Here is a 115947-nt window from a genome sequence, read left to right as displayed (position 1 = left end):
TATCCTCAACCCAGTCTCCTCTCTCTTTCCCCACCCCTCTCTCTCTCACTCTATCCTCAACCCAGTCTCTCTCTCCCTAAATTACAATGAAGTTTTCTTCCTTTACCTTAAGTGCTCTTCTCTTAGACCTAATATTTTCCAGTTTTAACGGGCTGTAATAAAATGGCTGACACACGTCTCCCAAGAGGTCCTCCAGGACACGAGACACCTGAAACCGAAGGTGAAAGTGACTGTCAGTACTGTAGTTTATTATAACATCACATCACAGGGACAGGAAGTGGCTGGCGTGGTGGGACAACCTGCCTGCTACACGCGTCTGTTTGGTGACCAAGCGCGTTGCTTCTCTTGTACAACATTCGGAGAAGTACGGCTGCCTCGCCGTTTCGTGTTTAGGAGAGCTTCCTGCCTGTTCTTTTAGCAGCGCTGTCTCACGGCTTGTTTGGGGGGTTCGTTTAATCTATGTTATATTGGGACCATTCATTTTTTGGCTGTTTTTCTTGTTTTTGGCTGCTCTAGTACTACCTACCATTTATATATTTACATTCTTAGTCTTTCAGTCCTCTACTGTTTGATCTGGATATAGAGCCACTTGTTGGGATATCACTGGGATCTGGAGGAGGGGGTTGAAAACACTGTTTTTTATGTAAATAAAATCAGTTTTAATCCGTTTATTAATCAACCATGGATGGTTAAATGCAGATGCCATATTTAGTGTGCATATTTAGCACTGTGTGCTGTGCTTCATAATGACAATCACTTCACTTGAATTTTTCACTTAAAGGCTAATAAAAAAATACAGCAGATCTGTGCACAAATGATAATCCAAAAATAGAATCATGTCACATGACATGAAAGGGTTTGAAAAAAGAATGGCCCATGGGTCACACTTCATCAAAGAATAATGAATTACAACCTAACCTTACCTCAAAAAGACTGAAGTTGTTGCCACCCTGCTCTTTGGCTGGAGATGCCGTGGCAGTGAAAGGCTGGTAGGAGCCTGGACTGGTGATGTTCTGTCGATCGGCCAGGCGGCGCTGAAGCATTGAGTAGATTAGTGTATTCTCTGAGAGTGAGCAGTACAGGTCTTCCAGACGTTTGTAGGACAAGTAGTCCATAATATTAAGCCCATTCTCTGTGAACAGGCGTACAAACTCAGGCTTGTTGTTCACCAGTGCATCGGTCATGGGATCCTTCAAGTCCTCATACTGGACATGAGAGAGCAAGCATTACTTCCGATTTCAAACTTTTGTGAATGCTGTGAAATTAGAAATGAACAGCAAGCAATTCCTGTGCGTGATTTCAGTATGAGCATATTTACACAAGAGACTAATTCTAATTGGAGGTTTCATTAACTAAGTCCTTGTATGCTATCTTATGTGGGGTGCTAGTAGCCTAGTGGTAACACACTCGCCTATGAACCAGAAGACACAGGTTCAAATCCCACTTACTACCATTGTGTCCCTGAGCAGGACACTTAACCCTGATGGTCTCCAGGGGGACTGATCCTGTAACTACTGATTGTAAGTAGCTCTGGATAAGAGCGTCCACTAAATGCCTAAATGTAAATGTCTCCTACCAACTGAGTAAATGTCCCTCACAGTAAAATGTGTCTTTCCTCATGGTGATTCTTACCGACCAGTGGATGCTTCCATTGAATAATTCACTTCTGGCAATGTCCACTCTGTTCCAGGCTACGGCCAACTTCAGCTCTTCCGTATAGGGGCTGACAGAAGAGGAATTCTTTTTGTTTGCTGGAAATTAAACATTTCAGACCCTTTAAATGTCACAAGAGCGTTATATGTACAGTTTACGAATGATATATTTGGCCTTCCATTTAATGCTGTTTGGAAAGATGTCATAGACCACAACCACGGGGCATGGCTAGTTATCTTGCTCATGACCACTGTTTATAAGATCAGATATTCCTTTCATGTGTTTCACCTACTTTCCTAATTTAATGATGTGATGTGCTCACAGCCATTAAATACAGATAGATTCCCAGCTTTGTGTGTGGAGTCTAGAAGAATGTGGAGATGTCTATCATCACCGTGGGCTCCTCCCGTTTCAAACATCAGTAAAGATTGTGTTCTGGCTGACAAATACTTACACACCAAAAAATGGTTTGTTTCATCTTAACGATATAAATAACAAATGACAAAAAACTCATTTATTTGTGTCACATACAATACAGGCCGAAAGTCTGGACACACCTTCTCATTCAACGTGTTTCCTTTATCTTCATGACCATTTACGTTGGTAGATTCTCACTGAAGGCATCAAAACTATGAATGAACACATGTGGAGTTCTGTACTTAACAAAAAAAAAGGTGAAATAAGTGAAAACACGTTTTATATTCTAGTTTCTTTGCTCTGATTACTGCTTTGCACACTCTTGGCATTCTCTCGATGAGCTTCAAGAGGTCGTCACCTGAAATGCTTCTCCAACAGTCTTGAAGGAGTTCCCAGAGGTGTTTAGCACTTGTTGGTCCAGCTCACCCCAAACCATCTGGATTGGGTTCAGGTCCGGTGACTGTGGACGGCAGGTCATCTGCACTCCATCACTCTCCTTCTTGGTCTCACAAAGACACAGCAGTTGGAACCAAAGATCTCAAATCTGGACTCATCAGACCAAAGCACAGATTTTCACAGGTCTAATGTCCATTCATTGTGTTTCTTGGCCCCAGCAAATCTCTTCTGCTTGTTGCCTCTCCTTAGCAGTGGTTTCCTGGCAGCTATTTGACCATGAAGGCCTGATTCACGCAGTCTCCTCTTAACATTTGTTCTATAGATGGGTCTGCTGCTAGAACTCTGTGTGGCATTTATCTGGTCTCTGACCTGAGGTTACTCTTGGTCTTCCTTTGAAGAGCATTTCAGGTGACGACCTCTTGAAGCTCATTGAGAGAATGCCAAGAGTGTGTAAAGCAGTAATCAGAGCAAAGAAACTAGAATATAAAACATGTTTTCACTTATTTCACCTTTTTTTGTTAAGTACAGAACTCCACATGTGTTCATTCATAGTTTTGGTGCCTTCAGTGAGAATCTACCAACATAAATGGTCATGAAGATAAAGAAAACACGTCGAATGAGAAGGTGTCCAAACTGTTGGCCTGTACTGTAGGTTTTCAATAATATTTTCCTGGATTATTATCTCAATCAATTTTCATATTACACAGGTTAACCTAATCTGCCTATGTTTGGACAGATCCAGATTTGAATATGGGTGTTAGCTTTAGCATGTCCTGCAGATAATTTTTTGGAAAAAGCAAAGATGAATGTCTACAGATATAATCAATCAACCCTTTAAAATACAGTTTTATTCATTTTGAGTTTAGCCAGACTGAAACATATTTGAAATAAGTGAAGTGAAAGTTTCAAATCCTGAACCGCCAAGGGTCACCCTCCCCTCACACTGCCCCCTGGGAGATTTTCACGGTGCCCACTGTTCACTAAGGGTGATGGGTTAAATGCAGAGGACACATTTCATTGTGTGCACTGTGTGCTGTAACTGGAGTGTTTCACAATCACTTCACTTTAACAATGGCTTTGTTTTCAATTATCAGACCTACACAACTTTCCTTTTTAGATTTCCTTGAGCAAGGTACATCTCCACACACTACTCTGTGGATGGCAGCACAATGTTTGATTGCTTTAGTCCAGAGTCAACATTTAGTTTGCTCACAATGATGATAATCACTTACAACCAGTTTAAATATGCCTGCTTTATCCCATTATAATTTATTACACAGCCCTTTTCCTGCCTTCCCCCTTTCCATCAGCAACTCCAGTCACCATGACCTCTCCCAGATCTGCCACAACCCCTGATAATTGCTTGCTTGTGGATGAAGTTGGCGCTGACAGAAAGGTTATGGCTGGTCTGTGACCAAGTACGGCCTCAGGTATTCCTCAGGTATGGGGCCATCAGGGACATGGCTCTGAACTTCAAATGAATAAACAGGAGATTGCATGTAAAGCTATGCATGGAGTCCAGGAGTCATTTCTTTTAACAGCAGGGCATTCATCTTTTTGTTCTTAAACACATCTTTGCCTTCTAATTGGATCTTGCAGTGAAGTGTTCTTTCTTTCTCTCAGGTCTCTAGAAGATTTTCTGATCATTCTGGTCAAGCGGACTGAATCTTACCTCTTACCAAAGCTCTGAGTAGCACTGTGTGAAAGTCTTCAGTGCCTTCCTGTTCTTTATGGTAGATGGAGACCAAGTCCCTGTTGTGATAGACACTTAGGGCCTTTCAAAAATGAAAAAGACATGGTGAGTAAGATAACAATCATTGTCATAATCACAATTACAGTCCCTGACAAAACTCTTGCTGCTTGTGTACAAAGTCAAAGTCAAGTCAGTCAAAGTCAGCTTTATTGTCAATTCTGTCACATGTACAGGACATACAGAGAATTGAAATTGCGTTACTCTCAGACCCATGGTGCTTACAAGTAACGTTAAATACAAACAGTAACATTAAATACAAAAGGTATAAAAATAAGCAAGTGTATAACATTTTAAAACACAATATACAATAAAGGCACATGGTGGAGAAAAATTGACCTCAAATTGACCTCAAGTGCCGCTGAAATATATTTCTAATCAAGATTTTTACTTTTTTTATTCCCAACAGCTTTTGTAATAATGTTTCAGTGCAAAACGAAACTGTCAAAAAGTATTCTAATATTCAAAGCTTTGTAAAGCCCACTGAGTCCATTTTTGCATCTTGTCATATGAGCTTCACCTGTCACTAATAATGGATCAAATAGGTCTCAGGTGTATAAAAAGAACCCCACAACCCCACTAGACCTTCACATCAACTGCAACGAGACCTCTGCAAACATGCCTAACATTCAGTCAGTGGTGGCCTAGCGGTTAAGGAAGCGGCCCTGTAATCAAAAGGTTGCCGGTTCGAATCCCGATCTGCTGAGGTGCCACCGTCCCCACACACTGCTCCCCGGGCGCCTGTCATTGCTGCCCACTGCTCACTCAGGGTGAATTTCACTGTGTGCACCGTGTGCTGGTCTGCTGTGTATCACATGTGACAATCACTTCACTTTTAAAGTGTTGATTATCAAGAGGCTGAAGACCAGATCTACTGCTGATGTGGCAGACACCTTCAATGTGTCTCAGCATCAAGTACCTGAGGATATCTGAGGATAAAAAGATTTGAAGAGACTGGAGATGTTTTTGACAAGCCCAGGACAGGCAGACCCCGCAAGACAACTGCTCAAGAGGACTGATAAATGCTGTAAATGAGAGGACCGTTTGTTGGCTCGAAAATCCAAGGCCAGCCCATTTTCCACTACAGCAGAGCTCCACGAGACCTGGTCACCTGAAGTCCCTGTGTCAAACAGAACAGTTTGTCGGATTCTGTCTGGAAATGACCTCCATGGTGGAATCAGTTCTCAGAAGCCTCCACTAAACAAAAGACAATTAAAAAACGTGTAGCATCTGCCAAGGCCCACAGCCTAAAAGGATGGATGCTGGAAAAGTGACAGAAGGTTGATTTTTCAGATGAATCTTCTGTTCTAACCACAGTCGCCGCCAATATTGCAGGAGACCTACTGGAGCCCACATGGATCTAGGCTTCACCCAGAAAACAATGGTCTGGGGTTACATCCAGTATGGGGGTGTGTGAGAGATCTGCAGGGTGGAAGGCAACAGCAATAGTCTGAAATACCAAGAAATCCTGGCTACCTTTTATATTCCCAACCATGAAAGAGGCCAAATTCTACAGCAGGATGGTGCTCCATCACATACTTCCTTCTCCACATCAAAGTTCCTCAAGGTGAAAAAGATCAAGATGCTCCAGGATTGGCCAGCCCAGTCACCAGACATGAACATCATTGAGCATGTGTGGGGTAGGATGAAAGAGGAAGCATGGAAGCATATTGATGAGGCATGCAAGACTGCTTTCGTTGCTGTTCTTGATGACATCAATATATTGTATGAATCCTTGCGCCAAACCGCATGGATGCAGTCCTTCAAGCTCATAGACGTCATACAAGATATTAAATTTGGATCTCACAGCACCACTACGTAATTTACTGACATTTTTGTATTTGCATAATCATAAAATTATCTTTTTTTTCAGGGAAACTAATCTATTTCAGTGCATTAAACATCATTTAGTAGGTTTTAGCTTTTCATATGAGTTATTTCTAACACCAATTGATTAATTAAAAGTCAGGTTAATAGCAGGTGTTTCCACAAAATAGATAAGCGACAAGACTTTTGTCAGGGACTGTACAGTGTGTATTGAAAGTATTAGGACTCCCTTAAAAGATCCGCTTGAATTTTATACTGCAGCCATTTTATTAAATCCTTTTAGTTCATTTTCATATTGTTAACTTTTTGCTGATTTATAAACAAAGAAAAACTGAAATATTAGATGCTCAATTGGGCTTAAGAACAATCATGGAGTTATTGTGAAGCCACTCCTTTGGTATTTTAGCTGTGTGCTTAGGGATATTGTCTTGTTGGAAGGTAAACCTTTGGCCCAGTCTGAGCACTCTGGAGAAGGTTTTCGTCCAGCATATCCCTGTACTTGGCATTCAACTTTCCCAGAATTAAGGCCAAAGAGTTCTATCAAAGAATCTTATTTCTCACCAAGTTAGAGTACTTCAGGTGTTTTTTTTTTTTTGCAAACTCCCTGCGGGCTTTCATGTGTATTGCATTGAGGAGAGGCTTCTGTTGGGCCACTGTGCTATAAAGCCCCAACTGGTGGAGGGCTGCAGTGATTGTTGACTTCATCCAACAATCTCCCATCTCCCGACCTTTTCCTTTCTCACCAAGGCTATTCTCCACCGATATATTCGTTTGCCCAGACAGCCAGCTCTAGGAAGGGTTCTGGTCATCCCAAAGGTGTTCCATTATGGAGGCAAGGAAGTGCAGCAGATTTTTTCTGCAACCTTGGCCAGATCTGTGCCTGCCTCTGAGCTCTTCAGGCAGTTCCTTTGACCTCATGATTCTGATTTGCTCTGACGTGCAATGTGAGCTGTAAGGTCTTATACAGACAGGGGTGTGGCTTCCTAATCAAGTCCACAGCTGGACTCGAATGAAGGTGTGGAACCATCTCAAGGTTGATCAGACAAACAGCATCCAAGTTCAATAGCAAAGGGATATAATATTCAGTTTTTACTAATAAATCAATTCTGTGTTTTCTGTCAATATGGGGTGCTGTGTGTACATTAATGAGAAAAAAACTCAAATGATTTTAGCAAATGGCTGCAATATAAGAGAGTGAAAATTTTATGGGGGGGTTGAATACTTTCCGTACCCACTGTATATAATTAAGTATTGTCACAATGATATATGTCCTTTCATAGTGCTACCATGACAAATCTCTAAATTTCAGTTGTGAATGTTAAATCTGGTAGATTGACATACTCCTGCAGTTATACCACAGTTCATAAAAACCTTGGCACAATTTCCTGAATTCGTGTACGTCTAGTCTCTCTGGGTTATAAAATCTCCCGGTTATCTCATTTCCATGCTGCTCATGTGTGTTGCTGATCACTGTGAAAGCTACATTTGATCTAAGTTCAGGCCATCAAGCCTATTGCTGTTAGGCCTTCCACTCTTGCAACATGACAGCAATGCAGTAATCAAGGTTGAATGTTGAATAAGAAAAGGCCTCATTTTCTGATTTTGAAGAACGTGAAGCAACAGGACAGTTCCATAGATGGCAGGTCTTCAGGAAATAGGATGGTCTTCAGGAGGGTGGATGGGTGTGAAGAAAATTGATTGAAAAAAAGATTGTTGAAATTGTGATAAAGGATTTAACTGCCACTATCAGAGGCTCGGTTTTAGAAAGGTTCAGTTGGCAATGAAAGGATTCATCGAGATACAGTGCATCCGGAATTTTTCCACATTTTTCTTTATGTTACAGCATTATTCCAAAATGGGTTAAAACTTGGCACAATTTAAAAAGCAAACGTTTTCATATTATAATCATTGTAATAGTATTTTTGTAGAGTTTGTTTGTTTAGCATTTAATTAATTTCTTAAATGTTCAAGGTTATGAGATTTGTTTCAGTTATATTTATTTTTACATTTAATAAAATAAAATCATATTCAAGTTGAACAATATAGCCTCGAGCCCACTTTTCAATATGACACTGGGTCCAGGTCAAGTTTAGAAAATCAGGCAAAAATATTTATAAAAAGTTCTCATTTTCATTTTAGCATTCCTAAAATTCTAATTTAGTTTTGGGTAGGACTCCATTCCTCAAGAATTGTTCTTTAAAAGCTAATTATGGAAAACAGTACTCTGTATTTGCAACAATTATGTCAGGATCCGGTCCGGAATGGGGGTTACTCCGGTCCAGGATCCGGACCGGAGTTTAATTGTTGTCCTGTGTAATGTTCCCTAATCATTTTCACCTGTGTTTAATTGTATAAAGCTGCCCTGGTCGATTCTGTCCGCTGTCAGGTCTTTAAAGTTATGTTCCATGTTCACCAGTGTCTACGTCTCGGATGTCTCCCCTGTCTTGTGCTTCACAAATTAAACCCCGATTTCGTGATGTCAGGTGAAAGCGTCCTTCATTCCACGTCTTCTCGTCACTCTTCGTCCTCCTCTCCGTTCACCCGCCGCGTCATGCCCGCATGGACGTGACAAATTAACAGTCTTTGCAAAATTAGAATGAGTGCTTTGGGGTTTCCCATTCATGGATTAATCATTAGTCCTGTACTAAAAGAGGTCTTCAATGAAGTTCTCCATTCAAAAATGTTCCTAGTATTGGACTAGAACATAACCAGGAAACTGTTATAGGTGGAGGAAAAATTACATGGAGATCAGCATGTTCTGCTGGGGACAAACCCAGCACTGGCTCCAGAGGGGAACGTTGATGCTTAAAGGTGTTTTTTGTGTTTGCACAATCCACCATTGGCTGAAAATAGCTACTGGCACTTGGTGGTTATACAGTAAAATACATGGTTCAAGTTATGATCTCTGTTCCTACCATTTCAATGAGCTTCTCGTTGTCTTTTTCAGAGGGGAAGTGTTTCTTCACTTTCTGTGCCACTCTCTCCCTCAAATCCCCACTGCTGACTGCTTCCCCCTCTCCATCAGGACCACCAGCCAGCATGACTGGAACAGATGACACATTCTCCAGCAGGTCACCAACCAGATCAGCCACACCCCCTGAGCCCACCAGGACCAACCAGGGCAAGGAGTTCTTCAGAGAGATTTCCATTCTCTGCAGATGTCAAATGCAAAAACAGGGAATCTCATCTCAGAGTAAAGAATAAATATAAAGAGAGAGGATAGAGGCTTGTGAAAAAGCACCCTAACGACTGAAATCACCTCCAATATTGTTGGTTCCCCTGAAACCAGCAAGCACAACACTGGAATGTCAATGCTGCCACTGCCTGAAAACACACAAATGAACAGAAATGTTTTATATCAGTTACTACAGGACATGAGAATAAAGAGTTTTCCTGAACATTCACTCTACAGTGACCGTACATTTTAATGTTTGAGAACCACTGTGTCAATAATATGTGCTTTTCACCCATGGGTCATTGTTGAAATGAGTTGACAGTGCAACTGGCCTCTCTCATTAGCTTTATTTCTGACAGTAATTTGTTCATCACCCACCACAAATTCCAGTGCGCTGAATAGATATGTGGTTTTCCAGACGCGCCCTGAAGCCAGCCTCACCACCTCTACGGCCAACGGTTCCATCATCCACTAACAGGAAGGCCTGGTAGTTAGTATCCAAGCAAGGTAAGTCGCGGGAGGTGTTCTGAACAAAGTACTTTGCCTGGAAACTACCCTGGTGGCAGACGGAGGAAAAACAATGGAAAAGTGTATGTAGTATCAAATGAAAGCATTTACATTTAAGAGGGGAGGAGCTATGTAAATAAAAGCTTCTTAATGACAGAGCATCATGGAGCTGCCCTGATGCCGATTGTTCCACCATCTGCAAATGGTAGATAAGAAAAGTCTAGACTGGAATTAGCCTTGTCTGCAGATTCAGTAAAGCCGGACAGATGTGGTCTGGTAGGAGAATAAGGTTCAGACAGATGGGTGGAGTCCTGGAAGTTACTCTTTATTCAAGCATGAGTTTTGAATTTGATTTCAGTGGAGGTCTATGTACTTGTGAACTGATGAGCCTTATTAAGGCAGCGTGGCAACCAGACATGCTGCTGAAATCTAGACCATCATTAATACACTGCTCAAAAAATAAAGGGACCAATATAGGTGTGGTTATGTGGGTGGTGACTGCAGATCACTTCTCACTTGAATGCTGGAGGTGCTTTCACAAAAAGTGAAAGTGAAGTGATTTATCATTGCAGCACGGTGACACAACAAAATGTGTCCTCTGTATTTAACCCATCACCCTGAGTGAGCAGTGGGCAGCCATGACAGGCGCCCGGGGAGCAGTGTGTGGGGACGGTGCTTTGCTCAGTGGCACCTCAGTGGCACTTTCGCTGATCAGGATACGAACCGGCAACCTTCTGATTACGGGGCCGCTTCCTTAACTGCTAGGCCACCACTGGCCCAACTAGTAGCATGAGACAGAGTCTCAGGTAGTGCAGCTCATCCAGGATGGCATGTCAATGCAAGCTGTGGCAAGAAGGTTTGCTGTGTATGTCAGCATAGTGTCCTGAACATAGAGGCGCTACCAGGAGACAGGTCAGTACATCATGAGATATGGAGGAGGCCATAGGAGGGCAACAACCCAGCAGCAGGACCGCTACATCTACCTTTGTGCAAGGAGGAACAGGAGGAGCACTGCCAGAGCCCTGCAAAATGACCTCCAGCAGTCCACATATATGTGTCTCCTCAAACAGTCAGACTCCATGAGGGTGGTACTGTGCAGCACGTTTGGAATTTGCCAAAACCACTGGCGCCCTGTGCTCCTCACAGACCTGAATCCAATTGAGCACATCTGGGACAGCACATTGGTGGATGGAGCAACTTACAATCAGTAGTTACAGGGACAGTGTCCCCCTGGAGACACTCAGGGTTAAGTGCCTTGCTCAGGGACACAATGGTAGTAAGTGGGATTTGAACCTGGGTTTTCTGGTTTATAGGCGAGTGTGTTACCCACTAGGTTACTACCACCCTGCAGAGATGAGCAGGATGATAACCGATATCTGGTAGAAAGTGAAGTGATTGTCACATGTGATACACAGCAGCACAGCACACGGTGCACACAGTGAAATTTGTCCTCTGCATTTAACCCATCACCCTGAGTGATCAGTGGGCAGCCATGACCGGTGCCCGGGGAGCAGTGTGTGGGGACGGTGCTTTGCTCAGTGGTACCTTGGCGGGTCGGGATTCGAACCGGCAACCTTCTGATTACGGGGCCACTTCCTAAACCGCTAGGCAACCACTGCCCCATATGTTGCAGATAATAGAGCACGTTCAAAGAAGTGCTTTCGGATGGGATGTTACGTAGAAGGAATTTGCTGACTGGTTGAAAATCTGAACATTCCATAAGATAACAGTGGCGGATTAGCAATTTGAACAAGACAAGACTTAAAGAAATCAATGTAATTATACCACGAAACGGTAGGGGGCAGCATTACACCTGCACAACCACTGGTTTGCTCCAATACCTACCTGAGGATTGACCAGTTGTTGCCGATTATGTACCATTCCCCAGGGTGCGATCCCAACAGTCACAATCTTTATGGATGAAGATGCAGCAGCAGCATGGTCCCTTACAGCCTCCCCAACACAGCGACTAACTCCCTCTCTCAGGCCTGAGGTCACAATCCAGGCCCCTGCCGTTCATTTATAATACAGACAACATTATCAAAAGACATGCAATAGTACAGAGAAGTGAAACAATTAAATTAGCTCAGAGATTAAAGAATGAATATATTTGTGTACATATTTGTAAAAGGAGACTGAATCTTTTTTATAATTATAATGACTCTCACTATCACATTGCATTCTTATTTTGACACAGCTGTCCCAGTCCTCTAAATTGAGGTTGCATAGTGTGCATGGGAATGGTTTAATTTAACACTATTAAACAGAGCTGTAAGTCCATGTTATAATTGAATAATTTGTTGAGTGGTGCCTTTTTTGGTAGGGCAGTATAATGGGCTGACCTTCCTTATTAAAGACAACTTCTGCAGCCTCGTACTATAAACACAACTGATGGAGGGGATCAAATGTTCAGCAGTGTGCAGGGTTACACGCAACACATGCACAAGCGTGTATGTAGGCATCTGCTGAAAAACACACATACGAACTAACATGCTTATGAGGCTTGGAACTTAAATAAGCAAGACCAAACTGTAAATCCCGATTGCTGAGTGTTAACCCTTTTTAAATACAACCAACAGAGGTGCAATGAATAATTCATAAGTGCCCCCCTTCATTAGCATATGAAGGCATTGCGTGTGTACAGTTGCTATATGGCCGAGTGTGGCGTGTACAGTCATATTGGGCTGTCACATAATATTCAAATCGTTTGGGTTGTTCCTATGTCTGCTTGGGTGCTCACACTTGAGCCACTACTGGATACCACTGTGGCAACCACGTCTTGACTTCGTAGGTGAACTCTGCTTGTCTTGAATTCACCAATGGCACATACCCACATAATAGACCACATCAATTAAAACAGACGTTGCATCGTCATATACATGCAATCATGTCCAATATGTCCTTTTGTTCATGGCGAGAAGGAGGATTTTCAAAACTTCTAAGAAGTTGAGACAGGTGCATCTTCACAAATTCCACTTGAACATCTCCCTCTAACCTCAGTAGACAGGGTTTATACACTCAGAAGAAATTTTTATTATTATTATCAGGAAGAATATTGTCATGCCCCAGTGTCAAACTGAATTATTATCACTCACCTTGGTTGCAACATACAGTTTTAAAATATGAAACTTTTGTAGCACCAGTCAAACAAAATCTGTTTCCATGTGACATCTGTTTTTCATCTTGAATTTTATACTGACGACATCTTTCAAATTCACGACCACTTTCTAGCATGCCACCCCTTCCACCCGTTTATGTCTGGAAACTGAGGAAATAAAGGCCTGTGTGGCCATTTCTGACCTTGAAAACATTGCTATCTAACACAATGAGGTTTGAGACAAGTCAACTGTTTGGAACATTTTGGTAGGTGTCCATTGTATGACATACCAATGCTAATTAAAATGGTATTAAAGGTGCTTTTCCATTCATAATTAACCTGACCTTAAAAATGAATTATATTATTTAAATTGTGTTAAGTGAACTCTTGACATTTCTTACCAGTACTTTGAGAAGCATTGACCAGTCCCTGTCGTAGAACCTCTCGTACCCAAGTCTTGACCTTTGACTTTCCTTCACCCCCGACTACTGAGACGACCAAATTGGGAGATTTCAAACCCCAATGAGCAGTCATGAGGGTGTAGACAATGGGAGGAGGTGTATCACAGGACAGACGCAGGAACTAGATGGGAGGTGGATATTTTAGCGGTTATTTTCTGTATAAATACAAGCACATGCTATATTCAGTAAAATACACATACATGCAATCATTTTTCTTGTATAAAATATCTGAAATTGAATTTATTCTTTTAATGTAGGTCCACCTACATTAAATACACATTAAACCAAGCAAGAGTGAGTAAACACTGTTTTTTGCTTCTCATTGCGGGCTGTAAAATTAAAAGTCAACCCTACACAAAGACAGATGAACAGTAAAGCGGTATTAGAGCCAATTCAGATGACACACCTTTTGCATGTACAGGGAGTGCAGAATTATTAGGCAAATGAGTATTTTGTCCACATCATCCTCTTCATGCATGTTGTCTTACTCCAAGCTGTATAGGCTTGAAGGCCTACTACCAATTAAGCATATTAGGTGATGTGCATCTCTGTAATGAGAAGGGGTGTGGTCTAATGACATCAACACCCTATATCAGGTGTGCATAATTATTAGGCAACTTCCTTTCCTTTGGCAAAATGGGTCAAAAGAAGGACTTGACAGGCTCAGAAAAGTCAAAAATAGTGAGATATCTTGCAGAGGGATGCAGCACTCTTAAAATTGCAAAGCTTCTGAAGCGTGATCATCGAACAATCAAGCGTTTCATTCAAAATAGTCAACAGGGTCGCAAGAAGCATGTGGAAAAACCAAGGCGCAAAATAACTGTCCATGAACTGAGAAAAGTCAAGCGTGCAGCTGGCAAGATGCCACTTGCCACCAGTTTGGCCATATTTCAGAGCTGCAATATGACTGGAGTGCCCAAAAGCACAAGGTGTGCAATACTCAGAGACATGGCCAAGGTAAGAAAGGCTGAAAGACGACCACCACTGAACAAGACACACAAACTGAAACGTCAAGACTGGGCCAAGAAATATCTCAAGACTGATTTTTCTAAGGTTTTATGGACTGATGAAATGAGAGTGAGTCTTTATGGGCCAGATGGATGGGCCCGTGGCTGGATTGGTAAAGGGCAGAGAGCTCCAGTCCGACTCAGATGCCAGCAAGGTGGAGGTGGAGTACTGGTTTGGGCTGGTATCATCAAAGATGAGCTTGTGGGGCCTTTTCGGGTTGAGGATGGAGTCAAGCTCAACTCCCAGTCCTACTGCCAGTTTCTAGAAGACACCTTCTTCAAGCAGTGGTACAGGAAGAAGTCTGCATCCTTCAAGAAAAACATGATTTTCATGCAGGACAATGCTCCATCACACGCGTCCAAGTACTCCACAGCGTGGCTGGCAAGAAAGGGTATAAAAGAAGAAAAACTAATGACATGGCCTCCTTGTTCACCTGATCTGAACCCCATTGAGAACCTGTGGTCCATCATCAAATGTGAGATTTACAAGGAGGGGAAACAGTACACCTCTCTGAACAGTGTCTGGGAGGCTGTGGTTGCTGCTGCATGCAATGTTGATGGTGAACAGATCAAAACACTGACAGAATCCATGGATGGCAGGCTTTTGAGTGTCCTTGCAAAGAAAGGTGGCTATATTGGTGGCTGATTTGTTTTTGAATGTCAGAAATGTATATTTGTGAATGTGGAGATGTTATATTGGTTTCACTGGTAAAAATAAATAATTGAAATGGGTATATATTTGTTTTTTGTTAAGTTGCCTAATAATTATGCACAGTAATAGTCACCTGCACACACAGATACCCCCCTAAAATAGCTAAAAATAAAAACAAACTAAAAACTACTTCCAAAAACATTCAGCTTTGATATTAATGATTTTTTTGGGTTCATTGAGAACATGGTTGTTGTTCAATAATAAAATTATTCCTCAAAAATACAACTTGCCTAATAATTCTGCACTCCCTGTATTTCCTCTGTATTTACTGTCACAGTTTTATTAATACAATTGCCAGATAATCTCCATCACTCTCTGTGTAATTAATCATGACTCAGTCATTGCAAAATGTTCGTTTCATTGAAAGTTCTGAAAGCCCTAATGAATGTTTACTGTATTAGGCTTTGGACGAGCTAGAGGACAAAGGTGTCCAATCTATCACAGGTGACTCACATAGCTGTGTTTCTTACTGGTGCCAGCAAAGTCCAGTTCTCCAAAGGCATCGGTTGGTGAATCAGAGGAATGTTGAGCACTCTCCCAATGACACACCATGGCTGTGCTGAAGTGGTCACCAAGGGCAACTGAATCGTGGCTCTCTCTCCTCTCACCACACTGACAGAGCTGGCCATTACTGACAAAGAAAAAATTCTGGATAGTAGTTAAGACAAAAACACACGCTTATGATTTAACTACGTTAAATACCTTACTATTAATACTACCTTACTATTACTAAAGGTGTTACATGGTTGCTTTGAAACGCTTACCTAAAGGAATCTTCTACAAATGTTGTGCATACTCTCTTCCTGATTATTTTTGGAATCCAGCCCTGAAAAAAAGACCATATTAAAATGTATTTATTTATGTATTTGTTTATTTAATTGGGGGGGGGGGGGGGTATATTACAGTCATGGAAAAAAATAATTAGAACCCCAGTTGGTTTTCTAAGTTTGCTTATAACAAATAAAGTCTTTAATTAGTTGGTAGGTTTATTAAAGTAATTAACAGTGAGAGACAGACCAATAAAATAAAATCTAGACAAAATCATTTGAAATAGCTGTAAATGAAAATAAGCATTTGATCCTTTTGCAAAATGTGCTCTAGTACTTGGCGGCAAAACCTTTGTTGGTCACACGTTTCTTGTATTCGACCACAAGGTTTGCACATATCTCAGGGGGATTCCAAATCATTCATGTTTTGTGGCTAATGTTCGCAACTCGAACCTTCAGCTCCTTATGGGATTAGGCCTCTCCAAGGCCTTAATATGCTGTCCTTAATATGCTGTGATTTTTTCCCCCTAGATTTGATGGTACATGTCCCCCATCCATCCTCCCTTTGGTGTGGTACAGTTGTCCCGTCCCCTTGGCAGAAAAACACCCCCAAAACATAATGTTTAGAAATCCATGTTTGACGGAAGGGACGATGTTCTCCAAACACGGCGAGTTGAGTTGATCTTAATTTCCGTGTTCTCTGACCACAGCACTTTCACCCAGTCCTCCTCGGAATCAGGTTCACTACTCACAATAAGTTAGGGATATTGTGGGACTTAGTGGATGTCATACATACGCCGTTTGTTTCACTTCAGACATTTTTGGGATAGGGAGGTAATTGTAATTGTATTGGGGGGGTATTTTGTGGTTTCCATGTAATGGTCTCATTGTGTACAGGTGTGCTGAGCCCCATACAGCACGTCTGGGACCAGATGAAGCAGAGACTGAAAGATCGTACCCCACCCCCACGTGACCTGGTGGAACGCCGTGCCTCAGAACAACATCATGAGGCTGGTGAGGAGCATGAGACGTCGCTGCCAAGATGTCATTGCAGCAAATGGTGGAAACAGCCGCTACTGACATTGTCCATTTCTGTTATTTGGGGCGATTCCTGTTGATGTCTAAATAGTTGGGGTAATAAATATTAAACTAATAAAAATTGTGTTTCTTCAAGAAAAATATCAAAGGGAACTTTTACCTATTTCATTAAACTTCAGAGCAAATAGGAAAAGCACTCCTACATATGTAAATAACAATGTCCATAACTTATTGTGAGTAGCGTACCCCGAACAAAAATCTAAACGCAACACTCCCATTTTCCTGAGCTGAACTCATTTTGTACATCCACAAAAGACCCATTACTCTCAAATATTGTGTTAGTGAGCAGAGATGATCCATCCCGCCTCACAGCTCCACACACATCCAGGTGTTGGTTGGACTGCCCACAACAAAGGCCAACACAACGCCACAGATGAGGGAGTGGTCAACGTAGGCAGGGGCAGAACTGCTGACGTGCCACCGAGTCATGGCGGCACACTGATAAATACAGAGGAAACATTTCAGTGTGTTTCAGTGCTAAGCCTGTACATGTGTTTTGTTGAGCAGGGGACCTTGTGGGCGTCAGGATTTCAGTCCTTCATGGCGTAGTGTGTTACCAACTGTTTTCTTGGTGCCTTGAGATCATTGACAAGTTCCTCCAGTGTAGATGGGCGGGTTCCACACCATTCTCATTATCCATGCTGTGAGAACTCCACAACGAGGGAGATTGGAAGTTACTTTTCAGCTGCTTGTCTTGAAGTTGGAAAACTTTTTGGTCCTGGTCATAGTAAAGAGTTTGGAATCTGGATTGACTGCTTCTCTGGATGAAGCTCCCACTATCAGGTCCTTACGTGTATAAAATACAGCCATAAATAGTGCTGATAATGATATAATGCTGATATACCTTTTTTAAAAATGCATAATTTAGGATTTTGTGTTATTAGGACCGAGTCAGAAATATCAAGTAATAATCCAACTTCGAGAGTCAAAGACAAAGGGGTCCAGCACAAGCAACCTTTCCCTGAAGTGTGAAAGCACAACTATGAACGAGCAAGGAGCCAGTGTGCAGTGTGCAGTGTGCAGTGTGCAGTGTGCGTGTCTGGGCAATTCTTCTGGGGGTGGAAGTCAGGGTCGAATCATGGGATGTGCTCAGAAGGCACCTCCCTGCGGTACAGGTATCAATGCCCCGGCAGTCCGCGACTGAAGGCAGCAGAAGGGGTGTGCAATGGGAGGGGTTGCATGCGCCCTTATAAGGCAACTCTGTGGTTTGGTAAATGGGAGGTGGCAGGGAGGGACACAGCATGCATGGTAACTGGCCTCCGGGCGGTCCGGGACCACCTCCCTGTGGGTGATGGGAAGTGATGCTCAGCGGTCTCAGACGGAATTAAATTAAAACAATATTCTATTCACAATAAATTCATCCTTGGTGCAGAATTACAGACACGATGAGATTTTGCAGGACGCGCCGTTTCACCGTCTGTAGTATTAAATGCTAATGAGGAGGAGAGAAGCGAGCGGGCATTCACGGAGATGTCGTCATAAAGGCGGTGGTGGCCTAGCAGGTCAGGAAGTGGACCCATAATCTGAAAGTTGACGGTTCGAACTGCCATGGTGCCACTGAGGTCAGTGGGGTTTTTCCAAACAACAAGCCTTTATCACTGTCAGGGCATATTCCAGGGGTCATAATTAAAATCTGAATTCTGGTTCTCTGTATAAGTCAGTATATGCTCCTGATGTCAGATTTTCTAGGATAAACAATACTCTAAAAAAATCTGTATTCTGGTTATTCTTTTTACTTACTCTGAACCTCTGCTGTCATTTTGTCTAATAAATGATGTGGGATGTAAGGAATTATGCAGGACAAGGCAGTCAGGGCATAAGCAATAATCAATAACCAGGAAAATGCTAATTGTTATGAAAGATGTGGTCCGAATGTATGAGATATGTCATTATTACATTACTACAGAACGGAGAGATCCTGAGAGAAAAGAGTGCAGGCTGCACAGTCACATCAGCGTAACTTCAGGGTTTTTAAAGGCGACCCGGTGTCACGCCATATTCTGTGACCCCGGGGGGTCGCATATTTGTCGCACTGTAGATCATTTCTCCATGTTATTTCTGGTTGATAATTTAGGTTGATGTGTGTATATATATATCAGAAACGCAAAAGGCTGTCATTTAACACTTACACACGCACATGCGTACACATTGCACAAACAATTCAAAAATGTATAAATACATTATAATTTTTCTTCGTCTAGCACCTAACAATCTCTGAGCATGCTCTTCACTGACAAGTTTGAGCCTTATCAGGGCTCTTAGTTTGTAAACTCAAAATTCTATAGAAATCGAACGAGAATTGCTGGTGTCTTCCTCTTGTAAGTCGCTTTGGATAAAAGTGTCTGCTAAATAAAGTAAAGTAAACGTAAAAATTTAGGACAAATGAAAATAAAAAGCGTGCGGGACTGATCACCTGATTTATCTTTATTTATCTAGGGTCACAAGATCCGACGGTCACAGAATATGGCGTAACACCTGTTCACCCGAGGAACCACCAGTGGTGTACTTTTGAAAAAGATCCTTCATCGTGAAGGTGTAAAACGTGTGTATGGTGGCGGGCTGGGCTGCACCGGACTTCCGCAATGGCAGGAGGACGAAGAACTTAATGCACGACATGCAATGCGACATTCGACACGTTACAAGGGCTGTTAACTCTTATAAGACGCCAAATGCAGCCTGAAATGTCCCCTTCTATCAGTTCTCTATTCCTCTGAAATTACGCTCTTAAAAGTGTCTATGGCAACATCTGGTCAATTTTAGAAGTAGAATAGTTTATGTAGCCTATTTCGGCTGGTAGAAAGAACCTCAGGCCTTTTATAACAAGTTAATCGATAGATAAAAAGGTCTGTATGACCACTGAACAAGAACGTGTTAGAACTTAAAATAGAAGCTGGTATCTGCACATGCGCATTAAACGCTAGTTTCTCACAGTTCCGCATTTTACTAGATCGTTTTGGTTTTTTTTACTATATCACTGGATCTGTAGAACCGAGCACATGGCGACATCGGAAGTGACAGTGACCTGTTCCTTCTCGGTCCTCCTTGGTGTCGAGCCGCTTCTCTTCCCTCGTCTGTCGGGGTCCGAAATGTTCATATTTACTGGCCGAGTGTCCTGTCGCCAGAAGTCCACGTCGCTATGTCCCTCGCCGCTCTGTCCCTCGTCGCTATGTCCCTCGCCGCACGCTCCCGATAAACCTGACGAAGTGTTCCTTCGCCACGGATCACGGCGACACCTCTTTTCTGGGTGTGACGCCCTCTGAACAATGCTGTGCTGCAGCAGGGGTGCACTTATCAGCACGTTGCAGAAGAGCCCATATATAGCATGTGATTTAAATAAGAATTGTTCAATTAAAAAGGCAGTTCTGTTCCTATTTTCAATCCTATTAACCATGAAGATGCAGGGTTCCATGCATTAATGATTAATATTGAGGGATTTTCAATATTAATTGTGTAATTGTGTAATTAATTTTGTAATTAATTTTCCGAACAATTACACAACTATCTAAAACAAGGGATTGTGTAAACCACTAGGCATCCACTTTTGGACAACATTTAATATGATTTTTGTAGATCTAATATTGTCGTAAATTTGATTCTTGCAATAAGCACATACGCAAACAGAAGCTCAGCTGAAACAGCAGCACCCTGCAGAAATGGCCTGAAGACCAGACCTTTCAGATATGAACAAAAGCATAGAACACATTCTCTGTATTAATGGTTTAGTGAAATGAAAACTTCTGCATTTCTATGGTTCACTTATCAATAGAACAAAAATGAACAATTGAAACATGAATCCAATTGTGTCAGGGGAACCAGCTTTAAGGCTAGAAGGAAGATTAAATCTGCATAAAATTGTATTGCAAAACTGTTTGAACAATTATATTTGGAGTGTATTCATGTTAAAACCTGCAACTATAACAGGCTAGCCTCTGACAGCTGAGAGTGTATTGAGATGTTATGGGGTCTCCATGGATACCAGGTCAACAACCCACTGTCATGTTTCTCAAACCTGAATTTTTACACCTGAATCAGTCCAGACATTTCTGTCTTCTATCCCCACATGCATCTCTGAGGCTTATGTGCCTACATTTACATTTCCAGCATTCACCATTGGCGTGACTGGGGCTCCATATCCCCTGGTGGGGTCCCCGTCCCCTGTGTCTCCCTCTGCATGATTTGTGCTTAATGTCTTCTGTCGTTTTGTGTGCGCAATCCAGGATCGTGTGTGGAAACGTATGCATCTGCTGGCCTGTAGGAGAACTGGAGGGTTCTCGTGGCCGTGTGCAAGGCGTAGAGAGCAGTGACCAGAAGAACCAGAAGAGACTGGTTTCAGTGGCTTGTTTTTGCCCTTTCCCTTAATTTGCTCTCAATAAACCGTGTTCCTTTTTTCACTACCCTTGGTGTCCATCGTTTCCATTCCCCTCTCAGTCAATAACCACATAATCAATGTTATTCATGTCAACTGGAAATGATTGTAATGTTGCGTATGTTGCAAGGTGAACCTTAGAGCAATCTGTTCTACTTCAGATAAGAAAAATACACACAAGATGTCTTTTTTTTTCAAAAACATATGTAATATGCTGTATTTACATTTACAGCATTTACCAGACGGCCTTATCCAATCAGTAGTTACAGGGACAGTCCCCCCTGTAACTGTAATGTCTTACCCACTAGGCTACTACCACCCTAAAATGCACACAATATGTGGATAGTAGTATCCTAGTGGGTAACATACCTGCCTATGAACCAGAAGACCACAAAGTCACAAAGTTTAATAAAATTCATTTGAAAAAAATTATGATTTAAAGTAATTGTCATTGTGATCCACAGCAGCACAGCACACGGTGCACACAGTGAAATGTGTCCTCTGCATTTAACCCATCACCCTGAGTGAGAAGTGGGCAGCAATGACAGGTGCCCGGGGAGCAGTGTGTGGGGACGGTGCTTTGCTCAGTGGCACCTTGGCGGATCTGGATTCGAACCAGCAACCTTCTGATTACAGGGCCACTTCCTTAACTGTTAGGCCACGACTGCCGAAACCCCACTTTTGGTGTCCCTGAGCAGGACACTTAACCCTGAGTGTCTCCAGGGGGGGACTGTCCCTGTAACTACTGATTGTAGGTTGCTCTGGATAAGGGCGTCTGGTAAATACTGTAAATGTAAATGTAAATGAATATTTAGTGACAGTGAATCTAGAGAAGTTATCAACTTTTATCAACCCCCACACTTGACCCTTCTGCACACAAGGAAAAACTCCACACAAGAAAACTCTAGGAGAGAGAAAAAAAAGAAAGAAGAAAGGAAGAGACGTTGGGAAGGAGTGATACAGAGAGGGACCCCCTTCCAGGGTAGAGTGAGCCTGCAAATGGTGTCAGTGCAGGGTTGGGGATGATATAATAATAAGTCCTACAGTTGTAGGGTTGGAGAAGTCCAGAATGTAGTCCAGTGTCATGGTCTAGATTACGTGTTGATTATGGTATTACTGGTCCACTTGAAAATCCCTGAAGTTGTAGTTGTTATGGTGGTGGTGGCTGTGGTGACCCTCTGGTTCGTTTCATTTAGCAGTTGTCCTGGAACCAGGATTTATTTGCTGGTCTCTTCACTGGTGTCTGCCAGTAGTCTGGGTGCTTGATTCCGTGTCTCGGAGAAAACAAACAGAAGCAGCAGCAGACGGTTGCACTGTACGACCGATACTGAAATCTGTGGTAATAGTGGTATATTGGTGCTACAGTGGCCCGGTACCCTAACTAGGACAGCCTAACTAGGATGAATTTAACACTGTCTGTGTTACAGGGGGACTCTGTGATAAACTGGACTTTATAATTGACACTGTGTCAAAGTGAAGTGAAATGGTGGTACGTTCAGAAGGAGTGATAGTAACGGGGAGTAAGTTGCTGAAACAGACACCCCGCCCAGTCCGTGGAACAGACACAGTGTCAGCATATTTATGAGTTTTATTAATGTTTCTTGTAGAATCTCTTGTTTTAATAGGTAAAGACACAGTGTCAATATTGTACACGCTGGGTGGCGGCTCTACGCAAATGGCAGACGCTCGGTTTAGCTGGTCTGTCTGCTGCCTGGTCTCGGCTCTGGCGAGTCAGTTTTGTTTTTTGGTTCTAAGACTATGAGCTAAGTTTTTAGACGATGAGCGGCGTCCGCCCAGTTGGGGTGGATGCCGTCTCGCCCAAAAAGACCAGGCTTCCCCCTAAATATTGGCCAGTTATTAATAAAGCCCACTTTATTTTTTGGACACCACTGCGACAACCAGCGATTTATATCAACATAGAGATAAATTTGAGAATCTTAGGATGAAGTGCTCGTCAAACATAAATGGATTTTTGCAGGTCCAGTTGAGGGGACAGTGTCTCTGGATTAGGGCGTCTGATAAATGCTGTAAATGAAAATGTGTTTTGATTTTTTATACTACCATTGAAACTTTTGGACGCACCTTTTCATTTATGTTTTTTGCATTTTTTTAGATTATAGTTCAAAACTGAAGATTTGCGTCTCTCTCTCTCTCTCTCTCTGGACAGCTTTTGCTGTGATGACAGCATTTGAACTCTTGTCTTCTCCCCACCACCTTAAGTTCGACATCGGTTTCCAACAGTCCTGAAGGTCTGAGCTGAACACTTTATCATTCACTCATGTCAATGAGCATCTCATGAAGCAACTTTTGATGATAACAATAGTGAACAAAGCAGCCATTCAGGTCAAAAGAGTCGACTCTTTTCAGATTCATCCAACATAATTCACTTTCTCCTGATACAACAAATACTAAATGTGTTTTTTTTGCATTAGATTCTTCAAAATGACTCCATCTAAGTCTCAATAAATCCTACAAATTAGGTGTGTCCAAACACTTGATGGTATGGTATGTTCTTCAAGCAAGATCAGTCAAGGAATCTCAGTTTTAAATTATAATAATTTGCATTTTTTTTGCGCCACCTGATGCATTCTGGGTCTTGCATTTGAAACACGAGTGCCACATTCCCGCAGGCTGCACGTGTGCTTGAGTTCACGGATGTTTAAGGTAAGAATAAAGTTTTCCCATAAGCATCTATGTGAGATAGTCCTGTCTTTTTCAGCTTTAATAATGTTTTATGTGGTTTTTTTCATGCTCTGGCTCGGGACACCCGCCAACAGAACTTCCAAAAATGACACGCAGGCCAATATTAATGCATTGAATTCATGAAGAGCGTAACTATTTTTGATAAAAGGAAGGTGTAGCTTGTCTTTTTTTAAGGTGTTTTCATTTTTCCTCTTTTATCAAGCTAATTTAAGTAACAGCTGAATCCAGGGGCCTTTTACTTTTTGTAGCCCATAAAACCTGTACGTTAACAGTCTCCCGCATGACTTGAAAACTAAAAAAAACATCCACAAATAATTTAAAACAAGAGAAAGAAATTACCACAACTTTTAAGTAGAGACCAGATGTGCGCTGGTCCTGTTTTTTTCCAAGTTCAAGCATAGAGATCACCTGTCTTTCTCATTTAGCTATTAAGAAACAAATATGTCTTCCTGCATGCATGCTTGCGCACCACTGTTATGCATGTTTTTTAATTTGAACTTAATAGTTAATTTTTTTTAAAATTTCATTTCAGGTTTCATAGACCTGCTGCTGCTGTGTTTGTAATCTACTGCAGTCTACATCTAGGCCTCTGAATTCCTCATAGCCTGGTCTGTAAATCCATAATTTATTCCAACCTGATAGTTTGCTTCTGAATGTTCTACAGAAAATATAAATGTGGAAGACGTTTAATGATGATATTTAGGTCAAATCTGTGAATTTGAGTCGCTAGTTGTCATGGATTTTGGATGTTTTATTATAGTGTTGTTTTGGTTAATTGCCATGGTCAGTAACTATGACTTTTTGTTATCAGCTGTCTCTAAACTGTACGGATTAAGGTTTGTATACACTTGGTTAGTTGTAATATATATATATATTAAATATGGTTGGACAAAAATACACACATTTCTGTTCAGTAGAATGCAACACAAATATATGAGTATGAGTATGTGTATTTTTGTCCACCCATATTTAATGAGGATAAAATATAAAAACTAATATAACATACTTTATAACATACTGTATAACATACCAGCTCCACACAGCCACCTATAAACATATAGTATAATTATTACATATCTGACAATGTTTACATTTATCAAGTTAACAGCAGAAATTTACTGTGGTCTTTTTTTTTTTTTTTTACTTTTGTGGAAGGACAGGCAACCAGGCAGAAACATTGCAAAACTGAAGACGAGCACCTGACTGTAGCCCAGCATCATGCAGAATCTTGCAGTTGTGTCCCATCCTAGTCTACTCCAGACAGACCAACCTATTTGCTTCTCTGGTCTCGACATACTTGGATTTAGCATCTGACTTTTACTTTTTATGGGATGGATTGCACCTGAAACAAATGCACACCACAGCAAATTTCTTCCATGACTATATGCTGATTGCCGCTGCTCCTTCAAAACCTGGAATACCCTCAAGTCACATTTGTCAAGGAAACATTCAGCTAAAAGTCACCACCAGAAGTAATTTCTTTCCACTGTGAACTTTGCAGTTCTTGTTTCTCCACTCAGAAGGATTACTTCCAACATCTTGGAGTTCATCAGAAAAATTAAACTGTCCAATGTGTCTTCAAAGAGTGTGATTTCTACACAAACGTGTATGGAACCTTTGCATCACATAGATCCAGAAAACACGCCATTCATTCCTTGGGAGACTTTCGGCCACAAATTGCACATATAGCTCAGACAAATATCACAGATATTGCTAAAGCTCATTGTTCAAATGAGCTCAGTGATGCAAAGGAGGAACCTTCAGGAACAGGTGACTTTCTAGGAGAGTATAATACAGAAGAATTGAAAGGGAAGAAATTGAACTGAACTTGGGCCACCTATTATTAAAATTGGAGAGCATTTATAATGTACCAAGTAAGTGCATTTCTGAAGTAGTGGCAGAGCTCCAGTTTATATCCTGCTTGGTGTCAGGTACTGATATAAGAAATACTGAAAACATGGCTGTGTACTTGATGACCTAGTCATCGGTGGTAGTAGCCTAGTGGGTAACACACTCGCCTGTGAACCAGAACACCCGGGTTCATACCCCACTTACTACCATGCTGTAAATGTAAATGTAGTCATCTCTGATTTAGTCAAACATTTGGGTGAGTCGAACCCAATCAGCACAGCTTTTAGAAGCTTTTAGAAGGAGTTTTAAAAGATGACTTTTAATGTGGTTGAGCCAATTGAATACATTCTGGACAGGAAGGAAGGTAAAACATTACAGTATGTTCCCATTCTTCAGTCATTATCACAGATTTTGAGCACGAAAGACATATAGGAGAAAGCTTTCAATTCTTCATCAACTACTTCTGAGGGTAGATACGAATCATTTTGTGATGGAACACATTTTAAAGAAAATGCATTTTTATCCACTGAAAGCGTAACAATCTCTCTTCTTCTGTACATTGATTTTGAGGTTTGCAACCCCCTTGGAACATCTAGAAGGAAATACAAGATTACTGCAGTGTATTGGGTATTGGCAAATGTTCCACCACAGTTTCGGGCAACACTGAAGTCAATTTATTTAGCACTGCTCTGCAAGGCTGTTGATGTAAAGAAGTATGGTTATGAGGCAGTACTGGACCTTGTCCAGCTGGAAGAGGAAGGACTCTTTATTCCTGTGTTTGCAAGGAAAATCAAAGGAACAGTAGTTAGTGTAATAGCTGACAATTTAGGTGCCCATTCAATTTGTGGCTTTTTGGAACGCTTTTCTGGATCTTTGGGGCAGCTCCCTGAGTTTCAGGAAAAAGAAGTGAGAACTGGATCTTTCGAAGCCAGGACAAAGGAGGAACATTCGCTTCATCTGCAAGCAGTTGTGGAAAGTCCCCGTTTGACTCGCTGCTTTGGTGTGAAAGGCAGTGTGCCTTAACGGACAAATTGAAACATTTTCATGTTTTGTCAGGGTATCCACCAGATTTGCTACGCGACTTGTTCGAGGGAATAGTACCTCTGGAGCTGGCTTTGAGCCTTAATGTTATAATCAAGAAGAAATACTCCACATTAATTCAACTCAATGACTTAATCAGGCAGTTCACCTATAAGTGGACTGACAAAACTGACAGCCCGCACAGCATAGGTGGAAACGTTTGCTCCCTCTTATCATTGGTTTCAAAGTTCCAGAGAGTGAACCAGCATGGCATCTTATAATGGATCTAAAAGACATTGTGGAACTAGTGGTCTCTCCAATTCACACAGAAGACACAATTAAATTCTTGGACACCAAGATATCAGAACACAGGCATAGATACTTGCAAGTTTTCCCTGAAGCAAGACTTCTGCCAAAGCACCATTTCTTGGAGCACTATCCTCAACTGATCAGAGCATTTGGACCTCTTGTAGCTCTGTGGACGATGCGATTTGAGGCAAAACGTAGCTTTTTTAAGCGAGCCATTCAACATACCAACAGGAATGAACAGATTCCTATCCACTAGCAGCATACACTGTTGAGCAAAAGAGACTTTTTAACCTTGAAGCGTCACATTCCCCTGCAGGATTATGTAAATACATAATACATTGACATGTTTAAAAAAATTATTCTTGATTCTTCGATACCGTCAGTGTTCCAAATAGTTTTCACATTTCCCAGGATCATAGTTTCATTTCACTCGTGGTCAGATTAATGTGTGCATGCATTAAACTGTCATTGGTTTGTATGAGATGAAACTGTAGAAAATACAGCAAAATTTACAGCAACAATGGCAAACAGCAATCAAAGCCAAGCTATTCTCTAGCTGATGGTGCTGATTTTTCAAGCAGATTTCATGGTGTCATAAAAGGAAGAAAACCAGTGTAATTTAAAGAAACAATATTAAAAAACATACAGTATACCTAAAAAAAACAAAAGATTATTGAGATATAATAGAAAAAAAATGTTGAAGTAATGTCACATGTTAACCCTCCAAACACCTTTGTTTTAATGACAAAACCTGGCATTAAAGGGGTTAAATCTCAAAAACACACAAATATTTTATTATATTTTGAGAGGATTGAAGCTAAGGATGAAATTCATGTAAAAAAAACTTTTGATTTTATCAACACCTAAATCTCTTTAGGATGGATGAAAGGTGTTACAATTATTAAAGGTGTTAATATGTAAGTGATGTTGTTGACCTCTGAATACTTTATGTATTTATCTTTACTTGCATTAAAATACTAATAATTCTGCATATACAGATTATACTCAACATACATTTAAATACGATGTAAATGTATTGTTTTCATGTCTGATTCCAACATTTTTCCTACTACAGATTCAACATGTCTGTCAGACTTCGGGTCATGCTGCAGGAAGAAATTCGCAAGCTTCTCTTGCCCTTGGGAATCCCTCAGACTGTGGGGGAATTGAAGACTATTTTACAAGAGACATTTGAAATTAAACAAGATTTTACTATTCAGTTTCAGGGCCGAGGTTTTGATGGTCAGTTTTTTACTTTACTTGAAACTAAGGATATAAAGGACAAAGACACTATCAAGGTGGCTCTTATTGAACCAGTGATCACACTAACATTTGAGGATTGCAAAAGGAGTCCATCAGAGTGTTGATTCTAGTTTTGTAGAGTCATCAGAGGACAGCTGTTCCACAGCATCATACTTCTGTCTTAATTCTGCCTCCTCAGTTTGAGAGACCTGCTTTCTCCTTTGATACTGAACTCATTCTGCAAGCAGCAAACGAAGCTTACAGTAAGGATGGGACCTTACTCAACAATCCTGCAGTAAAATCCAACATTCTGGACAAACTAGCAGATAGCATCTTTGTTTACACTGCCTATCCTTCCCAAGCACAAAGGGAGCAGGTTGCCACGGCCCTGGTTGCAAAGCACCCATGCTTGAGGGACCCAGTATCCTTCAATGGTTTATACAGTTAAAAAAAAAAAGTGATTGTCACAGCAGCACAGCACACGGTGCACACAGTGAAATTTGTCCTCTGCATTTAACCCATCACCCTGAGTGAGCAGTGAGCAGCCATGACAGGCGCCCGGGGAGCAGTGTGTGGGGACGGTGCTTTGCTCAGTGGCACCTTGGCGGATCGGGATTTGAACCTTCTGATTACGGGGCCGCTTCCTTAACCACTAGGCCACCACTGCTCACTGGTGATCTAGTCATCTCTGATTTAGTCAAACAGTTGGGTGAGCTTTTAGAAGTGATGGTCCTCTTGCCACATCTTACAAAAGAAAGGAGTTTTATAAGAAGACTGTTAATGTGGTTGAGCCAATTGAATACATTCTGGACAAAAAGGAAGGTTAAAGATAACAGTATGTTCCCAGTCATTATCACAGATCTTGAGCATGAAAGACATACAGGAGAAAGCTTTAAATTCTTCATCAACTACTTCTGAGGGTAGTTTTTAACACGACAGCTTGAAGTATAAGCTTGGCAATTACAGAGCAAAAGTGAGACACCTTGGACTACCAGAGCTGAATGTAAACTCTAGAAAGAAAAAATGGACTGAAGACTCTAGCTCTCCGTGTAGAAACTTGAAAAAGGCAAAGAAATCTGAGGTAAAGTACCTCCCACCTCACCCTCAAGGTGAAACCAACGCAACACTTGAGAAGGAGCCAGTGGACCTTCTCTATGAGTGCAAGAAGCGAGACAATAACAAAGTCATAAATGAAAAGATGTCAAAAAACTTGGAATCCTCAACAAGCCAAAGCTCGATGGCCCGCGTTGTTTGAATTTTCCCAGGTATATTGAACATTTTAATTATCACCTTTTGGAACCTGGGTGACACTTTCTGAAGTGAACGATAGACAACTTCCAGTTTTAAGATTCAACAGTGTTTTGGGTGCACAAGTACAACATTGAAATATTAAAGGGATAGTTGTAGACAGCTGCTAAGTTTTAAGTTTCATGCCCAAATTAAACAGTAAAGCAAAAATTTGTACACTCTGATAAATGCTGTAAATGTAAATGTAAATGTACACTCCATCATATGTGAGCACAAATAAGCTCAATGCTTAGCTCATGAAGCTGAGAATAACGGCTAAACTTATCTGATTAAAACTGGTGGGGAAATGAACAGTATATTTACCAGATACTAGTCTCACCTAATTACCTGTGGATCATTTTGCAGTATTCTTACATCACTTATCAAGTAAACGTTGCTTTCAGAACAGTCAGGATACCATGTTTCTCTTGCCCATGTTTGTCTGTAATTCTTTTGTGTGTGTGTGTGTGTGTGTGTGTGTATCTCATGTTTCTACATCTCCATGTTTCTCTCCTGGTCTCTCAGATAGAGGAGGAATTCCTCAGGATCACACTGAAGCCACTGCAATCCACATTCTTGGGCAAGTTGGACCAATACACACCCAAGCTGTTGAGCCTGTACAGGAGGAAGGGTGGAGCCGTGGGGAAAAACCTTGAGACCCTTGACTTGTTAAACGAGGCATGTATTAGTAGTTAGTTTTATGTAGTGGCTTTCTAGTGTCTAATCTCTGACCCCCATCACCATGAAGTGCTTTGAGAGACTTGTCATGGCACAGGTGAAAAGCAACCTCCCGCACTCACTGGACCCTCTGCAGTTTGCTTATCGCACAAACAGGTCAACTGAGGACGCGATGGCCACTGCACTTCACCTTTCCCTCTCACACCTGGACAATAAAGACTCTTATGTTAGATTGCTGTTCGTAGACTTTAGTTCAGCATTCAACACCATCATCCCCCGGAGACTGTGTGTGGAACTGAGCGAGCTGGGACTGAGTACCTCGCTCTGTAATTGGATACTGGACTTCCTGTCAGAGAGACCTCAGTCCGTCCGAATCGTCGAGAACGTTTCCAGCACCATCAAGCTGAGTACCGGAGCCCCTCAGGGCTGCGTTCTCAGTCCACTTCACGACTGTACCGCCCTGCACAGCTCGAACCACATCATCAAATTCGTGATGGGGCTCATCAGCAACAACGATGAGTCGGCTTACAGAGATGAGGTACAGCAGCTGGCCGCCTGGTGCAGTGAGAACAACCTGTCGCTGAATGTGGACAAAACAAAGGAAATGATCGTCGACTTCAGGAGAACTCGCCCCACACACACCCCACTCAGCATCCACGGCTCCACGGTTGAGACTGTAAAAGACACCAAGTGCCTGGGAGTCCACATCTCAGACGATCTCACCTGGACCACCAACATCACCTCCATTACCAAAAAGGCCCACTTTCTGAGACGGCTGAAGCGAGCCAACCTGCCCCCTCCCACAGGGGCACCATAGAGAGTGTCCAGACCAGCTGCATCTCCGCCTGGTTCGGTAACAGTACTGTTGCCGATATCAGGCAGCTTCAAAGGATCATCAAAGCAGCTGGTAACATCATCGGAGCGTCTCTTCCGCCGCTGCAGGACATCTTCTACAAGCGCTGCATCAGAAGAGCCTTCTGCATCATTGCACATCCATCACATGAACTTTTTACACTCCTCCCATCCGACAGACGCTACCGCAGCATCAGGTCTCGATCCTCCAGGATGCGTGATAGCTTCTTCCCACAAGCCATCAGGCTCCTGAACACACTACCTGCACTCATACTTCCCCCCACACACACTCGCACTGTGGACTAACTCGCACTGTGGACTAACTCTGTTGCACCTCTGCACTTTATACTTCATTGCTGCAATTATGCACACGCTGCTATACGGACTACCTCTTCTTGTTGCACTGAAACCAATAACTGTACTATCACTACTGTTGTTTATTTGCACAGTCTAAACATGTATATACCACTGGTCACTTTTTAACACTTCATTTTTAGCTAAAATGTATATTCTGTATCCTATTTATTTATATATTGTATTCCATGTGCCGCATCTGTTTTTTGTTGTCTACTTTTATGTTGCACTGTGTAAACTGGAGCCACGTCTTCTCGTCTCTCTGTATATCTGCACAATATATAGAAGAGATGACAATAAAGTTTACTTGAACTTGAACTAATAGTAGTATAATATTGTATTTTAAATTAATCGCATATTAATGAGTAATCTCATTGGCATATTTTTGTAGGACAGCAACATCAAGTCCCGAAGAGAAGTTGTGATAAGGGGCCTCATTGTCTACCTTGGTGAAAACTTAGGGGAGTTAATCAAGGACTTCAAGGTAAGGAAGATATGGTAAATGGTCTGCACTTATATAGCGCTTTTCTACCTGTGGTACTCAAAGCACTTTACACTGCTTCTCATTCACCCATTCACACACACACACTCACACACCGATAACAGAGCTGCTATGCATCTTGACCTGACACACCGGGGGTGATTTGGGGTTCAGTATCTTGCCCAAGGACACTTTGACATATGACTGGAGGAGCGGGGAATCAAACCATCGATCCCACGATTGGCAGGCGACTGCTCTACCTCCTGAATATATAACTGATTCAAAGACCTGTCAATGAGATACAAGTTTGTGGAAAAAAGCTGTTTGATGATGACAATTTGACCAGATTTTCTAGTAGATTTTAAATAACAGGCCTATGTCAAAATTAATGGGATTTGATTTATTTGATTGTATCAACATGCCCTACACAAAAAGGAAAAATGGACAATCAAGGATAAAAAAGAACACAATATCTAGGACTTATTTCCATTGTGGTGTTCATAAGATTTTAGTGTCTTAATTAAAAATGACAGTGAAACATGTCAAATCATCACAGATGCCTGGAGACTACTTCTACTCTATGTAAAAGAACATTCTGGGCTTTTCTGAGAACTGCTACTGACAGTTGGATTTGATTACTTTATTACATTTAGATTAGATATTCTACTGACGTATGATTTTGCTTTTTATATGGTTAAACGCTGTAGTGAAATAACAAATAAGTAGTATCAGATCTATCGCCATTTGTAGAATTGTAAATGACAGACCCAAATATGTGATATTTTTATATATACAATAATACTTTTTATTCCCTGTTGTATTTCACAGGTTTTCGATGACAGCGATGCTGCAGCTGTCCAAGAAGCCATTACTACATTTGTCCATGGCATCTTTGTGGTCAGCAAAGCCAGAGAAGATCTCCCCAAGCTAGCTGGAATAGCCATGGAAGGAGCAGAAATCTTTTTTGGTATCCCAGATGTGGCTCATGCTTGCACCTATCTGATGGGCCTTCTCTATGCCTTGGACCTAAGGTACCCTAATAAACTGAAATATACATTTGAGGTCTTTCAGAAGATCTTTCTGGAGCTGAAGGATGCAAACAAAAAAAGGTCTTCCAAAGTCTACGATCTCAAGGTCTGTTTGCATGCTTAAGATGACGTTGAAGGTGTAGATTTTGACTGAACTCACTCGTACAAAGTTGTGCTAATAGGTTTACACACTGCATATTCGGAGGGTCCCCTAATGCTCTCAGGTTACACTTTTCATTTTCGGATCTCTAATATGCAGAAAAATATTACATTACATTACATAAGGCACATGCCTTATTTTGTAATTTACTGTTAATTGAATTTTTGAGAGATGCTGGATTTAGCTTAGATTTTTGCCTCATCAGTGTACAGTATCTGTAACCGGGCAGTGGTGGCCTAGCGGTTAAGGAAGCGACCCCGTAATCAGAAGGTTGCCGGTTCGAATCCCGATCCGCCAAGGTACCACTGAGGTGCCACTGAGCAAAGCACCGTCCCCACACACTGCTCCCCGGGCGCCGGTCATGGCTGCCCACTGCTCACTCAGGGTGATGGGTTAAATGCAGAGGACAAATTTCACTGTGTGCACCGTGTGCTGTGCTGCTGTGTATCACATGTGACAATCACTACACTTTAAGAATATGAACGTAACTGTTAGGGGGTTCTGACCTCTAAGAAAAACTTTTATTTTGTTTCAGATAACTGACAAGTTTTGTTTTGGATTTAGATGCATAATTAAACCTGAGATTGACTCTTGTGGGTCTTGTTAATAGTATGTGTGATAAATCAATTCGTAAGAAAATGGTGAAAATCAATCACTGGTTTGCCAAAGCCAAAGATGCAACCCAGTATCTCTTGTTTGGTGTTAACTGTCCACAATTTAAAACTTTCACATCAGATAATTAGATTTTTGTTCTTCAAAATATGACTCAGAGAAAATTATACAAATTGTTTATTGCAACTAATTCATTAATCAACTAATAGTTGCAGCTCTTGGTTATTTATCATTATGGTCTTGGCTCCATGCACATTGATTTGTGATGGGGAATGTCACAGATAGAGGACATATAGTTTTTGAGTAGACCAAACATGATTTGAGTTGTTGTGTCTGATCTACTTAAAAAAGGTAAGGCATCTTTTTGCATCACTTTATTATGTAGATGAAGTAAAGCTAGTCTTTGTGTAGACTACTTGGTTTTTTGTATGTAAGAAATGGGTTTTGGTAGTAACTGCAACTTTTACAAGTAAAGAAATCTTGGCTTTATTAAATAGATGTTACTCAAATTGGATTTACTTTAAAACCATAGGTCTTACACACAATAAATTAAGTATCTACACAATAATCTGATGCCTTACCTTTTTTAAGTAGATTAAGGTCAATATTTTTATCAGTGTATAAAGAATACAGGTAAGAATCCTTTAGAAATTCCTGCAGCTGCTTTAGTGTTGCTCTAGGCATCCTTCCTGACCAGTTTTCAGCTTATCTTTTCATCAGTTTCGAAGGAGGTCTCTTGGCCTTGTCACTGTGTTCCCTCATGTTCTCTACCTTTTGATGACCATCTTCACTGTGTTCTGTGGTATATCCAATGCTTTGATGTATTCTTCTCTGAACTTATACCTTTCAGAAATGAGATCCCTTTGATGCTTTTTAAGCTGTCTGTGAAACATGGCTTTTGGTATAACAGGCAACTGTCATGGAAAACACGTATATGTCATGGAAACTCTACTACCAGGACATCTGAACTTGGGGTTAATCAGAGTCTCTTTGTTTGATGGAAGGTGTGAAGCCAAGAAGACTGAAGGCTGTAATTAAATCAAAAGGTACTTCAATAAGCACCAGTGTGCATTGACGACTGACTGACTGACACGGTCATAAGCCTTCTCCAAATCCACAAGAACATGTGGATTGGTTGGGCAAACTCCTATGCCCCCTCAATGACCCCAGCAAGGGTAAAGAGCTGGTCCACAGTTCCATGGCCAGGACGAAAACCACATTCAACTATCGACCGGATCCTCCTCTCCAGTTCTTTGGAGTAGACCTTTCCAGGAGGATGAGGAGTGTGATCCCCCTATAGCTGGAACACACCCTCTAGTCCCCCTTCTTAAAAACGGGGACCACCACCTCACTCTGCCACTCCACCGGAAGTGCCCCTGATGTCCATGCAATGTTGCAGAGATGTGTCAATCACGACAGCCCTTTACATTTACATTTACAGCATTTATCAGACGCCCTTATCCAGAGCGACTTACCATCAGTAGTTACAGGGACAGTCTCCCTGGAGCAACTTAGGGTTAAGTGTCTTGCTCAGGGACACGATGGTAGTAAGTGGGATTCGAACCCGGGTCTTCTGGTTCATAGGCGAGTGAGTTACCCACTAGGCTACTACCACCCTACAACATCCATAGCCATGAGATACCCAGGACTGATCTCATCCACCCCCTGGGCTCCACCGCTGTGTAGCTGTTTGACTACATTACATTACAGCCTTTTCTCCTACTGCTCAGCTCAGCTCTTCCTCTGTGAGTGTTTGAGCTTCTTCCCCTGTTGCAGAACAAATTTGGATATGGAAATGCAGAAATCCATGTGAAAATTATGTTTTATGTTCCCCGAACCATTCTTTGAGCCCAATAAATCCTGGCATTGGAATCTTGGAAATGTGCCTGTGCCATTTAGGAAAGAAGAAATTTCCTGATGGATTAACCTGGTATTTGGGTAGTCAGCTGACATCATGCAATTTCTCAATATCCTTTCAGTTTTTAATGGGTTGGACAGTTTTTTGCAGTTTCAGCAATTTCCTTAGATGTTTTTTAAGGATATAAAATAAAAATTACTATGGATGAAACTGAGTCAGAGCTCATTAATCCCCTTAGTAGATGGAAGGCAGCCATGTATTTGGGCAGTCCACCAGGGGGCACACTTTCAGAGCCCATCACAGGATACTGGGTGCACTGCAGGGACTCACCCAGAGCAAGACACCATTCACTCACACACTTTAGTCACCAGTTCATGTGCATGTCTTTGCATGGCGAGAGGAAACCGGAGGACCCAGAGGAAACCCGCACCAAGATGGGGACAGTATGCAAACACAAGGTTCGACCGGGATTCATTAACTCTGTAGTGGGCTGGTGTAGTGGCCTAGTGGGAAACACACTCACCTCTGGACCAGAAGTGTTCCTGAGCAAGACACTTAACCCTAAGTTGCTCCAGGGGGACTGTCCCTGTAACTACTGATTGTAAGTCGCTCTGGATAAGGGCGTCTGATAAATGCCGTAAATGTAAATGTAGTTTTCAATCCCCAGAATTTATTACAGTTTTTGTGCTTAATTCACTTTTTTCAAAATAATAATAACTACATGTATATAAATGGTGAATCAATTTTATAACACAAAATCCATGTAAATAAAATACTTCAAATGCTTATATAGAGACTCATTCACTCGTTCATGCAGATGCTAAGTCACAGATGCTGGATCTCTAAACAGAGCGCGTCGGTAGCCAGCCTACCACAGGGCTTATGAAGAGGGTGATGTTTAATCTCTACACATAATCATTTCATGATGAGATCTGAAGAACTTTTAAGTTATGTCACCTGACTGATTCTGTCCTTCTAAATTCAGTTTGTTGTTAGTTAAATTGGTATAGTCAATGTGGTATAGCTGCTGGCAACGACTGCTGTCTGCTCGTAATGAAACAAGTACACACAAGCTGAAGTAATCAGAAGGTTGCCGGTTCGAATCCCGATGTGCCAAGGTGCCACTGAGCAAAAGCACCGTCCCCACACACTGCTCCCCGGGCGCCTGTCATGGCTGGCCACTGCTCACTAAAGGTGATGGGTTAAATGCAGAGGACTCATTTCACTGTGTGCACCGTGTGCTGTGCATCACAATGACAATCACTTTCACTTCACTTTTCACTTTACTTTTAAATATACAAACATTAATATATAAAGCAATAAATAAAATCCAAATGTGTATGCTACTCTTTCAAATTAATATACTAAATAAAGGGTTTCATTCTGATATGTACACAGTACAAATTCACTTGCACTTGAAGAATATGCATTATGTGTGTGTATATGTTTATGTAGGTCCATGCATTTTATACAGATTATGCATTAGTTTTTTACTCTAACTTCGCTTATGCATATACAATTCATTGTCAGTATCCTGCTATACACTGTTAGCATGCAATATCAGTGGAAAATATAACAAAATACAAAGCATAAGTACAACAAATGTCTAGTATGGTAGTTAAAAAGGAGGGATGAATGGGGGGAACTGTATGACCATTTTTATCTGCCTTATTACTTTTTTTCATATACATAATAGATAAATACGTCCTCTCCTTTACTCTAAAACCTAAAACCTCTGTTAGTTTATTACATTCTTTAAAACACCCTCAGTTACAAAAGTTACAAAAAACTTCTGAGTACCAGTTAATAGAATCACTCATGCAATCTTTAATTCTACAGTTCTTTTTGTTCATGTGGCTTCCATAACTATTGTCTTTGTTAACGTCCATATCCCTTTGGGTCCCGGGTTTTCTTGGATTCCTCCTTACCCCTGGGTTGTCCAATTCTGTACAAAGTGTTCGCAAGGTTGTGGAGCTGGCAAGTTCCTAGTTGACAACCCCGTGGTACAGCACGTTGCAGACGAAACCTATATATTTATTAATATATATATTTATGCATGTTATTTCAAACATTAAAAATGAATGAATAAATACTATGAATCCTAAGTATTTTCTCATTGCTCACCTGTGCACAGGGCTGGTCAGAAATACATTTTGTGCAGCTGTAGACATGGAATGAGTATCCATGGACAAGTATCTCTTGTCCCCTGTTTTTTGTGGTAGTGTAACTATCTGTGTCCTAAGAATCAAAAGGAATGGAAGGAATGTGTTGTTTTGTATGAATATAATTTAATGTCACCACAGACTATTGCAAGATTTAACACAACAATATGTGTATGGTGGTACCTTTTACTGTCTCTCTGTGATTGGTCTGTGGTTCCAAATGGAGTAACAAACAATAATGTCATCAGCTTCATTACAAAATGACCTATTAGAAAGAGATTTATCATTTTAATGTCACAGAATATATATGATTATTGCATGCAGATAAATTACCTCAAATACAGGTTAATTGTTAACAAAAACATTCAGGTTCATTATTAATCTCAGATTTATTCCAAATAAATAATAAAACTAAAAAAGGACTCACCTCTGTTGCAGGACTTTTTGTGTTCCATTAAATCTGTCATAGAGGGTTCTAATTCAGAAGGATTCCACTTTTGGCTTTTATGTTGGTATAGAGACAGACCTTGGACTTAACCACACCTTTACACAACATAACTAGAGTAAAGAGCAAATGCCAACAAAAATCTTTAGATTTGAATATTGCATTATTCAGATTGTTATTAATGTTCTATGAGCTTTTCGATTCTTAGTTCACTTGTTGTTGTTGTGTTCAGAGCTAACTCTGCCATTTTTATACTCTCGGCCAAACTTCTTAACAGTGATAGCAGTGATTGTTTCTCAGAAAATTGCTTCATTTCCCTCACCTGCAGGAAAGCCGGCTCCTAAAATAGCTGAATCTTTTACAAACATAGTCTGCTGACCCCTTTCCTGTCATTTGTCCTCTGGTTTGTCTCACTGATCAAGACTGAAATGTCCATTAAAGTCCCATTTTTAGGTAAAATGTAAATAATTTACTTTTATCTGTTCCTATATATGGATACATCATCTTATGTTTGTGTGATTCATAGCCATTTAATTATTTGTAATAAATTATTTCTGGAATGCTCATCTATTCAATATTCATCCAAAGCGCAAGTATTTTCTCCCCCCACCTTCCCACAGCTCTCTTTTTTCCCTGTCCACTTCTATTGTGCACATTTCCTGCTAAAGACATCTGGAGTTGTTTTCCACTGAGTCATGCCCAGAAATGTCCTCTGCCTTACAAAACCATTCACAGTACACAAAGTGTCAGCACCCGTTCAAACACACTTTTAAACACAGTCCTACTATTACTTCTGCCAACATGTTCTCTCATTTAATCCTTTGATTTTCAAGTGTATTGTTGGTTCTGATGAAAATTATTTTTGCCCCTAAGGGCAAACTATTCATATGGCCACATTTAACTAGAAAGGTGTCATAATAAATGGCATTTAGAGCCAGTGTGCAATCACTATCCAACATATCCACTTATAAGCCTCCTACATGATGTTGTCCAGTTATGTCCTGTTTGACCTGTACATTGTACAGAAAAGTTGTACTTTTCTCCTGTAGAGATAAGCTGTACAGTATTTTAGTTTTAGTTAGTTTAGTTTAGTTTAGTGTGTATATAATTTTATATTTTTCTTTTATGAAAACATTATTTCAATACACTGTATACCAATACACTAAACCAATCTTGAATCTTGAATTTTGAATGCAGGAAGATCCAGAAGACTTATCAAGGACAACAAGAGGACAACAAGAGCACTTCTAATGACTTAAACAGTCACCAGTTTGTTGTTAAAGCTCGCTTCCTCCTGGGACGTCCTTGTGCCCCATGCTGGTGCAAGGCTGGTGCTGTGACAGGGACTGGACTAGGATGCAAAGGGCTGGTGAAGAGAGGGTGATTAAGAAGTTTTTGGCTGCTATATTGCTCATGACTGACACGCTGGTTTGACATGGCGAGGCAGGTGATCTGGAATGATGACTGGACAAGGAAGAAGGACGCATTCACACAACGCCACGAAACAGGGGTTCAATACATGATGAACAGGACTGGGAAGACATCCAGTAACAAGTAACAATTACCCGATGGTGAACAGACACTAACATGGAAGCTTTATACAATCAGACACAGGTGAACACAATCAGGAAACATTACACAGGACCAACATGAAACTCCGGTCCGGATCCCGGATCCGGAGTAACCCCTTCCAGACCGGATCATGACAAAGACCAAAATACAAAGGGCATGAGGGAACATCTAACACAGTGTTTTGTCTATCCTGAGTAACCAGGTTACATTGCTTAGAGTGACATACTCTGATTTGAAAAATACAAGAAAGGCCCATTTCCAGAATTACATAACAACTTTAAGAATTTTATGGAAATGTATTTGATGGGACTGAAAACTTACTTCCAAACCACTACAATTATCTGAACACCAGATGGCAGTAGAAACTATGGTTTGGTGTAAGAGTCAGGGGAATTGTTTTTGTTGAAGTTCACACTTCACTACACAGGCGGCACATAACTCCAATTATTCACAATTAGATGGATCATTCTACAGCTCCCCTATGTCTTAAATGCAGGGAAGAACAAAGGAAATTGTTCCACCTGTTCTGGGAATGCAGATACATTGGGCAGTGCTGGTCTTGCATAGACTTGGAGGTCAGCAGGACTGTCAAATTTACAAAGATATCCAGTGCTCTTTTTACTGGGACTCCCACCTAAGACTGCGTCTCTCCCTCTCCCATAAAACACAAGCTGCTTCTGGCACGCAAAGGTGTGCTGACTGAATGAATCAAGGAGACTCCTCCTACCATAACCCAGTGGGTTAGGGAAGATCTTAAACAATTATCCAAATCTCATCACTTTCATTCCTCTGTTGCCACCATGTGCCCCCTTCACATTTCTGTCTGTCCCTTATATGTTCCTGTTTTGTGGCCTCAGGTACAGGTACCCTGACATTAATTTTCCTTTGCCGTTATATAATACTTAGTGTCCCCTAATACTGTAGCTGATGTCTCTTTTCAAAATTCAGCCTTGGTGCAGAATTACAGCCACTTCAACAGGGGAGAGTCAGGACGAGGAGGACAGCAGCCAATAGAAGTTGAGGGGGCATTCGCGGAAATGACATCATCAACACCATTTACCAACCACAAAGTGTGGCACAGACAGAAAATTATCTTGGCACTTTTTCTAAAACAGTTAAATTAACAAAATGGACGTTCAGAGGAACTCAAAAAAGTAAAAAAAAAAAAAAAGAAAAGAAGAGTTTGATTTTGGCTTGGAAAGCAGTGAAAGGTTAAAAGACAAGAGTGGAATCATTGTTGAATTAGTTAATTTCGTGAACAGGAATTAGTTTAGTTACATGGAAATAGGTGAAATTGTATAACATTAAGAGATGAGAGGAAGAAAAGATGAAGAGGAAGAGTGAAATCATTAGTAAATTAGTTAAATTTGTGAAATTGGAATATTTGAACTTTAATATGCATATTAACGCAAGAAATTTGGTGACGTATAAAGCGTGATTAAAAATGTACATGTTAGCATGTTAATGCTAGCATGTTAGCATCAAAGATGCTAACACGACGTGGCGACGATGCATCACATTAAATTTATTGATGTTTGGGACATGTCAATTATCTTTTTTTTTTGTTTTGCTCTGTAAAATGAATGGGCTTCAGTGGGATGATGGAAGGATGAAAAGGAGGAATGGAGGGTAGGGCAATGAGTTGAAAGAGGTTAAATGAGGATGAATTGCTTACAGTGATGTACTGTATTAGTGTATATATGGTGGTTCGAAGACTGAAATTGAAACAATTTTTTCTCTGTAAAATTAATGTGTTTCTATGGGAGTAATGGGAAGTAGGATGAAAAAGTGAAGTGGAGGTAAGGGGGAAGGGGTGGAAGGAGGTTAAATGTGGTTGAATATGTTAAGCTTGTTAAATAATCCAACAGATACCACAACCAAGATCCTGGAGTGGCCCACACAGATCCCAGACCTCGATCTTATTGAGGATCTATGGCAGGTGATAAGGTTATAAAGTGAAGTATTTGTCACTTTTGATACGCAGCAGCACAGCACACGGTGCACGCAGTGAAATGTGTCCTCTGCATTTAACCCATCACCCTTGGTGAGCAGCGTGCACTTTGCCCAGTGGCACCTCAGTGGCACCTTGGCGGATCGACATCCTTCTGATTACGGGGTCGCTTCCTTAATCGCTAGGCCACCTCTGCACCATCTAGGCCACCTCTGCCCCATAGGTGCTCAAACTAGAACAATTTTCAATGAAAGAATGGGCCAAAATCCCTCACCAAACTCTAAGAGATTGGTGTCAATTGTGGCTCAGAAAAGGTACACTATTTATGGGCACTGATGTGCCACTGAGCAAGGTAATGCTCACACTGCTCCCTGGGCACCTTTCATGGCTGCCCGCTGCTCACTAAGGGTGATGGTTAAATGCAGAGGACATTTACATTTACATTTACATTTACGGCATTTGGCAGACGCCCTTATCCAGAGCGACTTACAACGTGCTTTCAAGTTACCATCGATGAAGAGATCAATTCCGGTTCACTAGGACCCCAACTATGAATACATCTATTTAATTCACTCTGTTGTAGATTCTGTACACAAAGTTCGACAACAAGAAAATTACAATTTAATCTAAGTATTCTTTAAAGAGGAAGGTCTTGAGCTGTCGTTTGAAGGTGCTCAGTGACTGAGCTGTTCTGACCTCGAGGGGAAGTTCATTCCACCACCGAGGGGCCAAGACGGAGAAGAGTCTAGATGAATGTTTTCCTTTTACCTTCAGAGATGGAGGGACCAGGCGAGCAGTACTGGAGGCTCGGAGTAAACGAGGTGCAGTGTGAGGTGTAATAAGGGCTGTGAGGTAGGATGGTGCTACTTCATGTTTGGCTTTGTAGGCCAGCATCAGTATTTTGAACCTGATGCGTGCAGCTACTGGGAGCCAGTGAAGGGAACGTAGCAGAGGGGTGGTATGGGAGAATTTGGGGAGGTTGAAGATCAGTCGTGCTGCTGCATTTTGTATGAGTTGAAGAGGTCGGATGGTACATAGTGGTAGACCAGCTAGAAGGGAGTTACAGTAGTCCAGTCGTGAGGACACATTTTGTTGTGTCACCGTGTACTGTGCTGCAGTGTTTCACAAGCACTTAATGGCCAGGGAACTAATAACTTTGGATGTCTCATTTTATCTTGTTTCAATTCAGTGTATCAATAAAATATCAGGAGTATTGTGAGTATTTGTGTCCAAAATTGTTTTTGTCTGAGACAAGCACTTAAGGTTGTAATAGGAACTTGACTGGGGGCAATGCCTGTGAGATGACTTTAAAAGTCAGGTGACATCTTGTGGGACTCATGGAATGTAGTTTTGAAAAAAAATGGCCAAACATTCTATCTTCTACTTTACAGTTAATTAGTAGTTAATACATTTTCCTTTGAGAAAAGGGGATATTCTTATAAAAGTAGTCTTTAATTATTGGGATGTCCTGGACTGTAACTAGGACTTTGAACAGTTTCACAGTGCAGACATCTCACTCAGAAACTGTATTGTACAGAAGCATACAGTGTTACCTGAACTGATATTGTGTCTATCTTCCTGACATGACCCCATTTCTGTGATGATTCATGAAACAGCTTATTAATGTTCACAGGGTAAATTTGAGAGGTGACTGTCCTGCTGAAGTAATTCTACACTGCACATGCTGCCTGCTTTTGAATGACTGTTTTATGGAGGGGTTCTATGACATAGTTCTATTATCATAGTTGGCTTAGAGGCCTGGACAGTGCACCTCCCACAACTCGTGGAGACCATCAGCGTCCTTTGCCATCTCCATTGTAATAGCAAAGGCCTGAAAGTGTTAAAATACACAAAGTCAGAGGTGAAAGCAGCACTAAAAACAATTGTCATCAGTTTCACTGTGGTATTTATGTCATGCCCGAGGTTTTGTGGAGAGGAATGGATGCCAGGGGGAATAGAAAAAGGAACAGTTTATTTGGAACACGGTGCCACCACACCGTGCACTGAAAAAAGGGGGGATTTGTTCTCTGTTTCTGTCTTCTCTGTTCTTCAGGCTGTTTGTGTTGTCAATCTGTCTGGCACCAGTGGTGGAAAAAGTACTGAAATATTGTAATTAAATTGAAATGGCTTACATTCTACTCAAGTAAAAGGTACCATCCGTAAAATCTACTTGAGTAAAAGTCAAAAACTACATGATTTATAATTTACTTTGAGTTACTTTGTTGCTTTCAATTACTTGATGTAAAAAAGGACTAATCATAAATCCAATACAGCACTAGTTGGTTTTATTCCACTTTTAGGCTGAATAAATGTACAAACTATGTTCAGACCACCCCATAAAACATTTTTAAGCACAACTGGCCATAAAAGTACCAAATTCTGAATTGTTTGGTCCAAACTTTGCAATAAAAAAGAGAAAATAAAGCCAAAATCAAAGCATTCAAAACTATGAAAATGTTCAACAATTCCTTATTAACAAACTGTTTTTGTTCTTTCTATATCGAACATAAATCATATCTGTCGTCTTTACTGACTGCTGATATAACATGAAATAAAGCGCCCTGCCCCACAGAATACTACAGTATTAGACTGTAAAACTCTAGTTCATTTGAACAATGTAATACACAATACACAAGCAAAAAGCATGTACAGTGCATCCGGAAAGTAATCACAGCGCATCACTTATTCCACATTTTGTTACATTGCAGCCTTATTCCAAAATGGATGAAATAATTTTTTTCCTCAACTTTGCTTCCTGTTTCCCCTGATCATCCTTGAGAGTCCACAAATGGAAAAAACAGTTGATAGGACCTGATTTGGAACGACACAGACCAGTCTATATAAGGTCCCACTATTGACAGTTCAAATCAGAGCACAATTCAAGCATGACGCCAGAGGAATTGCCTGTAGACCTTCGAGATAGGATTGTCTCAAGGCACAAATCTGCAGAAGGTGACAGAAGAATTTCTGCTTGTGTGTGTGTAAAATGCAAACCAGGAAGAGAAAGGCAGAACAAAGAAGAGAGTGAATTGAAGTGCCCGAGCATTTGCTGAAATGGTGTCATCAACACTTCCTGTTTGGCGCAACCAGGAAGAAGTGTTGGTGTTTTTCCAGAAAAAAAAGTATTTAACCCCCTGGCTTTTCAGCATCTCAGGTTAATGAACATTTGTGCTAATTTTCACATCCAATCATTAAGTAATTGGAATGCTTCGCACGTTTGGAATAATTAAATAATTTCACAAAGTCAATTTTTCATGACAGGGGCCTAATAAAAGGCACATAATAATAAAATAATAATAAAGTGAAGCGATTGTCACAGCACACAGTGCAGACAGTGAAATTTGTCCTCTGCATTTATCCCATCACCCTGAGTTAAGCAGTGGGCGGCCATGACAGGCGCAGTGTGTGGGGACGGTGCTTTGCTCAGTGGCACCTCAGTGGCACCTTGGCAGATCGGGATTCGAACCGGCAACCTTCTGATTACAGGGCCGCTTCCTTAGCCGCTAGGCCACCACTGCCCCAACAGAAGTGGGATGCCATGGATGCATGGAGTTTGCCAAAAGCCACCTGAAGGATTCTCAGATCATGCAAAAACAAAATCCTCTGGTCTTTGGTATGAATGCCAGGCGTTATGTTTGAAGAAACCATGCACTGCTCATCACCAGGCCAATACCATCCCTACAGTGAAGCATGGTGGTGGCAGCTTCATGCTGTGTTTTTCAGCTGCAGAAACTGGGAGACTAGTCAGGATAGAGGGAAAGATGACTGCAGCTATGTACAGAGGCATCCTGGATGAAAACCTGCTCCAGAGCGCTCTTGAACTCAGACTGAGGCGACGGTTCATCTTTCAGCAGGACAACGACGCCAAGCACACAGCCAAGATATTAAAGATGTGGCTTCAGGACAACTGAATGTCCTTGAGTGGCCCAGCCAGAGCCCAGACTTGAATCCGATTGAATATCTCTGGAGAGATTTGAAAGTGGCTGTGCACCGACACAATCTTATGGAACTTGAAAAGTGCTGCAAAGAGGAATGGGCGAAACGGGCCAAGGATCGGTGTGCCAAGCTTGTGGCATCATAATTAAAAAGACTGTAATTGCTGCCAAAATCGACAATACTTTGTGCATCGACAAAGTATTGACCAAAAGCTGTGAATACTTATATACATATGATTTCTCAGTTTATTTTTTAATTTTTAATAAATTTGCCAAAACCTGTTCCAATGAACTGTTCAAACTGCTGCCATCAGGCAAGAGATACTGGACTATTAAAACCAGGATAGACAGACTAAACAACAGCTTCTACCATGTTGCCATCAGGGCATTCAATTTAATCTATTTTTCCACCACCAACGCATTTCTTTTTTCTTTGCACTAAGGACCTCACATGCAATATGGTTTCTACCTCACCCATTAATTTTAATTTTGTATCATATTTTGTATTATATATGTACTAGTTGTCTTTTTAAAGATAGCTTTTAAACACAGTATTTTAGATTCCTCTCTGGCTCAGGGACTGCATTTAATTTCGTTGTACTTGTTTCAATGACAATAAAGATATTTTTATTAAGATAAAAAATAATTTCACATTATCATTATGGGGTGTTGTGTGTAGAATTCTGAGGAAAATTTAATTGAATTGATTTTGGAATAAGGCTGAAAAACTGATGCACTATGAAGGTGCGCTGTATAGTCTATACTACTTACCACCACATGCTTTTTGCTGAAGGATGTAAAATTTTAGGCTACAGACACTCAGCATTGAAATATCGTTTGTGTCAAACAAATTTTTAATTTGTTAGAACATTAAAATAAAAGATTACTTACTCTGTGCTTGAAGTGATATTAATGTTGAAATCATTGTTTTCAATCCAGGATACCTTTTCATTGCTGTTGTGTTGCATTTTGCACAGATACAATACTGCTATTTCCTGATTGGCTATTGTGTAGGCCTTTTCTCTTTTTCATTGGCTTAAAATTGATGGCTCATGCCAACACCCGTGCAATTTACTTTCAGTTTGCATCTCATTCAGGACAGCTATTAAAAAGCCCTGTGGCGACATTTTTGTGAATTCTGTTGTGAACCTGGTAACCTATATTAACCTATCGCCACACACCTGTGGGTTTGTTTAAGTTCTCCCCCTTTTCCCCTGTTTTTGGCCATCGCGCATTTTGATTTATCTTTATTAATAAATCCTTGTTTCCCATTATGTCCTGTCTCTGTGCTTACTTACCACTCAAAGAGGACAAATTTCACTGTGTGCACCGTGTGCTGTGTATCACAAGTGACAATCGCTTCACTTTATTTTGATTTTTATTTTTGAATCCCTGACAGGCAAGGTGGGCCATCTTCTTCCTACCATCCCGGCACCCGAAACACCAAAGCTGATGCCCTGTCCCAACAACACTCCCCTGACATCTGTCCCTCCGAGCCTGCACTCATCCTCCCAGCCAACTGCATAGAAGGGCCACTCCGGTTGTCCCTGGAGACCCAGGTCCGGGAAACCCAGGCGTCTGACTCTGGTCCTCCCAATCTCCCTCTGGGTGTCTGTATGTCCCCGAAGCCTGTCAGTCAGCAGTCCTCCACTGGAGTCATTCCTCCACCCTCTCCCGCCACCCAGGAGTCCTACAGTCCCTGTCCTTCATCTGCCAGTTGCCCTTGCTGCCTAGAGACGTCTGAGATCTGTGCACAGACCAAGAATCCTACAGCTTGAGTCTCCTCATCCTTTGCCGGTTCCATGACGCACCTGGACCCATCTCACCCCGGTTTTCTGGTCTACCACACCTCAGACCAAGAGCCAGACAGAGATACCTGCAGTGTTTCGTGACAAACCACCAATGCACCAGGCCTTGTTATCTCTTATCTCTTAGGGACAGAGCTGGCCACCAACCTGCAGGTCTTGTCTGCCACCGGATTCAATCCCTTCAAGGTCAGCTCCGGGTCTTTGCCTACGGGGTGCCCACAAGTGGGGTCCCGCCAGTCTGTTAACTGAACCATGGCTCAGAGTGTGGTCTGCCATCATCACTGCCACCCATGGTTCAGGGAGCCCAAGAAAGCCCATCAAGTGCTAGATTAAAATGATAAAAAATTGAGCCTGAACCATGGGTGGCAGTGATGATCAGAAAGACTTTCAGACAGTGGTGTTGCTTTTTACAGCCCAGCTGCCACGCCAACGACCAGGAGACATGGCCATACACCTGCTCCCCGGCACAACATCAACCGGAGGTCATCTCTATTCACTCTACAGAACAACATTTTGTGGCGGAAGCCCTCCAGAATGGGACCATCCAGCCGTACACCTCGCCAGCTTCCGCCGGGTTTTTCTCGTCCTTATTAAACTAAGCTAGACCTACGTTCACCACACGGGAGGGTGATGAGTGGAAGACCACATTCATCACTCCCATCAAAATGAAAGTCTTGTCATCCCTTTTGGGTCTTGTCATCCCTGTAACACACTCACCGTCTTTCAGCAGTTCATCAGCAATGTCCTCCATGATGTGTTGGGAAGGTGAGTGTATGCATATTGTCATATTGAGACTTGCAGCATGTGAGAGTAGTGCTCAGACGTTTGCTCGCCCACCATTCCATATGTACTGTGAGTGCTTAACCATACTCCTGGGCTTTACCATCTTACCCCAGGGTGTGACCATGGAGCCCAAAAAGCATGAGGCAGTGGCACTGAAGCAGCTGCAATGGTTTCTTGGGTTTGCACATTTCTATTGGTGCTTCATCCATAGCTACAGTGCGGTCGCAGCACCACACTGTAGAAGACATCCACTCGACCAGAGAAGACATCCACTCGACCATTTCATCTGACCCCGGCTGCCATCCAAGCATTCCACGCCCTTTGTCAATGTTTCACCACAGCACCCATCCTTCAACTATTTCTTCTAGTCATAGTCAAAGTACATTTCCAGCACTTTTCAGACGCCCTTATCCAGAGCGTTCACACCAACATAGCAGCATTACGGGGTGGGGGACAATTGGGCGCTGGAGGAGTGGCGACACTGGTTACAAGGAAGCAATACCACCTTTCTGGTGTGGACTGACCACCAGAACCTTCTATCCATCCAACAGGCCAAGCAGCTGAACCCCCAGCAGGTGAGGTGGGCGCTCTGGGTCGAGTTACGTGAGTGTCAACATCCGTGGGTGTTATGGTGTAAGACGATTAATCCTTGCAGAATAAAAAGATGGTGACTCACCGTCCTCTTTGCAATTGGGTTTTTCGTCTCCACCTACATGCACTATTTCATCCATCTCCTTGCCAGTGTGTGACAAATGGTAATGTATGTAATTGCTCAATACGAATTACTAAATTGGTTAGTTTACCCTTGAACATCATAGACAGGTCTGCCAAATCATGATACCAAGGTAACTACGATCGCCTATCACAAGTTGTGTTTCTCCTGGAAAGGGGATGAAAGTGAAGTGATTGTCATTGTGAAACACAGCGAAATGTGTCCTCTGCCTTTAACCCATCACCCTTAGTGGCCAGTGTGCAGTCATGAAAGGCGCCCGGGGAGCAGTGTGTGGAAATAGTGCTTTGCTCAGTGGTAAACCCTTGGTGGTTCGGGGATTCTGATTACGGGTCCGCTTACTTACCTGCTACGCCACCACTGCCTTGGATGCCTTAGATGTTCACCAAACAATCTTATTAAACAGTAGTGTTTAATTAGTGGAACAAGGGGTGTCCTGGTTGTAACTGGGACTCTAAACCTGAAGTTTCCCAGTTTTATTAGTGACTTTGTATGGTGTATTCCCAGTCTGCTGAGATGCCAGAAACTGCATTGTACAGAAGCAGACAGTGTTACCTGAACTGATATTGTGTCTTTCTTCCTGACATGACCTAATTTCTGTGATGATTGATGAAACAGCTTATTAATGTTCACAGGGTAAATTTGAGATGTGACATTTCTGCTTGAGTAACTGTACACTTGCCTGCTTATGAATGAATTTTATGGGGGTTCTATGTCATAGTTCTATTATCAACGTTGGCTTAGAGGTCTGGACATTACACCTCCCACATCTCGTGGAGACCCTGAGAAGGTGTCTTTAATTGTCACTTAAAGAGGGAGGGGGCCATGGTGATGGTAACAAGAAGTTGGTTCCACCACTGAAGAACCAATTCTGAAATGCGTCTGGATGTATGTCTTCTTTTTCTCACTTGTATGGGCACGTTCCCATGTACCACCACCTTTAAGGGGAAGAAGTATTCGTTGAAGGGCACACGCTGCTTACTAGGCCGCAAGGAGGTGGTGCATATGGGCTTAGTGAAGTGGATGGATGAGGTTTGTGGCATGTTTGGATCGAGTGGTATACTGAAAATGCAGCCAGTCAAAATAGCTTTATGTGGGGATGTGGAACCGTACGCAGTACAAGAAGAATACCACTGCCATGGATCAGGTAAGACAGTAGCTGACGCACTTTCTAGAAGTCCAGGAGAGTGTTATGGAGATGGGGATTGTCACGAAGAAGTGGCAGCTCATATCAATCTGGTCACGAGTCAGGTTCCAGTCTCACCACACAGGATGACAGAGCTAATACAGAGCTTCAGACAGTTGCATATTTCACCTAAGATGTTTACCAGGTAATAGGAGAGCTGTCAGAAACAAATAGTTTACTTGTTAGGGGTAGTTGTATAGTCATTCTTACTGTAATGCAGAAGGTCATATTGGTGAAAATCCACAGTGAACATCAATGCCTAGTTAAGTGCAGGGAAAGAGCTAACAAGTTCATGTGGTGGCAGAAAATGTCTGAGATCGGAAGAATAACATGACAATGTACAATCTGCAATGAAAATAGAAATGCTCTCAGGAGGGAGCCATTATTCATATCAAGTGTCGATCCAGGCAATGGCAGAAAGTTGCTATAGACATATGTGAATTAAGATCTACAAAGACATCAATTCAGAGGGAGAAGTAAAATATTCTGGAATGGCAGTCACAGTCTCCAGACTTGAACATCATAAAAAAAATCTGTGGGATGATTTGAAGCACGCTGTCAAAGAACGTTAAAAAAAAACCTCCATCCAGAATCCAGACATTCATCAAAGGCTATAGGACGCATCTATTCAAAAAAGGAGGCTCCACTAAGTACTGATGTCAATTCTCTGTTGGGGTGGCCAAATGTATGCACCTGTCACATTTTGTTATGGTGCATATTGCAGATTTTTTGTTAAATTTTATGTCACTGCTGAAATACTACTATTTAAATAAGGCATGACATACAGTCGAACAAAAATAATTTGTCAGCCACCAATTCTGCAAGTTGCCCCCTCTTTCATTAAAAAATAAGAGAAGACTGTAATTTTCATAACAGGTACTTCAACTGTGCAAGACAGAATGTAAAAAAAAATCCAGGAAATCACATAGAATAATGTTTTACACGAAGAAATTTTGTATTTGATTTAATAGCTCACCTCAATACATTGTAATATGTCCTTGGTTGGCAAAGACAGAGGTCAAACGTTTCCTGTAGGTCTTCATCAGGTCTGCACACACTGTAGCTTGTATTTTGGCCCATTCTTCTATGCAGATCTTCTCAAGAGCAGTGATATTTTGGGGCTGTTGCTAGGAACAGGTTCTTTATTGGACTGAGGTCTGGAGACTGGTTAGGCCACTCCAGAACCTTGTAATGCTTTTACGTAGCCATGGAAAAAAAGTTCATTTGAATTAAACAAGGGGTTGAATAAAACAAAGAATATTAAAGACAACATATTAAAATAGTAAAGAAAAGACTGCATAAGAAGGCACATAAAACACTGCATAAAAAGAACCATGTCACACTGGGTTAAAAGTGAAGTAAAAGTGAGTTTTTAAACAAGATTTAAACACAGTGATTGACGACAGCCTGTCTGACACTGATTGGTAGGTCATTCCATAGATGTGGGCCCTGTCTGCGAAGGTCCTGTCACCTCTGTGCTTGTAATGTGACCGAGGAACAGACAATAGTCTCTTTTTTGGTCTCATCTGACCACATGACATTCTCCCAATCCTCCTGTGGCAAACTTTAGATGGGTCTGGACATGTGCTGTTTTAAGCAGGGGGACATTTCGGGTGCAGCAGGATTTTAATCCATGGCGATATAGTACGTTACTAATAGTAAGCGTTCTTACTGTGGTCCTAGCTGACTTCAGGTCATTGATCAGTTCCGCCGTTTAGTTCTGTGCTGTTTCCTCACCAGTCTCAAGATCATTTGTACCCCACGAGGTGAGATGTTTCATGGAGCCCCAGGTCGAGGAACAATTTCAGTAATTCCATTTTCTAATAATCCAGCAGTTGACTGTCACCAAGTTGTAGATTGGTGATAGATTGGTGGTAGATTGTAGATTGGCTCATCCTAGTCTTGTGCAGGTGTACAATCTTGTCCTTGGAGTCTGACTGTGCCATAAATACAGGTAACGAGTGAATGATATGTATGGACAATATCAAGTTCAAGTGAGCTTTATTGTACAGACAACACTACATAAATACCATCAGTTTTATATTGTTTGACTGCATTTTAACACACTGTTTTACTGAACATGGCACATTGGCCTGATTTATTTTTAAAGATTTGTTGAGCAAATTACAATTTGCTGAAAATAAATCCTGGTTTTGTTTAAAATATTTTGTTTCTTAATATTTCCCTTATTAAACATGCTTGGGTACGTCTTCCCTGCTCTTTTGGTGAGAACTGCTCCCTCACTAGGTGGTGAGGATGATGGGGTCTGAACTTGATCTACAATCAAAATTTGTTCATTTACATTAAGCTGGAAGGAAATTCACTAGTCTAGAGTCTGCAAATAACTACAGTCTTTTTGGGACTGTGACTGTGACCACACAGTCAAAATGACACCAAAAGCACAATGAAGACTCATCAATAAGGCAAAGAAACAACCCAGAGATCTGAAGGCATCATTAGAACTGACTGTAATCATGTGTCTACAACATTTAAAACATTGGAAAAGCAGGGTGTCTATGGCAGGACACCATGAAGGAAGTTCACCCAGTTCACCCTGAAGCTGGGTGATAGGACAGGTAGTGAGATTTACATTTGTCTGCTGTTTTTTACCTTCTCCTTTGCTTTTGATGTCTCAGTCAAAATGTGTTATGCTCATTCTCTATTTATTAGATCTTAGACTCTAAACATGTACTCATGATTGTATAGTTGTCATAACCTGTCTAGCATATCTATGAATGTATTGTAAAATATATTTTATCCTACTTACAGTATATCCAGTGTCTAGCAATCGGCCCTGTAAAAGCAACTCTTTGTGGTATAAAAATTGTTATACCATAAAGAATATGTGTAGCCTCATGTATTTTATTGCGAAATTATATTGGAAACAATTTTGACCATATGTCATAGACAAACTATATTTGTATTTTTGTTCTGGGCTGGAGTTTGATATTTCTTGTGTCCCAATTTTGTGCACCTGTTGTCTTTTCTATGAACTTGAGTGATTGCGTCCATTCTTCCTTGTCCTGACAGATCCCTGGCACCACCTTGTTCATAGGCAATTGTGCAAGGATTTCTGATGGCACTGACAGCTTCATTGACACAAATATTTGCTTTTAGGACATAAACTGACAATTTTGAGCACTTTACTTGCTCTTGCAAGTAACAAACTGTGCTGAGGTTTGCATATATTATTCTAAGAAATGCATATACTGCTGTGCAAATATAAATTATGTAGTAAAGCTATTGAGAAGAACTGTAAAATGCAAATATGAAAGTAAGAACATATGAAAGTAGGAAACAGCATCCACAAGGAGCAGCATAGGTATGATCCCTAAGGACATACTTACTTTACTTTACTTGGCAGATGCTTTTATCCAATGCGATTTACAAGGAGAAAACACCTGCAATTCTCATTTGGTTTCCATAGACTGGACGTTACAAAATTAGGAGCCCTGATAAGGCCTAACTATGTATGCCTTTCCTTCAGAAGGGAAAGTGAAGTGATTGTCATTGTGAAACACTGCAGCACAGCACACGGTGAAACAACAAAATGTGTCCTCTGTATTTAACCATCACCCTTAGTGAGCAGTGGGCAGCCATGACAGGCTCCCGGGGTGGCACCTTGGCGGCTTGGGATTCAAACCGGCAACCTTCTGATTATGGTGCCGCTTGCTTAACCTCTAGGCCACCACTGCACCTTGAGGCACCTTGTCAAATCCAAGTGAGCTTTATTATTATTTCAACTACGTACATAGTGAAATGTTTCTCTGGATCCAGGTGTTACATATAACATTAAGACCAAGTGCTTTGAGAGCTGCTCCTGGGTTCAGGTAGAGTAGCATGGTCTATTAATGGTTGAGTTAAGGTAGGTGGACCAGTTACATTCAGGTTGGAATGAGCTGTGCCCCTCCCTCCCTGTGTTCTTTTGAGCAGAATTCAGATAATAATGACAGATTCACGCCCATTCATTCACTCAAACGTTTGGAAATACTTTCACATTTTTAAAACAACAGTTTTCATTTTAGAACACATCTAAACAGTAAAACATCATCAGTGAAATCGATTATCAGAGGTATTTCTGCAAAATAAGCCTCTCCAAAGCAAGATGGTATTTCACTGTACAATGCTGTGGTGGCTGAGCAAGTGAATTATTGACTGTGTCACAAAATCAGAATTTCATTTTCACTTTTTAAGAATAACACAAATGAACTTTTAAATTTGGTGTCTATTCATGACACTGCATATACTTATTTTCAACTGTTCAAAAGCAAGATGAAAGTCAATTTTTGCAATGATAAACAGTGATATCAGGTATATTTTAACTAATAATCATCATTTGGTGAAAGTCTGTATCGTACATGTCTAATTTTATTTCTAAGATGAAGGACTTTTGTCACATGATTCCATCCATGTGACCGGGAGCAACACGGAGATGAGGTAACTGGACTGGATTGGCATTCATCAAACTCGACTCGGCTCCTTCTCCACCTCAACCAAGTAAGATTAATTCGGGGAGACCGGGTGATTTATTATGAAGGGCTTGTCCCACGAGTCCATGGCGAGATGGTCAGCCAGGAGATGCCAGAGACATATGTAGTCCTTAGCCAACTGGCTCTGCGCATCGATTGCCACCTGCTGGCAACTCCGGTCATGCACCGGACTCCCCGCCACCTGGACCCGCTGCCACTCATCCAGACAATCATGGGGAACCCATGCAGCTCATGCAGGGGGCCCTCACAGGAGAGAGAGCACCTTTGTATGGTCTATGAAGTTCCCCATGTTGAAGACATCCATTTCCTTATCACCCCTATGGTCAACTCACCACTCCTCCTCTGGTTCCCCTGGCTGGCCGTCCACAAACTGCACTTGTCTTGGTCATTGGGCATGGTGTTGGAGTGGGGAGCGCAGTGTCATCACCACTGTCTTCTGCCACTGCCCTCTCCATCCTCCAAGAACCACCACGTCCTGTCCTAGACACCGTTCCTGCCTGTTACCACGACCTAGCCGCCATGTTCAACCAGTCCAAAGCTGACCAGCTGCTCATCAGCCAGGCAACATGGCCATTGACCTGCTACCACGCCACCTAGAGGACATCTCTACTCCCTCTCTAAAGCAGAGGAGCCCTTTGTGGCAGAGGCGCTCCAGAACGGTACCATCCGACCATCCACCTTACCTTCTGCAGCGGGGTTCTTCTATGTCTCGAAAAAGGATGGTGGGCTGAGGCCCTGCTTTGACTATCACAGCCTCAATAAAATCACTTGCCACTCAGGTCCTCCCCTCAGGAACAGGTGCCACGTACTATATGAAGCTGGATCTGCGCTCTGCTTACAATCTGATCCACATCCGAGAGGGCCACGAGTAGAAAACAGCATTCATCACACCCACCAGCCACTTTGAATCACTCATCAACCCCTTTGGACTGTGTAATGCCCCGCTGTCTTTCAGCACCCCAGGGTGTGGCCATGGAGCCCAAGAAGCTGGAAGCAGTGGCATCGTGGCCCCTACACACGACACTAAAACAACTGCAACGGTTTCTTGGGTTTGCAGATACCTACCATCGCTTCATCCGTGGCTACAGTACAGTCGAAGCCCCACTCACTGCTCTCACCAAAATATCAACACGCCCTTTTCACATAACACCAGATGCCATCCAGGCCTTCAAGTCCCTGTGCTGTCGTTTCACCACCGCCCCTGTCCTCCAACACCCGAACCATTCACTTCCGCTTGTTGTGGAAGTGGATGCGTCAGAGGAGGATGCTGGCGCTGTCCTCTCACAACGCGGCCTAGACCAGAAACTGCACCAGTGTTGCTTCTTCTCCAACGTTGTCTCCAACGCAGCAGCGTTACGGGGTCGGGGGCTGTGAACTGCTAGCAGTCAAGTGGGCACTCGAGGAGTGGCGACACGGGCTGCAAAGCTGTGACACCCCTTTCAGGTCTGGACTGACCATCAAAATCTCATCATGATAAAGTCTCCAGTACTGCTCGCCTGGTCCCTCCATCTCTGAAGGTAAAAGGAAGACACTCATCTAGACTCTTCTCCGTCTTGGCCCCTCGGTGGTGGAATGAACTTCCCCTCGAGGTCAGAACAGCTCAGTCACTGAGCACCAAGACCTTCCTCTTTAAAGAATATTTAGATTAAATTGTAATTTTCTTGTTGTTGAACTTTGAGTACAGAATCTACAACAGAGTGAATAAAATAGATGTATTCATAGTTGGTGTTGGAAAATATATATAAGTTATCATGCAATTACCTTTTATTTCCTTTTTGACATTTATATCTCACATGTATTAAACTGTATTATTCTTTTTAATATGCGCACTATATTTAATCATTAGTCTCTTGGATAAGAAACTGGTGGGCTAAAGGTTGTTTGCAGAACAGAATGACCGCGACTTGATAAGAGGAGGCCTGCAGCCACAGCGAAGCAAGAAAACAAGAAGACCTTGCGATGGAGCGTCTACCAAGAGACAACCCTACATGCAAAATATAAGCTTATATGGTGTGATCCTGTGATGAATGTACCGCCCTTTATTAAATAAAAAGAGAGGAAGCGGAAGAGACGGCAGAGCTTTTGGAGGCATGGTCGTCTCTGATCGCTCTCCTTGCAAGTAAAAAGAGAGCTCAACTGCTTCGTGTCATATCTCTCTATTTTATAAGTGTTGGATAAGACGGATAACTCTAACAGTTGGGGTCCTAGTGAACTGGAATTGATCTCTTCATCGATGGTAAGTTGCTCTGGATAAGGGCATCTGCCAAATGCCGTAAATGTAAATGTAAGTCTGCTAAATAAATGAATCCTTTAGGCCATCCTTTTTGAGCAGTTCCACAGTCCTCGTTCCCAGAATCGCTAGGCCACCACTGCCCCAACACTCCTCCTGTTGGTACCTGCGTCCTCTTCCAATTCCTCGTCATCCCTGAACCCACCTCGCCTTCATCACCGGTCTCCCTGAAGCCAACAGAATGGCCACCATCCTGACCATAGTGAATCGCTTCTCCAAGGCAGCCCACTTGGTCGCCCTACCGGCCATCTTCGCCCACCAGGTGCCCGCAGGTGGGGTGCTGTTGGCCATATTAAACCAATGGAAACTTACCTGGCTCCTTGCGTCCAATCGCATCGGGGTTTCTCGTTTCATCCAACATGCGCTCACGTTCTGGTCCCGTGACAATTTTATTGTCATTCAACAGTCATTTTTAGCACAGCAAGGTTGTGGTCCTGTCCAACACCACAGAGTGCAAAATGCCATCCTCAATAAATGAGAACAAGATAAACAGAACATAAAAAGGTACTAAAATAATAAAAAATATATATACTGCAAAATAAATACTAAATTCAAATAATTAATAATAATTCAAACCTGAGTGAGACTGTGCAATACAAATTGAATAAAAGATGTAGCATTCTGGTACAAATGTAGTATGATGGCATGAAGCAGAAGCGGAGTTTTTAGGTGTTTGAGTTAATGAGTGATGTTGCCTGGTTGTAAAAACTGTCCCTTATTCTAGTAGTTCTTGACCTCAGCGCCCTGAATCTCCTGAAACAGCCCATGTCTCTAGCGATGCAGCATGCCTTCTCCAGTCCCCAAGGGAAGGAAGCGAATGACCAGTGATGCTCCCTGTAGAGCTGATGACCTCCTGTAGAGATTTCCACACAGAGATGCAATATGTCCGCAGCGGTAGATGATTTTACAGACATCATGGAGTGTTGTACATCATACTGTACAACACATAAGCAGTGTATTTATTCATTGATGACGATTATGATTATACATTAGCTTGATTAGGTTGATGAACCATAATTGCTTTGCAAAAAAAACCTACTTTTAATGCTCCAGGCTTTTTAAGATCAGATTCTTTCATCCCGAGAGTCTAAATTTATTATAACATATGGTCAGATGGTCAGATGAGTAAAAAAACAGATCAACTTTCTTTGACCCAATTCTTGCCTACCTTCTGCCATTCAAACCGTAGCCCTATTTCTGGACATGGCAACCTGCCTGCATTCCAGTGTCATAAAGATACCAAAAGAGAACAACACTTGATGCAGCTGCTGAAATGACACCTTTTGAATAATGCACAGCATTTGTAATTGAGATTAAGACATCAGTGACAAATTAATTTGAAACAGATTAATCAGGGCAAATATTTTTTAATGAATTCTTGAACTGAAAAGTAAACTGAATTCACTCGAATCTCCCGCTGGCCGGAAAGCCATCCGCAGTTAAAGCCGCGTGTAAATGTATATTCTTCCTTTTCTTGTTTGAAGGCTGAGCCACTGTGCTCGGTCTAGGGGAGGTGCCAGCGGCGGTTAAATAGAAGGTGAGCAGGGAGGCGGCTGCAGACGGAGTCGCCACGGTAAGAGGTTCATGGCTGATTATGAAAGCGCAGAATAGAGCTTGTATTCAGATCTCTGGGAATGTGTAAATTCACTCATACATTATCCAGTTGGGTGCAATATAAATGCCAATTAGGCATGTGCAATTTCATTTTAATGTCGAATGGGAGTTAAAAGTTGTGACTTTTTTTCAGATGAAAACTTTATTGGCTGCATATTGTGCTGTCTCCCTGTTGTCTGCCTGCCACAATGCAGACTCGCCGGCAGCAGGTAAGGCAGAACCAGTTACCTACTGCACTAAGGCCTACTGAATAAATGTACAGTACGTTCACATTTTGTGTTGATTTTTTTTTATTCTGTTTGGGTCCTGTTCTCCCATTTGCCCTTTAGTTGTGTTACATAGATTCTAAGGATGTACTTGATGCCATAACGGCGTCACAAGGCTGTGCAATTTAAAAGACTCCTCCTAATGAAGCTGTGTTTGAAGCAAGTCTGTGATGTGTTCTCTACTTGGACGTCTATTTGCATCTTATTAAACCGACTGGTAAGAAAATTACCAAAAATGGTTTGGCACAGGATTAATTAGGGTAGTTGGTCTAGTCTGAGCCTAATCTGAATGTTCGCATGGACCGCATGTGACTGTCTCTACAGGATAAAAGCCAGATGTTTAGATGTGAAATTCCTTTAACACATGTAGAGATGAAGAGTCCACAGATTTCTTCCCTTTGCTATAGTTTGGAACCTTATGTAACTTCTATCAAAATCTTTTTATGCAGTGCTGATGCAGTACAATATGCTGCAACCAAAATTGTTTGGGGATATTTGTATTTTTTAATTATTTATCATATTAATCAATCTCCCCAAAAAGTTAAGATGGTGCATATGGTAGCGGGCATATCAACAAAGTTGATGATGTTTTAAAGGTATTTTATGATAAATTTGAATCCAATCACAATTTGAAAACCTTCCATACACCCATTTCACATTCTTTAAGCAGTGGCACAACTTCATTCAGTGGCTTTCTTGTTAGCAGAAGTACATCCTCAATCTACTCTCCATTTCCTATACTTCCTCAGAACAATAATGAATATAATAATAATTATTTCTTGTGCTCATGCTGACTCCATGGCTTTAGCCATGTGCCCAACTGTGTACAGGCATATTTTGGTATTGCCAAAGTCTGTATCTGCCATCATGCTTTAGTGTGGGCTAAAAAGCATGCAGCTGCTAAATGAGGATTTTAAATAAAGCACTTGGGAGAATTGGGTCCTTAATGCTTTAAACTTACATAAATATATCCACATGAATACTAAATAATAAATACTCAATTCATTTGCATAAACGTATTCAGCCATTTCTTATGCTTCATTAAATAAAATGTGGGTGCTTACTTTGTGTTATCGGCATCAATGCGAATAAAATCTCAACATGATTATTATTGACATTATCCCCCCTGGAGACACGATGGTAGTAAGTGGGATTTGAACCTGGGTCTTCTGGTTCATAGGCGAGTGTGTTACCCACTAGGCTACTACCATCTACATCCACATTTGAGAATGAATACAGAATACCTTAAGGAATGCTGAATATGTTTAAGCTTGTATAATGTTTGTAGATTTTTATTCTTGAAACTAATGAGGTAAATGCAGATATCGTACAATTGGTTTTAAAAAATGTTAATTGTCTTTTGTCTTGAATCTTTCAGCGTGGTGCTACCATGAACCAACTTGCAGTGAGTTTCATCTCATTTCTCCTTAACACTACACCATATTAAAGTAAATACTGTGTATAAATTGTGTCACATGCCCATCTAGGGGTAGAGAACTTGAACAAAGGGAAGGAAATATGAGGCTGGCACACACACACACACACACACACACACAACCAAAGTGCAATAATTGTGAATTTATTTACAGTGCAGGCAAGTGAAGCAAAGCAGCAAACCAAACCAAAGACCAGCACTAGATAACTACTAACAGGAGGAACACAACACACACACACACACACACACAAGGGAGAGAGAGAGATCCCACAAGGAATAGGCAACAACACTACAGAACAAGCACAGATTAGAACTCCAAACCTCTCCCAATCGCTCCATAAACTCTCCACAACACAATCTCCTCTCCTCCATGAGCACTAGGCTGCCTGTCCCCTCTAGTACCCATAGACACACACAGCAGAGAACATTTACATTTACAGCATTTACCAGACGCCCTTATCCAGAGCGACTTACAGTCAGTAGTTACAGGGACAGTCCCCCCCTGGAGACACTCAGGGTTAAGTGTCCTGCTCAGGGACACAATGGTAGTAAGTGGGATTTGAACCCGGGTCTTCTGGTTCATAGGCTACTACCACCCAAACACAAACCATAGAGGACTAGGGTCGAAAGAATAGTATTATAAACCATGCTGGCAAATGCTCCAGCTCCAGAATATAAAGGAGTTATTTGGGTTAATTGCTTGTCTGGATTACTGTGGCTTTGTAGATAACAGGATACAACATTGCTAGAAGGTAGATGCAATAATGAAACAAAGCATGGGTCTGTTGGCAGAGGTGGTCCTTTTTACACATGACTGAGGCAGAGTCTATAACAGGTCACCATCTCTGCCACCTTCTCAGTCTGGAAAAGCACCTCCATCTTCTTGCTCGGACCGTGTGTGTGCAGAGTTTGCATGTTCGTCCGCCTTTTGCAAAGTATTAAAAGTTATGTTGAAGTCGTGCCCCCCTTCATTCATGACACAAGCATGGGAAAAACACAAGAAGTCATGAGCAGAATATCTGGTGATTTTTCTTATACAAGATGCTGCATGCTCTAGACGATATCCTTTTTTTTGTTTCGTTTTGTTATCTTGAGATCACAACCTCATTTTCTCATGATCTCCAAGTTAGATACTTGGATAGATTAAGCTATTCTGTAAAATCTTTATTGATGCTTGCAGGAGTTAAAAGACATGAATAGGTGTAAGGCAATATCTTTTAAAATAGCCTGTACCATTGCCAGAGCAGTTTATACGCACCGGCTGCGTTCAACAACGTCAGCGATGTTGGTCTTGCATGAAATGGTGAGAAAATTGTGGTGAGTTGTGATCTCGAGATAAGAAAAAAAAATACAATTATTAAATTGCATGTCGTCTACAGATGTCTGTAAACAGGTTCCTACACATTTGATGATTTTGCAAATCGAAATAGAAATTTTAATACCTTATTTCTTTTTTTACAGGTGACTCAGCCTGGCCCAAAATTGTACCCAGTTTCTGCAATGGCACACGTCAGTCTCCCATTGATATTGTGACCGCTAATGTTGAGGCAGATGCCAATCTCACTGCCTTTACATTCAAAGGGTTTGATGGCAACAGTGCCCTAACCAAGATAAGAAACACTGGCAACACTAGTAAGGGAACATCTATTTTTAGGATGTGTATCCTAGTTGAATATCTTGTGGTTTCACCATATTCTAAAAATATGTTCTGCTCTTCCTCTTAGTAAGGGTAGACTTTGCTCCAGGGCATATGAATGTGAGTGGTGGAGCCCTGCCCACTAACTACACCAGTCTACAGTTCCACCTGCACTGGGGCAATGGAAGTTACAGTCTTGGATCAGAGCACTCTGTGAATGGCAAACGGTACCCAATGGAGGTACTATACTTTAAACGAGAAAATGCCTGTCGGTGAAGGAGTAGAGAGGTCTTTGTGCGCTGATTATTTCATGAATACATATTATTAATCACAGAACAGGAAGAAAATGGGAGTGGATAAGTGAAAGAAATGGTCCTGAGAATAATAAGAATAATGAGGTAGTTTGTTCTTTTCCCCATCTCCCAGCTGCACATTGTAACTGCCAAGAGCATATACCACGGGAATACCACTCGCATTTTGGCTGACAGTGAGGGACTGGCAGCCCTGGGCTTCTTTATCGAGGTGAGAGGCTGAACTTTTGATCTCATTCTTCAAGTCCATGAGAATGTGTTATTGTCTGAATGCACTGCTTAACCTTCTAATTCAAAGGCAACCACTGAGAAGAATCAACCGGAAAGCTGGAAGGCCCTTACCTCTTACCTCACTACTATCACACAAAAAGGTGAAGTGACATTCTGATGTTGAGTTTCCCCAAAGCATTAGAGGGTTGAGATCATCCTAACTGATCGCCCTGACACGATGACCTCTCAATGGCTCTTTTTCATAATTTATTCATGATTACGGCTGCATTGCTTCCAGGAAATTGGATTGCGTCTGCTTTAGTAGATCAGTTTACAATGACACAGATTATCCCAAAACAGAACTTCTAGAAATTGTTCAGGAACAATTGCGGCCGCAGTGCAATGCTGGAGAGGACTGTTTCTCAGCACACAGCCTGGATTTCACGTTTTTATAGAAACCAGGGAACGTCTTTAAGCATTGCCTGCACAGCACCCATTATTGCTTTTGTTATAAACCAAGGTCTCGGTTTGGTTTCACCGGCATTATTTTCCCTGGTTTACAAACATGCCGATCGGGTTTCTGCTTCATGCAGGTGGCTATGCCAACATTACTCACAATTTCTCCATGGCTGATCTACTGCCCGGGGTGGACATGACCAAATACTACCGATACCACGGCTCGCTGACAACTCCAACCTGCAATGAAGCGGTCATCTGGACTGTGTTCAAAGACCCGGTCAAAGTTAGCCAGAATTTGGTATGCTACTCACCAATAAGTTATCCAGTAAATTATCTAGTCAAGTTCTTAACAGAACTCCATCTGTGAAGTTATAAAACCAAATTAATGTTCTGTATTGGTTTTAGATTGATCTCTTCAGCATGACAGTCCGTATCAATGACTCCACTTCCATGCACATGACCAATGTCTATCGGAGTTTGCAGCCCATCAACACCAGGGTGGTAAAGACACAGACTGAAGATCAATCAGCATCTGAAGTCCTCAAACCTCTCTTTAGTCTAACATTGGGAACTGCATTCTTTCAAATGCTTCTGTACACAACTTAACATGTTTCATCCACCTAAATAGATAGATAGATAGATAGATAGATAGATAGATAGATAGATAGATAGATAGATAGATAGATAGATAGATAGATAGCTATTTAATAAACATATTTTCAGGTATACATTTTCATAGGGTACATTTTGTACATGGTATTTAATTTCATGATTCAGCCTTTTTTAGTTTGAATATACTGATCTTAATTGTTCATTGGTCAGTCTATCACTCCCCTGATCTAGGAGGTATTGCACCTTTATATATTGTTTGAATTTTGTTTCATTTTTGGCTATTAGACCAGTGCCTTCTGGTGGGATTGTGTGGGATTGTGTAATAAACAATATTTTCAAGATGTATCTCTGTCTACTAGAGGTGTGAACCTTCACTGTCTCACGATTCGATTCGATCTCGGTTATAAATGGCTCGATATCAATGTATCGCGATCCATCCCATAAATATTCTACATTGTCACATGATGCTTTCAAATCCAAGAGTTAACAGCTAGTTTTATTTGCTACAATGAGCAGAAACACAGTCCACGGTTACCAAGCGGTTACCAACATTTACCTGGTGTGGCAGAACGGAAGTGCTGCAAGCTTCTTAATAAGTACAGAGCATTATGGAGAGATTCTCTTTCTACCCGGCAGGCCTCCTCTGCATGCTTCACCAGTCTCTATTACAAAGACCCAAACTGTTACAACCTGAACCCACAAACGGCAGAAAAACGGCTGGTTCAAATGTCCTGGACTGAACACAGACTCTTTCAGACCGGACAAATCTGCACAAAAATACACATGGTTTTCTAAACTCCCGGTAAGACGATACTGCCGTGTTGTAGATCCCTGGACACTCAGAGACTGTTAAATTCACTGCTGCTTTGTGTGTGTTCTTTGTGAAAGAACACTCGCCCGCTTTGGTTCAATAGCTCATGCAAAAATACGTCATCAAAGCTGAATAAATTTCAACTTAGCGAGAAACTCCTATCCGGAGTGGTGCTGTACTCAGATCAGCTGGCACTACAACTGGCACTACATTTTAATAAGAATGTTTATGCTGGCACCAGTAAATCATTATGATATAATTCATTATGCTCTGCACTGCATTGATGCAGAATCGTCCACGTCTGCATCGCGATGCATCGATTATGCGATTAATTTCAACACCCCTACTGTCTACTGCTGTGAGATATATACAAACATGTTTTCCTGACAGGTATATAAATATTACTTATCGTTAATGTATGGTTAATGGTTAATGGAAATGTCTGGGAATGGTAAGTACTGTAAAATAATGAATGTTGACCATATAATGTTTCAACATAATACGTATTTTAGACTTCCAAAACAAACAAAAGAACAGTCACACACATAAAAACGGCATCACAGGAGTAAAGATCAGACCTCCACTAGGGGCTGCAAGGAAACTTTGATTAGGAGGTGCACAGGTGTGGTGCATTGAAGTGGGAGTGGCTTCAAATGAGCACTCAGTCCCTGAGTGCAGGTGACTGGGTGCAGGTGTGTGTGTGTGTGTGTGTGTGTGTGTAAGTGTTGCAAAAGCAGGTTGCTGCTGGGCATCTCAGAGGGAAGAAAGGATGCCATTGATCGACTTGTAATCACAACATGGCACATTGACATCAACACGCAGAAAATATAAAATTCAATTACAGGACAATGACTAGACACAATGAGGGTACATTTATACACAAGACAACCTGTGCACACAATAAGGAAATCAGGAAAACGTACAATGAACCTCAATCTCCGGCCCATAAAGTGGAATGTGAGCACTCCGAAGAGTCCAGCTACAGCAGTACCCTCCTCCTAAAGGCGCAACTTTGACGTGCTTAAAAATCTTGGGGTAGCCTCTAATAAATGAGGAATGACAATGCAGTTGGGGCTGAAAACACAATCATGTTGAAGGACATCACGCTGGCCAAGTCCTCCTGGGGAAAAAGCAACGACTTAAAAAAAGCTGGACTCTGGGATTCCAAACGAGAAAGTTCCAGAGAGACATCCGGGACTGCAACCTCATCTGCTTCACCAAGACATGGCTGAACCCAGCGGTGCCGGACCACGCCATCCAGCCGGCCGAGTTCTTCTCAGGACACGGGACTCTGGGAAGACATGGGGAGGCGGCTTGTGCTTGATGGTAAACAACAGCTGGTGTAACTGCGTTGTCCCTCTCACTCACTCCTGCACACCGAAACCTGAAACTACTGTCCATCAAATTTTGTCCTTTTTATCTTCCTTGGGAGTTCACATCGGTCATCATCAGTGCCACTTACATCCCACCGAAAGCAGACATGGACACTGCCTTATGCGAACTGCAGGAGGCGCTCACACATCACCAGACACAGCACGCTGTGCTTATTGCGGCAGGGGATTTTAATAATGCCAGCCTCAAACACGCAGCGGCAAACTTTCACCAGCACGTCACCTGTCAAACAAGGGGCGAAAGGACATTGGACCACTGTTACACGACAATAATGGACGGATACAGGGCACAATATTGTCCACCGTTTGGAAAATCTGACCACACCGCCATCTTCCTCATGCCTAAATACAAACAAAGGCTTAAACAGGAAGTTCCGGTTCAGAGGGAGGTGGCACGCTGGACCAATCGGTGGCCGCTCTAAAGGACGGGCTTGCTTCCGGGGACATGGGTCCGTACAAGGGTGCGTCATACAACGTCAGGAAAGCGGTGAAGGAGGCAAAGCAGTGCTACGGGAAGAAACTAGAGTCAACTTGAACAGAGTGACTCTAGGAGCCTGTGGCAGGGACTAAGAACACTGCCAGCAGCGAGAACACATTCATCATCACCGAGCATGACGTGAGGAGAGCCTTCAGGAGAGTGAAAACCAGGAAAGCAGCAGGACCAGACGGCATCTCGGGGAGAAGAGCCTGCGCAGACCAGCTAGCACCTGTGTTTACAGAGATAGTCAACCTCTCTGTGGTGGCCTAGCGGCTAAGGAATCAGCCCCGTAATCAGAAGGTTGCCGGTTCGAATCCCGATCCGCAAAGGCCGTGTGTTGTGCTGCTGTGTATCACATGTGACAATCACTTCACTTCATCTTCATCTCAGTTGGTGATCCCCACATGCTTCAAGGAGTCCATCATTGTTCCGGTCCCAATGAAAACCCATCCTGCCTCCCTCAATGACTCAGTAGTGATGAAGATCTTTGAACGGCTGGTCAGAGACTTCATTTCTTCACTACCAGATACACTCGACCCACTACAGTTTGCGTAACGTCCCAACCGATCCACAGACGACGCCATCTCATATCTCCTCCATACTGCACTCACCCACCTGGACACTCGGAAGGGAAGGATGATGTTAAAATGCTTTTCATTGCACAAAGCTGGAGCACCTGGGAGTCAGCTCATCTCTCTGTCAGTGCTCCATATTCCTAACCGGGAGACCACAGGCATTAAGGATGGGCGAACATGTCTCAGCCACCATCTTTCTCAGCAGCCCCCCCAGGGCTGTGTTTTGAGCCCCCTGCTGTACTCCTTGTACACATACTACTGTAAAGCCACTACTAGCTCCACCACCATCATCAAGTTTGCTGACGACACTGTCGTGGTGGGCCTGATCTCTGACAACGACGAGATGGCCTACCTGGAGGAGGTTGGAAATCTGCCGAACTGGTGCCAGAGGAACAATCTCCACCTGAACGTCAGCAAGACAAAGGAGTTAATAGTGGACTTCAGTACAAAGCAGGTGAGGACCTACCAGACCCCTGTCATCAACAGGAGCCCAGTGGAGAGAGTGGACAGCTTCCGTTACCTCGGTGTTAACATCACGCAGGACCTGTCATGGTCCTGTCACATCAACACCGTGGTGAAAAAGGCCCGGCAGCGTCTCTACCACCTCAGACGCCTGAGAGACTTCAGACTGCCCTCCAAGGTGCTCAGGAACTTCTACTCCTGCACCATAGAGAGCATCCTGACGGGAAATATCTCAACCTGGTTCGGGAACAGCACCATGAAGGACAGGCGAGCACTACAGAGGGTGGTTCGATCAGCCGAACAAATCATCCGTACCAAGCTCCCTGACCTTCAATCTATCTACAGCAAATGGTGCTGTACCAGGGCCAGGAAGATAGTGAAGGACCTCACCCACCCCAACAATGGACTCTTCTCTCTGCTGCGTTCAGGGAAGCGCTTCTTCCCGCAGGCTGTCCGAGCTCTCAAAAACAACAGTACATAGAACTCCAGCACTTTCACCTTCAATCACTGCTGGACTCGTTCCCCCCAGAATCCTTGCACAAACTTTTTACCTTTTACCTTCACCCCACCTGTTACACATATTTTAATGTCTTATGTTAAAGACATAAAAATTTAATATTTGTTTGAAATACTTGCATATTGGTTCATTGTTTACTTGCAATATTTGCAATACTGTGGTCTATAGAAGTCGCTAAAGCATTTCACTGCATATCATACCGTGTATAACTGTGTATGTGACAAGTAAAATTAGAGTTTATCCCATTGGCCCAGCATGTACCTGGCAGCAAAAGTTCCGCAGGACACTCAGGAAAATCCATGATTTTCGTTGTTCGCAGATCAGGGCTGAGAGAGTCTCTGAAAGACAGTAGACAGGACAAGAGAAGCGAACCTGGAAGATAAGGGAGGGAGAGTGGGTTGTTCTCGTTCTGCAGACGTTATGGCAGAATGGCTGAGCTGCCATTGGCACTGGTGGTGGTGACGGTCGAGGCTGTGGTCAGTGAAGGGCAAACATCGATCGGGATGACACCAGCTTCGACCACACCAGCGGGTGGCAATTGCTCCACAAGATGTAATAGGGCTTTGAAGGTGGTCAGCATTTCCCGACTGCAGATCTGAAGGGCCAAGCCTTTGCTGTAAAGCATACAGAGAGCGGGGGAACCCCACTGAAGACATATCCTGGTGCATGTAATATAAACATGATTCCACTTGCTCCATGCTGTCAACTGAGCAATTTCCAATTCCTCCAGTAATGCGGTGTATGTGGGAGGTGACAGTGGCTGATGACCGGTGACCGGCTGCCCATTCAGCTGCCTGCCCAGTGAGCATGACAGAGGTTATTAATGCAGCAACACAGTCCATCAACCCCGTTCCAGTCGAGTAGAGTTGCCTCAGGATGGTGTTATAGGAAAAATGTCATTTTCCAGTGAGTGGCGTAGAGACCAATTGATAGATGAAATATCAGATTCACAATTGGATAGTCATACAACCAAGCATTGCCCTTTGAGCGTTTGAGCACCATCAATGCATCCAAAGGCCAAATGTCACTTTCCATCTCCTCTAACACCTGTCTGGACATAATGACGCCATGTAAGTGTTATCATGAGCTACCGGCTCGCCAATGGGGTCAATAATCCAGCTCAAATTTGAGTTCAGCGATGCTTGTAAGAGGCAAAAAACCTTATTTCCACTAGGAATGGGAAACTGACTCTTGTTTCACAAGTGTGAGTTACAGGTGTGTGTGTATGTGTCTGAATTGTGGCGTGAGTCTGGCAGTCAGGAAAATATGCAATGTGGAAAGTCCATAACAACTTCTTTTTCCAGCAGGAATCAGCCTCCATAAAGAGAAGGTAAAGAGCTCAAAACTGCACTCCAGTCAAACAACAGTCGGTGTTCAAATAAGTGACCGATTAGTTGAGGTGTGAACCATCACTGGCCTCACGATTCGATTTAATTATGATTATCAATGCATCCCGATGCATTCCATACATTTTCTACATTGTCACATGATTACAATGTTGGCGTTCACGTTGTAACAGTTGCATATACTGGTTGTACGTCACTATGCTGTGGGCGGAGTTAGCCGTCTGGCCCGGTCCTGATGCAGAGAGCGAAACCCAGGCAGAGTCGTGAGATTCTGCGTGTGGTAATGTCCATTATGGAATTATTTTGAATTATTTTGTCTACTACACATCTACAGAGAAAGTGGTAGCTCCCGGTAGCTGCTCGCATCGAGTTCAAGTCCTTGATGGTGCCTACAGGGCTGTAAATGGAAGTGCATTTTACATTTACATTTACAGCATTTATCAGACGCCCTTATCCAGAGCGACTTACAATCAGTAGTTACAGGGACAGTCTCCCTGGAGCAACTTAGGGTTAAGTGTCCTGCTCAGGGACACAACGGTAGTAAGTGGGATTTGAACCCGGGTCTTCTGGTTCATAGGCGAGTGTGTTACCCACTAGGCTACTACCACCCTGCACCCTCTTTTACCAACACACTACTAGCCAGATACACTCCTGCACGCCCTCTCAGATCTGCAAATGAAATGAGACTGAAAATTCCCTCTTCACGGGGTCTCCGATCCCAATCAACTCTGTTCTCCTTTGTTGTCCCTGGCTGGTGGGACAACTTGTCCTGCTCCATTCGACTAGCCAAGACTACTACCAACAAGAAGCAGGTGAAAACCCACTTATTCAAAAGTATTTCAGACGAGTCCAACACTAACACACACACACAAAATAAAAAAAATACATATATATTAGTGGTGGGCCGTTATCGGCGTTAACATGCTGCATTAACGTGAGACTCTCCGTTAATCTATTCACAAAGTTGGGTTGGGAGTTGGGTCTATACTACGCAAGCTATTGTGCCGGAGTTAAATGGTTACACTAGATTTATAAGTATATTTCTTCTTTCTTGTGTCTCTTATTTTCTTACTTTCTAAAGACTTTTATTTTGTTTTTGAGACCCGGTTCAGGTCTCTAGGACACATGGCATGAGCTGTGAGAGGTGCGTGGGGTTTGTGTGCAAAAAGTTAATTCTTTCATTTTAATTTATGTACATATTAGGAATATTGTGCATGTGTGTTATTTTGTGAATATTTTTTTATGTTCTTTTAATACTGTATATTGTAGAGAGAGGTGCAGAAAGACGCGATGTTCTGACGCGACCTTGCTTTTTGTACACAATACACTTTGCACAGAAAATCTCTTGGGTGTCAGCTCATCATTTGTGGTTCTAGAAACGAAATCAAATTACACAACGCAGAAGAAGAAGCGCTACACTATGATGACTTTCACCTTGATATTTTAGCGCAGATGTATACCTAGCCGAATTGCACTGTAGGGGGCGAGAACGAGTCTTCGAACTTCGAACACATCAAACGTGACGCGGTAACATGGATGCAGATATTTAACTGAATAAACAGTTGGTAAACACTAGTACATCTTACAGAACATAATTTATTTTCATCACCAATTATCATAGTAGAGCAGCTTTCTCAAGCAGTTTGTGATTCATTTTGCAAACAGGAGATGAGCCCCTGGTCTAATGCGCCACCTGGATTGATAAACCCGTTCTCAAAGACTTACTTCTAGTCATTATTTGGGTAGCACACATATTCTGAATGCCTTCGGCAGAATTCAAATGAGCCATTTTAATCTAAATTAATCTAGATTAAGAAATGTAATCTATGCCCACCTCTAATATATATATATTCGCTTTGGATAAAAGCGTCTGCTAAGTAAAGTAAAGTAATACAATTTCAGATTAATCCTGAAAATGCATACTAATGTCTGCATGTGACATTTTTTTGAATGAACCAGTTGTTTTAGTTGTTAATAAATTGTTTTCTCTCCTAGAGGCTCCATATTGATTTGATATTCTTCAGGTGCATGTCAGCCCAGATGATGCAGCCGACACTCAAGTCAGAGGAAATAAAGGTTTGTTGAAATATAGAAACAAACTAGTGTGGCCCAGAGCCAATTTTACTATTCTTTTTGTTACCATTTTACAATGTTTAGATTCATCAAGGAGCAAACCAAGATGACCCAAACTTTGTTGTCATCTCACCATATACAAGTACACAGAGAGACAAGATTGCAAAGCTTCTGGGATTCACAGTGTGCAAAAAGACAAATGGAATAACAACACAAAACATGACAATGGACATTGTGCACTGACCCATTATATGGTGCCGGTCGAGACAAACCAGGCAGACAGCGGTATGATAGTATATCAGTGTATGGATATAGTGATAGTGATAGATTAAACTGCACTGTAAAGTGCACTGTTGTTAAGTTTGTAATGTGCAGTTTGCAAAAACAAAAAAAAGATCTGCAGATGATTTAGGGCTTTGATGTGGTTGAGATGATGTGGATGATCCTGGGGCGACATATTGAGGAGCCGGACAGCCTGGGGGTAAAAACTCTGATGCTGCAGAGCCATCTTTAGTAGGGCAGGAGTGCGAAATGTCCATTTGAGGTGTGTGAAGGGTCCTGCACAATGGGTTAAATACAGAGGGCACATTTAGTTTTATGTGTGCTGTGTATCACAATGACAATGGCAATAGTAAAATTGTGAAATGTGTCCAGTAGTGGGGGGTCAGCTCCTGTGGTCAGAAGTTTCCTGAAGTCCGTAATGATCTCATTGTGACATTCAGAGACAGATTGCAGACAGCCGTTCCACCTCCTCTCTGTTCCCCGACTCATCGTCCCTGACAGTCGTATCATCTGCAAAGTTTGATGATGTGGTTGGTGGTGTGTGTGGCTGTGTAGTTGTGAGGCAGCAGGATGAAGAGCAGGGGACTAAGCACGCGTCCCTGTGGTGCTCCTGTGCTCAGTCTGATGATGGAGGAGGTGTGGCCACCCATCCGAACTGCCTGGGGCCTGTTTGTGCAAACGTGCAAAGAAGTCGTTCAATTAGTCTGATTTGTGTAGCAGTAGAATATCATGATTTAAAGTTGAAGCTCTTACAGTTTTGTTGTTGTTGTTTTGTCCTATCATTATTGAAAGAAAATCTCTGTATGAGGGCTTTCTTCGATATGTCCAAAGAAGCCAGTGAAGTCACTGCACGTGTTGTTTCTGGTCTTATGAAGTTTTTTTATTTTCAATAAATTTGCCAAAACCTCAAGTAAACCTTTTCATATATAACTTTTTTTCAAATATAACTTTTTTCGCATTGTCATTATGGGGTGTTGTGTGTAGAATTCTGAAGAAAAATGCATTTAATCCATTTTGGAATAAGGCTGTAACATAACAAAATGTGGAAACAGTGATGCGCTTTGAATCCTTTCTGAATGCACTGCACTGTTACGTCCCCGGTCTAGGGTCAGGGACATAACAAATGGGACATATGAGTATAAACTCCAAAACGACGCACAACACTTAATACTAATCTTTTATTACAAACAAAGACATTTAAACAACAACAGAAACACAAAACAGGTCTGGGCAGTCTAAGACCTATCTTCTCGTCCTAATCCTTCACTTCACCAACAACATTCTTCTCTACCAACAACAGTCTATCTTCCACAAACACTCTCCTCCTCTTTTCACCAACTCTCTTCTTCACCAAAGCAGCCACCATTTTGAATCCTCTTCCTGATAACAGCCCACCAATCACGGTAGGAAGTGGGAGGAGTCCAATCATGGCTGATGAGGAGCCACCCTGCAACATTACAGAGACAGAAAGAGAGAGACACACACACAAACACAACAGAAAACACCCATAGTCTGCCACGGGAGGTCACACCCCCACCACCAAAAATCAACGTACTATGTTGATTCACCCAAAAAAAAAACTAAAAGGCCCGTGACAAGGCGTCAGCCAAAACGTTGTCCGTCCCACGTTTGTACTTAATTTCTAAATTGAACCCGTGCAAAACCAAGGACCAGCGCATAATACGCTGATTTGTGTTTTTCATCCGAGATAAAAACACCAGGGGATTGTGGTCAGTAAAAACGAAAACAGGTTGTGTGGTAGACCCAATGTATACTTCAAAATGTTGCAATGCTAAAATCAGTGCTAGCGCCTCCTTTTCAATGGTGCTGTAGTTCACCTGATGTTTTAAGAACTTCTTTGAGAAGAAGCAGATGGGATGATCAACTCCATCCGCATCTTCCTGTAACAGCACAGCCCCAGCTCCAACAGCACTGGCATCCACCTCCAGTTTGAAAGGGCGCTGGAAGTCAGGAGCAGCAAGAACAGGGGTACTGCAAAGAAGGGTTTTCACAGACATAAAAGCATTCTGGCATTCATCGTTCCAACTAAACTGTACTCTGCCTCGCAGCAGTTCAGTCAACGGACACACTACCTCCGAAAAGTTTTTACAAAAAGCCCGGTAGTATCCAGCCATTCCCAAAAATCGGCGCAGTTCCCTTTTCGATGTGGGAACTGGGAAGGCAAGAATGGCCTGAATCTTAGCCATCACAGGTTTTACCTGGCCTTGACCCACCTCTTTACCTAGGTAAGTCACAGTGGCTTTGCCGAACTCACACTTCGCCAAGTTCAAAGTCAGCGATGCATCCTGCAGCCGCTTGAACACAGCTGTCAGAGTGTGGATATGTTCGGTCCAAGTGGACGAATAGACAATAATGTCATCTAAATAAGCGTCGCAGTTTTTAATTCCACAAAGCACTTTAGCCATTAGACGCTGAAAAGTCGCTGGTGCATTACGTAACCCAAAAGGCATAACCGTATATTCTAAGAAATTATCCGGTGTGACGAAAGCAGAAATTTCAGAAGCTCGGGGAGTCAACGGAACTTGCCAGTAACCACGAAGCAAGTCTAATTTACTGACAATACGAGCCGAACCAACCCTATCAACACAATCTTCCATTCGGGGCAATGGAAATGAATCGGGTCTAGTTACTGCATTTACTTTTCTGTAATCAGTACAGAAACGAACTGTACCATCAGGCTTAGGTACTAACAGACAGGGACTACTCCATGGACTACAGCTTGGCACGGAGAACCCATGTTCCAACAAATAATCAACCTCAGACTGCATTACCGTACGCTTAGTGGGATTTAGTCTGTACGGGTGCTGTCTGATTGGGGCATGTTCACCAACATCAATGTCATGCTTTAATACTGTAGTACATGACAGAACATCACCAAACAATATCTTATATGTCCGAATTAAAATCATAACCTGCTCCCGTTCATTAAGAGGCAAATGTGACAGATGTGCATCTAAGTTTTGTAAGATCACACTGTTGTGTAATCTGGGCGAAGACACAGGAACATTTCCTAGATGTAACCCATCCTCCTCGGGAGAATAAGCATCTAGCAGGGGCATAGAAGCCACGGATAACACAGCAGCTCCTTTACCTGGTGGATCTACATTGTCCTGTGTTGCATCACTGTCTCTCATAACGTATTTCTTGAGCATGTTCACATGACATACACGCATTTTACGTTTACGGTCAGGAGTGCGAACAACGTAATCAGTGTCACTTAACTGGGACTCCACCACATAAGGACCTGAGAATTTTGCTTGGAGAGCAGACCCCATTAGTGGTAATAAAACCAGAACTCTGTCACCCGGCTGAAAAGATCGAGAGACTGCTTTCTGATCATATCGGGCTTTCATAGACCCTTGTGCATGTTGTAAGGAAGCTCGAGCAGTAGCACAAGCATTATGAAGCCGTTCCCGAAAGGAACTGACATGATCCAGCACATTAGTCTCTGTCAATGGTTCAGCTACCCAGGCTTCTTTAAGAAGCTTGAGTGGACCACGCACGGTGTGACCGAATACAAGGTCAGCAGGACTGAATCCCAAAGACTCCTGAACAGTTTCACGAATGGCAAACAACAATAGTGGGAGACCCTCATCCCACTCTTTAGCCGAAGCTAAGCAATAAGTACGGAGCATGGTGAAAACGTTCCAATGCTCCTTGTGACTGAGGATGGTAAGCACTTGATACCAGATGCTTTATTTGTAATTCCTCCAAAACTTGCTTAAAAAGGCGAGACAGGAAATTCGAACCTTGGTCCGTTTGGACCAATTTTGGAAGTCCAAAAGTAGAAAAGAACGTCACTAAGGCTCTCACTATATTCTTAGCCTTTAGTGAGCGTAACGGAACTGCTTCCGGGAAACGTGTGGCACTACACATTATCGTCAGCAAGTATTTAAAACCTGTTTTGGTACGAGGAAGTGGACCAACACAATCTAAAATTATCTTCGAAAATGGTTCGGTGAGGACAGGCACAGGACAGAGTGGCGTGGGTGGAATTGACTGGTTCGGTTTACCAGCCAATTGACAAACGTGACACGATCGACAATATTGAACAACATCGGATTTCAACCCAGGCCAAAAGAAATGGCGCAAAATCCTGTTATATGTTTTTGTTACTCCCAAGTGTCCAGACATCACGTTGCCATGCCCTAAACACAGCACCTGAGACCGAAATTTAAGAGGAACCACCACTTGATATACTGAATTCCAACCTACGTCATCAGCAGTTGGAGGATTCCACTTCCTCATCAAGATCCCTTTATCCCAGAAAAAGGCTACCGAATTTGCAGTTATGTTGGCCTTGTCAACAACAGCCGAACGACACTGCGTTAAAGTAGAGTCTTTTCGCTGCTCCTGGGATATAAGCGTTTTACTTACAGGCAGCGACATTGTTTCATCATCATGGCCATTAACAGCACGCGTCCGCGGCGCTCCCTCTACCACTCCGCCGTCTGATGGCGCTGCACGGGAGACCAGAGGGTCAGAAACAGCCATAAACGTATCACACAGCTCATCCGTACTCGGCCGGCGTGCCTGCGCTCGGGTGACTGCACAAGCAGGGAAAACTGACTCATAACCCGGCACCACTGAAGAGGGTGGAACCGCAGGGTTATCAATGACCTCCGGAAGGGGAAGAACTTTCCCTCCAGCCAAATCGTTCCCAAGAATAAAATCGATTCCCTGCATAGGCAGTTCGGGGCGCACTGCGACTTTGCACGAACCTGAAAATAAAGCACAGTGCAGGTTTACAACGTGCAGTGGCACTTTAACGATGCCTAATTCAATACCCCGCACCAGTACATAAGAGCCACAGAACGTGTCATCAGAAAAGGGCCAGACATTCGCTAAAACAAAAGACTGCGCAGCACCGGTGTCTCGTAAAATGCGCACTGGCACTGCACTACTGTTTCCAGCAGCTGCGGAAACTGTACCAGCAAGCACAAAAGGTTCATAGACAGGATCAACAATAGTGGGGACACTCACAGCAGACTGAACAAACCCAACCCCTTTTGGTGAGGATTTAGGAGGTGAACCGTGCTTCTTTAAGAGTTTTGGGCATTTAGCGATGAGGTGGCCGGTCTCGTGACAATAAAAACATGCGCGACCATCACTAAAGGAAACGGGCGAAGATCGAAATACGTTCCGATCCCGTCGGAAACTCACATCCCGATCTGGTTTTCGTGAGACTGAATAAAACACAACTTTATGAGTAAGCATGAATTCATCTGCGCAGACGGCTGCCTGCGCCAGCGTTGACACCTTCTGGTCGTTCAGATGAGTGGCAACAGCTTCCGGGACGCAGTTTTTAAATTCCTCCAAAAGGATTAATTCACGAAGCTGTTCCCACGTACTGACCTTACTGGAAACACACCACTGGTTAAACAAAGCTTCTTTCTCTCTGGCAAACTCCACATACGTAATTTGCTCACCCTTCCTAGACTTCCGGAATCTTTGACGGTACGCTTCCGGGACAAGTTCGTACGCGTTCAGAATTGAAGTCTTTACCACATCATAGTCAGAGCTCTGCTGCAAAGAAAGTGAAGAGTAAACTTCCTGAGCCTTGCCCACAAGAACACACTGCAGTAGCAGCGTCCAAACAACTTTAGGCCACTGTAAAGTTGTTGCTACTCGTTCAAAGTGACTAAAATATTTTTCCACCTCGTCCTCAGAAAATGGAGGCACCAGTCTAATATGTCGGCTGACATCGAAAACAGGGGTTTGCGACTCGACAGACAGGACAGACTTGGAAGCTAATTCAAGTTCGAGACGCTTTAATTCTAGGTCTCGTTCTTGACGTTCACGCTCAAACTGGCGTTCGCGATCACGTTCTTCCAACTCCATTTGCTTAAGGTGCAACTGGCGTTCGCGATCATGTTCTTCCAGTTCCAATTGCTTGAGTTGTAGCTGATGCGCTAGCTCCTTTTCACGCAGCCCACGAGCTTCTCGGTCAGCCCGCAGTTTTGCTGCTTCAAGCTGCATCTGCTTCTCTTGCAGTGACATTTCCTTTAACCGAATTTCACTAGAGAAACTCTCGCCGGACTCTTCCAAGCCCTCAGCAGAAAGTGGACTACCAGATTTAACACATGGTACCCCCTTTTCCACCAACCCGACTTTTAACGCTGTTACTAATAAGTCTTTCAACTTTCTATCAGCGCTGGCAATGGGTATGCCATAAAAGTCAGCTACACCCAATAGCTGCTCCTTGGTTAACTCTGCTAACATCTCATCGGAAGGGAACTCAACAAAACCCTCAAACCTGTTGCCATAGTGACTTGTAATTCTAATCTCACAACAAAATATAACTTGAATTACTTGGTGAACCCACCAAAACAAAGAGAAACTACACAGACCCAACTACAGCTCACTGGGATGTATACCAGAGTCAGTCTGCTCCTGTGGGATTCTAGGAACTCCAGCTCCTAATCTACCTAACCAGCCAGCTACCTAAGATCTAGCTAGTCTTCAGGGAAGTTACCAGTTTTAGGCACCTTTAAACGCAAGCTCGCAACATTTCCAGTCTCTGACTGAGACAGAAATGCTCGACGCGTACCTCCCCCTGGATTTTTCCCCAAAAACAATAAACCAAAACAACAAACAAACATAACAAACAGCATCCGTTGGAAGGATCCGCTCAAGGCAGAACCCAGCTGGACAGCTCTACCTATCCAGAGTTCACCAGAAAACCCACATAAACAGAAAAAACTCAAACTCACCCAGATGAGAACAGTTGCCAAGGTCCACACAATATCCTACCTACGCGATAGGAAATCCCGGACGAGCCCCCAAAATTTGTTACGTCCCCGGTCTAGGGTCAGGGACATAACAAATGGGACATGAGTATAAACTCCAAAACGACGCACAACACTTAATACTAATCTTTTATTACAAACAAAGACATTTAAACAACAACAGAAACACAAAACAGGTCTGGGCAGTCTAAGACCTATCTTCTCGTCCTAATCCTTCACTTTACCAACAACATTCTTCTCTACCAACAACAGTCTATCTTCCACAAACACTCTCCTCCTCTTTTCACCAACTCTCTTCTTCTTCACCAAAGCAGCCACCATTTTGAATCCTCTTCCTGATTACAGCCCACCAATCACGGCAGGAAGTGGGAGGAGTCCAATCATGGCTGATGAGGAGCCACCCTGCAACATTACAGAGACAGAAAGAGAGAGACACACACAAACACAACAGAAAACACCCATAGTCTGCCACGGGACGTCACAGCACACACACCACTCATTCCTCATTTATAATTTTGTTAAATGAATACTCCTGCATCTCAGAAATAATGTCCTTGCATTGTTATGATTGTTGACAAGAGGGTTTACTGTATCAAACCAATTTTGCAAGTCCTGTTCATTCAAAGGGGAAAATGACCAGTTCATATGCAAAGGCGTTGATGTTGGGTTCAGAGATGATGTGCGGTTTACTGTTCTTTCTTCACATATTTTTATATAGATTTACATAGGATTTTGAATTTTGAAAATAATGTACATGGAGTGCAGAATTATTAGGCAAGTTGTATTTTTGAGGAATAATTTTATTATTGAACAACAACCATGTTCTCCATGAACCCGAAAAACTCATTAATATCAAAGCTGAATGTTTTTGGAAGTAGTTTTTAGTTTGTTTTTATTTTTAGCTATTTTAGGGGGGTATCTGTGTGTGCAGGTGACTATTACTGTGCATAATTATTAGGCAACTTAACAAAAAAAAATATATATACCCATTTCAATTATTTATTTTTACCAGTGAAACCAATATAACATCTCCACATTTACAAATATACATTTCTGACATTCAAAAACAAATCAGCGACCAATATAGCCACCTTTCTTTGCAAGGACACTCAAAAGCCTGCCATCCATGGATTCTGTCAGTGTTTTGATCTGTTCACCATCAACATTGCGTGTAGCAGCAACCACAGCCTCCCAGACACTGTTCAGAGAGGTGTACTGTTTCCCCTCCTTGTAAATCTCACATTTGATGATGGACCACAGGTTCTCAATGGGGTTCAGATCAGGTGAACAAGGAGGCCATGTCATTAGTTTTTCTTCTTTTATACCCTTTCTTGCAGCCACGCTGTGGAGTACTTGGACGCGTGTGATGGAGCATTTTCCTGCATGAAAATCATGTTTTTCTTGAAGGATGCAGACTTCCTGTTCCACTGCTTGAAGAAGGTGTCTTCCAGAAACTGGCAGTAGGACTGGGAGTTGAGCTTGACTCCATCCTCAACCCGAAAAGGCCCCACAAGCTCATCTTTGATGATACCAGCCCAAACCAGTACTCCACCTCCACCTTGCTGGCGTCTGAGTCGGACTGGAGCTCTCTGCCCTTTACCAATCCAGCCATGGGCCCATCCATCTGGCCCATCAAGACTCTCATTTCATCAGTCCATAAAACCTTAGAAAAATCATTCTTGAGAAATTTCTTGGCCCAGTCTTGACGTTTCAGCTTGTGTGTCTTGTTCAGTGTTGGTCGTCTTTCAGCCTTTCTTACCTTGGCCATGTCTCTGAGTATTGCACACCTTGTGCTTTTGGGCACTCCAGTGGTGTTGCAGCTCTGTAATATGGCCAAACTGGTGGCAAGTGGCATCTTGGCAGCTGCACGCTTGACTTTTCTCAGTTTATGGGCAGTTATTTTGCACCTTGGTTTTTCCCACACGCTTCTTGCGACCCTGTTGACTATTTTGAATGAAACGCTTGATTGTTCAATGATCACGCTTCAGAAGCTTTGCAATTTTAAGAGTGCTGCATCCCTCTGCAAGATATCTCACTATTTTTGACTTTTCTGAGCCTGTCAAGTCCTTCTTTTGACCCATTTTGCCAAAGGAAAGGAAGTTGCCTAATAATTATGCACACCTGATATAGGGTGTTGATGTCATTAGACCACACCCCTTCTCATTACAGAGATGCACATCACATAATATGCTTAATTGGTAGTAGGCTTTCAAGCCTATACAGCTTGGAGTAAGACAACATGCAAAATACTCATTTGCCTAATAATTCTGCACTCCCTGTATGTGACACCATTCACCTCTAGCTAAATATCATAAAATTGCACTGAATGCTTCCCTTATGTCTCATGCCAAGAGGTTGAACATATTATCAGGATTATGAAATCATAAAGCTGAGCTATTGACCAATTTTACACAAGCTTAATAAAAAGAAACATTTCAGCCATTAAACCTAGAGATCAATACTATAATAAACAGCTCTCTCCAGACTGGGATTGTGCTCATCCTTCTTCTTCTAAACAAGTCCAAAAAGTTCTAACTCCTGTCTGACTACATCATAACATGGATAGCCTCTCTATCTTACCAAGTACAGACGTAAGGATCTAGGTGTCCTCGTCAACGCAGGTCTCTCATTCAGTTCGCATGTAGATAATGTCACTAGAATAGCATTCTTTCACCTTAGAAATATTGCGAAAATAAGAAATATCATTTCAATGCATGATGCAGAAAAGTTGGTCCATGCATTTATTACATCAAGGTTAGATTACTGTAATGCATTATTGTCTGGATGCTCTAGTAGATACATGAGTAAACTCCATCTAGTACAGAATGCTGCAGCCAGAGTTCGAACTAGGAAATTTGACCACATCACCCCAGTCTTACAATCACTGCACTGGTAACCCATCAAATTTAGGATTGACTACAAAATCCTACTTTTGGCCTATAAAGCTCTAAATGGTCTCGCCCCGGAGTTGGTGAACGGCTTGCCGGTCAGTGTCCGGGACTTAAATCTGTTTTGTCTGGCCTTCTGTTAAAGTCCCAGACACAGTGTCAGTTACTAAGTCCACTTTATCACACAGTCCCCCTGTTAAGCACAGACAGTGTTTAATGGATCTTACCATTTGTACAATGCTGCTTCTGTTTATTATATGATCTTGGTAGCTTGAACAGCATAATAAAGGAGTGTGATAAATCACATGTATTGAAGCCAATCACCACGGCTGTAAACGGAACTCGCCAAACTCCAGCTGAGGTATGAATATTCAATTTACACGTTCATAGTAATGCATTCAGCAGGTTTCGCTTAAATCCTAGTAATGAGTTTAGTTTAATGTAAAATTAATTACATTTAGGTAAAAAATAAGTGGTTGAAGCAGCAACCAGACAGGAGGAACAAGTAACTGCACATCAATTCTGCCTCTATTACCTCTAGAATGGGTGGAGGAGACAATTTAGGGGAATATTTGAAAGCCAAAAATCTTATTTTGTCAAATTTAAATATGGTTCCTTCATCAAATAGAGATTAATCTAAATTAATCAGTTTTAAATTTATTTCACCAGAAGATTATGCGCCACACACCGGTGGCCTCCAGGCGTAATGGTGGTTAACATACATGCCTATAAACCAGAAGATCCAGGTTCAGACCCCACTTACTACAATTGTGTCCCTAAGCAGGACACTTAACCCCGAGTGTCTCCAGGGGAGACTGTCCCTGTAACTACTGATTGTAAGTCGCTCTGGATAAGGGCCTCTTATAAATGCTGCAAGTGTAAATGTAAGTCTGGACCCATGTAGCCCAAAATCGTATGGGCCACCACATCTCTGAATGTGTGGTTAATAAACCGCTCGCTCATTTCATCTGATGAAACCATAAAAAAAGTGGCAGTTCAGCAGTTCCACTATTTACAGTTACTGGTATTTATCATAATAATACTGGTACTAATAATACTACTAATAATATAAGGGTTATGTGATCTAAATGACCAGAGCAATTACATTTTCCAAATCATAGCTCTGTGGAGACACTGTGTGAACTGAAGAATTAGTATTATATCAGCTGCATCAGGTGTATTGGGCCATTTAAACCCTGTGCTGAACAGTGGGTTCACATCTGATCAGGTTTTAAAAAATGTAGAAATCATTGTGATTTAGTAATTAAGTAATATGATGTGCGGTTCTAGCTTAGTGCTAAAACAATGACATCTAGTGGTGTCTGAAACTGCTGGAATAAATGTCAGTCCCTTCCGATACATGATCAATCAAATTCATTATCATACTATTAAGAAACACTTAATGTATGTGGTTTTAAATACTCTAGGGGGACTGAGGAGACAGGATTTAACAAAGCAAATAAATAAGGACCTCCCACTGTATAATTACTGGATGGATGATTTGTAAACATGTGCCACATGTGACACACCACAGCACACGGTGACACAGTGAAATGTGTCCTCTGCATTTAACCCATTACCTGAGGGAGCAATGAGCAGCCATGAAAGACGCCCGGGAAGCAGTGTGTGGGGACGGTGCTTTGCTGAGTGGCAAACAGGCAACCTCTGATTACAGGTCCGTTTCCTTACCGGCTAGGCCACCACTGCCCCATTATGTTTCACATTAAGTTTCAACTTGAAACAAGATTTTTAATCCAAACTGATGCGTTTCAGTAGTTTATCATTTCTTAACCAACCATTTTGGACGTAGCATCCTGTGGTCGTGGAAAAGATGTTAATCTGTTTCAGATTAACTTTGGTGAAATCAGATCATAAAAACAAACATTTGAACTCTTGGCTATATTCAACAGTGGCAGTATTGAGCATTTCCACATGAAAAACTCTGAGGAAAAAAGGCTTCGGTTTGCTAGGGAGTTTAAAGATTGGACTCAATGGAAGCAATGGAAGAAGGTCATGTGGTTTGACTAGTCCAGACTGACCCATTGCCAGAGTGATGGTGCATCTGGGTAAGAAGAGAGGTGAATGAAGTGATGCATGAAGGTGCATGAAGCTTAGGTCCCAGGTCTCGATTTCAAGTCTGGGCTCTGAAGCCACTCCTTTGATATCTTGGCAGCACTTCCGGTACTGCACTGTTTGGTGTGAGCTGCTCTCACCTTCAAGGATCTTAAGAATTACATCCCAAACTAAGGACTTTATGAATTACCTAACTGAACAACATAAGTTATGGCTCCTTCACTCATTCCCTGTGATATTCTGAAAATGAATGCTGCTCTGTCAGAACATCAGGGCAACCCACCACCTGGGCACCAGTTAGCGTTCAGAACCCTCCTGGATTCAGCTATGTACACCAACCTTGCTTAACTGGAAGAGGAGTTGGCTTTACCGTAATTTATAATGATAACCTTGGTATTATACATAAACCCGGACATGGATTTACCTCTTTTGAGATTGTCTATACCAACATAACCTTTATAGTCTCACAAAATAAAAACCATAACTTTATTCCACTAATTATTATTTATAGACCCCCCCGGACTTTGTTTCCAACCTGGTTGTATCTGTGGATAAAGCCCTAATTGTCGGGGACTTTAACATCCACTGTGATAAATTAGAAGACTCGCTGAGAACAGCATTCCTGTTTTTATTAGACTCAGTTGGAGTTAACCAACATATAACAGGACCTACTCACGAAGGTGGTCACACGCTCGATCTTGTACTGACCTTCAGTTTGAATATAGAAAGATTTCACTTTTCCACAATCTAAGATAATCTCAGATCATTTCCTTATTGCTGTTAAAAATATGTCTTAGACACGATAAACTCAACTCCCCTCATTATAGAGACAAATGGACTATTATATCAAGTACAGCGCAGAGGTTTATTAATATCCTTCCAGATTTATCAATGCTGATCAACTCACCGACAGACCCTGTTGAGCTCGACCAAGCGACCAAATGCCTAGAATTAACACACAACATTTATTTCTTATATAGTGGGTTGCAAAAGTATTCGCCCCCCTTGAACTTTTCCACATTTTGTCACATTACAGCCAAAAACATGAATCTATTTTATTGGAATTCCACATGAAAGACCAATACAAAGTGGTGTGCACTTGAAAAGTGGAGTGAAAATCATACATGATTCCAAAAATTTTTTACAAATAAATAACTGAAAAGTGGTGTGCGCATATTTATTCAGCCCCCTGAGTCAATACTTTAGCGGCAATTCCAGCTGCCAGTCTTTTAGGGTATGTCTCTACCAGCTTTGCACATCTAGAGACTTAAATTCTTACACTTTCTTCTTTGCAAAACAGCTCCAGCTCAGTCAGATTAGATGGACAGTGTTTGTGAATAGCGGTTTTCCGATCCTGGCAGATTCTCGATTGGATTTAGACATTGACTGGGCCATTCTAACACATGGATATGTTTTGTTTTAAACCATTCCATTGTTGCCCTGGATTTATGTTTAGGGAGGTGAACCTCCGCCCCAGTCTCAAGTCTTTTGGGGACTCCAAGAGTTTTTCTTCCAAGATCGCCCTGTATTTGGCTCCATCCATCTTCCCACCAACTCTGACCAGCTTCCTGCCAACTCTGTCCCTGCTGAAGAGAAGCACCTACAGAGCATGATAGCACCACCATATTTGACAGTGGGGATGGTGTATTCAGAGCGCGGTGTTAGTTTACCACCACACATAGCATTTTATGTTTTGCATTTTGGCCATTTTGGTCTCATCTGACCAGAGCACCTTGTTCCACATGTTTGCTGTGTCCCCCACATGGCTTGTGGCAAACTGCAAACGGGACTTCTTCTAGTTTTCTTTTAACAACGGCTTTCTTCTTGCCACTCTTCCATAAAGGCCAACTTTGTGAAGTGCACGACTAATAGTTGTCCTATGGACAGATTCCCCCACCTGAGCTGTAGATCTCTGCAGCTCGTTCAGAGTCCGCATGGGCCTTTTGGCTGCATTTCTGATCAGTGCTGTCCTTATTCGGTGTGTAGGTGGACGGCCTTCTCTTGGTAGGTTTACAGTTGTTCCATACTCCTTCCATTTCTGAATGATCACTTGAACAGTCCTCTGTGGGATGTTCAAGGCTTGGGAAATCTTTTTGTAGCATAAGCCTGCTTTAAATTTCTCAATAACTTTATCCCTGACCTGTCTGGGTGTTGTTACTCCCAATATTCTCTTAAACAACCCATGAGGCCGCCACAGAGCAGCTGTATTTGTACTAACATTAGATTACAGACATGTGCACTCTATTTAGCTATTAGCACTCATTAGGTAATGTCTACAGGCAACTGACTGCACTCAGACCAAAGGGGGCTGAATAATTACACACACCCCACTTTTCACTTATTTATTTGTAAAAAATGTTTGGAATCATGAATGATTTTCGTTCTAATTCTCAAGTGTACACCAGTTTGTATTGTTCTTTCATGTGGAATTCCAATAAAATAGATTCATGTTTGTGGCTGTAATGTGACAAAATGTGGAAATGTTCAAGGTGGCCGAATATTTTTGCAACCCACTGTATAGCCCAAAATCACAAACAGTATGTGTCAATGGGCTTTGACAGGCCCTTCTGCACACAAGGAAAAACTACACTCAAAAAAAGTCTAGGAGAGAGAAAAAAAGAAAGGAAGAAACCTTCGGAAGGAGTGATACAGAGCGGTATCCCTGAAGTTTTAGTTGTGACGGTGGTGGTGGCTGTGGTGACCCTCTGGTTCGTTTCATGCTGAGTCCTCGTTTAGCAGTTGCCAGGAACCAGGATTTATCTGCTGGTTTCTTCATCTAGTGGCCTTCTGTTAAAGTCCACTTTATCACACAGTCACCTTGTTAAGCACAGACACCCTAGTTAGGCTGTCCTTGTTAGCATACCGGTCCAGTGTAGCACAAATATCTTTCAGTACCAGTTGTACAATGCCACCGTCTGCCACTGCTTCTGTTTGTTCTCTCCGAGGTCCTGAATCAAGCGCACAACCACCTCCAGAGTCCAGCGAAAAGACCAATGAACAATTGACGAGATGACTAAGCATGAAACTTACCAGAGGGTCACCACAGCCACCACCACCACAACAGCTAAATCCTCTGGGATCTTCAAATAGACCAGTAGCATTATGCCTGTCATGGCTGCCCACTGCTCACCAAGGGTGATGGTTAAATGAAGAGGACACATTTCATTGTGTGCACAGTGTGCTGTGCTGCAGTGTATCACAATGACAATCACTCGCTTTCACTCTGCACTGTCCAGTACCACCACTACACCTGTTACACTTCTTTTTTCTAGGACAAATCCCATTGAGACATACTGTATGTGATTATGGGCTATATAACAAATAAATGTTGTTGTTGTTGCTGTGCAACTGTACAAGCCTGTGTGGGCGGAGCTATGGTCTGGGTCTGCTGCAGTTGGTCAGGTCGAGGTCAGCTGACTACCTGAAGCTACTGAACTTCCAGGTTATTCAATCAGGGAATTTCTTCTTCCCTGACAGCACGGGCACATTCCAAGATGACAATGGCAGCATTCATCAGGCTCGAATAGTGAAAGAGTGGCCTGACAGGCGCAGGGCTCCGAATGATCTTGGCGAAAAAATAAATACAACTCTGAATTGACATAAACACATTGCAGAAGTTCATCAGGACAATGGCACAGCGAATACGTGCTGTAAAACGTCACAAAATGCGTGTCGAGGTGACGAGGACGGATCGACCGCGGAACAGCGCGTCAGTTCATCTACCTTAATGTCTAGAATACGCGGACACCCCAAATTTAGCGGCGCACGATCTGACCACGGACACCGAACGGCGACACAATTGACCGCAGTCACGTGACAACGCACAGCCCTACAGGACGATCGGAATGCATGGAGTTCCAACAAAGCTCCAGAATGCTTTCATAATGCACGGAAATGATAAAATGATCCTACTGTGCCTACTTGAAGAAAATGAATGAAAATAATAACGACATGTCTTGACGACAACACAGAGTAAATAATTGAGTGCGTGTACCATGCGTGGTGGTCCGGCTGGCTGGACTGGTCTTTCTGGTTCTCCTGACGCTGCTTTCGCTCGCGTAGCTGCTGCGTCTTCCGTCTGAACGCGATTTGTTCACCTGAACCAGTTTAATCCCACATTTTATCATCGTGCTAAAACGGCCACTTTAAAGGCGTCTATTTGTGTTATTAGTGGCAAATCTGGGCTTTTTTCCGCATGAGACCGGAAGTTGTCATGCAGTAATAAGGAGGAAGGGCGCGCCTTCTCGCACCCTGGGCTGGAGGTGAAGCTGATCCCGCTCTCGATCCCGCTGCCGCCTTTCATCGTTCTCTCGGTATTTTTATCCTTCTCCCGGTACGACGACAGCCAGGAGTCCAACTCGGACCAGTTTATTTAGCGGCGATATTCCTTCGCGTTCCGGACAGGAAGATGCTCGGCGCGGCGCTCGTCCTCACCTGGGCAGGTAAGTCGGACATTGAAACATGGGGTTTTCCCCACAACCGACTATTCTATGTGGGAATTTCAGGGAAAATTAGTCTCCTTTCCCCACAACCGGCTATTCTATGTGGGAATTTCAGGGAAAATTAGTCTCCTTTCCCCACAACCGGCTACTGTGTGTGGGAATTTCAGGGAAAATGAGTCTCCTTTCCCCACAACCGGCTATTCTATGTGGGAATTTCAGGGAAAATTAGTCTCCTTTCCCCACAACCGGCTATTCTATGTGGGAATTTCAGGGAAAATGAGTCTCCTTTCCCCACAACCGGCTATTCTATGTGGGAATTTCAGGGAAAATTAGTCTCCTTTCCCCACAACCGGCTATTCTATGTGGGAATTTCAGGGAAAATTAGTCTCCTTTCCCCACAACCGGCTATTCTATGTGGGAATTTCAGGGAAAATTAGTCTCCTTTCCCCACAACCGGCTATTCTATGTGGGAATTTCTGGGAAAATTAGTCTCCTTTCCCCACAACCGGCTATTCTATGTGGGAATTTCAGGGAAAATGAGTCTCCTTTCCCCACAACCGGCTATTCTATGTGGGAATTTCAGGGAAAATTAGTCTCCTTTCCCCACAACCGGCTATACTGTGTGGGAATTTCAGGGAAAATTAGTCTCCTTTCCCCACAACCGGCTATTCTATGTGGGAATTTCAGGGAAAATTAGTCTCCTTTCCCCACAACCGGCTATTCTATGTGGGAATTTCTGGGAAAATTAGTCTCCTTTCCCCACAACCGGCTATTCTATGTGGGAATTTCAGGGAAAATTAGTCTCCTTTCCCCACAACCGGCTATTCTATGTGGGAATTTCAGGGAAAATTAGTCTCCTTTCCCCACAACCGGCTATACTGTGTGGGAATTTCAGGGAAAATTAGTCTCCTTTCTCCACAACCAGCTACTGTGTGTGGGAATTTCAGGGAAAGTGGGGTTTCAATGATCTACGTTCGGGCAACGAAGCAAACCGCCCTGAGTTGCGAACATGGTAACAGTAAAGTGGACACTTGTACTGCTGATATCTTCCAAATCATGAAATGACCGTAAAGACCGGCACACTATGAAGCATAAGCAGGGTCAGTGCTGGTGACGTTTTGGAGAATTAAGTAAGGGTATATTAAACATGGTTTTATTTTTAATCCTCCAGAAAGGAGCCCTTTTCTGACCTGATTTCATTTTCTCTTTCTTTTTTAGCAGCAGGCCTGTGGATGTGCTCTGCTCAGAGTAAGTTCATGTTCTCCTTTCTAGGATCTGTGTGCCGTCCTCATCTCATAATTTTAGAATTTAACACTTAATAGCTGATTTCTTCAGCTCCAAGTTGTGGGTGGCAGCCATTGCGTAACCGGATCGTTGGGGGGTTTGATTCAGAAGAAGGATCATGGCCATGGCAGGTGGATATTCAAGTGAGTTTCCATCCTCTCTGTTTGGAGGAAATGTACCACATGTAGAGTATAAATGTTGTTTGTTTAATAAAATATGAATTTTTCATAGGTGTATACTGTAGGATTATCTCCTCTAATTAAATCATTGTTACTTTTTCAGACTGATGTAGGCCATATTTGTGGTGGAACCATTATCAACGAGAACTGGGTGCTGTCTGCAGCACACTGCTTCCCCAAGTGAGTGCTCATTAGATTAGTTTGCAATTTCCTTCATTAACAAATGCTTTACCTGTCTTTGCTTGTAATCCAAAGTCACAAAGCAAGAATAAGATGTAAATAGGAACAAGAAATTATCTATTGAATGCAATCTGTCTACACAATTTAACAGACTTTGAATGTGGCATATAGATGTAGGTGGACCAATTGGGTTTGGTTCTCTTTTAGTCTCGGAACAGGCCTAATGACCCACGAATCTTAACTGACAATATTGCTCGGCTCAGAATTCACTGAAATAATGAATTATGTTGCTGCTCGAATTTTACAAAAACAATAATCATTATTCATTTGACGGAAAACAGGAAAAGTTCTGTTACTTTACAACTGAACATGAATAAAAATTATTTAATGGAATAAAAAAAAAAAATGTAAAACACATTTCCAATATCCATAATGATATTCTGAATATTATTATATTCCAGAATATATCCAAATCTACATTTCTCCTAGTAATAATGTTGCTCATTCTGGATATTTGAAATGGAAAGCCTAACCCATTAAAATAAAATAAAAAGTTAATGTGTAAAAAAGGGTTTGTAAACACATCTGTCCATTTCTACTGAAAATGACTTGGCTTTGAATGTGGATTACTTATGTTTAATGTTTTTAATGTTGAATTTCCCTATTTCTTCTTTTAGTCCACTCGACACCAGCTCATATCGGATCTACGTGGGTCGCTACCAATTAAATGGCATGAACCCATTTGAAACGGTCTACGGTATACGAAATGTGGTGATCCCAAGAACGTACGTGGACCCACAGCAGGGGCATGACCTTGCTCTGGTGCAGCTCCAGGAACCAGTGATCTATTCTGATCGTGTCCAGCCAGTCTGCCTTCCTTCATCTGACACTCAGTTTCCCCCCAATAAGATGTGCACAATCACTGGCTGGGGCAACATCCGAGATGGAGGTCAGTGTGTTTGCAGAAGTGATGCCAGCTTTATGCCCACCCCACGTATCCTAATTCCTAATCTCTTCCTTTACCCAGTGACTCTGTCGGGTCTGGGTACTCTGCAGCAGGTCGATGTGCCCCTCATTGACTCCACATCCTGTCAGGCAATGTATAACACCCAGCCAACAGAGCCTATTGACATTGGCCCTGACATGATCTGTGCTGGATACCAGGAAGGCGGCAAGGACTCCTGTCAGGTACTTAAATGTATAGAATTGTATTTAGTGCTATTCAGTATATGTCATTTTAATTAGTGTTTTTAAACTTATTTTACTTTAATAAAAGTTTCAGGTTTTTAGTTCTTTTAGATTCTATATTTGAATAAATCTTGTATTAATTTATATCCACTATCATTGGCTATCATTACCTAGCAATCACTCTATTTTGTAAATCAATATATATATATGGGGCAGTGGTGGCGTAGTGGTTAAGGAAGCGGCTCCGTAATCGGAAGGCTTCTGGTTTGAATCCAAACCTGCCGAGGTGCCACTGAGCAAAAGCACGGTCCCCACACACTGTTCCCCGGGCGCCTGTCATGGCTGCCCACTGCTCAGTACTAAGGGTGGTTTTGTTGTGCACCTTCTGCTATGCTGCAGTGCATCGCAATGACAAGTACTTCACATAATTTATACATTTATTTTACTACTTAGATATTGCCAAAGCATTGATATTAACCTTCAACACCTCAGGCTGTTGATTTTGTTGGTCATGTTAAAGCAATGAAAGATGTACTGATTGAAGCTAAAAATAAACGGTGGCTCCTAAAGATTATGGGCAGTTAGGACACTGCTTTATGATTGGAACATTGACCTAGGAGCTTTTAGTCAACCATGGTTACCAAACTGTTTAGGGAGTATCTTGTAAAAAATCCCCATATTTGTTCTACTGATTTTCACTTACAGGGAGACTCCGGGGGGCCACTTGTGTGCATGACTGATAATGGTACCTGGGTACAGGTTGGAGTGGTGAGTTTTGGCCTGGGATGTGCTGTCCCCAACAGGCCAGGGGTCTACGCCAAAGTGTCAGCATTTTCCAGTTTTATCCAATCCAGCATACCTGATGTTCGGCTGTATGGCAGTGCATCACTGACCTGTCCCGGTATAGGTGTGATGCTGACAGCCCTCATCATAGTGATGACCCAGCTCCAGGCAACCTGAAATTAGTCTCCATTCTTCCAGAGCCATGTTCTACTCAAACTGTGAACACATCATGTTTGAATCAGAGAATAATGTATGAAAAGGGTAATTATGAATCAAAGTTCTATACTTTATTAAGATAGACACATGCACTACATTGTCCACTTTAATATTCCAGATGTTAGTATGGTTTTTTTATATAGACCAAAACAAGTAATTCAAGGACCGTCCTCTTATGCTGCCAAGTCAGAGTGCCAAATCCGTGATTATCAGGATGACGCTGGCAAAAAGAACCCAGTGCATATATTTTAATTAACAACTGTTCCGCATGTTGATATCACCCATGTATGCATTTGTCAGCTGGTTAAAATGAAAGTTCAGCATGTTTTTATTTTTTAATCTGTAATGTTTTAGCAAGTCTCTGGAGATAAGTGCTATTGGCACACTTATCGAATACCTCACAATTGCAGCTGGACTCTAGTGCCTGTTTTATGAGTTAATGTTCAGATATGGGCCATGTATACAGGGTGTCAGCATAATGACATGGCAATATTTGTATATGTACAATATAACTTCTGTTTCATTTTTATTCTTTCTTTTTTTTTTTTTTTTAAACCAATGATTAGAGCTGTGATGTTCAGCACAATGTATTTTTGATATGAATTTTTAAACCTTTAAATAAATGATTTGAATAAGAATTTCACTTGTCTGTGAGCAAAATGTAAAAAAACTCCATCTTGTTGCATTAGTAGCATTATAGTGATTTAGATATTGGTCTATAGAAATGTTCTCTTGATTAGGGCATTTGGCAGGCGCCCTTATCCATTACAATTATCTTACAATCAGGAAAGTGTTAAGCTGCCGTTTGAAGGTGCTCCGTGACTGAGCTGTTCTGACCTTGAGGGGAAATTCTTAATAAAGTCCTTCAGAGATGGAGGGACCAGGCGAGCAGTACTGGAGGCTCGGAGTATACGAGGTGCAGTGCGAGGTGTAATAAGGGCTGTGAGGTAGGATGGTGCTACTCCATGTTTGAATCTGATGCAGGAGTTACAGTAATCCAGTCATGAGATTACTAGGGACAGGGGCAGTGGTGGCCTAGTGGTTAAGGTAGCAGCCCTGTCATCAGAAGGTTGGCAGTTCAAATCCTGAGCCGCCATGGTGCCACTGGAGAGACCCAGAGCAAAGCACCATCCCCACGCATTGCTTTCTGGGCACCTGTCATGGCTGCCCACTTCTCACCAAGGGTGATGTTGTGTGCACCGTGTGCTGTGCTGCTGTGTATCGCAATGACAATTCACTTTCACTTCAGTTGTAGGGGGAATTTATTGTTTCGGCATACAACAATGCTATTGTTCAACCTCTTTACACCCCCTCTCCTAGTAAGTAAATAGCATTAGTGTAATATATACACGGTGGGTACGGCAAGCATTCAGCCCGCCCTTAAATATTTCACGGTCATATTGCAGCCATTTGCTAAAATATTAATATTTTCCCTCAATGTATACATAGCACAGAAAAATACAGAATTGTTGACATTTTTGCAGATTTATTAACAAAGGAAAACTGAAATATCACATGGTCCTAAGTATTCAGACCCTTTGCTGTGACGTTCATATATATAACTCGGGTTCTGGCCATGTCTTCTGATCCTCCTTGAGATGGTTCTACACCTTCATTTGAGTCCAGCTGTGTTTGGTACTGGATTGGACTTGATTAGGAAGCCACACCCCTGTCTGTATAAGACCTTACAGCTCACAGTGCACGTCAGAGCAAATGAGAATCATGAGGTCAAAGGAACTGCCTGAAGAGCTCAGAGACAGAATTGTGGGAAGGCACAGGTCTGGCCAAGGTTACAAAAAAAAAAAAAAAAAACGTGCTGCACTTAAGGTTCCTAAGAGCACAGTGGCCTCCATAATCCTTAAATGGACACTTGGGACAACCAGAACCCTTCCTAGAACTGGCTGTCCTGCCAAGCTATTGGGGGAGAAGAGCCTTGGTGAGAGAGGTAAAGAAGAACCTCAATATCACTGTGGCTGAGGTCCAGAGATGCAGTCGGGAAAATAGAGAAAGAAGGCCTGATGGAAGCCTCTCTTCAGTGCAAAACACATGAAAGCCCATCTGGTCTGATGAGACCAAGATAGAATTAGGTTCTAAGCAGTATGTGTGGAGAAAACCAGGCACCACTCACACCTGTCCAATACAGTCCCAACAGTGAAGCATGGCGGTAATCGAGAGAAAGATGAATGAAAACCTTCTCCAGAGTGCTCAGGACCTCAGACTGGGCTGAAGGTTTACCTTCCAGCAAGACAATGACCCAAAGCACACAGCTAAAATAACAAAGGAGTGGCTTCAACTTCGTGACTGGCTAGGCCATTCAAGAGCCTTGACTTGAACCTCCAGGACATCTCTGGAGAGACCTAAAAATGGCTGTCCACCAACGTTTACTGTCCAACCTGCCAGAACTGGAGAGGATCATGAAATCCAGGTGTAAAAAAAACTTGCATGGCTGTATTAGATCAAAATGGTGCTTCTATTAAATACTGAGCAAAGGGTCTGAATACTTTAATAATGTAATATTTCAGTTTTTCTTTAAGAAATCTAAGAAAAAAAGGCAGCAAATCTGTGTATACGTTAATAAGGAAAAAATGAACTAAAATGGTTTTAGCAAATGGTTGCAATATAGCAAAGAGTGAAAAATGTAAGGGGTCTAAATACTTCCCTCGCCCGCTGCGGTTTGATTTTACAACTTATTTCAGGCTGTGTGAATGTCAATTTGTTTGGGCACATCATGAATCTGGAATTGTGGAAGTGTCAGAGAGGATCATGGGTGATCCAAGCTGCAGCTCCTGTTGAAGTGATTCCAGGTCTGCTGGAGTCATGCGGTGGATCTCCAGCCAATCAGAGAGCAGTGATGCAGAGAGTGGGGCAGAATCTGTGTGACTGAAAAACAGGAGGGATATACATATAAATACAATAAAATTCTATTAAAATGAACAATTAGCACAAATGAACGTTACTGCAATGTGGCTGTGCTAATTCCTTCTCTTTGGTTATACAAATGAGCAGTTTGCAGTTGTATCAAAGTACATTTCTTTGGTTATTTTGCAATACTGCCACATGGTGGGACCAGTTGTCTTTCTGGCAAGCAGAAACTCCTCAACTTGCACTAAGAATGAGTTTCTATGTATTTAATATATTAATTTCGGGTTGTATCTACTGGGGCAGGGGGAGTGGTGGCCTAGCGGTTCAGGAAGCAGCTCAGTCATCAGAAGGTTGCCGGTTTGAATCCCGAGCCGCCAAGGTGCCACTGAGGTGCCACTGAGCAAAGCACCGTCCCCACACACTGCTCCCCGGACGCCTGTCATGGCTGCCCACTGCTCACTCAGGGTGATTGTTAAATACAGAGGACACATTTTGTTGTATCACCGTGTGCTGTGCTGCAGCGTTTCACAATGACAATCACTTCACTTTCACTACTGCTCTGGAGCGAACAGAGTGCCAAAATTAAATCGAGAAATACCAATAATTAAATAATAAAATGACATTACTAAAAATGGAACCTGGATATAAAAACATGATTAATTAAATGCATCATTGAAATATTTCACTATTTATTTAATCTGGTACATTCCATGCATCACAAATGACTTCTGTTCGTCTGACCCATCAGTCATTTTGGCACTCAACCACCTCCAACAGCGGTTATACAGTGTCAATGTAGAGAAAATAAAACAGATGTGCTGTTCTTTGGACAAAAGCTTGCAGCATATTTCCAAGGTTATGTTGTGATGGAAGACTGTTACATGAGGGGGTAAAACCTTTATACACATCATGGTACCATGTGGGATGTCCTTTGTCACCCCTGCCCTTTGCTATTCTACAATTTCCACAACCTTGCAATATGTCTAGAAGATGTATTTGGAGGAAATTATTTTTTGTTATATTGGCAACAGTACAGAGAATTACATGCAAACCATTTCTAAATCTAAATTCCAAATGCAATGTTTTACAAGAAAACTGGCTGTTTCAAACCGGAATAATTTACCTGATTTCTTGTCAGCCTGGATACCACAAAACTGCATGATACAAAGGAAAGTTGATCGGGCTAATTATTAACTTATTCTAACCACTAAATGACTAAAATGTCCACTCCCTCTCTGTGCATTATGGAAGAAATTACAGATGTGCACAATGCACATGGTGCATATTGCGCCACTTTGAAAATAGGCCCCTAAGTGTCAACGGAAGAATGCGATCCATTCTGATTCAGAGGTGTCAGTTACACAACTGGAAGGTTTTGCTTCTCGTGTTATTTATTGTATTAGTTTATTTGCTGCATCACATACTCATGTTTCCATTAGAATTTAAACACTCACTTGTCTCTAAGATCAATGCTGGAGTGCTGGAGGTCGGTCAGGGACTGAGTGAGAAGGTCATCTAGGTCAAATCCCACACCGTAACCTGCTCCACTGCCCTTAGGTGTAACAGAGAACACTGGTGGCAACACATCTTCCACCTGCAAGAAAGGGAAAAGTCTACTGAAGACAGAACAAGATAATAATTACATTCCATCACATTCGTAAACTGTATTCATCAAAAATCCTAAACCGCTCTGTTTTGGGCTGTGCATAGTGAAAGATAAAGTAGAATAAAATGGGGAGGCGTCCCTGAGCGTCTCCAGGGGGACTGTCCCTGTCACTGCTGATTGCGGTAAATGGGAATTTACTAATTGACTGAGGGATGTTGAAAGGTAGCTTGTGCTTTTCTGATACCCCAAACAGATGCAGCATTAAAACCACTGAATTAATATTCTGTATAAACCTGCAAAATCTCTTCTGAGCCTTGTTGATTAATGGGCTCCATGATATCCGGTATTCAGCAGGTATTCTCTCATTTTGCAGCCTGACACGGTCCTGTAGTTATCTGTGCGGCATGAGAAGAAAAGTAAAACAAGCTTCCTGCAGTGTGCACACAAGTGGGCTCAAAAGTCCACAAAGCAGCTACTAAAAGCCCTGGTGTTTCTGGAGAACCACGGACCAGCCCGCTGCAACTACTCCTACCGCGCAATGAAAAAGGCTTGCCAGTGCACATAATCCTGCTGAAACAATAAGAGAATACCATTACGATCAAGCAGTTTGTCCTCTTATACAGTACAGACCAAAAGTTGTGTTTTCTTTATCTTCATGACCATTTACGTTGGTAGATTCTCACTGAAGGCACCAAAACTATGAATGAACACATGTGGAGTTCTGTACTTAACAAAAAAAGGTGAAATAAGTGAAAACATGTTTTATATTCTAGTTTCTTTGCTCTGGTTACTGCTTTACACACTCTTGGCATTCTCTCGATGAGCTTCAAGAGGTCGTCACCTGAAATGCTTCTCCAACAGTCTTGAAGGAGTTCCCAGAGGTGTTTAGCACTTGTTGGTCCAGCTCACCCCAAACCATCTGGACTGGGTTCAGGTCCGGTGACTGTGGAGACCAGGTCTCCACTTTTTGTTAAGTACAGAACTCCACATGTGTTCATTCATAGTTTTGATGCCTTCAGTGAGAATCTACCAACGTAAATGGTCATGAAGATAAAGAAAACACGTTGAATGAGAAGGTGTCCAGACTTTTGGCTGAACTGTACATGTGTGATATTTTTGTGATCGCAGCATGGGGGTATGTGTGGAACAGAAGCAGTGCTGCTGACATCCATGCGCTCTCATGAAAGGTTGAGAGGAATGCCCCACCTGTGACTTGGAGAGCTGCAGAGTGACGGTGTTAATGTCCGTGGGCCCAGTTGCTCCAAACTGCCCAGTGTCAGGTACACCGAGTAAAGGCTCTGGAGTTGAAGGACAGCAAGACGCCTGATTCAGGCCTGCGTGTAGCTTCTCTGTGGACTGGGCTGGCCCTGGCGCAGTGGGCGCGGTGGGGCAGGATCCTGGCAATGCCGCTGCGACTGGACCATTGGATGCGAGCAGGTCTATGGGCAGCAGCGGTGGCTGTACTCGGCTAAATGTTGGTGCGTAGGTTTTTTCAGCTGTCAGGGACGATGGCTGTGGTGCTGCCACCACCCCCACCTGCTGACCTGTCCAGGTGTCCAGTGCCTCAAACACCGCTCCCCCAACAAACCGCTCTTGTCCTTGTGATTTCAGCACACTGTTTTTGGGCAAGACACAGGCGGCGGCCACCATGTCCTGGGATTTGGGGATCTGGAACAGGCCAGAAGACACACACTGCTCTAGCTGCGGAAGTAGGGGTGTGACTGGAGCGAAGATGTGCTGTGGCTCCACCACCTCCATGCTGGACTTCTGCTTACTCTTCCCTGCTGCCATCTGATAGTTGCAGCCAGGCAGGTTTCCATCCCCAGTCCTGGCACCGCATTCCTCGGTCCTGCTGTCACTCATCCGTTTCCAGCGTTCCAGTAGGCTCTTGTCATTGTCACTCAGTAAGACGCCACCCAGGGACTCCCCATGCTTGCCCTCTCTCTTCTCCTTCTCCTTCAGTTTGCGCTCGCGTTCTCGGGCTCGTTCCTGGCGCCGCCGCCTCTTCTCTTCACGCTCCCGCTGTCGGTCCTGGGCAGTGATTGGCCTCCGCAGCTCTGCGAGGGGGAGCGAGCTGGACGACCTCGTTCCGTCCCCACCTCCTCCTGCTCTACCTGCATCTGTACTCAGTGCTGTGGAGCCTCCATCTGGTTGAGATTAGTCAACGCAAATAAACATATCCATAAACGAGTGTAAGATATTAATGTAATCCCATATGTTAATACGTTAGTAGTGCTGAAGTAACTGAGTTCATTGCAATCAGTACTCAATTTCTGAGATGATGCTGAAAGCTCATGTCATCACTGCTCTGAAACCAGATAAAAGTGGAGTGGATTGCAAGCCCACCACTCTGATGCTGACGTTCACACGGCACTACAAGACCAGTATCTCCTTTCTTTTTTACAGGGACTAGAACACAAGCAGTACACAAAAGTGATCAACACAAGTGCTGATCATAGTATTCTGTTCAGAAGATGAGGTCAGAGGTGACTGGAGGGCCGTGGACATTAAATCTCATATGCTACAATGATCAAACATTCTGTACGCCTGTATGGGAAGTGGTGGCCTAGCGGTTAAGGAAGCGGCCCCGTAATCAGAAGGTTGCCGGTTCGAATCCCGATCCGCCAAGGTGCCACTGAGCAAAGCACCGTCCCCACACACTGCTCCCCGGGCGCCTGTCATGGCCGCCCACTGCTCACTCAGGGTGATGGGTTAAATGCAGAGGACAAATTTCACTGTGTGCACCGTGTGCTGTGCATCACAAGTGACAACCACTTCACTTTTATTGTATTCTGTAAACATACCCAGCTTGGACACAGCGGAGATGGTGTGACCATTAACATTTCAATGCCCCTCTAGCTGATCAGTAAGAATAAAACACCATCTTCTTCTGTACAATCACCTAGTATAACATCTGAAATCTCACCATCGCTCATACAGTCTTTATAGACAAAGTTCACAGTATTCACTTACCATTAGAATATGAAATGTATATAGTGTACAATAAATGATATTGTTAGAACAGCATCTTGAATCATTTTGACCTGAACTGGTTTTGCATGAGATATAGATGCTGCATGAAGTCTTTGCTTTAATTACTGGGATCAGGGAAACAGGCTGGAATCCGTGGTTTCTAAGAATAGAAAAGATAGCTTCTTCTGTCTTGACTCTTACCTTTAGCTCTCTGCCGCAGGGCTGCTTTCAGGGCAGCTTTTGTGTCATCTGAAATGGCTCCTTCTTTTCTTGAGCCCTCCGTTCCTACAGCCTGCCCCCCTTTCCCAAGCGAGCGCGACAGGGCCTGGGAAAGGGTTTGGACCTGTGTCTGAGACAGTGACAACGAACGCGCAGTGCTCAAGGAAGTCATGGGCCAAGCATGGTTCTGCAGCATGGCTTTGGAAGATGCCGTTTCTGCCCTCTTCTTGGACTGCTGGGTTGGTTCAGATTGGGGAACGGCTTGAGTAAAGGGAGCAAGCGTCAAAATGACGGCCTCTGAATGGCCGCTGTCAGAGTTGGCACTGGGCATGTCCACATCTTGGCAACGGTCTGTCTCTGCTGATGGACAAGACAAAGCATTGTCCAATACATGGCAGCCTCTGTCCCATTCAGCTGGTTTTGGGTCTACTTGGCGAGGGGAACTTTCTGCAGGGGCTAACGTGCAGTTTACATTGGCAGCAGTGACTGACGTGGAGTCGGTTGTTCTAGAAGACTGCAGAGGTAGGAACTGAATCAGTTTCTTATGAGACAGTTTGCGCTGGTGGAAGTCCTCAATCTCATCTAGAATGGCATCCTTGATCTGCTCTCGGTTCATGGGCTGACGGTCAAACTCAAAGTCGAAGGCTGGGACACAGACAGGCTCGTCATCTGGATCGTGGTACTTTGAGATGTATGGGTGCTCCAGGGCTTGGCCCACTCGAATGCGCTCTCGCGGGTCAAAGCGCAGCATGGCAGCCAGCAGGTCCAGGGCGGCGGGCTCGGCTTGTGGGTACAGTCTAGCAAGAGAGACGGGCGCTCTTGAAGGCAGGCTCTGCACGTATGACCGGACCCGTTCTGCGCCGATTGCGGCGACGAGGCTTTCTGGTGGGGTACCCAGCACAGACAGGATCAACTGCAACTGGTGCACATAATGTTTCCCAGGAAACAACTGTTTCCTGCCCAACATTTCAGCAAAGATGCACCCTACAGACCAGACGTCAATGGCCAGGCTGTAGTGGTGCAGTGATAGCATGAGTTCAGGGGCACGGTACCACCGGGTGGCCACATATTCGGTCATGAAGGAGCGCGACTCCTCAGAGTGGGCGGTGCTTAGGCCCCGTGCCATGCCAAAGTCACCGATTTTCAGCTCGCAGTTTTCATTGACCAGCAGGTTGGATGGCTTAAGGTCACGATGGATCACATTGGCTGAGTGAACATATTTAAGGCCTCGCAACAACTGATAGAGGAAATAGCGGGTGTGCTCAGGGGTCAGGGGTTGCCGTGAGTGGATTATCTGATGCAAATCACTCTCCATCAGGTCTAGCACCACATACCTTCAATGAAGAAGAAAAAAAAATTAACAATTGATTCCTGAAACTTGCATCGGTAATTTTTGCATGTTCATGGTCACACCTCATAAATGTTAATTTATTAAAAGTACAATATAGTCTTATTCTGTTGAGTGCCATGTCTACTTCCAGTACTACACTGTACAGTGTGTGGCGACAGTACTTTGTTCAGGGGCACTTTGGTGGCTCAGGATTATAACCAGCAACCTTCTGGTATTTTAAAAGAATTATTAAGCAAGCTGTATTTCTGAGGATGAATTTTCTTGCTGAACAAATACATTGTTCACAGTCAATTCTAATATAAATAAATATCAAATCAGAATGTGTTCCTTACTCATTGAAATATATAAATGTGCTGAATTCTTTAGTTAGTCTTTAGTCTAAAGACTAAGGAAAACATGGAAGGCCTGCAACATGTGATCACTGTGATTTCAATGATCTCATACATTTTTTTAAAGATAAGATAATGTATCATGTGAGATTAGTAGCTTTTAATTGAAATATAAAATAAGTGTATACCTCTAAGTGAAAATGTCCAAATTGTGCCCAATTAGGATTGCCAAAACTCTGAAACTGACCTCAGATATTGAGCAAAAAGTGTTAACAGTGTTACGAGCTGGAGCTTTTCTATTAATGGAATTGTAAGAGCTTCTTTTAATATTGTGTATTAACAAGTGCATACATCATTTTGTGTAATTGTTACAGCAGAGGTTGGGGGGGTCTGCCTGTCAGAGCTCAGACTATACCCCGCACACTGAATCTAATTGGTCTGCATGGCCTTCTTCTGAAGAATGTCAGCAAACTGTTTGGAGGCCAACAGACTAAGGACATGGATACTGGAACCATGTCCCGTGGGACTCAGATGGTGTCAACCATGTGTGGTGGCAACCAGGTGTGGAGAACTAAGTGTGTGTTTGCCTACACTCAGGCATGGTGGTGGGAGTGTCCTGGTTTGAACATGAATGGCAACATGTACTGTAACATACTAAAGCAGAGCATGATCCCCTCCCTTCAGAAACTGAGCTGCAAGGCCAGTATTCAAACATGGCAGGCCCCAAACACACCTCCAAGAAGACCACTGCCTTGGTAAAGAAACTGACTGTAAAGGTGGTGGTACGGTCAAGCATGTCTCAGCCATATTGTGCATCTGTGGGTCATCCTCAAACAAAAGGTTGAGGAGTACAAGCTCTCCACCATCCACCAGAGAAGTGTGCAGTTCAAGTGAACTCCATGGCTTTGGGCACAATTTGGACATATTCACTTTTATTGCCAGTGGTTTAGATGTCTGTGTTTTCAGTAACTTTATTAAAGTGTCATATCTTCACTGTTGTCCCAAGGAAGGATATAATAATGTGACTGATGTCTTCACTTTTTTCATATTGTAGTTATGAGAGATGATATTTTCAGTAGTAATGAAGAGGTTATATGACTTGTGTATAGTATACTTGCTCAAAATAAGTTCATGTTAGAATAAACACAAAGAAGCAAGCCAACTTACACAGATTTGAATACAGAGTGGGGAAGTGTAGGCTGTAGGATATCTTTGATGGCTATGATGTTGTCATGTTTGAAATGCTTTAGGATCTTCAGCTCCCTCAATGTGCGTTTGGCATTAGTCACCACTTCAAATGCATTGTGGATTTTCTTTATTGCGACCCGTTTACCTGTAAGACACAGTTCAGGTATTTCAAATGTGGACTTGACCTTCATAGTGGTGGTAGCAGTTTGATATGTTACAATATGTTATAATGTATGTTTGTCACTCAAATGCAAAATCATAAAAAAAAAAAAAAAAAAAAAACGATTCATGTTGACTCACCATTGTCTCGCCTTCTGGCTGACGACACGATGCCATAAGCCCCCGTACCAATGGTCTCAATGACATCATATTCATCGCCGACTTCAAACTTGACATCCAGCGAGTGCGCCTTGAGCAGGGCCATGCTGCTCTCACCTGGCTCAGGACAGGGGAATCCTGCGCGCCCATCATGCTTCTTACTGGCTTTCTCAGCAAGCATCGAGTTTGGGGACACCATAGCAACCGTTTTGGTTTGTTCTCCAGATGCCATAATCTTTAGAAAGAAAGAATAATGTAGCCTACACTGACTTGTACCCTCAACAATCGATTGATCCTAAACCAGGACCTAAAATTTACAAGAAAAAAAGAAACACAGAATAGGAAGAAACCTAACTGATCGCCAGAAGTACAAGAATGAAACGACAAAATAACTTTTTAAGCCTAAAGCCTTAAGTAACAACAACGCGACAAGACTGCAAAATATATTTGGTGAATCAGCACGCAGAATAAAAGCGAGAGTTCTGAAATAAATACCTGAATTACCCCTCAGTTCGATTATTCATGTACAACAAATCTCATTACCTGATTATCGAAGAAGACAGAAGGGAGTCCCTCCTATTCGCATCAGACATGCCTTTTCTTCGTTTTACGATGTTTTACCTCCTGGTATGCTTCCGCAGTTCCCTTTTAAATGACGTTTCAGCAGCCAATCGCATTCCAGCCTTTTACATGACTGGCCAATCGTTTACGGCTGTAGGCGGGACGTCCGTCTCCGTCGAGGAAACACAGACTACAAATGATATCTCAGTATATCAAGGCACACACTTTCATTTATAAATCCCAGAATCTGCAATGAATGCCACAATTATTTTACTTTAGTCTCAATGGCGCTGTTTAGAAAAAGTGTCTGCTAATTTTGTGAAATTTGACGTTGAATTGAATACCCTCAACTGTGATATCTGGCATCCAGCCTTGAACTATAATGATAGATAGATGATAGGCAGGCTGCGTTCTTTTTTTTACATCAGTGGTTTGCTATAAGATTAACAACCTTCTAAAACTAAGTATTCTTGAAAAAAATCAAGTTTTGCCCACACTCTGGAGCAGGAATGATATACAAGGGCCGTACTGTGGCCGCTTTTAGCCTGCTCTCCTGCAGGTACGTGCATAGGTGTGGGTGAGTGACCAGTTGACCAGCACCAGGAGAGCTACGCACGCCTCCTCTTTATATCAGCATCAGCACCGGCTCTCCTCAGGGCTGTGTGCTGAGCCCCCCGCTCTGTTACCACCCCCACAACAGAAATACCACTGTGGTTGGTCATCTTATCCAGAGCGACTTACAATCAGTAGTTACAGGGACAGTCCCCCCCTGGAGACACTCAGGGTTAAGTGTCTTGCTCAGGGACACATTGGTAGAAAGTGGGATTTAAACCTGGGTCTTCTGGTCAGTAGGCTACTACCAGCCACTACATTAGAAATCACTGCAGCAGATTGTGAAGATTGCCCAGGAAATCATTGGAAATCATCTGGATGAACTGCACAGTTCAAAACCTCATGAAGGACTCCTCACATCCCGATCATGATCTGTTCCATCAGCCAAGAGATACAGGAGAACAGGACAAACAGACTAAACAAATGTTACTATCATTTAATCCATTTTAACACCTCCAGCTCAATTTCATTTTCATGTGCAATAACGTTTCTACCTCAAACTTTAAATTGATCATATTTTGTATGTTATTAGTATATATTCTAGTTGTCTTCTTTTTAAGCTAGCTTTCTCGTATCTTACTTTGTTTTTTACACGTAGTATTTAAGAAACCTCTCTGGCTCAGGGATTAAACATAATGTCGTTGTACTTGTACTTGTACTTTGACAATAAAGACGTTCTGATTCTGAGCTGGCGCCACCCCGTGTGTCCGTGCCCCGCCCCTGGGGCCCCGCCCCTCGGTCCTGGAGCCCCGCCCCTCGGCCCTGGAGCCCCGCCCCTGGATCGGGCAGAAACGCTGGGGAATTGGTGAGACATACAGATGGCGCCCTCTGGTGGTTATAACGTCAAGCAGTGTAGCTTTGACATATCTAGCGTTAAACAATGTGAGATTGCTGGTGAAAATAGCTACTTTATTTACAGGGGCTATTCGTTATGAAAAGGTTCTTGATAAGAAATTTCATTCTGTGGGACTTTTTTTTTTTTTTTACATACGATCACACTGAAAGTGACATTTAGTGACATTTAACTTTCTGTTGGACTTGAGAAGTCTGCAGCCCGAGGGTCATGTTAGAAAGAGTTGGCTTTTGTAAGTGTGCATTCTAAAAAAAACACATAACCTTCCTAACAAAAGAAAAAGTTAAAGAGTGCTTGGGCGGTCATCCGAACACCAGGTGGCAGCAGCGACGAGACCCAGCTGGGTGGCAGCTCGCGCAGTCCCACCCTGAGCTGTGGAGGACAGAACCGATGGCGTCAGATGGCATCTGAACAATAATCGAGGCATAATAATAACAATAACAATAATAGTAATGGTGGTCGCCTAACAGTTGGATTGTTGGGGGAAGTACCTTTAGGAAAGTTGAACCGTATTGCTGTTCCAGACCTTCACTGAAGGTAGATCTTCACTACAATCTGAGGAATGGGAGGCTCGCGTTAAAATCCTGCCAAACGTCTGACTGTTGGAAAAGAAACAGAGATCGATATGAATTTACTACCCTCCAATCCACATGGAAACGGGCTTCTTTATGCGGGATTTAACCAGGATCACGGTGAGGAATGTTAGCGTTAGCCAGTGGCCTGTTAGCGTTAGCCAGTGGCCCGCTGCTGGAATAATCCGAGGTGTGCGCGTCGCAGGCAGGCATGAAACGTCGTCTTTCTAATGTTCCTTCATGTCTGATTTAATGTTTAAATCCAGCTACTTCTGTTAAAAGTCCAACTAAACCAAACGAGCGTGTACCCTCCGATATCAGCGTTCAGCTCTGCTGCTGCAACGACCGGTATCTAGTAGTCATTCCACGTTCCCTTTTTCCATTCGCTGCTGCTGGTTTCATAAGAAGTGGATTATATTTGGGAATATGTTAACCTTGCAGGATGCTTCGCTTGTGGAATGGAGAACGGATTCCGAGTTTACAACACAGACCCCCTCAAAGAGAAGGAAAAACAAGGTAAAGCGCCACTAAACTGAGCTCTCTTTAAACATCCTAAATCCTTGTTGAAAGTGCTGATGCGAAGCATAATTTAAAGAGGATGTTAATCATTTCCTGTTCTAGATCAGCTTCCAATATTCTAAAGTGCCAACTTTGTATGGTTATATCTCGCTTTATTACAGCATTGCGCATGTTCATTGCAGGTGCTACACCGCAGACGGGATAAAATGCTGCCTGTGTGTACATTAGGTGTGGTTGTGTGGCACCACATGGATTGTTCTGATCAACTGGTGTATTTATACATACACACACATGTATTCATACAGTCTCTTCAAACATATTATAACTGCAAGACCAGTTCTGTCATCCTTGCTGGCCATGAAAAACATGATCAGAGGATGAATATGAAAAGAGAGATCATAGTCTCCAGTTTCATCCCCTGAATTTTCTGCTAGATATGTTAAAACGTCCAGTCGTTCACTTCGCCTGTCTGGCCGTGATTTCATGGGTCTAAATAATCACTGATATCTGGAATGAATTTAGAACAAATCCACGTGTCTTTCATTCTTTTTAGTTTAGGCTTCATTTCATTTAATTAGGAGCAGATCATTAACTATGTTCATTAGCTAACTTTTTTTTTTTTTTTTTTAAGAGTTTCTTGAGGGTGGTGTAGGCCACGTGGAGATGCTCTTTCGTTGTAACTATCTTGCATTGGTCGGAGGAGGAAAAAAACCAAAGTATCCCCCAAACAAAGGTAGATGACAATCTATATATTAATTCTACTTTAAATGAGGATTTGTACTCATTGTATTGTCTTCTGAATCCATATAAGTGATGATCTGGGATGATCTGAAAAAGAAGACTGTGATTGAGATTGAGTTCTCCACTGAGGTGAAGGCTGTAAAGCTGCGACGGGACAGGTCAGTTTTTACGCAAATCCATTAAATCAAACACTTTTGAAGATTGTACTGTTGATGGGACAGGCAAACTAAAACTGAACTTAAGAGATTTTGGATGTTTTAATGATAATATTGGTCTTGTGATCAGTGCATTTTTCATGCATCACATGCAGTTATGGTAAAGTGTTAGTAAAGGTCAAATAATTATTGATATAAATCAGCATACATACCTACAAACCCCCATTTACATAAGTTCAGTTATACAGAAAAAACAATAGCATGCTTAAAACCTTGCCACATGCATCATAGTGGCTTGTTCCTATAGATCTATGTTGTCCTAAATAATCCATTTATTCAGATATTTTATTTCTCTGCCCACAGGATTGTTGTGGTCCTTGATTCCATGATCAAAGTCTTCACCTTTACCCACAATCCTCACCAGCTACATGTGTTTGAAACATGCTACAACCCAAAAGGTCTGTTTTTACGGTGCTTAGCAACACTACAGATTTATTTTTCATACTTTGTACGGTTACAACTAAGTGTGAATAAGGCATAAAGCACAGGGTAGCCTTGATACCATGATCTGGCTCATACATGCAAATATTTGCTGTACATCTGCAGCCAATGTCTTTTACATAGCTCTATATTGTCTCTATATTCATAAATAAATTACACATTCCATTATTCTCTGTCTAACATTCTTTGATTTTAATGCTTATGCCTCACTTTTTTTATTAGGCCTTTGCGTCCTTTGTCCAAACAGCAACAACTCATTGCTGGCGTTTCCTGGCACTCACTCTGGGCATGTGCAGATTGTAGACTTGGCGAACACCGAGAAGCCACCTGTGGACATTCCTGCCCATGAAGGCGCGCTTTGTTGTATTGCCCTCAACTTGCAGGGCACACGGATAGCCACAGCCTCTGAGAAGGTACGTTGCACCAGGTTAGGGGGTTCTTCTCTCCACCACTGACCACTGGTCTGCTCAACAACCTGTCCTCCTCTCCAGCACATAACAGCAAAGAAACACAGGAAGGTGTGGCAAAGTGCAAGGGGTCTTTCAGTTTCTTTGTTATGTGGTATAACATGGCAACTGGCTGAAGTCATTCAGCCCCCTGGGGTGTGGCATGAAACCTTCCCTACTTGCACACTCAGTTTGTAGGCATGTGGATGTTGAAGGGATGTCAAGTTCCATGTTTCCATTATTATTCTTAAACGTATTTATTCCAACACACTGCCCATTCCACATCAGTATGGCTATCCAGCATGACTTCTGATGTGTTGGAACGCATGTTGAGCTGTCCATATATGATATATGTGCTAATTGTGTTGATTTCCTGATCCTGAAAGGCCTGGAAATATGATTAAACTGTGATGTTCACCTTTAGAATAGAACTGTAGAATGGTTTCTAATAGTATTCTGAGGATTGCTGAACCATCCATTGTGCTTCCACAGGGCACTCTTATTAGAATATTTGACACTTCAGCTGGACATCTCATCCAGGAGCTGAGACGAGGCTCTCAGGCAGCAAACATTTATTGGTGAGTAGCTGGCATCCTCATGCGCTTAACAACCTTGTACCTAACCTTTTAAAAACATGTCTGCAATCTTCTTCTGGTTCCATCCTGTTTGTAGCATCAACTTCAATCAGGATGCATCTCTCATTTGTGTATCCAGTGATCATGGTACTGTGCACGTATTTGCTGCTGAGGACCCGAAAAGGAACAAGCAGTCCAGGTTTGTGTGGTGTTGCTATGTGAGTGTGTTTGTAAAGGTTATGAGAACTTTCTTTCACTTACAGAACCTTGTGGTTTCATATGTTCCATGCTTAGCTAATTTTCTAAAAAAGCTACTAATGCAAGTTATAGGAGACAGACTTGTGGTCACCAACCCAAATACCCTTAAAGGTGTGGCCTGCTCACATAACTAACACAAGAAAAGTCCTGCAAATCATGTAGTATAAAGCCAATTAAATAAAAAATAATATTTGAAATCAAATCTATTTTATTCAGGGGCGTTAAAGAGGTCCGCTACAACAGCAACGTTGGCAATGGAACGTTTGTTTCTGGGTCACAAACAATTCTAGGTACCATTAAAATTGGGGCAGAGGTTAACAATGTTTGCAGAGGCTGCTTGACTTGACCTTGAAAATGTAAAAACAACACAGATGGACTGAGTGTTTAATGTATATTTAGTCAAATAAATTGGTGGATGGAGTGAGACATAATGTCCCAGATGGGCTAAATTGGACTCAGGTCTGGGGAACTGCTGACACACTCCAGCCACATGAGGTCTAGCGTTGTCTTGCATTCGGACGAGCCCAGGGCCAATCGCACCAGCATATGGTCTCACAAGGGGTCTGAGGATCTCATCTCTGTACCTAATCGTGGGGCAGTGGTGGCCTAGCGGTAATCAGAAGGTTGCTGGTTCGAATCCCGATCTGCCAAGGTACCACTGAGGTGCCACTGAGCAAAGCACCGTCCCCACACACTGCTCCCCGGGCGCCTGTCATGGCTGCCCACTGCTCACTCAGGGTGATGGGTTAAAGGTAGAGGACAAATTTCACCATGTGCACCGTGTGCTGTGCTGCTGTGTATCACAAGCGACAATCACCTCACTTAAAAAAAAAAAAGGCTACCGCTGGCGAGCACATGGAGGGTTGTGCAGCCCCCCACCGTTACTGACCAACTGCCAAACTGGTCATGCTGCAAGATGTTGCAGCCATCAGAATGCTCTCCATGGTGCCAGTGGCAGTAAGCACATTTCTGACGGGCTGCAACCATCACACATTTCTCAGGAATGGCATGGCACACCCCATCAGCTGAAATAATCTCATATTAATAGTTAATAAAAGGTTAAATATCCCCAAAAACATGTCCTCTGCTTTTAAACCATCATCCTTGGTGGCGGCCATCTTTCGGAAGTGGGATAGGTGTAGAGTGTAGGTCATTGGTGTTGAGGAAGCACTAGAGCTCTGAATGGTTGCAATAATGATGACTTCTCAGCTTGAAGGCACCACGGCTCTGGGCAATGCGCTTTCAGGTGGCTACGAAGAGGGAGACACCATGAGAGCAGCACCCCTGACACACTCCAGCATCCAGCCATCAGCTCCATTTGTTTGATCAATTGTGTGCTAGAGTGTCCATTTGAGTGCTGGACTGGGACAGATCTCTTTGAAAGCTCTGGCCAGTCCAGCGTGACCTGTGACCAGATCGGCCTCATATGATCCTTCTCATCGATAGCAAAGCCACAGCCCTGAGCCAAGGGATGGACAGTGGACTTTTCTTTAACCACAGGAGGTTCTACAGACACACTCAAGGCATTTATTTTAGGGACATGGTCCCTCCCCTGTCACCATTTTCATGTTATTTTCCCATACTTGTGTTGACCAGAAATGTTATTCTTATTTATGAATTCAGATCGTGAACTAGTGGAACTGGCATAAATGCTAGATACTTCCTCCATGGTTGTTGATGGCCTGTACATGTAGGCCAGCCAGAAAAGGATTAAACGGTCCCTCACCCTGTCCAGTCCCAGTCCAGACCATTTACATTTCCGGCACACGCCCTTATCCAGAGCGTCTAATCAGAAATGAGCTCGGTCCAGTTAGTCAGATATTGAATTTGATATCCACCTTTGGATTCATTTTATCTTGATCATTATTTTTCTCTGTCAACCACAATCACTCTCATGTGCCAGTAAACTGAATTCAGCTTCCCAGCCATGAAACACTTATTTATCAAGATATTCATAGATTTATTCAAGAGCACGACTATATACCAGATAGAGAAAATGTGCAAATGCTCTCAAATCCTTGCTATTAATGAATGCAAACCTGTCTCCATGGCCAATATGGGGAAAGGTTGGACATTTTTAATCAATAGAGAATTTAAGGCAACGTCCACACTGCAATCCTAACTGCGCAATTCAAATATATTCTCAATCTATTTTTCTTATGGTGGTGGTTAGTGTGTGCATGTGTTTAAGGGATTGGTTTGTCCAGGGTCAGGGTCATACTGGTTGATTTCTATGATTCGTATCATATTTAAGGAGGATGGAACATCTGAAAGGATTCAGCAGGCTAACAGGCTATCTTTCTTCCTCTTATTTTCTCATTGCAGTTTGGCCTCAGCAAGTTTCCTCCCAAAATACTTCAGCTCCAAGTGGAGTTTCTCTAAATTCCAGGTCCCGTCAGGTTCACCGTGCGTTTGTGCCTTCGGAACAGAGCCCAATGCTGTCATAGGTAAAGATCCCTGTCTGCCACTGTGATTAATGATATTTAAAGAGATGAGTCCGCTTTCCTTTGTGGTTATATACACTGCCTGTCCAAAATAATTCTTCTCTGTATGTCTCACATCGACAATCACTTCACTCCAATGGCCGAGCCATCTGTGAAAATGAACTGTTTTTCATCTTGGAATGTGCCTGTGCGTGACCTGGAAGTTCAGTAGATTCAGGTAGTCAGCTGACCTCGACCTGACCAACTGCAGCAGCCCCAGACCATAGCTCCGCCCACACAGGCTTGTACTGTTGGACCTGGGCATGATGGCGGAATCACACACGTCTCTTCTTGTGTGTGTGTGTGTGTGTGTGTGTGTGGGTGTGTGTGTGTGTGTGGAAAAACTTGTACTGTCACTGTTGAACATGGCCATCAAATGTTCCCGTGATTTACCAAGCACGCTTATGTAAGGTTTCTTCCATGGTCCTTCCAGGTTTTAATAACGTACTGGACAGTTTTACTTTGTTAAATCCAGATGGGGAAAGGCAGTGTATTAAGTTCCATTTTTATTTCTGGTCAAGTAGCTGACGTTATAAATGATTGATCCTTTTCCTTTCCTCTCTCCCTCAGCAATTTGTGCAGATGGCAGCTATTACAAGTTTCTGTTCAACCAAAAAGGGGAGTGCTCAAGGGATGTTTATGCCCAGTTTCTGGAAATGACCGATGAGAAGATCTGATGCAGCAGCAGCATAGTAAGAATTAGTATGAAGAACTACGTATGCTGAAAGGCAGGAGACAGAAGTGGCATCTGTTCCTCAGGAAGTGTCACAGGCAAGGAGCGTCACTGCTGACTGAAAGTGCAAGTGATGGACCCCCCCCCCCCCCCCCCCCCCCCCCCCCCCCCCCAGTCGTTCTCTGGACGATAAACTGCAGCGCCATGTTACTGGAGTGAGAAGAGGGAAGCTTTATTTTGAATGGACTACCGTTGCTTTTTAAGGTGTCTTCCTTTTTTTATGTATGTTTTCTGCCAGGTTGAATTAATAATCCACTAACTCCACTCAATCTGCTGTTGTGAGTGCCTCAATATTGTTTTAAGAGCCAGGGCTGTGAATATGGAATACAAATATTAATATGTACTTGTAGTTGTAGATGTTTCTTTCTACGATATGCCAGCGAGCACACAAAACTGCATAGACTAAACGTAGTATGTAGTGGAATTCATGTTTTCTACTTCATATTACCCAAATATATGTGCAATATTATTGATCATTTGAGAAAAAGAGTCTGTGTCTGGGGGTGGGGGGTGTTCAGTAAAACGACACGTTATGCATGATTCTTTTGCAAACTATATTGTGTGTGTGTGTATATATATATATATATATATATACACACACACACCTACCGAACGTCTTTCTCACTAAACAGAACAACAGTGCAGTCCATCATAATACTGAGAAACGCTACAGTATTTTATCAGTACTTATGACAAAGGACATTCCACCATGTTTTATACCTGTGGGATCATACAAAGGATGAGACTTCATAATATTTCATCTCATATATGAGATCCAGGGATAAATTCCATGCGTGTTCCTCAGACCTCATTACATATTCCTCCCTTCCTGCCCACTTTGGCCAGATTTGCTTGGTCTATGCAGTAAGTGCTCTGGAACTGGTTTGCTTTTGATGAACCCACCGCTGTGACATGTAACCTTAAAAGCTTGTCTGTTTTGCCATGACTTAAAGAAGGTAAATGTCAGCTGTGGGGTTTATTAAAGTGCATTAACAGTTCTAAATATTCAGCTGAATGATTCTACAGTAGGATCTGTTCGATCAAATTGGGAAATAGTTGCCCTGAATGTATTTCTTTTTTTTAATTAACCTAATTGTGCAAGTGAGGCAAAAGTACACTAAAAGTGATTCATGTCATTACATTTACATTCTGCACTTCATTTAAAAAATAAAATAATTTACATTCAACTCTGTCACATTTATATTGCATTATAATTTAATTACATGGTCCCATGGTCCACACATACAGGTATAATTTTACTCTCATGATATTGGTCCATTTTTAAAGCCCTCTAACTTCTGCACAATTTTTCAGTTTTTTTCATATGGCTGTAATTTTACACTGTTTTACAGTCGAGAATTCCACGAAATCTTCACTATTAAAGACTGGTGGATTGTCTCTACTACAACTACACACGTGGACAAAATTGTTGGTACCCTTCAGTCAATGAAAGAAAAACTCAAAATGGTCACAAAAATAACTTGAATCTGACAAAAGTAATAATAAATAAAAATTCTATGAAATGTAACTAATAAAAATCAGACATTGCTTTTCAACCATGCTTCAACAGAATTATTTAAAAAAAATAAACTCATGAAACAGGCCTGGACAAAAATGAAGGTACCCCTAGAAAAGACTGAAAATAATGTGACCAAAGGGACATGTTAATCCAAGGTGTGTCCATCACAGGTGTCTACAATCTTGTAATCAGTCAGTGGACCTATATATAGGGCTCCAGGTAGTCACTGTGTTGTTTGGTGACATGGTGTGTACCACACTCAACATGGACCAGAGGAAGCGAAGGAAAGAAAATTATAGACAAGCATGTCAAAGGTAAAGGCTATAAGACCTTCTCGAAGCAGCTTGATGTTCCTGTGACTACAGTTGCACATATTATTCAGAAATTTAAGATCCATGGGACTGTAGCCAACCTCCCTGGACATGGCCGCAGGAGGAAAATTTATGACAAATCAAAGAGACGGATAATACAAATGGTAACAAAAGAGCCCAGAAAAACTTCTAAAGAGATCCAAGGTGAACTTCAAGCTCTAGGAACATCAGTGTCAGATAGCACCATCCGTCATTGTTTGAGCCAAAGTGGAATTCATGGGAGACGACCAAGGTGGACACCATTGTTGAAAACAAATCATAAAAAAGCCAGACTGGAATTTGCCAAACTACATGTGGACAAGCCACAAAGATTCTGGGAGAATGTCCTATGGACAGATGAGACAAAAATTGAACTTTTTGCCAAGGCACATCAGCTCTATGTTCACAGACGTAAAAATTAAGCCTATCAAGAAAAGAACACCGTCCCTTCTGTGAAACATGGAGGAGGCGCTGTTATGTTCTGGGGCTGCTTTGCTGCATCTGGTACAGGGTTTCTTGAATCTGTGCAGGGTACAATGAAAACTCAAGACTGTCAAGAGAAATGTGCTGGCCAGTGTCAGAAAGCTTGGTCTCAGTCGCAGGTCATGGGTCTTGCAACAGGACAATGACCCAAAACACACAGCTAAAAACACCCAAGAATGGCTAAGAGGAAAACATTGGACTCTTCTAAAGTGGCCTTCTATGAGCCCTGACCTCAATCCTATTGAGCATCTTTGGAAAGAGCTGAAACATGCCGTCTGGAAAAGGCCCCCTTCAAACCTGAGACAACTAGAGCAGTTTGCTCATGAGGAGTGGGCCAAAATACCTGCTGAGAAGTGCAGAAGTCTCATTGACCGTTACAGGAATCGTTTGATTGCAGTGATTGCCTCAAAAGGTTGTGCAACAAAATATTAAGTTAGAAGTACCAGGCCGGTTTCATGAGTTTATTTTTTTTTTTATAATTCTGTTGAAGCATGGTTGAAAATCAATGTCTGACTTACATTGGTTAAATTTCATAGAAATTTTATTAATTATTACTTTTGTCAGATTAAAGTTATTTCTGTGACAATTGTGAGTTTTTCTTTCATTGACTGATTGGTACCAACAATTTTGTCCACGTGTGAATATGACATGAAATGTCATCAGGCAGGGCTGCCACTCAACAACTAAGATGTTTGCTGAGATTTGCAGAAGATTCTCTCTGTGGACTGATCACATGTTGGTGAACTGTACACCAAGAAGATCCGTTTCCATTCAAACCCTATACCTTCACCGACACCAAGTGCTCAACCTGTATCCAGGGCTGGAATTCATGTCTCAGACGGCCCACGTGAGGCACATCTCCAACATTAATCGTTACAACACATCCTTTTCAACAATAGCACAATCTTTATTCTGTTCAAATACAAATATTCAATAAATACTGTATTAAAAATGAACTGCACTATCATCTCTTTTTCCTGTGTTAGAAAACAGTCCCATTTCACAAATATGAGAACATGAATTAAAGGGCAATGTCATTTTTTGCAATATCAAACATCATGAATTTCACCGTCGAGACTTGTCTCACGCTACCTGTGTGCTGGACAGTGATAGTAGCAGCTCGTGGGCTGGTCCCATCACATGGTAGGCATCTGAGAGAGGATGAAATCTCATCCTTGTGGCATTCTACTAGCTGTCCTGACAGTGTTGTATTGTGCTGTGCATTGAAGTAGAATTACAAGCATTTTATAAGTTCCAGATGCTTTTATTGACATTCATTACATCAAGTTTAAATAAAGAGTCCATATTTGGTGGACTGTGTTGAAACTCGCCCTGACATGCTGTCAATCAACTTCTAGGCCAGATTTTGTGGGTTTTTGTTTGTCCACCCGCCTCTTGAAGATTGACCACAAGTCCTCAGTTGGATTTTAGTCTGTCCCACTGACATGCAAGGCTGTAGAGTTCACTACATAAATGCTCCAACTGTAGATCTTTTGTCAAACTTAATTTCTTTTAGAGATGAGCTGGGGAGTCTATTGTCCCTCACATGAGCAAAGTTTTGTATTGGCATACTGTCCACAATGACATTGAGAACTTTGACCTTGAAGTCAGCTAGTTGATGCAAGCTGCTCATCTTCTGCAAGCCCTCCCGCCATTCGTGTCTGCTCAAAAATACGGAGGAGCACAGTCTCATACGTCAAAAAACCATTAGCCTTGTCCCTCAAAGTGGGCTGGTGTGTTCCGTCATCTACAGTGGTGTAAAAAGCACTTTAACACCATACATGATTATGATGAGAGAGGAGTGTGGAAAATATACATTTTCAAAATGGTGCTCTGTACATGACTCACAGTCCACCATAGCTCCATATCTCAGATGATGGCGCACTGCTTGTGTGGTGTCCATTACGTCTTACTTCTTCACCTTTTATCAGTTGACTGATGACATCTTTTCACCGCAGTGTATGTCTTACCATCTTGCCTCAAAGTCAAAGTTTTTTGGCAATTGCACACGAACCGTACACTGAGGCAAGCCAACCGAGCGGAACAGGAAGCCCTACAACTAGGCATGAAAAAACATGCATGGGCGACCCGTAGGCCCGACTGTAGCAACCAATACATCAGACTGTGCGTAGAGGCCAGGCACCAACACATGTCGGATAGTGCGTCTCGCATCGACTCCCGGGTCGCTAGCTTGGACAGCTGTCTTAGGGGGACAAAATGCTGTTGTGACACAAGAATA

At 42.5% G+C, this 115947-nt stretch overlaps 6 protein-coding genes and 1 long non-coding RNA gene across 18 annotated transcripts in view; 3 read left to right on the top strand and 4 right to left on the bottom strand.

The window, feature by feature from the left end:
* The window catches only part of LOC114780055 (transient receptor potential cation channel subfamily M member 4-like), a 40810-nt gene extending 20637 nt beyond the window's left edge, over positions 1–20173 (bottom strand). For 2 of the 4 annotated variants that reach the window (XM_028967561.1, XM_028967562.1), the window contains exons 1-12: positions 19890–20173; positions 15767–15828; positions 15456–15633; positions 13224–13404; positions 11571–11734; positions 9597–9774; positions 9303–9367; positions 8959–9195; positions 4139–4241; positions 1633–1751; positions 924–1205; positions 107–208 (exon numbers count right to left, since the gene is read on the bottom strand). In XM_028967561.1, coding sequence (XP_028823394.1) covers positions 107–208; positions 924–1205; positions 1633–1751; positions 4139–4241; positions 8959–9195; positions 9303–9367; positions 9597–9774; positions 11571–11734; positions 13224–13404; positions 15456–15633; positions 15767–15828; positions 19890–19961 — 1743 coding nt within the window. In that variant the 5' untranslated portion in view covers positions 19962–20173. Of the gene's footprint in view, positions 1–106; positions 209–923; positions 1206–1632; positions 1752–4138; positions 4242–8958; positions 9196–9302; positions 9368–9596; positions 9775–11570; positions 11735–13223; positions 13405–15455; positions 15634–15766; positions 15829–19889 lie in introns of those variants that run through there. The other 2 variants (XM_028967563.1, XM_028967564.1) reach the window with 2 other exon arrangements.
* A 17686-nt stretch (positions 20174–37859) lies between these two features.
* Positions 37860–38850, bottom strand: LOC114780071 (uncharacterized). The gene is made up of 3 exons (XR_003747023.1): positions 38258–38850; positions 38014–38095; positions 37860–37906 (listed from the first exon to the last, which is right to left on the bottom strand). It is a non-coding gene; the product is annotated as an uncharacterized LOC114780071 (long non-coding RNA).
* Positions 38851–58470: 19620 nt separating this feature from the next.
* On the top strand, positions 58471–63908 carry LOC114780061 (carbonic anhydrase 4-like). Its single transcript, XM_028967579.1, has 9 exons — positions 58471–58593; positions 58768–58843; positions 60279–60305; positions 61797–61967; positions 62060–62211; positions 62398–62493; positions 62581–62653; positions 63086–63249; positions 63357–63908. The coding sequence occupies exons 2-9, from the start codon at positions 58768–58770 to the stop codon at positions 63555–63557; spliced, it is 960 nt and encodes a 319-aa protein (XP_028823412.1). The 5' UTR covers positions 58471–58593; the 3' UTR covers positions 63558–63908.
* A 9065-nt stretch (positions 63909–72973) lies between these two features.
* On the bottom strand, positions 72974–77620 carry LOC114780060 (uncharacterized). Of its 6 annotated transcripts, none has more exons than XR_003747019.1 (4): positions 76949–77620; positions 76140–76240; positions 75897–75979; positions 72974–73490 (listed from the first exon to the last, which is right to left on the bottom strand). XR_003747019.1 is itself a non-coding variant. In XM_028967578.1 (4 exons), the coding sequence occupies exons 1-3, from the start codon at positions 77517–77519 to the stop codon at positions 75928–75930; spliced, it is 774 nt and encodes a 257-aa protein (XP_028823411.1). In that variant the 5' UTR covers positions 77520–77620; the 3' UTR covers positions 72974–73459; positions 75897–75927. The 6 variants fall into 6 exon arrangements, 4 of the variants coding, with proteins under 4 accessions (XP_028823411.1, XP_028823410.1, XP_028823408.1 ...); XR_003747020.1 differs by having other exon boundaries at positions 72974–73459; XM_028967578.1 differs by having other exon boundaries at positions 72974–73459; positions 76090–76240.
* Positions 77621–87006: 9386 nt separating this feature from the next.
* LOC114780062 (serine protease 33) lies at positions 87007–92144 on the top strand. 2 transcript variants are annotated; one of them, XM_028967581.1, is made up of 7 exons: positions 87007–87671; positions 88893–88919; positions 89007–89098; positions 89238–89314; positions 89992–90263; positions 90342–90502; positions 91208–92144. In XM_028967581.1, the coding sequence occupies exons 1-7, from the start codon at positions 87638–87640 to the stop codon at positions 91460–91462; spliced, it is 918 nt and encodes a 305-aa protein (XP_028823414.1). In that variant the 5' UTR covers positions 87007–87637; the 3' UTR covers positions 91463–92144. The 2 variants fall into 2 exon arrangements, with proteins under 2 accessions (XP_028823414.1, XP_028823413.1); XM_028967580.1 differs by having other exon boundaries at positions 87013–87671; positions 88890–88919.
* A 1785-nt stretch (positions 92145–93929) lies between these two features.
* On the bottom strand, positions 93930–102994 carry mapk7 (mitogen-activated protein kinase 7). 3 transcript variants are annotated; one of them, XM_028967591.1, is made up of 7 exons: positions 102891–102994; positions 102330–102582; positions 102009–102174; positions 99144–100495; positions 97176–98116; positions 95818–95957; positions 93930–94381 (listed from the first exon to the last, which is right to left on the bottom strand). In XM_028967591.1, the coding sequence occupies exons 2-7, from the start codon at positions 102577–102579 to the stop codon at positions 94228–94230; spliced, it is 3003 nt and encodes a 1000-aa protein (XP_028823424.1). In that variant the 5' UTR covers positions 102580–102582; positions 102891–102994; the 3' UTR covers positions 93930–94227. The 3 variants fall into 3 exon arrangements, 2 of the variants coding, with proteins under 2 accessions (XP_028823424.1, XP_028823425.1); XM_028967592.1 differs by lacking the exon at positions 102009–102174; XR_003747021.1 differs by lacking the exon at positions 97176–98116 and having other exon boundaries at positions 94252–94381.
* A 1698-nt stretch (positions 102995–104692) lies between these two features.
* On the top strand, positions 104693–112543 carry wdr45b (WD repeat domain 45B). Its single transcript, XM_028967596.1, has 10 exons — positions 104693–105065; positions 105387–105461; positions 106096–106197; positions 106276–106363; positions 106724–106818; positions 107084–107274; positions 107800–107885; positions 107980–108081; positions 110466–110587; positions 111194–112543. Exons 1-10 carry the CDS (start codon positions 104999–105001, stop codon positions 111298–111300), a joined length of 1035 nt encoding a protein of 344 aa, XP_028823429.1. The 5' UTR covers positions 104693–104998; the 3' UTR covers positions 111301–112543.
* Positions 112544–115947: the final 3404 nt, after the last annotated feature.

The sequence above is a fragment of the Denticeps clupeoides genome, unplaced genomic scaffold, assembly GCF_900700375.1.
Source record: "Denticeps clupeoides unplaced genomic scaffold, fDenClu1.1, whole genome shotgun sequence".
Taxonomy (NCBI): domain Eukaryota; kingdom Metazoa; phylum Chordata; class Actinopteri; order Clupeiformes; family Denticipitidae; genus Denticeps; species Denticeps clupeoides.
This window is presented reverse-complemented; position numbering and strand designations above follow the sequence as displayed.

Coding starts and splice junctions, on each gene's coding strand:
- LOC114780061 (XM_028967579.1), top strand. CDS start 58,768: ATGAAAACTTTATTGGCTGCATATTGTGCTGTCTCCCTGTTGTCTGCC. Junction 60,306..61,796: donor CTACCATGAACCAACTTGCA/GTGAGTTTCATC, acceptor CTTTTTTTACAG/GTGACTCAGCCTGGCCCAAA. Junction 63,250..63,356: donor TCAAAGTTAGCCAGAATTTG/GTATGCTACTCA, acceptor TATTGGTTTTAG/ATTGATCTCTTCAGCATGAC.
- LOC114780060 (XM_028967575.1), bottom strand. CDS start 77,519: ATGTCACTGCAAGAGAAGCAGATGCAGCTTGAAGCAGCAAAACTGCGG. Junction 76,241..76,948: donor ATTCCGGAAGTCTAGGAAGG/GTGAGCAAATTA, acceptor CTTTATTTTCAG/GTTCGTGCAAAGTCGCAGTG. Junction 73,460..75,896: donor ATGAAACAATGTCGCTGCCT/GTAAGTAAAACG, acceptor CCTGACTTCCAG/CGCCCTTTCAAACTGGAGGT.
- LOC114780062 (XM_028967580.1), top strand. CDS start 87,638: ATGCTCGGCGCGGCGCTCGTCCTCACCTGGGCAG. Junction 89,099..89,237: donor CATGGCAGGTGGATATTCAA/GTGAGTTTCCAT, acceptor TTACTTTTTCAG/ACTGATGTAGGCCATATTTG. Junction 90,503..91,207: donor GCGGCAAGGACTCCTGTCAG/GTACTTAAATGT, acceptor TTTCACTTACAG/GGAGACTCCGGGGGGCCACT.
- mapk7 (XM_028967591.1), bottom strand. CDS start 102,579: ATGGCATCTGGAGAACAAACCAAAACGGTTGCTATGGTGTCCCCAAAC. Junction 102,175..102,329: donor AGCCAGAAGGCGAGACAATG/GTGAGTCAACAT, acceptor TGTGTCTTACAG/GTAAACGGGTCGCAATAAAG. Junction 98,117..99,143: donor CCTGCGGCAGAGAGCTAAAG/GTAAGAGTCAAG, acceptor AATCTCAACCAG/ATGGAGGCTCCACAGCACTG.
- wdr45b (XM_028967596.1), top strand. CDS start 104,999: ATGAATTTACTACCCTCCAATCCACATGGAAACGGGCTTCTTTATGCG. Junction 105,066..105,386: donor GGGATTTAACCAGGATCACG/GTGAGGAATGTT, acceptor TTAACCTTGCAG/GATGCTTCGCTTGTGGAATG. Junction 107,886..107,979: donor CAGGCAGCAAACATTTATTG/GTGAGTAGCTGG, acceptor TCCTGTTTGTAG/CATCAACTTCAATCAGGATG.